This window comes from Gigantopelta aegis, chromosome 14 (genome assembly GCF_016097555.1).
Source record: "Gigantopelta aegis isolate Gae_Host chromosome 14, Gae_host_genome, whole genome shotgun sequence".
Taxonomy (NCBI): domain Eukaryota; kingdom Metazoa; phylum Mollusca; class Gastropoda; order Neomphalida; family Peltospiridae; genus Gigantopelta; species Gigantopelta aegis.
The window spans coordinates 19078574-19199038 of record NC_054712.1 but is presented as its reverse complement, the minus strand read 5'-3'; the positions used below and the strand labels follow the sequence as shown (position 1 = coordinate 19199038).

Sequence of the window (120465 nt, the reverse complement as noted above, 5' to 3'; positions counted from 1 at the left end):
TTTTTGGTAGGTTATACATCATTATTATTTTTTTTCATCAATAAAAAAAGTCATTTTTTGCTAATATTAAATTCATGGGTCCAGAGATAGGAATATGAGCTATAATTCAACTGTTTATTTCCACATTCCTCTGCTTGTCATACAACGTCAGAGGATTATGTGACGTCATTAATTTCCAGCCATAAAATTGATGGATTAGCCAGAAGTTAAAAATGTAATTTGGAATTAATTTAATAACCCCATAACTTAAAATAAATTAGTATAAGATGTGAACACAGCATTGTCTATATTGTTTGCAATCCATTTCTTTAGTTCGTTTGTACAGTATTGCTGTGTTTTCATCATTTCAGCTGTCATTCTCAGGTAACACGAGAAGCTGTCCTGAAGGGTGTCATCAACAGCATGAGTAACTCTAACTGCGATAAGGTATTTATCTCATATACAAAAACAGCATGAGTAACTCTGACAGCCATAAGGTATTTAACGTATACAAAAACAGCATGAGTAACTCTGACAGCCATAAGGTATTTAACGTATACAAAAACAGCATGAGTAACTCTGACTGTGATAAGGTATTTATCTTGTATACAGAAACAGCATGAGTAACTCTGACCGCGATAAGGTATTTATCTTGTATACAGAAACAGCATGAGTAACTCTGACCGCGATAAGGTATTTATCTCATATACAAAAACAGCATGAGTAACTCTGACTGCGATAAGGTATTTATCTCATATACAAAAACGGCATGAGTAACTCTGACTGCAATAAGGTATTTATCTCATATACAGAAACGGCATGAGTAACTCTGACTGCGATAAGGTATTTATCTCCTATACAGAAACGGCATGAGTAACTCTGACTGCGATAAGGTATTTATCTCATATACAAAAACGGCATGAGTAACTGACTGCGATAAGGTATTTATCTCAAATACAAAAACAGCATGAGTAACTGACTTCGATAAGGTATTTATCTCAAATACAAAAACAGCATGAGTAACTGACTGCGATAAGGTATTTATCTCATACAAAAACAGCACAAGTAACTGACTGCGATAAGGTATTTATCTCATATACAAAAACAGCATGAGTAACTGACTGCGATAAGGTATTTATCTCAAATACAAAAACAGCATGAATAACTCTTAATGCGATAAGATATTTAACCAATATACAAAAACAGCATGAGTAACTCTGACTGCGATAAGGTATTTATCTCATATACAAAAACGGCATGAGTACTGTATGGTATATCTTCGCTGGTAAGTCTATCTCGGCTATAAGTAGAGTCCCTAACTTCAAGCCCTGAAAACCTGTTTTATTTTTTATTGACCTGTTTACATGTATAAGTTGACCCATACAAAAATTACCAATAAGTAACAGTGTTTCTTACTTTCAGTGAATTAGAATCATAAATTGATCATACACCTGACATTTGTATATATTTTATTTCAACAAAAGAAAATAATTTTAGAAACTTCGGTTTTGGACATCACAGTACTCCCATTTCCAATGAAATCTCATTACACATTTCATCAAAAGAGAAGATTTCCTTAATAGATAGTGAAGATTATTTGACTGTTAACTTATAGTACTGTACAGCATGGTTTTGTGCATAAACAACGATCAACAGATCAATATGATATCCACTGTGAAAGTTAGCATTCAGCTTAAATGCTCGCTTGATGCATGGTCGATTTAGGATCAGTCCCCGTCGGTGGCCCATTGGTCTATTTCTCATTCCAACCAGTACTCTACAACTGGTGTACTATTCTGTCTGTGGGATGGTGCATATAAAAGATCCCTTGCTGTTAATCGAAAAGAGTAGCACAATATCTGTGCTGTCCCTTATAACCATATATCTGACACCATATAACTGTAAATAAAATGTGTTGAGTGCATCACTAAATAGAACATTTCTTTCCTTCCTTCAACTTAAATGCATTAGCTACATGTGTATTAACAATGTAAAGAAAAATAACTCTGTGTACTGACCTGTTGTTTCAATCTTCTGATTTCTATTTTCAGTGTATTTACCAATGCGCTCTGTTTTGTCAGTTCTTGTCACAAGCAAGTCGCAAGAACAAAACTCTTCTCCTTGAACACAAGGTGGTGGTTGTATTAAACAGGTGAGTAAACATCTGTATCAAACAGGACATGAGTTCATACTCTTTATTCCTGTCTTCTGCCGTGTCTGTGGCATTTAGGAAATTTATATTTAGATGACATTCATTTTTCAGATACCTTGTATCTATTGTTTTGAGGTATACTTTTGTGAATGTAGCTATTAGTTCAGAGTAGTACCAGTCACAAACTACATGTAGCTTGGATATTTTAAAGTGAAAGTAGCCTATCAGTTCACAAACTAGCTGGCCTCAGATTACAGTTATCTTCCCATTTGGTTGTCCAAAATCCGGAAATTTGACCGCGCAAGTAGTCTGCTGTTTGACTGTGATTATTTCATGGCAGACAGCTATGAAGTGGCAACTGTTTGACTGAAGTGACAGGGGATAGCATGTAGTTTGTAAACATGTGTAACTTGCTGACATTGAAGACTTGTTTGTGGTAATTCCGGCCCATGCAAAAGTAGTGCTTTTTGTGTAAAATGGGTGTACTCCGGCCTGGTTTAGAGGGTGTGTCTGTTTAAACCAATATGCTGGGAGAAAGAGCTGGACAACAGGAGTTGTCCTTTTCAGGGTATGTGTCCCCCATGCAGGCAAAGGTACATACAAAACTTCACAGGCCTGCTGATATTAATAAAAATGTTATAGCCACTAAGGCTATATAGAAACATATAGCGAAATCAATTGTGGTCTGAGGCCAGCTGCTGTAAAGTGGGACTTCCAGTGTGTCAGGCATGTCTCTACCATCTTCAATGGAGAATCGCCATTCATCGTTTGAATCTTCTCGAGATACACCACACCATTTTACTGTAGTCCGTTACCAGCTATTCATCATTTGAATCTTCTCCAGATACACCACACACCACACCACACCATTTTACTGTAGTCCGTTACCCGCCATTCATCATTTGAATCTTCTCCAGATACACCACACACCACACCACACCATTTTACTGTAGTCCGTTACCTGCCATTCATCATTTGAATCTTCTCAAGATACACCACACCACACCACATCACACCACACCACACCATTTTACTATAGTCCGTTACCAGTCATTCATCATTTGAATCTTCTCGAGATGCACCACAGCATTTTACTGTAGTCCGTTACCTGCCATTCATCATTTGAATCTTCTCGAGATGCACCACACCATTTTACTGTAGTCCGTTACCTGCCATTCATCATTTGAATCTTCTCGAGATGCACCACACCATTTTACTGTAGTCCGTTACTGGCCATTCATCATTTGAATCTTCTCCAGATACACCACACCACCCCACTCCACACCATTTTACTGTAGTCCGCTACCCACCATTCATCATTTGAATCTTCTCGACATACACCACACACCACACCACACCATTTTACTGTAGTCTGCCTGCCATTACCTGCCATTCATCATTTGAATCTTCTCTAGATGCATCACACCATTTTACTGTAGTCCATTCCTGCCATTCATCATTTGAATCTTCTCGAGATACACCACCCCACCCCACACCACATCACACCACACACACACACCACTTTACTGTTGTCCGTTACCCGCCATTCATCATTTGAATCTTCTCGAGATGCACCACACACCACACCACACCATTTTACTGTAGTCCGTTACCCGCCATTCATCATTTGAATCTTCTCGAGATGCACCACACAACACACCACACCTTTTACTATTGTCTAATACAGAGTTGATATCCAGACACAGCTAATTATATTTACTAATTAATGGATGCTTCTTCTTGAGATGCACCAACATGAGAACCAGGCTTTGGTTCCCACAGTTTATGTATATATCATGGCTGAATAATCACCCCTGACATTACAATTGTTCCATCAAAACAGATGAACTTGAATCAGTGATACACCACACCACACCACTTCACTGTAGTCTGTTACCCGCCATTCATCATTTGAATGTTCTTGAGATACACCGCACCACACCACACTACACCACTTTACTTCAATGGTCTGTTACCCACCATACATCATTTGAATGTTCTCGAGATACACCACACACCACACCACACCACACCACACCACTTCACTGTAGTCTGTTACCCGCCATTCATCGTTTGAATGTTCTTGAGATACACCACACCACACCATACCACACCACACCACTTTATTTTGGTCTGTTACCCGCCATACATCATTTGAATTTTCTCGAGATACACCACACACCACACCACACCACACCACACCACACCACACCACACCACACCACACCACACCACACCACACCACACCTCTTACTGTAGTCTAATACAGAGTTGATATCCAGACACAGCTGATTATATTTACTCATTAATGGATGCTGCTAGGCTTTGGTACCCACAGTTTGTGTATATCATGGCTGAATAATCACCCCTGATATTACATTTGTCCCATCAAAACAGATAAACTTGAATCAGTGCTCACTCCACCCTTTTCAAGGATTCCCTTTATTCTTGTATATATGCTTGCATTAAAATATGATTCTGATGCATTACCACCATGGGCAGACAATTCAAAATCGGCAGCATGTTTTCTTTTTAGAATTGTGTGTGGAACAAGACCTACATGTATTCAATGATAAAGCCAGAAAAATAAAGTTTACTTAATAATTTCATCAATATTGTTGTCACTCTGACTATTCCCTCAAATGTATTTGAAAGGAATCTTGTTTTGTTGTCAAACCACACTCTGTATACTGTTAAAAGTCTTATCAACAGATGGGCCAGTAATGTATTTTAGATAATTATTTGTGTTTGACAGAAACTTGTGTAACTGGCTCATCAAACTGTTGAGCTAGAATGTTTACAACATCTTGAAATTGTCACTTCGCAATTTGATGTTTAATGAAATAATTCAAGGGATAAAATTAGGTCATAAATGTACTTTTGTTTTTTTGTTTTATTGTTAAGATTTAACATTTTAAATAATAACACTTTATCTATTAATGAATAAATTTATGGATTTACATTTACAGGTCACTGGTTCTTTCATTTATTTCATTTATTCTTGTGTTCGTGCTCATATCTAATTAAGCTTCAATCATGCATGTATAACCATCGTTTTAAAGTGAAGAAATGTTTTCCTGGATAGGAGACTGAGATGTAATTAAATACTGGAAAGCTCACGTGGAATCCGGGAGAGTTGACAGTTCTTTTTATATGCCCACCTATGATGGGTCGTATTATGGTATGTCGTTATCCATCCGTCCATACGTCCGTCTGTTAACTTTTTTTGTCTGGATCATATTTTGCATACAGATGCATACAGGACCATGAAACCTTACATGTAGGAACAACTTGGGATGGGTGTGTCGTGTACTATTACTAGGTCACAGTGACCTACTTTTCAGTCTACTGTATATAATAGAAACTCCTTGTCCTGACCATATCTTGCATACAGATCTATGCATACAGGACCATGAAACCTCACATGTAGGAACCACTTGGGATGACAGTGTGTCGCATACTATTACTAGGTCATTGTGACCAACTTTTCACAGTACTGTACATAACAGTAAATCCTTGTCCTGACCATATCTTGCATACAGGACCATCAAACCTCACATGTAGGAACCACTTGGGATGGTAGTGTATTGCGTACTATTACTAGGTCAGTGTGACCTACTTTCCATGGTGTATCTATGGTTTTCCATCAAACTCCTGACGGGCGTATTATGTACCTCACCAGTACTCTTGTTTAAGTCTTAGTTTGTGTTCTGCAATATCTGCATTAATAATTATAATTATAATAATAAAATGTTTATTTACATATAAGGTAGCTCAATTATTTCTAGATTATTCTACCCTGAGGCCTTGCTACTGACTTTAACAATAATAATAATAATATTATTTCAGTCTACTCAACCAGTCTCTGGACTCAAAGACTCGTGGTCTTTGTCAAGCGCTCGAGTCATCTCTAACGATCCGGTTACCAGAGCAGCATGTTATTATGAATCAACGTTGTGTGGATACAGGCAGTACCAGGTACATGTAACTAGTCACAGACGATGCTAACACAGACTGCTGGTGATTACAACAATGGACGGGTGGGATGGGGAATTATTCATTTGTCTTTCAACTGATCGGGGGTGGGACGTAGCCCGGTGGAAAAGCACTCGCTTGATGGGTGGGCGGTCTGGGATCGATCCGTCGGTGAGCCCATTGGGCTATTTCTCATTCCAGCCAGTGCACAATTGACTGGTATATCAAAGGCCATGGTATGTGCTATCTTGTCCATGGGATGGTGCATATAAAAGATTCCATGCTACTAATAGAAAAATGTAGCGGGTTTCCTCTTTGAGACTATATTGTATGTGTCAAAATTACCAAATGTTTGACATCCAATAGCCAATGATTAACAAATAGTGTCCTCTAGTGGTGTTGTTAAACAAAAACTTTCAGATGATTGGCTGAGAAATTCATTCTAGCCATCTCAGCTTGAGAGTGGGGGAGTGGGTGGGGGTGGGCAGGTGTCTCTTTCTCAATTTAACTCCAAAATAATTGAGCATTTGGTGGATGTTACAAGATAGTGTGTGGCTGATTCTAGCTGTTATGTTTAGAATTATAAATTAAGATCATAAATTAAAATGAAATGTTTATCTATTTTGTTCAAGATAATGTTGCTGCAACTTCACATTGTATATACTGTATATTGACCTTCATACAGATAAATCTACAGGATGATCAAGAGTATTGAGGTTCATATCTTAAAATGATTATCATTAGAAACACAAATATTTTTAGATAGTTTTAACAATATTACTGGTATGCTGTAATTAATAAATTAGTATAATTATGCATAAAGTACTGGCACAGATCAAAAGGTACAGTGTGTGTATTTCACTGTCATGATAAAATGTTGTTTATATGACCTGTAATTTTTCCCGTAACACAAAATTCAGTTTTTCAGAGTCATAATAAAATGTTGTTTATGACCTGTAATTTTTCCCGTAACACACAATTCTGTTTTTTTACAGTCATTATAAAATGTTGTTTATGACTTGTAATGTTCCTGTAACACACAGTGCTGTGTTTCACTGTTATTATAAAATGTTGTTTATGACCTGTGATGTTCCGGTAACACACAGTTCTGTTTTTCACGGTCATAATAAAGTGTTGTTTATGACTTGTAATATTCCCCTAAAACACAGTGGTGTTTTGTCACTGTCATGATAGAATGTTGTTTATGACTTGTAATATTCCCCTAACACACAGTGGTGTTTTGTCACGGTCATGATAGAATGTTGTTTATGACTTGTAATATTCCCGTAACACACAGTGGTGTTTTGTCACGGTCATGATAGAATGTTGTTTATGACCTGTAATGTTCCCGTAACACACAGTGCTGTTTTTCACTTCAGATCCACACCCGCTGTGACATGGGTTCAGGATACTTTTAAAATTGTCCTGGCTGTCAAGGTCAGTGGAGCTAAGAAGGAAGACTTCAATGTGAAAGAAAACTCTGTTCACTTCAGGTTAGTTTCGGCCACTGCGTGCGTGCACGTACATTATGAAGGTGCTTTGTATCATGTTCACTTCAGGTTAGTTTCGGCCACTGCGTGTGTGCACGTACATTATGAAGGTGCTTTGTATCATGTTCACTTCAGGTTAGTTTCGGCCACTGCGTGCGTGCACGTACATTATGAAGGTGCTTTGTATCATGTTCACTTCAGGTTAGTTTCGGCCACTGCGTGCGTGCACGTACATTATGAAGGTGCTTTGTACCATGTTCACTTCAGGTTAGTTTCGGCCACTGCGTGCGTGCACGTACATTATGAAGGTGCTTTGTATCATGTTCACTTCAGGTTAGTTTCGGCCACTGCGTGCGTGCACGTACATTATGAAGGTGCTTTGTATCATGTTCACTTCAGGTTAGTTTCGGCCACTGCGTGCGTGCACGTACATTATGAAGGTGCTTTGTATCATGTTCACTTCAGGTTAGTTTCGGCCACTGCGTGCGTGCACGTACATTATGAAGGTGCTTTGTATCATGTTCACTTCAGGTTAGTTTCGGCCACTGCGTGCGTGCACGTACATTATGAAGGTGCTTTGTATCATGTTCACTTCAGGTTAGTTTCGGCCACTGCGTGCGTGCACGTACATTATGAAGGTGCTTTGTATCATGTTCACTTCAGGTTAGTTTCGGCCACTGCGTGCGTGCACGTACATTATGAAGGTGCTTTGTATCATGTTCCTTTTACTTCATGAAGAATGAAGAATATTTACTTTGAATTATGCACATATTGAATAACGGTGACAACAACAGATTCAGCATACCTAGGTTAGTTTCATTTCATTTCAGCTGATTTCCGTGCTTACATCCAATTAAGGTTCAAGCACGCTGTCCTGGGCACACACCTCAGCTATCTGGGCTGTCTGTCCAAGACAGTGGATTAGTTGTTAGTGACAGAGAAGAGGGTGTAGTGGTCTTACACCTATCCATTGAGTCATTAAAACTCGCTCTGGGTGGGAGCCGGTACCGGGCTGTGAACCCTGTATCTGCCAGCCTTAGAGCTTATGTCCGATGGCTTAACCACGACACCACCGAGGCCGGTCTTGTACTTCAACTTAAGTTTTCCCCCATCGGTGGGCCCATTGGGCTATTTTTCGTCACAGCCAGTGCACCACTACTGGTATATTAAAGGTGGTGGTATGTGCTATCCTGTCTGTGGGATGGCGCATATAAAAGATCCCTTGCTACTAATGGAAAAATGTAGCGGGTTTCCTCTATGACTGTCAAAATGACCATATGTTTGACATCCAATAGCCGATGATTAATAAATCAATGTGCTCTAGTGGTGTGGTTAAACGAAACTTTTTTTTTTTCAACTTAGTTTTCAGCTGTGCTATGTATACATATATATAATTTTTGATTATCTGAGGTTTTCATAGTCACCATATTTGTATTCCTGTGTACATGCATGCTTGTGTGTGCAGTTCAACTCAACTTCAGGCTGGTTGTGTGTAAGCAAGACTGGAGGCCTTTGATATTTGCAAGTTAATAAAACGTTCCTTCTTTTTGTGTGGTTGCTGTTTTACTCCATGATCATCTCCAGTCATATTGAAGTCTTTGTTATTATGGTGAAGCTCAGTCTGACTGAATTATTTTCAACAGGAGGAAGACTTGATTATGTTGTAAAAAACATACCCCCAAAAAACTATTACACATATTACATGGTGGTCTCTGAAATGAATTTTCAAACATATCATTTTTTTACTACAGTTATAACAAATGAGCGTCCCTCCCACAAATGAAGTCACAAGCCAGTGTCCCTTAAAATCAAAGTTCTTAGTTTCTCAGTCAGATTTAATTGGTAGTTTGCACCACTTTGTTATTTTTGTTGCATTTTGTATTCTTGACTCTCATCATGTTTGTGGCTACAGTCCATAAATTAAACTACAATATATCCACCTTTATACCAATTGTACGTTGTATAGAGTTGCATATTTTAAATGTATATATACTCTTCAAAAAAGTAGGGAAACCTGAAATATTAATGTTAATATCAACTATTAGACCGAACACACGTTTTGACCACAGACATCCTAGTAAAGTAACGTTCAGGTCTGTTTATCAACACACCGAAACACATTCCATAGTTTGCACATGCAATCACACATGCTTGGGGTGTCATTCTCGATTTTGACAATTTCCAGGAAGGTCCATTAATCACTGTGGAACATTATTTCTGTCAATCTTTTTCATTCTGTTGATCATACAGTTGTTGTTGTGTTTTTTTTAGTCATTTTATTGTTTGAATTTGCAATTTACTGATAAAAAACGTCAACTTTCAAATTTCACTTCTGACCCCAATCGTCCTTCAAGATCTTTGGTGGTCGTAAAACCTACTATAATACTGAACTACTAGTTGTAATGTTTGCCCAATTAATTCACTGTTATCATATACATGTGTAACCATTCCCCACAGCTAATATACCTTACAATTTTAACAATTGTAAATTCTTATTAGAGTTCCCCTACTTTTTTTTGAAGAGTATAGTTTGAAATAATACTGCAGATTACTTTTCTTAATTTTCTTAGTTTCTTTTTAATTTTTGCAGAAGAACTTCGAATGGAATTAATCAACAGTTTGACTACAAACTCTTTGGTGAGATTTTACCACAAAAGACAGGAATTTCAGTTCGCCCCAGTGAAGTTCTTCTTTCTCTGAGAAAGGTTGAAAAGGGAAAATGGAGCAGACTGACCAAAGATAAACAGAAGGTAATATGGTCTGTCTTATAATTTTATGTTGGGGCGCCTGTCTGTAAACAGTCATTCATTTCCAGTCTTATAATGTCACTTGGTAATGCAGTGTTCAAGTCTAAGCCATCAGACATATTGGGTTCGGCTCCTGGTACCAGCTCCCACCCAGAGAGAATTTAACAACTCAATGGGTAGGTGTAAGGCCACAACACTAACTTTCTCTCACTAGCCACTAACCTACTGACCCAGACAGACAGCCCAGATAGCTGAGGTGTGTGCCCAGGACAGCATGCTTGAACCTTAAGTGGATACGACTCGATGGGTAGGTGTAAGGCCACAACACTAACTTTCTCTCACTAGCCACTAATCTACTGACCCAGACAGACAGCCCAGATAGCTGAGGTGTGTGCCCAGGACAGCATGCTTGAACCTTAAGTGAACAGAACCTCATTAAACTAGATAGCCCTTAAAATCAGACTGTTTACTTGGTCCCATGGATGTTGTGTTTAGGGGTTTTCACTGCAGGCACCGGCGTTATGGTAGGCCATCGTTCTACATGCTGGTAGGCCATCGGTCTACAGGCTGGTAGGTACGGGTTCGGATCCCAGTCGAGGCATGGGATTTTTAATCCAGATACCGACTCTAAACCCTGAGTGAGTGCTCCGCAAGGCTCAGTGGGTAGGTGTAAACCACTTGCACCGACCAGTGATCCATAACTGGTTCATCAAAGGCCATGGTTTGTGCTATCCTGCCGGTAGGAAGTGCAAATAAAAGATCCCTTGCTGCTAATCGGAAAGAGTAGCCCATGTAGTGGCGACAGCGGGTTTCCTCTCAAAATCTGTGTGGTCCTTAACCATATGTCTGACGCTATATAACCGTAAATAAAATGTGTTGAGTGCATCGTTAAATAAAACATTTCTTTCTTTCTTTCACCGTTTTTTAAAATCTTGATGGGGCGGGACATAGCCCAGTGGTAAAGCTCTCACTTGATGTGCAGCCGGTCTGAGATCAATCGCCGTCGGTGGGTCCATTGGGCTATTTCTTATTCCAGGCAGTGCACCACAACTGGCATATCAAAGGCTGTGGTATGTAATACCCTGTCTGTGGGATAATGCATATAAAAGACCCCTTGCTGCTAAAGCTACTGTCACACCTTGCTGGATAGCGTTGATGGACGTTCGACGGAGCAAAAGATAATTATCCGGTGATGAAAGTCATCTCCGTTGCTGCTCGAGGCCCTTCGAACGAAAGAACACCCGATATTTAGTGGATAAAATGCACAATGACCGCAAAATGACCGGACAAGTACAGGACAATTACCGGCCACTGTAACGGACATTACCGTACGAGCCGGTCAAAACGAAAGCGGAACGCATGAGAAACTGACAAAACGTTCTTCGAACGTATTTGTACAGGTCACATGATGGACAAAACGGGTATAAATAATCCAGTGAATTGAACACAGGACTTACTGTAAATAATCTTCACGACTTTGTCTTCCGCACCTGTACCATGTATTAGTAAATTCAAGCTCTATTACAGCAAAATAAGGTGACTTATTTAGGGTTCCAGACGAAGATACAGATAAGAAAATTGAAAACCAGATAGAAATTAAGTAAGTTTAACTTATTAGATATTACCAGCCATGTAATCTTTATCTCAGACGAGTGTTAAAACCTTAGTCGATCAGGGGGATATTGGGTGGGAGCGGAGAAACTTCCTATTAGTCACAACATGTTTACAGTTGCTTACATAAACTTTTTCTTAACGTCTGTTATCTGCCTTATTGCCTAATAGACAATGGTTTTTGCTACCAATAAGATACATGTATGTTAAGCACTATAGGCTTTTTAACCAATACCTGCACTATAAGGGAACACCCCTCAAATTAGATAGCTAGGCTACTATAATTCCCCCCTCTCCTTGTATTTCATTAATCCAAGGATAGGGGGGATGGGGGGCTTTGATTAGCTGTTGGTTTACACTAGAGTAGGGACTTAGGACATTAGGAACAACCTTAACACCAAACTAGGGTTTTACAAACAGACTACACGCACAACCGCAACAGTACATAGGGTGCATTGACTAATGATAACAATGCACCCGCCCACAACTATTGGCCCAGCACGTACTCTAACAAGGAGCTGGTCAAAAGAAAACCGGTTCCAAGTACACAATTGCAATGCACCTAGGGGAAGCTGGACAAAAGAATACCGGCCTCCCCTAACCCAATCACAAATACTTGCTGCTGGTGGACTACTTGGGCACTGGGTGACACCGAAGACGCCTTCAAGATGACAATGACCAACCTAGGGAGACCCCCAGACAACATCACAGCGCCTAATACCTACTGGTGTATATACGCAAAACCTATGCACGAGTCTCCCCTGGGTTTTCATGCCATGACCAGAAGCGGTCAGGCCCTATGGGCAACCTAGGGAGACACCCCTCTTTGCATCAAATAGGTCTAATTAACGAGCTACTCTCGACTCACTAAAATCAATACCTATGGTTTTGCTCTTGAACTTGCTTTTTTGACCGACCGCCAGTCAAAATTGCGCCAAATTTCCTTAATCAAAAACCCACCCGCCTGTTACCGACCACGGAGCGGGCTGCTGGTGCTCCCTTGCCCTGCCAGTGCAGGCGTGCGCTACTCTCCTGCTTCCCATCTCCACCTTTCCCTGTCTTGGCCTGACCTGCCCAGGACAGGCGTGCGCTACAACACCTTGCTCTGAATGTGCACGTAAAGCCCTATAACCTGACCTGACCTAACACAGGGTGCACATATCATCAGGCTCCAGTTGGCTCAACACCTCTCTTCAATATGACCAAGGGGAAGTCCGGGAAGGCTGGGAAGGGCAAGGCCAAGGCACGAAGGAAGGCTACCAGGTTCCCCTCTCCTTCCTCTGACAGTGGGGCAGAACGGGCCGCCGCCCTAGAGGCAGTTGCAGTCGCAGACGAGGATGCACCTCAAGAAGTCTCAAAAGCCCATAATGAGCCACAGGAAGAAGCCCTTTCTGAGTCTGAAGGGGTCCCTGCAAGGTCAGTCTATCACACTCCCAGCCATTCATCAGTTTCATTACATAAATCAAAGTCAAAGAAGAAGCCCAAGAAGTCTTGCCGCCTACGAAATGAGCAGGAAGAAGGCCAAGTCCTGGAATGGTTTGTGGAGCATCCCTGCCTTTGGAATTCGAAGCACAAAGACTACAAAAACAAGGCCAGAAAGGAACGCCTCTGGCTAACTTCATGCCTGGATCAAGAGGGGCTCTGTAGAATGTATGTTGCTTGGTGATTCTGGGACCTACTCGTTCGAGGATCTCATCAAACATCTCAGGGGGCATCCTCATGAAATTAACAAATGCCTTCTGGTCTTCTCTCCGCAGCTCCATCATGAGTTGGTCATAAAGACCAAACTGTCGCCGCCTCTCAGGGCCCAGCCATGCCCTAGACCACCATCTCCGTTGCCCCCTTCTCCTCCTTCTGTTCTCTACATGGGCATAGATGTTGAGATTGGCATCTAGCAGGTCAATCTGTGCCTGGATCAGGGCCACTTGATACTGCAGGCGGAGTCTCACATGACACTCCATCATGAAGGTCCTCACGGTCCCAGAAGGTCTTGAGGGGGTGAGACAGGGAAGCCACATTATATACCCCGGAGGATGTACGTCGCTGTCCGTTTCGGACCCGGTGAAGACCCGTTACATGTACAGTAATTATACTGTACTTATCCTGAAGTCGTCAGTTTTGTCCTGTGGACCCCGTTACACATCCGTTATTCATCAGATCCCATGCGTTCCTTATCAGGTAATCGTCCGCTGAACATGCAGTACACCTCCAGTTCATCCGATGCATGTCAGGTAGTAGTCCGGCCGCAAGTCACGTCCACTGGACATCAACGAATGCGAACTGACAAGTACAGGACAAGGAACACACGAGTTCTGAACAAAATGCATGCCCAGCGCACAACAACCGTACAATCGGCGGAGGCCTTTGCCCGGTGGAGTCTGTTCCAAGTTTTATGCATGCACAAAACTTTCCGCCGGCTTGAATGGACCTCGCCAGACCTTGCCTGACAAGGAATGCATTCGCCGAACGACAAATGGACAGGAAACGCATGTAAATGGAAAAGAACGGATTGAACATTTTGCTCTCCGTCGGACGTCCATTAATGCTATCCGGCAAGGTGTGACAGTAGCTTAATTGAAAAGAGTAGCCTATGAAGTGGCAACAGCAGGTTTCCTTTCTCAATATCTGTGTGGTCCTTAACCATGTCTGACTCCATATAACTGTAAATACAATGTGTTGACCGTGTCATTAAATAAAACATTCCTTCCTTCCTTCAATATCTTGATTAGCGATATTTGTATTCAATTGAAAATTGATTAGAAATGACTGTTTAATGTTTTAAAATTGTGTAGCAATCTCTGAAACTTGCGTAGTAAATCACAAGGCGATACTGAACAAAATGTTCCTTGCATTGTGTATATAACTTATCTTTAAAATGTTTTTGCCCCCACCCGTAACATATCGATTTTACAAGCCTGTGGTAGAACTTTTCAGTCATGTTAAGAAATTGAATGTCCGATATCACTTTGACCAACCCAAGCATTTATAGTTACGGAATAATATTTGCACATGAGAATTCTTTACCCATGAGTTGTTGTTTCAGCTTTCCAGTCTTACGGTGGACTTTGAAAAGATGGCCACGAGTTCCGACAGTGAAGTGTCTGAGGAGGAGGATCCCTTCATTCTGGTTAAAGGTGCACGCTTTCTTCTTCTATTTTTTCCAGCCAGTGCACCACGACTGGTACATCAAAGGCTGTGGTATGTGCTATCCTGTCTATGGGATGGTGCATATAAAAGATCCCTTGCTACCAATTGAAAAGAGTAGCCCATGAAGTGGCAATAGCGGGTTTCCTCTCTCAATATCTGTGTGGTCCTTAACCATATATTTGATGCCATACAGCTGTAAATAAAATGTGTTGAGTGCGTTAAATAAAACATTTCCTTCTATTATTTTTTTTTTTTTTTTTTTTTAAATGCCACAAACATTTTAACACAGAGACGATGAAATTTTTTGGGTATTTTTTGACATTAAAAACATGGATGATGATGAGATGAATGGTGAAGCTGCAGTATTTCCATTTTGGTATGGGACTACTTGACAGGTCCGTGCTCCACAAAAAGTGCAGGCTTTAGTATATGTCAACGTAACAATCCACTGTTTAATAACAACTTGACTCGTTTGCCAAGTCATCGCATTTTGTATTTTAATTTACCAGTGTTGATCAGCTGTTATTTAGACACTGAATGTAGTTCAGTATGTTTCAGTCATGTATTAATTAAAGAGACAGACCCTAGTTTTTAAACACTAAGGCATCTTTTTTACCTAGAGCCTAGTTTTCAACCTGTAAAAAATGGACACTAAATTTGGTTAATTTACAGCTGTTGGTTTACACTAGAGTAGGGACTTAGGACATTAGGAACAACCTTAACACCAAACTAGGGTTTTACAAACAGACTACACGCACAACCGCAACAGTACATAGGGTGCATTGACTAATGATAACAATGCACCCGCCCACAACTATTGGCCCAGCACGTACTCTAACAAGGAGCTGGTCAAAAGAAAACCGGTTCCAAGTACACAATTGCAATGCACCTAGGGGAAGCTGGACAAAAGAATACCGGCCTCCCCTAACCCAATCACAAATACTTGCTGCTGGTGGACTACTTGGGCACTGGGTGACACCGAAGACGCCTTCAAGATGACAAGACCAACAAAACCCCGGGACAACATCACAGCGCCTTACCTACTGGTGTATATACGCAAACTGCACGAGTCTCCCCTGGGTTGTCATGCCATGACCAGAAGCGGTCAGGCCCTATGGGCAACCTAGGGAGACACCCCAGCATCAAATAGGTCTAATTAACGAGCTACTCTCGACTCACTAAAATCAATACCTATGTTTGCTCTTGAACTTTCTTTTTTGACCGACCGCTCAAAATTGCGCCAAATTTCCTTAATCAAAAACCCACCCGCCTGTTACCGACCACGGTCGGGCTGCTGGTGCTCCCTTGCACCTGCCAGTGCAGGCGGTCGGTCTCTCCTCCTTCCCATCTCCACCTTTCCTGTCTTGGCTCTTGTGCCCAGGACAGGCGTGCGCTACAACACCTTGCTCTGAATGTGCACGTAAAGCCCTATAACCTGACCTGACCTAACACAGGGTGCACATATCATCAGGCTCCAGTTGGCTCAACACCTCTCTTCAATATGACCAAGGGGAAGTCCGGGAAGGCTGGGAAGGGCAAGGCCAAGGCACGAAGGAAGGCTACCAGGTTCCCCTCTCCTTCCTCTGACAGTGGGGCAGAACGGGCCGCCGCCCTAGAGGCAGTTGCAGTCGCAGACGAGGATGCACCTCAAGAAGTCTCAAAAGCCCATAATGAGCCACAGGAAGAAGCCCTTTCTGAGTCTGAAGGGGTCCCTGCAAGGTCAGTCTATCACACTCCCAGCCATTCATCAGTTTCATTACATAAATCAAAGTCAAAGAAGAAGCCCAAGAAGTCTTGCCGCCTACGAAATGAGCAGGAAGAAGGCCAAGTCCTGGAATGGTTTGTGGAGCATCCCTGCCTTTGGAATTCGAAGCACAAAGACTACAAAAACAAGGCCAGAAAGGAACGCCTCTGGCTAACTTCATGCCTGGATCAAGAGGGGCTCTGTAGAATGTATGTTGCTTGGTGATTCTGGGACCTACTCGTTCGAGGATCTCATCAAACATCTCAGGGGGCATCCTCATGAAATTAACAAATGCCTTCTGGTCTTCTCTCCGCAGCTCCATCATGAGTTGGTCATAAAGACCAAACTGTCGCCGCCTCTCAGGGCCCAGCCATGCCCTAGACCACCATCTCCGTTGCCCCCTTCTCCTCCTTCTGTTCTCTACATGGGCATAGATGTTGAGATTGGCATCTAGCAGGTCAATCTGTGCCTGGATCAGGGCCACTTGATACTGCAGGCGGAGTCTCACATGACACTCCATCATGAAGGTCCTCACGGTCCCAGAAGGTCTTGAGGGGGTGAGACAGGGAAGCCACATTATATACCCCGGAGGATGTACGTCGCTGTCCGTTTCGGACCCGGTGAAGACCCGTTACATGTACAGTAATTATACTGTACTTATCCTGAAGTCGTCAGTTTTGTCCTGTGGACCCCGTTACACATCCGTTATTCATCAGATCCCATGCGTTCCTTATCAGGTAATCGTCCGCTGAACATGCAGTACACCTCCAGTTCATCCGATGCATGTCAGGTAGTAGTCCGGCCGCAAGTCACGTCCACTGGACATCAACGAATGCGAACTGACAAGTACAGGACAAGGAACACACGAGTTCTGAACAAAATGCATGCCCAGCGCACAACAACCGTACAATCGGCGGAGGCCTTTGCCCGGTGGAGTCTGTTCCAAGTTTTATGCATGCACAAAACTTTCCGCCGGCTTGAATGGACCTCGCCAGACCTTGCCTGACAAGGAATGCATTCGCCGAACGACAAATGGACAGGAAACGCATGTAAATGGAAAAGAACGGATTGAACATTTTGCTCTCCGTCGGACGTCCATTAATGCTATCCGGCAAGGTGTGACAGTAGCTTAATTGAAAAGAGTAGCCTATGAAGTGGCAACAGCAGGTTTCCTTTCTCAATATCTGTGTGGTCCTTACCATATGTCTGACTCCATATAACTGTAAATACAATGTGTTGACCGTGTCATTAAATAAAACATTCCTTCCTTCAATATCTTGATTAGCGATATTTGTATTCAATTGAAAATTGATTAGAAATGACTGTTTAATGTTTTAAAATTGTGTAGCAATCTCTGAAACTTGCGTAGTAAATCACAAGGCGATACTGAACAAAATGTTCCTTGCATTGTGTATATAACTTATCTTTAAAATGTTTTTGCCCCCACCCGTAACATATCGATTTTACAAGCCTGTGGTAGAACTTTTCAGTCATGTTAAGAAATTGAATGTCCGATATCACTTTGACCAACCCAAGCATTTATAGTTACGGAATAATATTTGCACATGAGAATTCTTTACCCATGAGTTGTTGTTTCAGCTTTCCAGTCTTACGGTGGACTTTGAAAAGATGGCCACGAGTTCCGACAGTGAAGTGTCTGAGGAGGAGGATCCCTTCATTCTGGTTAAAGGTGCACGCTTTCTTCTTCTATTTTTTCCAGCCAGTGCACCACGACTGGTACATCAAAGGCTGTGGTATGTGCTATCCTGTCTATGGGATGGTGCATATAAAAGATCCCTTGCTACCAATTGAAAAGAGTAGCCCATGAAGTTGCAATAGCGGGTTTCCTCTCTCAATATGTGTGGTCCTTAACCATATATCTGATGCCATACAGCTGTAAATAAAATGTGTTGAGTGCGTTAAATAAAACATTTCCTTCTATTTTTTTTTTTCTTTTTTTTTTTAAATGCCACAAATGTATTTTTTGACATTACAAACATGGATGATGATGAGATGAATGGTGAAGCTGCAGTATTTCCATTTTGGTATGGGACTACTTGACAGGTCCGTGCTCCACAAAAAGTGCAGGCTTTAGTATATGTCAACGTAACAATCCACTGTTTAATAACAACTTGACTCGTTTGTCAAGTAATCGCATTTTGTATTTTAATTTACCAGTGTTGATCAGCTGTTATTTAGACACTGAATGTAGTTCAGTATGTTTCAGTCATGTATTAATTAAAGGGACGGACCCTAGTTTTTAAACACTAAGGCATCTTTTTTACCTAGAGCCTTTTTTCAACCTGTAAAAAATTGACACTAAATTTGGTTAATTTACAAACCTGTAACAAATTTGGATACAACAGAATGAAACAAGAGTCTGGTAACTCCATAACCGCTACTTCTCAAATGCGTGTGCGTTTTTGAAAATATGAAAAATGCATTTTGTGGCGTTATAAACACCAGGATGACCAGAAACACTTTGGTTGTGTGGAAATGGATAATCTAAATAATAAAATATAAGTAATGTTTGATTTCAGTGATCATAAATGGCTCTAATAGTGAAACATGTGCCTTTAAGTTAGTGTTTAAAAACTAGGGTCTGTCCTTTAAATACCCTGATAATTAAATACCCTGATAATTAAATACATTGATAATTAAATACCCTGATAATTAAATACTCTCCTGATAATTAAATACATTGATAATTAAATACCCTGATAATTATACTCTGATAATTAAATACCCTGATAATTAAATACATTGATAATTAAATACTCTGATAATTAAATACCCTGATAATTAAATACTCTGATAATTAAATACATTGATAATTAAATACTCTGATAAATAAATACATTGATAATTAAATACTCTGATAAATAAATATTAATAAAATGACTACAGTGGCTTGGATGAAATTTTTTTCAACTTAATCTTTGTGAAAAGATTCTCGAACAGTATTATTTGAACAGTCTGGTTTGGCAACTGGCTGAGACATTTTTCACATCTTATCAATGACTGAACCAGTATGAAAGCTTGTTGGCGATACTGGTGTTGATTGAAAGTCAAGTATTACTGTTGTCTTATTGGTGTAATGGTTTAGCTATCTCAGAGTTTAAGGCTAGTAGGTACTGGGTTCGCATCTTGATACTGGCTCCCACCCACAGCATGTTTTAATAACTCAAAGGTTACTACAACAACAAAATTTCTCACTAACCACTAACCTGCTGTTCTGGACTGACAGTTCAAATACAGATAGGTGATCGTGTGTTCAGGGCAGCATGCATGAACCTTAATTGGATACAAGCTAAAAAATTAATTAATAAATTTAAAATGAAAAAAAAGACAGGACAAGTTTTAATACATGTATGTTAGTATAAGAAATGTTTATTGCCTACCAGTTACAGGTAGCCATATTGGACTGGAGAAAACAATACCTGTAATAATTTGAAATGTGATAATTACAGATTATTAACTGATTTTTCCTACTTGATGTGTGTAGTTGTTTTTTTTTTTTTTTTTTTTTTTAGCTACAATTGCAATTTAGAAACTACAATATTGAGGTGAATAGTTTGTTACAAAGTAGCTAGAAATGTGTGGTAACTGTATTTACAAATTGATCTTTGTGTAGGTAAACGAAAGCTGCCTCAACATCCACCTGATGAGCCAATCAAAAAGGACCATCTTGAATATCCCAAGGACAGTGACGAGTCGGAGAGCCTGCTGTCGCTAAGTGACGAGGAAAATCTCGGAGAGGACTCCAATATCTTTGACTTGTGATTGTGAGAGTCTCTGATGAGGAAGATCTGGGAAGAGGACTGTGACATCTTTCACTTGTGATTGTGAGAGTCAGTGGCACATTCTACAGACATGGAACACATCTCATCACTGAGTGTCTCATCACCGAGTGTCCATGGCGACATGTTCCACAGACATGAAACACATCTCATCACCGAGTGTCCATGGCGACATGTTCCACAGACATGGAACACATCTCATCACCGAGTGTCCATGGCGACATGTTCTACACACATGAAACACATCTCATCACCGAGTGTCCATGGCGACATGTTCCACAGACATGGAACACATCTCATCACCTAGTGTCCATGCAGACATGTTCCACACACATGGAACACATCTCATCACCGAGTGTCCATGGCGACATGTTCTACACACATGAAACACATCTCATCACCGAGTGTCCATGGCGACATGTTCTTCAGACATGAAACACATCTCATCACCGAGTCCATGGCCACTACACCACTAATGACTTGGCCACAACATCACTGATAACTTGGCCACTACATCACTGATGACTTGGCCACAATACTTCTTATGACTTGGCCACTACATCACTGATAACTTGGCCACTACACCACTGATGACTTGGCCAATAGACAAATAAGGAGACTTGTATTTAATTATGGGTTAGAGATATTTAACTCTTGTTGACTAAACTCTGGTTTTAACCCTTTGTGAAAATTATGTTTGTGTCAATTTTTTATGTTCTGGTGAAAAGATTTCAAGTAGTTTTAAGTAACTTTATGAAATTTTTATACAAAAGACTCCAAAAAGAGTTGTTTTTATTATGTCAGCTTAACTTGTACAAGCATGATGTTCAGTTAACTGGTATTTCAATGATTATCAATGATGTTTAATTTTCTATGTGTTTGAAGATATTCATGAAACCTCTCTGTGTTCCTACTGAGATGAAGTAATTCTTAGTTTTTCTCCTTTTTTTCAGAAATTCTTAGTTTTTCTCTTTTTTGTTTTCAGTCCCTTTCAGGTCGAAACAGGACCTATAAATTTTTTCATCTGTACCACATATGTTTTTTCAGACTATTCTTCACTTTGCCTCAAAATACCGAGCTGAAATTTTGTGTATAGCTTTATCATGTAGTTATGATAAAATTTTGACTTTCTTGGGGATTTACTCATTTATGACAATTATTGTCCTTGAATATAGGGAATAATACCACGTATGGTTTTCAGGACTTTCCTTTGCAGTGCCTTGTGATATTAAGCTAAAGTTTGTGAATCAGTTGCAGATCTCATCTCATTTTCATGAAGATGTATAGAGATTATTATACGAGTGTGTCGTACTGATTTTACGATTGCCAGGATTTTTGTATTGCCCGAGTACGTGAGAGCCATTATTTCTGTTATTCTGTTACTCTAGGTCAAATGAGCAATTTTGTAATGTTGCTATGCGTGTGACGTCAGAAGTCATATCCTGCTGCTACATTGTATACATGTATCTAGTATAGCAAGTTTTCTTCTTCAGATTGTTATATGTAACTAGTATAGCGAGTTTTCTTCGTCAGATATATACATGTAACTAGTATAGCAAGTTTTCTTCTTCAGATTGTTACATGTAACTAGTATAGCGAGTTTTCTTCGTCAGATATATACATGTAACTAGTATAGCGAGTTTTCTTCGTCAGATATATACATGTAACTAGTATAGCGAGTTTTCTTCGTCAGATATATACATGTAACTAGTATAGCAAGTTTTCTTCTTCAGATATATACATGTAACTAGTATAGCAAGTTTTCTTCGTCAGATATATACAGCACGTTTTCTTCTTAAGATATATACATGTAACTAGTATAGCGAGTTTTCTTCGTCAGATATATACATGTAACTAGTATAGCGAGTTTTCTTCGTCAGATATATACATGTAACTAGTACAGCGAGTTTTCTTCGTCAGATATATACATGTAACTAGTACAGCGAGTTTTCTTCATCAGATATATACATGTAACTAGTATAGCGAGTTTTCTTCGTCGGAGATATACAGCACGTTTTCTTCGTCGGATATATACATGTAACTAGTATAGCGAGTTTTCTTCGTCAGATATATACATGTAACTAGTACAGCAAGTTTTCTTCGTCAGATATATACTTGTAACTAGTATAGCGAGTTTTCTTCGTCAGATATATACTTGTAACTAGTATAGCGAGTTTTCTTCGTCAGATATATACATGTAACTAGTACAGCACGTTTTCTTCGTCAGATATATACATGTAACTAGTACAGCGAGTTTTCTTCGTCAGATATATACATGTAACTAGTACAGCGAGTTTTCTTCGTCAGATATATACGTGTAACTAGTACAGCGAGTTTTCTTCGTCAGATATATACATGTAACCAGTATAGCGAGTTTTCTTCGTCAGATACATGTGTATATACATGTAACTAGTATAGCGAGTTTTCTTCGTCAGATATATACATGTAACTAGTATAGCGAGTTTTCTTCGTCAGATATATACATGTAACTAGTATAGCAAGTTTTCTTCGTCAGATATATACATGTAACTAGTATAGCGAGTTTTCTTCGTCAGATATATACATGTAACTAGTATAGCAAGTTTTCTTCTTCAGATATATACATGTAACTAGTATAGCAAGTTTTCTTCGTCAGATATATACATGTAACTAGTATAGCAAGTTTTCTTCTTCAGATATATACATGTAACTAGTACAGCGAGTTTTCTTCGTCAGATATATACATGTAACTAGTATAGCAAGTTTTCTTCGTCAGATATATACATGTAACTAGTATAGCAAGTTTTCTTCGTCAGATATATACATGTAACTAGTACAGCGAGTTTTCTTCTTCAGATATATACATGTAACCAGTATAGCGAGTTTTCTTCGTCAGATACATGTGTATATACATGCAACTAGTATAGCGAGTTTTCTTCGTCAGATATATACATGTAACTAGTATAGCGAGTTTTCTTCTTCAGATATATACATGTAACTAGTATAGCAAGTTTTCTTCGTCAGATATATACATGTAACTAGTATAGCAAGTTTTCTTCGTCAGATATATACATGTAACTAGTATAGCAAGTTTTCTTCTTCAGATTGTTACATGTAACTAGTATAGCAAGTTTTCTTCGTCAGATATATACATGTAACTAGTATAGCAAGTTTTCTTCGTCAGATATATACATGTAACTAGTATAGCAAGTTTTCTTCTTCAGATTGTTACATGTAACTAGTATAGCAAGTTTTCTTCGTCAGATATATACATGTAACTAGTATAGCAAGTTTTCTTCTTCAGATTGTTAACTAGTATAGCAAGTTTTCTTCGTCAGATATATACATGTAACTAGTATAGCAAGTTTTCTTCTTCAGATTGTTACATGTAACTAGTATAGCAAGTTTTCTTCGTCAGATATATACATGTAACTAGTATAGCAAGTTTTCTTCGTCAGATATATACATGTAACTAGTATAGCAAGTTTTCTTCGTCAGATATATACATGTAACTAGTATAGCAAGTTTTCTTCGTCAGATATATACATGTAACTAGTATAGCAAGTTTTCTTCTTCAGATTGTTACATGTAACTAGTATAGCAAGTTTTCTTCGTCAGATATATACATGTAACTAGTATAGCAAGTTTTCTTCGTCAGATATATACATGTAACTAGTATAGCAAGTTTTCTTCGTCAGATATATACATGTAACTAGTATAGCAAGTTTTCTTCTTCAGATTGTTACATGTAACTAGTATAGCAAGTTTTCTTCGTCAGATATATACATGTAACTAGTATAGCGAGTTTTCTTCTTCAGATATATACATGTAACTAGTATAGCAAGTTTTCTTCGTCAGATATATACATGTAACTAGTATAGCAAGTTTTCTTCGTCAGATATATACATGTAACTAGTATAGCAAGTTTTCTTCTTCAGATTGTTACATGTAACTAGTATAGCAAGTTTTCTTCGTCAGATATATACATGTAACTAGTATAGCAAGTTTTCTTCTTCAGATTGTTACATGTAACTAGTATAGCAAGTTTTCTTCGTCAGATATATACATGTAACTAGTACAGCAAGTTTTCTTCTTCAGATTGTTACATGTAACTAGTATAGCAAGTTTTCTTCGTCAGATATATACATGTAACTAGTATAGCAAGTTTTCTTCGTCAGATATATACATGTAACTAGTATAGCAAGTTTTCTTCGTCAGATATATACATGTAACTAGTATAGCAAGTTTTCTTCGTCAGATATATACATGTAACTAGTATAGCAAGTTTTCTTCTTCAGATTGTTACATGTAACTAGTATAGCAAGTTTTCTTCGTCAGATATATACATGTAACTAGTATAGCAAGTTTTCTTCTTCAGATTGTTACATGTAACTAGTATAGCAAGTTTTCTTCGTCAGATATATACATGTAACTAGTACAGCAAGTTTTCTTCTTCAGATTGTTACATGTAACTAGTATAGCAAGTTTTCTTCGTCAGATATATACATGTAACTAGTATAGCAAGTTTTCTTCGTCAGATATATACATGTAACTAGTATAGCAAGTTTTCTTCTTCAGATTGTTACATGTAACTAGTATAGCAAGTTTTCTTCGTCAGATATATACATGTAACTAGTATAGCAAGTTTTCTTCTTCAGATTGTTACATGTAACTAGTATAGCAAGTTTTCTTCTTCAGATCATTAGTACATGTAGGCTTTTTTAAACTTTACGTACAAAGTTTTCTTCTTTTTTATATAACTTGCTAATTGCGAATTTAGTTAGGTTTTTAAAACATTATTATTAAAGAAAGAAATAAAGAGAAATAAGACTGGCTATGTGTATCCCGACTTTGTTTTACCCGTCATCGTAATCTGTCAATAGAAACAGTGGTTGCAGGATAAAAAGCAATATAATGTAAATGTATTCAAATACAGCACCTATAAAATGGAAAAGTTGAAAATAAACTGAGAGACTTGAGTGTTGAACTCTTTATTTATTTTTTAGTTATGGTATTGTTTGCTCTTTATTAGACTTTATGATTCGCCCGCCATGTTGGATATTTTAATTTTGGAAACATTTTATGAACTTTTCAATAATTTCCTTTGGAGTTGGTCGTCAGATATATTGACATGGTTAGTGGCGTTTTGTTTGTTGTTTTGTGAATGGTGTTGACAATGCTCTTGGCAAGTTGTGTGAGGAATGAATGAATAAATGAATGAATGTTTAACAACACCCCAGCTCAAAAATACACACCGGCTATTGAGTGTCACAAATGGTTGTATGAGGAAGCCCATGGTGTAACAGGTGAAAAGTCCCATGGATTGGACAGAAAAATGACCTAGAAGGATCAGCTCTTTGGTTCAGTGGCAGCCAGGGTATGCCAGTTCAGAGAGGATTCGTCTAGAGGGATCAGCCGTTTGGTTCCAGTTCAGAGAAGATTCATCTGGAGGGACATACATGTAGGTCATCCCATATCCCCACCATCGGCTAGGGGATGTTTCGGTCATCACGAAGAGGTGGTACCCCAGCTACAGGGGGGTTTGATCATCACCCAGAGAGTAGGTCCCCAGGCTAGAGGGATGTTTGATCATCACCAGGAGGGTAGGTCCCCAGATGGGGGGTGATCATAACCCGGAGGGTAGTCTCTAGCTAGAGGGTAGGTCCCCAGCTAGAGGGAGGTTTTATCATCACCCAGAGAATATGTCCCCAACTACGGGGTGTGTGTGTGTGTGTGATCATCACCTGGAGGGTAGTCCCAAGCTAGAGAGTAGGTCTCCAACTAGAGGGGGGTTTGATCATCACCAAGAGAGTAGGTCCCCAGATAGGACATTTGATTATCACCAGGAGGGTGGGTTCCTAGCTAGAGGGGATTTAATCATCACCCAGATGGTAGATCCCCGGCTAGAGGGATGTTTGATCATCACCCGGAGAGTAGGTCCCCAGACTAGACGGATGTTTGTTCATCACCCAGAGTAGGTCCCCAGGCTAGAGAGGACTTTGATAATCACCTGGAGAGTAGGTCCCCAGACTAGAGGGATGTTTGTTCATCACCCAGAGAGTAGGTCCCCAGACTAGAGGGATGTTTGTTCATCAGCCAGAGAGTAGGTCCCCAAACTAGAGGGATGTTTGATCATCACCCAGAGAGTAGGTTCCCAGACTAGAAGGATGTTTGATCATCACCCGGAGAATAGGTCCCTAGACTAGAGGGATGTTTGATCATCACCCAGAGAGTAGGTCCCCAGACTAGAGGGATGTTTGATCATCACCCAGAGTAGGTTCCCAGACTAGAAGGATGTTTGATCATCACCCAGAGAGTAGGTCCCCAGGCTAGAGGGATGTTTGATCATCACCTGAAGAGTAGGTCCCCAGACTAGAGGGATGTTTGATCATCACCCGGAGAGTAGGTCCCCAGACTAGACGGATGTTTGTTCATCACCCAGAGTAGGTCCCCAGGCTAGAGAGGACTTTGATAATCACCTGGAGAGTAGGTCCCCAGACTAGAGGGATGTTTGTTCATCACCCAGAGAGTAGGTCCCCAGACTAGAGGGATGTTTGTTCATCAGCCAGAGAGTAGGTCCCCAAACTAGAGGGATGTTTGATCATCACCCAGAGAGTAGGTTCCCAGACTAGAAGGATGTTTGATCATCACCCGGAGAGTAGGTCCCTAGACTAGAGGGATGTTTGATCATCACCCAGAGTAGGTCCCCAGACTAGAGGGATGTTTGATCATCACCCAGAGTAGGTTCCCAGACTAGAAGGATGTTTGATCATCACCCAGAGAGTAGGTCCCCAGGCTAGAGGGATGTTTGATCATCACCTGAAGAGTAGGTCCCCAGACTAGAGGGATGTTTGATCATCACCCAGAGAGTAGGTCCCCAGGCTAGAGGGATGTTTGATCATCACCCGGAAAGTAGGTCCCCAGACTAGAGGGATGTTTGTTCATCACCCAGAGAGTAGGTCCCCAGACTAGAGGGGACTTTGATCATCACCCAGAGAGTAGGTCCCCAGACTAGCGGGATGTTTGATCATTACCCAGAGAGTAGGTCCCCAGACTAGAGGGATGTTTGATCATCACCCAGAGAGTAGGTCCCCAGGCTAGAGGGATGTTTGATCATCACCCAGAGAGTAGGTCCCCAGGCTAGAGGGGACTTTGATCATCACCCAGAGAGTAGGTCCCCAGACTAGAGGGATGTTTGATCATCACCCGGAGAGTAGGCCCCAGGCTAGAGGGATGTTTGATCATCACCTGAAGAGTAGGTCCCCAGACTAGAGGGATGTTTGATCATCACCCAGAGAGTAGATCCCCAGGCTAGAGGGATGTTTGATCATCATCCAGAGAGTAGGTCCCCAGACTAGAGGGATGTTTGATCGTCACCCAGAGTAGTTTCCCAGGATAGAGGGGACTTTGATCATCACCCAGAGAGTAAGTCCCCAGACTAGAGGGATGTTTATCGTCACCCAGAGTAGGTTCCCAGCTAGAGGGAGGTTTCATCATCACCCAGAGAGTAGGTCCCCAGATCAAGGGACGTTCGATTATCACCCAGAGGGTGGGTCTCCAGCTAGAGGGATGTTTGATCATCACCCAGAGGGTAGGTCCTCGGCTAGAGAGGGCTTTGATTAACAGTGACATCACCCAGCTTGGGGGGGGGGGGGGGGAGAGAACGTAGCCCAGTGATAAAGTGCTTGCTTGATACGCGGTCGGTTTGAGTTTAAACCTCATGGGTTGACTCATTGGGCTATTTCTTGTTCCAGCCAGTGCACCACGACTGGTATATCAAAGGCTGTGATATGTGCTATCCTGTCTGTGGGATGGTGCATATAAAAGATTCGTTGCTACTAATGAAAAAATGTAGTGGGTTTTTTCTTTAAAACTATATGTCAAATACCAAATGTTTGACATCCAATAGCCGATGATTAACAAATCAATGTGCTCTAGTGCTGTCGTTAAACAAAACAAACTAGAAACTTTTTTCACACAGCTGGGGGTTGTATGGAAATGAAATTTTGAACACTTTTGTATATGGCCGAATGTGCACATTGGACCCCATAAAGGTGCAAGGAAGAACTTTGATTCTCTCTACAAGGTTAACCCAGACACAATTACATCATCATAATAGCACAACAGAACCTGCGCAATAAAAAATGGAGAAACATTTTGGGTCTTAAAGGGATATACCCTAGATTCAACCCGTGAAAATTAACACTTAAGTTCAGTTAATCTACAAACCTGTAACACATCTGGATAAAGTTACAATTGAAATGGTGAAATACCCTCTAAAAATAAACTAAAACTGGACTCCATAGCTGTTACTTCTCAGACGCACGTGCATTGTTTTAAAATACGAGAAATGCATTTTGTGATATTAAAACACTAGGATGACAAAAAAAACTTTGGATGTATGGAAATTAGACATAATCTAAACAATACAATCTAAGTAAAGTATGATTTCAGTTATCAAAAACGGCTCTAATAGTAAAAAATATGCCTTAGTGTTTAAAAACTAGGGTATTTCCCTTAAAGATACAAACATGTATGTCGGACTTGACCCAAATGGAATTCTCTGCATGTTGGCAAATTCAAGAGGAAACATTTGCAATAGGACAGATTGGGTGGTTGTCCTATCTAACAGGGCTTTCCAAAGCCTACCACATGGTTTCATGACTTCACAGGTCACAATCCAGTCGAGTCAAGGGTTATATGATGTGGCTGTAATGCCAGTCCATGAATGTGTCGCTTCAGTGGGAATTCCGGATAATCCACCAATGTTGCATTAAGTGCTTGATTAATCCCTCAGGTGTCTAAGATTTGATCTATATTTGATCCTCCAGTGTAATTCACTGTTTCATAGAACGTCTGAGGCGGAACATCCTAGATGGGTGGACATAGACTGTCGGTGGTAACTCATCGAATGGAGGATAAAAGACCTGCATGTACGGTCACCAAGTAGAGGTCTTAGTTGGAGAGATCTCCATACATCAGGGAATGGTAGAAGTGGACTGATAACATGGATTATCGGTGGAAGAAGGAAGAAAATGGTTTATTTAACAACACACTCAGTATATTTTATTTACAGTTATAATATGGCATCGGACATATATATATAGAGGGAGGAAACCCACTGTCGCCGCTTCATGGGCTATTTTTTGTTAGCAGCAAGGGATCTTTTATATGCACCATCCTATAGACAGGATAGCACATACCACAGCCTTTGATGTACCAGTCGAGCGCTTTACCACTGGTGGATATAGGTGGAGCCAGAATTGCTCAGAGGGAAGCTGAGAAAGGTATTTGTTTCCACCACAATCAACCCATGAGTGGTTCAGAAGAATGATGGAAATATTAATGGCCGAGGTGTTGGGGAGAGGGGCAAGTTTGACTCTTTTTGCCTATACGTACTTTCCCTGTACACCTACACTTACATGTACAAACAATGTATATAAATGGTCTAATATTGTAAAGAAACTGGTTCAGCCTCAACTCTGGAGAGGGAAATTCATCTGAACCTCTGTGCCCTTGATCAGCTGGGAAATATCAACTGACGTAATATGTACATTTTGTACTCCATGTATACAACAGCAAAAAAATTATTTTAAAAATCGGATCTTAAGTCGAAACAAATTTGGTGCTATTATCCAGTTTGTCCCTTTTCATCCAAATTTGTTGCTAAGCTTCTGGCTCCATATTCATAAACATACTTAAGTCAATGTATGATACTTATCTATGTACTTTAAGTATGTATTTAGGTATCATACATTGACTTAAGTACGTTTATGAATACGGAGCCTGGGGCCTAGTTCACAAAGGTCTCTTAGGCTCTGGTAGACAACAAAGCATCCTCTTTGCAAGTCTTTTAGCATTGCACTGCGAGGTCGCAAAGTTCCGGGAGTTTAGTGAATTAGGCCCCAGGCTCCGTATTCATAAACGTACTTAAGTCAATGTATGCTACCTAAATACATACTTAAAGTACATAGATAAGTATCATACATTGACTTAAGTATGTTTATGAATATGGAGCCAGGGCCCCGTTCCACGAAAGAATTGTAGCTAAGGTTAATTGTAGTGACTTACAGTGAATTTTACAACTGGCACCGTAAACTTTACAGTCGTTCCACAAAGCAACCTTACGGTAGTCGTAAGTACCCCTTTAATGATTAAAATAAAGTAGTACGAATTAGTTAAATGATGAATTGGTTACTGACTTTTAAAAACGTCTTAGATGTAGTCATTGGTATCGGACATCCATGAAGTAACTTTGTCAGTTTATTTGCTAAAGCGATAATTGCCGAATGCATAAGATGAGAGTTATCTCCCGTATTTTCTGTGAAAAGTAGGTCACAGTGACCTAGTAATAGTATGCGACACACCGCCATCCCAGGTTGTTCCTACTTGTGAGGATTGATGCATGGTCCTGTATGCAAGATGTGATTCGGACAAAGATTTACTGTTATGTGCAGTATACCTGCATTTCAGCTGTATACATGTACCATTATATTTACCATTATAGGATTCATGTTATCTTTCACATAAGAAAACCACATTGTTTTTTAAATTTTATTGCCCCCGAGTCATATGGTAATATTACGGTTGCAGACCACATTAATACAGCAAGGTAATACACGTGGGTGTCAGAATGTGTTTGGAGTAATTAAAAAAATCTACAAACCTGCAACACACATTTGGATATGGTTATAACAAAGAGAAGCTAAAATCTGTGATGTTTAAATGCGGAAATACCGTCAAAAATAACTAGAGCTTATGTCTCATTAACCGTTACTTCTTAGACAAACGTGCATTTTTAAAAACTAGGGTATATGTCGCTTTAAGACAGCAGGCAATATACAATTACAACTACCGGTAAAAGTATTCTGATTGGCCAGACTCGCAGCAGTTAATCCACCAAGTGTATAAAATGTCTGAATACTGAATGTGCAAAAGAAGTTCCATAAATTAATTTACGACCTCTAAAGAACAAACCGGCCTCGGTGGCGTCGTGGTAGGTTATCGGTCTACAGGCTGGTAGGTACTGGGTTTGGATCCCAGTTGAGGCATGGGATTTTAAATCCAGATACCGACGTCAAACCCTGAGTGAGTGCTCCGCAAGGCTCAGTGGGTAGGTGTAAACCACTTGCACCGACCAGTGATCCATAACTGGTTCAACAAAGGCCATGGTTTGTGCTATCCTGCCTGTGGGAAGCGCAAATAAAAGATCCCTTGCTACTAATCGGAAAGAGTAGCCCATGTAGTGGCGACAGCAGATTTCCTCTCAAAATCTGTGTGGTCCTTAACCATATGTCTGACACCATATAACCATAAATAAAATGTGTTGAGTGCGTCATTAAATAAAACGTTCCTTTCTTTCTCTAAAGAACAAACACAAATAAAAGTAATTAGCTTTATGACTGACAAACATATCTTGGTCTTGACACTGTATAATTTAAATGAAAATATACTTAAATGTAAATACACATGTATATGTTTGGAATGCCAACATCATCATATACTAGCTGAAATGAACAGTTACTGTGAACATAGTGATACTTCAAACTATACTTTCACACATGGACATGCACTTCATTGGTTGAAGGAACATTCCTGAGTTTGCTGCATTATAAGATGTTTCTGACTAATAAAATATTTCTACGATTAAACTTACATATTAAATATATTTTCTTGTTTAGAATATCAGTGTCTGTATATTCAATTTGTTTCTGGTCGTCTTAATATTTGTAAGAAGCCCAAACTGGATTTGGTTTTCAAATAATTTTGTACACACAAAAAAAACTATTTTAGGAAATAAAATGAAATTTAACCAAGTACAAATATTAGAACAATCAGAAACACGTTTAATATACATCCTCTAATATTTTATGCAGATATGTAATTAGAGTCATTAAAAAAGTCTCTTTTAGTCGATAACATCTTAAAAATTGCAACAAACTCAGGAATGTCCCTTTAAAGTGTGTAATTTTTAAATCATCAATGCAGCTACTTACTACTCGACTAATAACAATTAATAAATTCATCAAATCGGTCATATATCAATAATAGCAACACAAATTACAACCTTGGTGATAATTACAGCAATAAGTTGTAAATCATAAAATAAGTGACATAAAACTTTAGCACGGTAGTTGTATCAAATAATAAAACAAAAAGCACCGGTGAGGTACATGGTACGTCCATCAGGAGTTTGATGGAAAACCATATCTATATTAATGAATATGTTGTGGGTATGATTCAAGTCCAATATTATCTGAAATTTTTACAATGGGATGGATGAACAGTTTGTTTTGGACCACCATCTCAAGTTGTTCCTACATGTGAGGATTGATGCTAATGTATGCATCGGTCTGCAAGATGTGGTCCAGACAAGGATTTATTGTTATATGCAGTAGACTGTGAAAAGTAGGTCACAGTGACCTAGTAATAGAACGCGACACACCGCCATCCCAAGTTGTTCTTACATGTGTGAGATCTGATAGTCCTGTATGCATCTGTATCCAGATATGGCCTGGACATGGATTTACTGCTCGTTAAGTTTTTCTGATTTACAGTACTTAAAAACAAAATAGTTTATCAATATTTTTCTTACACACCCATTGGTGAGATGATCATTTGTTTATTTTTGATAACACATACTTGTTAACACATATATGAACGATAACATGTTAAACACATACGACTGCCTGCTCCTTGGTAATGACTATAGGGACCTACGGGTAATTCACTAAACTCTTGCAACTTTGCGATCTCGCAGTGCAATGCTAAAAGACTTGCAGAGGATGCTTTGTTGTCTAGCAGAGCCTAAGAGAGCTTTGTGAATTAGGCCCCTGGTCACTAATGCCATACCATCCAATGAAAAAAAAACCATGGTCCAATCGATCACTCTATGATGTACAAGCTAACCCGAAATTGGGCTATAAATAGGTTTTAGATGTAAAAGGTGTTTAAATTCATTTAAAAAACCCAAAAAATTAAGGATTTGTAAAAAATAGACTACTACATTTGTGTCCTTTAGATAACATTTATCTTACAACTCATTGTTTAAAAATATAACTAACTTTCGCTTGTTGGAAGATATTTTACAGCCACGTATGTAGCACTCTCTGTGTACACGGTCTGTAAAACCTATATTATATTATTTCTATGCTGGTGACAGTCTCAAGTATTTTCATAACATGTATTCATTTATTTTGAATGCAGTCTTCAAATACAACTCCTAATATTATATCTGTACACATTAACAGTAGATAAATAGATGTAGGAGTACTGAAGCTTCCTGATGTTTTGTGTTGTGACGTCTGCCGATTGTCATTGCATGATGCACACTTAACAGGCAGTAGAATGAATAGGTGAACATGTGCACATCTGGCAGAAAGTATGACATTTGGTATATAAGGGTTTTAAGGTTTGCTTAATCCACATTTAAATGCGGACACAACTACTACATGTAGTTCAAAATTACAACTGTTTGCAGAACGTTGGACAAAATATCCAAATAAAACATCAATTTTAAAATTCCTTTGGTATTATCTCCTAAAATATTATTTTTATTTTAATATAATTTTAATATGGATCTTTGGATGTGTGTTTTAAGAGGAAGGAAGAAAACTGTTTATTTAACGACGCACTCAACACATTTTATTTACGGTTATATGGCATCGGACATATGGTTAAGGACTACACAGATATTGAGGGAGGAAACTCACTGTCGCCACTTCATGGGCTACTCTTTTCGATTAGCAGCAAGGGATCTTTTATATGCACAATCCCATAGACAGGATAGCACATACCACGACCTTTGACATACCAGTCGTGGTGGTGCACTGGCTGGAGCGAGAAATAGCGCAATGGGCCCACTGACGGGGATCGATCCCAAACTGACCACGCATCAAGTGAGCACTTTACCACTAGCTACATGTACATCTTTCCCTTGTGTTTTAAGGGATACTATGTTAAATAGTCCTGCTAGCTGTAATCTCAGGAACCATAGGGGGAAAAGGTTCCAAGCTGCAACACTGTACTTAGTGATAGATCTGTGAGTGGCATGCATTATAAAAGGTTATAATAGTGAACATTTTGGCAGGTCCTTCATTACATGTATGTAGTCTGTATCTCCTAAAATGTGTATTTCCATCATTAACTTGGTGACTGAACGACATAAATGGTAAACTCACTTTAAGCATACATTACTTTAAATACATGTATTTTAATGAATTTTTTCTTAAACACAGCGTCTCGTGAAAACACAAATTATAAATTTCAAAACTGATGCAATATTCGTGTGACTGAACCAACACATGCCAAACATTTGTCATTTTGAACTAGTAGCAATGCTCAAATCACTTGATCTTGTTTACATTTGGATTCAGTATATATACCCTTATAAACCAAATTTCTGCCAAATGTGCACATCTAGACTACATATAAAATTTGTCACCTATATCTACATGTACCTAACTAAGGTCAATCAAGTAACAAAACTGTTTTCATTGACCTTGCAGGTTCAAGGCTAACTTTGGGTGAGAAGAACATTTCTCCAAATGATCTCTTCAACTTAAAACTATTTCAGAAAAGCTGCTATTTTCTATGAAAATATCAATTATTTATTACATGTAATTTAAATTCACCAATTGTTTGAAAAATGTGCAATCTGTGAATTTGGCCCCGAGGTTATATAACATCTCGGTTTTGATATTTTGCAAGTGATACAAACCTCTCTATTATGAAAATATTGGTGTCCAAAGTTTTTATTTACAATAAATGAATAACATCAACATGCAAATTTATTATGATATAATCATAATGAAGGGAATGTTTTAATAAATTAATACTAAAACACTATATACATATTATTTAAAAAACTCCAACTAAATATAAAAAATAATATATTATGTACTGTTACAGCAACAGTTTGGTGTCAGTGAGTGTTAGAGTGAAAAGAGTATTCCATATGACATTACTAAATCGAACTGCATCACTTATGCAGATATACAAGCATGCTTTTGGTAGTTATGCCATATGTTTAACAGTTTAACAACACATATAAATAATAAATGTAAACACATCATATGTTACTCTAATACATTTATTTCACATTTGAGTCTTCTTCTCTTTTTTAAATGATGTATAGCTAATAAAATCTATCACTCCAGATTAGTTTATGAGAGGTTAATTACATGTAGGTATCTATATTATAAGTCATCTTTGAAAATGTACTCTGCCGTTTATACATCAACAATATCCGAAGACATTTTCCTTAATTAGAGGGAATGGTTTTCCATTTCATATTTTGGCAAATTCTGATTTTCTTTTAGCATTTTCTAAAGTTTCCAATCAATATCAAGTAAATCGTTTTAGTTTTTACTTTAAATTGTGTGAAATTCTCCAATACAGATTTACTATAGCAGATATACATGTAGTTTTGTGAATATAAATTGTTATTTGATGACTGCATCACATGATTCAGTTATGTTTACAGTTAATGAGATTTCACTATGTGGTTATAGCTAGTACACGTACACAAACATGTAATATTATAATAAAAATTTGTATTGCATATCTATAGCAAGCAACTAACAAAGAATGTTCTCCGTTGTCTGCAGGTTCTACACCAGCACTGACATGTGAAAACCTGTTTGGTTAATACCGGCCTCGGTGGTGTCGTGGCTAAGCCATCGGACATAAGGCTGGCAGGTACAGGGTTCGCAGCCCGATACCGGCTCCCACCCAGAGCGAGGTTTTAATGACTCAGTGGGTAGGTGTAAGACCGCTACACCCTCTTCTCTCTCACTAACCACTTCACTAACCACTAACGACTAACCCACTGTCCTGGACAGACAACCCAGATACATTGTAGTTGTGATGTGCCCAGGACAGCATGCTTGAACCTTAAGTGGATATAGTCACGAAAATAAATTCAAATGAAATGAAATCGTTTGTTAATACATGCCAAAATACAAAAAATGTTTCTGTGTTTGAGCATGAAATAAACAATTTGTATGTCACAAAGAAATAATACCACAAAATATAAAATTGTAAAAATCAGGAATTCAGTTTCAGCTACTGAATTCCGTGATTCTGTCCATTTTCCTGTGATCACGGAAAATCATCCCCTCTACTGCATCTTGAAACATAGTTTTTTTTAAATATAATTGTTTTGAAAATTAGTATACATTTGTAATTATACAGTGAAACCTCTCAAGACCGGACCCTCTATAAACCGGAATTCCTTCAAAACCGGATGTTTTACAGAGTCCCTTTTTAAAAACCAGGACAGAACTTAACCTCTGTAAACCGGATACCTCTTAAAACCAGACATTTGTCTTGGTCCCAAGGGTGTCCGGTTTAGAGGGGTTTTACTGTAGTACTAATATGATTATTGGGGTGTTTTCAGTTGAGTTGAAACATCAGCTTCTCAGAGTATTGCACATGGTTAAAACTTGCTTATACATGTATATAATATTATATATAAATATCGCACCGGAGTCAACTCCAGATCACATATGATTTACATATTAGTATATTTTAAATATGAGATTTTAATACTGAATAAATTAACACACAAACAAACAAAACCCCCCAAAACAACTGACATATTAGGAATGGAATGCTTAGCAAGTGTATATCATCCTAGGTTTTCTACTTTGTTATGAGTGAAGTTGATAAGTTGGTCTGTGCTAGTACAGAACACACACTACCTTGTTGTGAATGAAGATGAGAACACACACTACTTTGTTATGAGTGAAGTTGAGAAGTTGGTCTGTGCTGGTACAGAACACACACTACATGTACCTTGTTGTGAATGAAGATGAGAACACACACTACTTTGTTTTAAGTGAAGTTGAGAAGTTGGTCTGTGCTGGTACAGAACACACACTACCTTGTTGTGAATGAAGATGAGAACACACTACTTTGTTATGAGTGAAGCTGAGAACACACACTACCTTGTTGTGAATGAAGTTGAGAAAACACACTACTTTATTGATGAATGAAGTTGAGAAAACACACTACTTTATTGATGAATGAAGTTGAGAACACACACTACTTTATTGATGAATGAAGTTGAGAACACACACTACTTTATTGATGAATGAAGTTGAGATGTTGGTCTGTACGGTGCAGAACACCACCCCTGAGATAATGGTCGGACAGCTGTGATGTGTTTACTGCATGGTGAACACTTTACACTCGAGATAATGAATGGAAGGCTGTGATGTTTTTACTGCCATGTTCAACACTTTATACCCAAGATAATGAATGGACGGCTGTGATGTGTTTACTGCAGGGTACAACACTTTATACCCAAGATAATGAATGGACGGCTGTGATGTGTTTACTGCAGGGTTCAACACTTTATATCCAAGATAATGAATGGACGGCTGTGATGTGTTAACTGCAGGCTGCACATTTTATACCCAAGATAATGAATGGATGGCTGTGTTAACTGCAGGGTGCACATTTTACATGTATACCCAAGATAATGGATGGATGGCTGTGATGTGTTTACTGCAGGGTTCAACACTTTATACCCAAGATAATGGATGGATGGCTGTGATGGGTTTACTGCAGGGTTCAACACTTTATACCCAAGATAATGAATGGATGGCTGTGATGTGTTAACTGCAGGCTGCACATTTTATACCCAAGATAATGAATGGATGGCTGTGATGTGTTAACTGCAGGGTGCACACTTTACATGTATACCCAAGATAATGGATGGATGGCTGTGATGTGTTTACTGCAGGTTGCACACTTTATACCCAAGATAATAAATGGATAGCTTGGATGTGTTTACTGCACACTTTACACCAAATAACAGTCGGACGGCTGTGATGTTGACTGCACACTTTATACCCGAGATAATGGTCAGATCGATGTGATGTGTTTAGTGCAAGATGCATACTTTACACCCTTGAAGTAACGGCCGGACGGCTGTGATGTGTTTACTGCAGGCTGCACACTTTACTACTTCGTGTAGACGCGCGAGATTCGGCTCGAGGTGTCGAGCTAGCCAACTGCATCCTCCTCTGTTCAGACTGGATACTGCTCAACTGGGTCTGAAGTGTAAAACAGAACTGCATGCATGTACAATTGGGAAGGAAATGGAGAATGACGTTAACAACACCTCAGTACATTTTAAACCAATGGCGTAGCCAGCATGAGGCAGATGAGGGGCTTGCCTCGTCTGGAATTTCCCCAGATTTATTTTATTTTTCCCATGACAATTGGCAAAATTAAACGATAGTGTCCGAATCTGGATAAAAACATTTATTCATATTAGCACTACTACCAAACAGCTACATAGGGTTGTAAATTAATCACTACGCATTTTTACTTGGATTACAACTAAGTTTGAGGGTAGAATGATGGAAATACATGGTAAAAAGGTCTCAGGTTAGCACATTTTGCCCGAATATCTCTATCATTATTGCCCAAATTTGAGTTTTTGCTCCAACACCAACAAATAGTTCTTACATAACAAGATCTAAATACTAGTATGACTTAAACCACTGCTCATCAATTGAGCTAATTTAAACCATTGCTCATCAATTCATCTACATGTAATTTAAACCACTGCTTATCAATGCAGCTAATTTAAACCACTGCTCAACAATTTACCTAATCTAAAGCATTGCTCATCAGTTGACGTGGTCTAAATCATTGCTTATCAATTCACCTAATCTAAACCATTGTTTATCAATTCATCTAATCTAAACCATTGGTCATCAATTCATCTAATCTAAACCATTGTTTATCAATTCACCTAATCTAATAGAATTTAAGTGAACATATGATGTAAGTATAAACAAATGTTTATCAAGCGAGTGAGTAATGTTACCTGCAGTTCGTGAACCATTTTCTGATTGTTTTGATGTAATGGTACCTGCAGTTCGTGAACCATTTTCTGATTGTTTTGATGTAATGTTACCTGCAGTTCATGAACCATTTTCTGATTGTTTTGAAGTAATGTTACCTGCAGTTCGTGAACCATTTTCTGATTGTTTTGAAGTAATGGTACCTGCAGTTCATGAACCATTTTCTGATTGTTTTGAAGTAATGTTACCTGCAGTTCGTGAACCATTTTCTGATTGTTTTGAAGTAATGTTACCTGCAGTTCGTGAACCATTTTCTGATTGTTTTGAAGTAATGTTACCTGCAGTTGGTGAACCATTTTCTGATTGTTTTGAAGTAATGTTACCTGCAGTTGGTGAACCATTTTCTGATTGTTTTGAAGTAATGTTACCTGCAGTTCATGAACCATTTTCTGATTGTTTTGAAGTAATGTTACCTGCAGTTCATGAACCATTTTCTGATTGTTTTGAAGTAATGTTACCTGCAGTTCGTGAACCATTTTCTGATTGTTTTGAAGTAATGTTACCTGCAGTTAGTGAAGCATTTTCTGTTTTAAAGTTTGTGAACCATTTTCTGATTGTTTTGAAGTAATGTTACCTGCAGTTCGTGAACCATTTTCTGATTGTTTCGAAGTAATGTTACCTGCAGTTGGTGAACCATTTTCTGATTGTTTTGAAGTAATGTTACCTGCAGTTGGTGAACCATTTTCTGATTGTTTTGAAGTAATGTTACCTGCAGTTGGTGAACCATTTTCTGATTGTTTTGAAGTAATGTTACCTGCAGTTGGTGAACCATTTTCTGATTGTTTTGAAGTAATGTTACCTGCAGTTGGTGAACCATTTTCTGATTGTTTTGAAGTAATGTTACCTGCAGTTCGTGAACCATTTTCTGATTGTTTTGAAGTAATGTTACCTGCAGTTGGTGAACCATTTTCTGATTGTTTTGAAGTAATGTTACCTGCAGTTTGTGAACCATTTTCTGATTGTTCTGAAGTAATGTTACCTGCAGTTCGTGAACCATTTTCTGATTGTTTTGAAGTAGACAACTCTGAGACTGCAGCTGTACTTTCAAACACTCGATTTCTTCTTTCAGCTTCTCTTCTCGTCGCTGGAAATGAGCAAAATCTACCTATTAGATCACATCTGCATAATATGTTCATGTTTGTATTTTTGCAATGTAGCATCTGTTTTTGATGGTCTATTACAAAAATAAGCTTTTACGTGACTACCACATTTTACAAGAGAATAATTTTATGTTAAAACTGACTGACTGGTATATCGATGTCTGTTGAAAGAAAATTTCACCTGGACATGCCAGTTAGTGTTGTCAGGATTACTTTTATGTTTTGCCTTGTAGACTTGCAACAATCTGTAGCCAGAAATAAGACACATGTACAAATGTCTACCATTTTATCAGGACTTACAAATGTAACTGTAGTATCTACAAAGATCATTGTAAATCAGGATCCAAGTTACAAGACGTAGTACATTTATGAAGAAGGAAAGAAAGAAAGAAAGAAAGAAATGTTTTATTTAACGACGCACTTACATGTAACACATTTTATTTACGGTTATATGGCGTCAGACATATGGTTAAGGACCACACAGATTTTGAGAGGAAACCCGCTGTCGCCACTACATGTGCTACTCTTTCCGATTAGCAGCAAGGGATCTTTTATTTGCGCTTCCCACAGGCAGGATAGCACAAACCATGGCCTTTGTTGAACCAGTTATGGATCACTGGTCGGTTTAAGTGGTTTACACTTACCCACTGAGCCTTGCGGAGCACTCACTCAGGGTTTGGAGTCGGTATCTGGATTAAAAATCCCATGCCTCGACTGGGATCCGAACCCAGTACCTACCAGCCTGTAGACCGATGGCCTAACCACGACGCCACCGAGGCCGGTTTATGAAGAAGGAAGGAAATGTTTTATTTAATGATGCACTCAACACATTGTATTTACGGTTATATGGCGTCGGACATATGGTTAAGGACCACACAGATATTGAGAGAGGAAAGCCGCTGTCGCCACTTCATGGGCTACTCTTTTCGATTAGCAACAAGGGATATTTTATATGCACCATCCCACAGACAGGATAGCACATACCACGGCCTTTGTTACACCAATCATAGTACATTTATGAGGACCCCACTTTAATGAAACACTAAGAGTAGTGGAAGTTAAGACTGAACTTAACCGGAAACAATTTTCTGTTACATTTATTACAACATAAAACGTCATCTCATTGGTCGAGACGTAGCAATGGCACTTTGTTAATTTCTCGATGAACGTAAAAATGGCGTCGTCAGGGAACGTCATATCTGATGACGTCATTTTATATGGGCAAGTTGTCTTATTGAGTGTTAGTGTTTATGGACCAAAAATAATTCAAAATAAAGTGTGAAGTTTTAGTATTATTATTAGAAAGTATGAGTCAAATTTAATTTTAAGTATTGTCTGTTATTTTCACACAGTTTGAAGATGATTGTTTTTGGTTCATGAACGTAAAAGAAATAACAGACAATCCTAAGTGAACTGCACTGTTATAAAGAGTGAACATACCAAAGCCTGTCTGTCTTCGTGTCGCTCCACCTCCTCCTGTTTCAGCCTCTGTTCCGACTCCATGTTACGAATCTTCGCCTCTGCAATACGCTTCTCGGTCCTGAGCTGGTCCAACTCGTACTAGTGAATAAACAAAACACATCTCAACTAGCATATACTGGTGTTCAGGGCCTCCACAAGTAGCATACTAGTGAATTAACAAAACACATCTAAACTAGCATATACTGGTGTTCAGGGCCTCCACAAGTAGCGTACTAGTGAATTAACAAAACACATCTCAACTAGCATATACTGGTGTTCAGGGCCTCCACAAGTAGCGTACTAGTGAATTAACAAAACACATCTCAACTAGCATATACTGGTGTTCAGGGCCTCCACAAGTAGCGTACTAGTGAATTAACAAAACACATCTCAACTAGCACATACTGGTGTTCAGGGCCTCCACAAGTAGCATACTAGTGAATTAACAAAACACATCTCAACTAGCACATACTGGTGTTCAGGACCTCCACAAGTACCACACTAGTGAATTAACAAAACACATCTCAACTAGCATATACTGGTGTTCAGGGCCTCCACAAGTAGCATACTAGTGAATTAACAAAACACATCTCAACTAGCATATACTGGTGTTCAGGGCCTCCACAAGTAGCATACTAGTGAATTAACAAAACACATCTCAACTAGCATATACTGGTGTTCAGGGCCTCCACAAGTACCGCACTAGTGAATTAACAAAACACATCTCAACTAGCATATACTGGTGTTCAGGGCCTCCACAAGTAGCATACTAGTGAATTAACAAAACACATCTCAACTAGCATATACTGGTGTTCAGGGCCTCCACAAGTAGCATAGTAGTGAATTAACAAAACACATCTCAACTAGCATATACTGGTGTTCAGGGCCTCCACAAGTACCGCACTAGTGAATTAACAAAACACATCTCAACTAGCATATACTGGTGTTCAGGGCCTCCACAAGTAGCATACTAGTGAATTAACAAAACACATCTCAACTAGCATATACTGGTGTTCAGGGCCTCCACAAGTAGCATACTAGTGAATTAACAAAACACATCTCAACTAGCATATACTGGTGTTCAGGGCCTCCACAAGTAGCATACTAGTGAATTAACAAAACACATCTCAACTAGCATATACTGGTGTTCAGTGGCGAGTGCCTTATACCTTTAAGTTAGTGCATGTCATAACATTGTTAGATTATGTCATATCGATCCATCCCTCTTGAAGAGTATTCCATAAACTGTTTGTGTCTAGACAAAATTTTGGGGAAATCTAACGGTAATTAAAGGTAGGAGAGTAATTTATTGTAGTTGTTAATAATTTGATTCGGACTTCTACAGCATTTACTAGTACAATGAATTTATCATTGTGCATCACACATTGAATCACATTGGTTTCTGACACTATTATCAGCATGGAGCAATTTCATTACAAAATCTCTTCTCTTTCATACAATCAAATAAAAATTAATTAATAATAAATAAATACATTTTCAGTGCAGATGATAAAAAATATAATGTATTGTAAACTGATGGTGAGTGTGTTCCGTATTGTGATTGGTTAATTACATTATTTTTCCAGGATCAAATGAAAACAACATCAGGAAAGCTAATTATGTCATTAGACAGTGATGTCATTAGCAATTGGAACAGGCCAAGTTGACGATTCAAGGGTCTACAGTTAGATTGTAGCCGGGTATTTTTTTCAAGCAATACCAAATATACAGTTAGTTCCGTAGAAAAACAATTCAGTTTACAATGGACATAATTAACCATATGGAGTTTTTAGATTTATGGGTGTTATTGTCTATTTGATGCTCGCAAATGTTTCATTTGACATTTGCGGCATAAAATAGACAATAACACAATAAGAAATCTAAAAACTACATATGGTTATCTCCTATTAAGTGACTACAATGTGTGAGTTACCAGCAGTGATTCTTCTCTTCGCTTCACGGTGGCGTCGGACACAAAGCCTCGAGCAGCAATCTGATCTTTGAGTTCTACATCACTGAGGATAGGAAACAAAACTATACAATATTACAGTGAAACCTCTCAAAACCAGACCCTCTGTAAACCAGAATTTCCTCAAAACCAGACATTTTTCAGTCCTTTTTTAAAAATCAGAAAAGAGCTTAACCTCTCTAAACCGGATACCTCTTAAAACCAGACATTTTACTTGGTCACGAGGGAGTCCAGTTTAGAGGGGTTTCACAGTATATAATATATTTAAAAATAGAAAATGCAGTTACAATTACTCTGGGGACGGGCACTGCATGTAGAGATCCAATGGACACTAGCTGCTATTTGGAATGTGCATTTAAGCTTGTCGCAAGCGTGAAGGAAGCTTGTCGCAAGAGTGCGGGAAGCTCGTCACAAGCATGCAGGAAGCTTGCGAGATGCTAGTCGCAAGCATGCAAAAAACTGGTGGGAAGCTTGCTGCAAGCATGCAACAAGCTGGTCGCATGGTTGTAGTGTAAAAAAGGTTCCAAATACTAGCTCGAAATGCGGTAGTTACTACTGTGTAAGTTATGCTTGTACAATATTGTCACAAGGTAGTTACCAGCTATTTAATAAGCTTGCAATTTTTGTTCGAGTGTAACCTACATGTATGTGGAGGCAGCGGGTTTCATCTCAATATGCAGACCTACAATCATGCACTCTTACTGGATTCAAGTTTTTTCTGTGATGACCCCTTTATCCAGGATTAATTGTGACTGCGGTCTCACGTTGGAAAATATACTGACTCGTAGTCAGGGGTAATCCAGTATCAGTGTTCTCTCTTGATTTATCTGGGGTCAGTTCAGCCAGACTGAGCAGAAAAACGTCCGCTAGACCGGTTTATGCGCTTTACGTTAAAGCAAATGGCCACGTCGGGAACCAATCAAATAGTGTGAGATCGTTAGCAAAACATTCGCTGCATAAACTAGGGGAAGATAACCTCTTTTGTTAGAGGCATTTTAACTCTTACTGTGATATGTGTGCTAATTTATACTTTCCAAGTTCACTTACTCAGTTTCTGCATAACCATGATGCAGAGGTAAATACATTGATTTATTATAATTACAGTATCTACTATTTAATAGTTGCCATGGTGAGAATAGGCAGAATTTACAAAGCTTGTTTTAAACATAAGTGTTTAAGCATTGTTACCGTAACACTACAAAAACATTAAACATAATCGTTTAAGCATTAATTGTTGCACACTCAAAAAACAGTCTTTGTAAATTCAGGCCCATATGTTTCATACTAGCTTAAACATACAAAATAAATCAAGGTGTCTTGTTCTATAGCTGTATAATTTTCATTATACTTTGAGTCTACACATACACTGATTTCCCGAATTAACTGCGTTTGGCTAATGACAAAAGCACGAATAAAATATCTCTAATATTGTATAGTTTTCAGTTACGGTACATGAAATAAAATACATTCCAATCAGTTAACGAGAAAAATCTACAACATGGATGTAAAATGAATCCATTCTAGCAAACAAAAGTGTAACACTACAGTAAACAGAAAAAGGTGGTAGTTTTTAACTGCGTTCACCTGCATGCATTTGGAAAAACAACGGTCACCTTTCCGTGCATTCACAGTTCATCATTTAAAAATTTTAAAGCCACTATATGATAAAATATATGTTTCTCAACTACACAGTGGATGAACACTTTGATTAACATTAAAAAAAAAAAAAAATCAGTTTGTTAAGTGCAATCTGTTTATCCATCATGATCGCTAACAACACTTGATGTCAATTCAATATAGACAGGCACATACCAGCATACCAGCACTGGTGTAGAGCTGGGATTGGCGGGGTGGCACATCTAGGGGCCATGGCTTCCCAATCAAACATTTTTTTTTTTAAACTATTAAATTTTGTAAAATCATACATACATACATGTAGTGTGGGTTGCCCCACCCCATATCAAATCCTGGCTACGCCAATGCATACCAGTGAATAGTTTGTAAAATATCAATTTTCTAATGAACTGCTTCTTTATTAATGCAATTTATACACTCAAAATGAATGGACTATGTCTACTATTCACTACAGTAGGGGCACAAAAATGTAGCATACCTTTTGCAGATTGAATAGAATAATTGAAAACAAATTCTAACAACAGGGGCATAAAAAACATAAAAATTAAATGATATGGCCTTGTTGATCTGACACTTATGAGGTCATGTGACACGCATTGAATGTTAATTCATCTTCCTTGATTTTAAATAAATTTCTACGTATCAAGTGGACCCAATTTCAGTAATTTTAAGAAATAAACAAAAACGACTTGGTAAAATTAATGGTTTTAGGGGTTTGAAAACTTTTGTATTTCAATATTTAGTACTTGTCTGAACTTTATTGTCAATGGAAATGTTTCTGAACTGTGAACAACAACAAATCGGATGTTGATTGCGCAAATTGTGCACGAGAAAATAAACCTGAACGGAATTTGAAGCATAATTACGCAGTTAGGGTTGTTGACGATAAAGGTATTGATCGAGTTGAAAGTGACATACAAATGGTGATTTCTACTAAAGGTCAATGAACAGCTTCCCACTGAACCAGACCTCAGCCCGAGCAGTGGAATTCTCACACATGGTTTCATGCTTAAAAGTCTTGATTTTTAAAAAATGCCATGAAAGAAAGAAAGAAATGTTTTGTTTAACGATGCACTCAACACATTTTATTTACGGTTATATGGCGTCAGACATATGGTTAAGAACCACACAGATATTGAGAGAGGAAACCCACTGTCGCCACTCCATGGGCTACTCTTTTTGATTAGCAGCAAGGGATCTTTTATACGCACCATCCCACAGACAGGGTGGTACAGACCATGGCTACAAGTTGTGGTGCAATGGCTAGAGTTAGAAATAGCCCAATGGGCCCACCGATGAGGATCGATCCCAGAGCGACCAAGCATCAAGCGAACGCTTTACCACTGGGCAACGTCCTGCCCCCCTCAAAAAAAGATGCCATGATTACTGACATGTTCACACATTGATACCCCCTAGATTGTATTAATTTTATACAATTTAAATTCATAACACCAACCTTTTACTGGAACCTTTTCCTCGTAATCGCTTTTTTGCCAACACCTTTTTATTTGGAATTACTTTAAGTTTTGTAGCTGACGTCTCACTGCTTCCTGTTGTAGATATTTTCCGATTCCTATCTTCAGCAGCCAGTTCATTTTTCTCCCTGAAAGAAAGCCACTGCTGTATCTCCAACATTTCATTTCAACTTATAGTCGTGCTTATATCCGATTAAGGTTCAAGCATGCTGTTCTGGGCACAAACCTCAGCTATCTGTCCAGGACAGAGGGTTAGTTGTTAGTGGTTATTGAGAGATAAGAGGGTGTATAGTGGTCTTACACCTACCCATTGTGTTGTTAAAACTGGCTCTAGGTGGGAGCAATAACCGGGCTGCGAACCCATACCTACCAGCCTTATGTTCAATGGCTTAAACACGACACCACCGAGGCCGGTGTACCTCCAACAGATGAGAGCCAGCTACACCCAGATGATTTATATCTGTAATTAAGATTTGTTAGTGAGGAGCAGCAAGATCTTTACATGTACCTTTCCACAGCAGAACAGCTGGAGCACATTCCAAGGAGCATCACTTAATTTTTACATTTACCATAGTTAAACACCCAATAGCCAATGTAATTTTTGTGCTGGGTGTTGTTAATCATTCATTCATTCATTCATTTCATTCATTCATTCAATTGGATTGGAAAATGAGAAAATATCACTAGCCATGGGAATGGGGATACCATAATCTAGAAGCCCCGACTGCAACAATAATACTAAAAGGTCAAACCTACTGTTTCCTGTCGACTGGTTCACTGGCACTGCTACACGTATCGGACACAATATCCAGGTTACTGCCGCTACTGGTTGCCGACACTGTCCGGGGCCGGGGCATCAGCTGAAAAATAAGTTATAGTCTGTAATCAACTGCTTTTTCTCTTTTAAAAACATTCAAATAATTGCTTCATCAGGGTTTCTGCCAGAAAGAAATTTTTGGGTATGGCGCTATGGAATTGAATGCAAGCACAGTCAAAAGAGGATATAGGGGCCTCCCCCAGAAAGAAAATGGGTTGGTTAGGGTTATGGTTAAGAAAATCATACAGTAATGATAAGAGTAATTAATTTAGTCAAAAGGTTAACTTAAAAAAAAGAAATTTGCAAAAACATTCGGGTATGGCGCCATACTCGTTTTACCCTTTGGCAGAAACCCTGTTCATAATTAATGGTATATTTGTTTGGAATTTCTTCCATGCATATCATGATGTGTGTTACATTCAAAAGTTGATATATATTTTTTGTTAAATATTCTTCTAGAGTTAAATGTGAAACTGATGACTACATCAGAGAAAATCTGCAGGTTGCAGGTTGGTGCAAAACTTAAAGAAATGGGCAGTTACAATGTATATTATAGTGCCCAGCATCCCCTTTTTCATTAGATGAATAGGGAACGTTCAACAATTTTGTATCACAAAATTTGGCCATTTTTTAATCCCATCCCCATGTATACACATTTGTTTTTAATGCCAAGACCACTTCACCAAAACAATTACATAAAAAATGACTCTTACACATTAACAATACATTACATTTCTATTAAATTTCACCTTTAAACATTAGACAAATACAGATAAATTAGGATAACGATTTATGTCTATAACATCATGTCTAAATCACTAAAAATAAAAGTACACATTTAAACTGTTTTTATTAAGCTTCAAATATCTTAATTTTGAACATTAAAATTCAAACACAGGGGACAATATTTCAAAATCTTAAGTAACCGGAAATCAGTTCATGTGACTTTTACTTACATGTAGGTAACCGATTGTTCGGTTACGTGAATAGAGTTCTCGTAACCGATGAGTTAGGTCTACCTAATCCTAAAGTGCTTGAACTATGGTTCTGTGCTATGTTGATAATTCTAATGTATATAAAAACATAAACTGATTTTCACTTTCATTACTGATATATGGTACTTTTAATTTTAGAATGTAATTGTTCACCACGTAAGTGATTGGCAGTTCTCGTGATTTTAAGTTGCATAACCAACTCGCTAACAGAACAACGGTTCTCGTGAAATATTGTGCCCTAAAACAGATTTATAAAATCAGTTATAGTAAAGTATTACCTGCTTTTGTGTTGTCTGTTGTACAGCGAAGACGGATCTGAACTGTGTTGATACCCGAGGACTAACTGAAAAACATTTAATACAAACTGTGTAAAATTCATACCTACAGGGAACTTCACAATGGGGACTTTCTATGTTCAACTAAAAATAATAGCATTTACATGTAGTACATGCAGTCAATCTTGACGTAACATTTCTTTCAAATTAAAGTACCGTAAACAAGCCAACAGACAAGATTGTAACAGTGTATATGCAATTCAATTCAATTCATTGTAAAATACCAAACAATCTGGTGTCAGCAAACAGAGATAAGAAATTTTGATAAATTGGCATAGAACACATCAAAAGACAAGTAAATTAATTCATGATCCTTTTTTCTAAATCATAAATCACTGATAACAATCACAATTGTGCAATATTAAATTGACACTTTTAACAAATGAAATTACAATTGTATACCAATATAACTGACCACAAGCTAGTGACTGCATGAGATGTAAATCTGTACATTAAAGTGCCTGAGAATACAACTTCAAAGTTTAGTTTATTTCAGACAAGATCCCAACACAGACTACCAACCAAAGCTGTCATCAAGGGTTCTGGTAGGCTTCAAATCTGACCACTAGTCTAAGAGAGGGACAACAGGATTTGTTGCTAATTATAGCATTGGAAACTGGACATGACAAACCTGGAGTGAGAGCTCTGCTGATATGAATACTGGACATTTAAAACTGGACATGACAAACCTGGAGTGAGAGCTCTGCTGATATGAATACTGGACATTTAAAACTAGAGATCACAAACCTGGAGTGAGAGCTCTGCCGATCTGAATACTGGACATTTAAAACTAGAGATTACAAACCTGGAGTGAGAGCTCTGCCGATCTGAATACTGGACATTTAAAACTAGACATGACAAACCTGAAGTGAGAGCTCTGCCTCTGAATACTGGACATTTAAAACTAGAGATTACAAACCTGGAGTGAGAGCTCTGCCGATCTGAATACTGGACATTTAAAACTAGAGATTACAAACCTGGAGTGAGAGCTCTGCCGATCTGAATACTGGACATTTAAAACTAGAGATTACAAACCTGGAGTGAGAGCTCTGCCGATCTGAATACTGGACATTTAAAACTAGAGATTACAAACCTGGAGTGAGAGCTCTGCCGATCTGAATACTGGACATTTAAAACTAGAGATTACAAACCTGAAGTGAGAGCTCTGCCGATCTGAATACTGGACATTTAAAACTAGAGATTACAAACCTGGAGTGAGAGCTCTGCCGATCTGAATACTGGACATTTAAAACTAGACATGACAAACCTGAAGTGAGAGCTCTGCCGATCTGAATACTGGACATTTAAAACTGGACATGACAAACCTGAAGTGAGAGCTCTGCCGATCTGAATACTGGACATTTAAAACTAGAGATTACAAACCTGGAGTGAGAGCTCTGCCGATCTGAATACTGGACATTTAAAACTAGAGATTACAAACCTGGAGTGAGAGCTCTGCCGATCTGAATACTGGACATTTAAAACTAGAGATTACAAACCTGGAGTGAGAGCTCTGCCGATCTGAATACTGGACATTTAAAACTAGACATGACAAACCTGAAGTGAGAGCTCTGCCGATCTGAATACTGGACATTTAAAACTGGACATGACAAACCTGAAGTGAGAGCTCTGCCGATCTGAATACTGGACATTTAAAACTAGAGATTACAAACCTGAAGTGAGAGCTCTGTTGATCTGAATACTGGACATTTAAAACTGGACATGACAAACCTGGAGTGAGAGCTCTGCTGATTGGAATACTGGACATTTAAAACTGGACATGACAAACCTGGAGTGAGAGCTCTGCTGATCTGAATACTGGACATTTAAAACTGGACATCACAAACCTGGAGTGAGAGCTCTGCTGATATGAATACTGGACATTTAAAACTGGACATGACAAACCTGGAGTGAGAGCTCTGCTGATATGAATACTGGACATTTAAAACTAGAGATCACAAACCTGGAGTGAGAGCTCTGCCGATCTGAATACTGGACATTTAAAACTAGAGATTACAAACCTGGAGTGAGAGCTCTGCCGATCTGAATACTGGACATTTAAAACTGGACATGACAAACCTGGAGTGAGAGCTCTGCTATGAATACTGGACATTTAAAACTAGAGATTACAAACCTGGAGTGAGAGCTCTGCCGATATGAATACTGGACATTTAAAACTAGAGATTACAAACCTGGAGTGATAGCTCTGCCGATCTGAATACTGGACATTTAAAACTAGAGATTACAAACCTGGAGTGAGAGCTCTGCCGATCTGAATACTGGACATTTAAAACTAGAGATTACAAACCTGGAGTGAGAGCTCTGCTGATTGGAATACTGGACATTTAAAACTAGAGATTACAAACCTGAAGTGAGAGCTCTGCCGATCTGAATACTGGACATTTAAAACTAGAGATCACAAACCTGAAGTGAGAGCTCTGCCGATCTGAATACTGGACATTTAAAACTAGAGATTACAAACCTGAAGTGAGAGCTCTGCTGATTGGAATACTGGACATTTAAAACTGGACATGACAAACCTGGAGTGAGAGCTCTGCTGATCTGAATACTGGACATTTAAAACTGGACATGACAAACCTGGAGTGAGAGCTCTGCTGATATGAATACTGGACATTTAAAACTGGAGATCACAAACTTGAAGTGAGAGCTCTGTTGATCTGAATACTGGACATTTAAAACTGGAGATCACAAACTTGAAGTGAGAGCTCTGTTGATCTGAATACTGGACATTTAAAACTGGACATGACAAACCTGGAGTTAGAGCTCTACTGATCTGAATACTGGACATTGAGCTGTCAATGCCATGACTTCGCAAATCAGTATCTGATTGGTCAGTTGTGTCATCTGCTTCATTCCCATCATGCATCTCTTCTGCTTCTGTTGTCAGTTCTTCTCGTAACCAGGCAGGAATCTATGATTAAAACATCATCATACATTATGGTATATTCTATAAAAAATATATATTTGGCCTAACACCAAATTATTATTTCACTACACCTCACTGTAAGTATTTGGTTCATAATAATTACTGCACATTTTATCTATCACATTCAAAATAAAAGTGCTGTAAATGTTCTTTATTTTGTACACAAAATAGACTTATTACTCTTAAATGTATAAAAATTTACAAAAATCAGAATACAAAATTTTCAAATATGGTTAATAAAGTTTTACAATGCACACACACACAGGATTTTGTTTTTAACACTCAAAATATACAGGTACAATTTTTGTATTGCCCAAACATACATGTACATTTACAGAAGACACTTATTGCTATGACTATCTATTATGCATAACAGGGTACCAGTCAACAGATCTGTAATAAACTTTAATTATCCGATTGTTTTACAAACATTAAATTTCGACATAATAGCCCATGTGTTTGAATACATGTTATACCTTCCTGAAACACCAGCTGTGCATACTTTGTTCAATTAGTTTGTATTTAATTATGTGCTGTGTGTATAGTGTGTTGTTCTTTTTCTAAGTATTTTGTAATTATGTTTTGTAAACTGTAATTTTGCCAATTAAAAAGCAAAATAAAGAATTACATTTTTGGGGGGACATAATACGATATAACGTGTATATGGCAAATCTGATCATTAGACGAGAGACACAAGATTAAGTTACCACTTTCCTGACATTTTGTCAGCTGCCTGGGGAAAATGGGTAAAATGGTCTACCGATAATGTACACTGTGTGTATGGTTCTGAAATAATGTTAATTTGTTATGACAATCAGTGTGCGATTTTGGTTTAAAAAATGTAAGTGTCATAAGAACTTCCTGTTTGCTAATCTGTAGAGCTCGCCACCAACCCAGAGAGCCCTGCTTTGCGTCTCCAGTAGAACAGAAGATACACTACATGTTTTGCATGAAACCATGGAAAAGATCATTATTTAAGACTGTAGTTTCCCAGGAGTTTGAGATATATGCTGATCGTGTCATTTCGAAGAATCAATGTAACTTGCACAAATAATTTTTACGAACCATAGGGGCTCATATGCTAGTCAAGCTAGAGAGTCCTATATGATTTTTGTGAGCCTCGGGCTCCCGGACTCTCCTCAAAATTGCACACTGAAAGTGATGCTGAGAACTATAGTGCTGTCGGAAATAGAATAAAAATTATTTTCGTCGATTATTTTTTACATATTAAACAGACAAGTAAATATTTTGTAAATATATATTTAATTATAGTCTACCTAATTTAGCATTTACTTGTTTTGGCTCTCATAGATGTACAAGGTGGTGTTTACTCTTGAAATTAAAAGAAATACGTCGGTAAACAGGTGATTTGTGAACTTTATTGGAAAAGACTATAACAAAGTTTGGTCAACATATGTCAATTTCATTGCTGTTACAATATGTGAGGGACATTCCTGATGGTTTACCCATAATCCTCTCCAAAACAAAATATTTGTAGACATTTATAAGTAACTTTTGAGCAAAACTGTCAAGAACCATTTTGAGTTTGTGATCTATTTTCCAGTATTAAAGGTGCTATCTCAAAGTTGCATAATGACAGCTATTGCAAATCATGTTTTTATTAAATTTTGCTTTAACATTTAAAGACTACACCTTTAACTATATGCCCATAATTATGATTATAGGAAATGAATTTATCTACTAGTAGAAAATACAGTTTTATTGGAGAATCTTTATCACAAACAGATGATCACATATACATGTTTGTGTAACTTCTGATATAGCACCTTTAAGTGGTTGCAAGATTGTGTACATTTCTACTGTATTTATATTGAATTTATATTCACTAAATATGCTGGTCAAAATTAATCATTTATGCTGCAATTCAAAATAATCAGTTATCTTGCAGTTTTAAATTAAAAGTTTGTTTATGGGTAAATGAAATTGACACATACATGTATCCATCAAAATGTGTTATAGTTTATTCCAATAAAGGTCACAAATCTCCTGTTTACCAACATCTTTATTTTAATTTCAAGAGTAAACACCACCTTGTACATCAATGAGAGCCCAAACAAGTAAATGCTAAATTAGGTAGAGCATCATTAAATAGGTATTTACTAAATATTTATTTGTCAGTTTAATATGAAAGAAATAATTGACGAAAATAATCTTTATTCTATTTCCGACACTACTTAAGTCTGTAATTCTTACAGCTGCGTGCGAGTCAATCTCAGACGCCTCAGACGAATACTCATCCCCTCCGTCACGACTTGAAGCAGTCTGGTTTTTAACACTGTCTGTTGATGGCGTTACGTGGTGGGACCGCTTTCTGCAGACAGAGAATTAATGCTTTATAACAAAGTACGGTTTACAAAATGGTATAGAGTATTAAATATACAGTGAAGACTCAAAACTGGAAATTGTTCTGTTCTAAATATAAGTATAGAACATAGCTTCTCTACCTTTAATTGATAAATGTAAATTATTTCATATGAAAAACTTGACATTGAATGGCAAAGTGATAAAGTTATATATAAGTACAGAACATACAATGTAGCTTCTCTACACCGGACCTTTAATTGATAAATGTAAATTACTTCATATGAAAAACTTGACATTGAATGGCAAAGTGATAAAGTTATATATAAGTACAGAACATAGCTTCTCTACACCGGACCTTTAATTGATAAATGTAAATTATTTCATGAGAAAAACTGGACATTGAATGGCAAAGTGATAAAGTTATTTCACTATTATATACTCTTCAAAAAAAGAAACGCAAAAGGGTACAAATGGGTTATAACTCCGATTTTATGTTTCCTACCGGTTCATGCTTTGTGAATATAAGGTCATTGCATGTCCCAAACACATTACCACGGTTACATTCGATAAAACGCAGCTACTGTACAATAAAGTTCCAAAATGTGAATATTCGCAAAAACGCAGCCACGTGCAAACCATGTCACCACTGCACGTGCGTTGTCTGCACGTGCAACATGAACACTGACAGTATAAAAGTGCAGGGTGTTCGCTTGCCTGGCCTCTGTATCTGGCCGACAGTTGACAATCCAGGACATGCCATGTCTCAGTGAACCGCAGAGAAACAATGCCATCGGCCGACTAGACGCAGGCGAATCCAGAACGGCCGTTGCCAGGGCATTCCATGTGTCCCCAAGCACCATCTCCAGACTGTGGGACCGTTACCAGCAACATGGATCAACACGTGACCTCCCTAGATCCGGTCGACCACGGGTCACTACCCCCGGGCAGGACCGCTACATCCGGGTACGCCACCTTCGGGAACGATTGACTACTGCCACCTCCACAGCCGCAGCAATACCAGGTTTGCGCAGGATATCCGACCAGACCGTACGGAACCGCCTACGTGAGATAGGAATTCGTGCCAGACGTCCAGTTCGAGGTGTCATCTTAACACCACAACACCGTCGACTCCGACTGCAGTGGTGCCAGATTCATCGACAATGGCCTCAACTGCGATGGAGACAGGTGTGGTTCAGTGACGAGTCCCGATTTCTGCTCCGACGTCATGATGGAAGATGTCGCGTGTATAGGCGTCGTGGTGAACGTTATGCGGCAAACTGCGTGCAGGAAGTGGACAGATTCGGCGGGGGTAGTGTCATGGTGTGGGCAGCCATCTCACACACTGGCATAACTGACCTGGTCCACGTGCAGGGCAACCTGAATGCACAGGGCTACATTGACCAGATCCTCCGGCCACACATCGTTCCAGTTATGGCCAACGCCAACGCAGTGTTCCAACATGACAACGCCAGGCCTCACACAGCACGTCTCACAACGGCTTTCCTACAGAACAACAACATTAATGTCCTTCCTTGGCCATCGATATCACCGGATTTGAACCCAATTGAGCATCTATGGGACGAGTTGGACCGACGCCTCCGACAGCGACAACCACAGCCCCAGACCCTGCCCGAGCTGGCAGCAGCCTTGCAGGCCGAGTGGGCCACCATCCTCCGGGACGTCATTCGTACTCTGGTTGCTTCAATGGGCAGGCGGTGCCAGGCAGTTGTCAACACACGCGGAGGCCACACCCGGTATTGACTCCAGATGACCTTGACCTTGGTGGTGTGTCCTATCACTTACTCACAATGGACTAGAGTGAATTGTGAACAATCCTGCAACATTTGGTAATTATCGGACTCACCATTCAATAATTAAATCAATTCTCCAAATGTTACGACAATGTGGTTTTGCGTTTCTTCTTTTGAAGAGTATATTTTATGTGGCAATATTGTTTGAAGTTTAAATTTTCATATGTTCTATACCAGAGCTAGCTCTGGGTAAACAGAATTTTTTTACGAAATCATCAATTTAAACTTCAATAATTTACAAAAACCTGGTTATTTTGTAATAAATTTTGAAATTTCGCAAGTGGCGAACTTGACGAGTGCCAGAGCTAGCCCTGTTCTATACACTCGAGTAACTTTACCTAATACTTCTCTTTTTGAGAGCCTTTTTCCTGGGGGGAGGTGCTGTTGTTTCCAGCTGAATGAAGAGGTTTTCTCCATGGCAGAAGAAATTACCCAGCAACACCTTCTCGTTCTCCTGTTTTATTCTTAAAAACAAAAACAATGAAAGTATGCTTCTGTTACTGAACAGTTAACATACTTCAAAATGTTAATATGGAATGCTCTATATTTTCTTACAGTTTGCATAATCATGGTAACAGATGCAATGAATTAAATTAACATTCAAATAAATTGCATAACCATGGAAAGAAAATGTTTAACCACCTACAACATACACATGTAGCTTTCAGATAATTTATTTTATATGTTTACATGAAAACATTTTAATATCTTTAACATGATACATATAAACAAAGTAAATAACAGAAATGAAAGAAATTAATGTCAAGTAATTGTTTAGTTGGTTTTATTTAACGATACACTCAACACATTTTATTTACAGTCATATGGCGTCAGTCCTATGGTTAAGGACCATACAGACAGCTCTGATACACAAACAAAGCACAAAAATAAATTGCAATAAAAGTGAAATATACCTAATAATTTCCTTGGGCTCTGTGAATAAAACTGAATCATCCCGAAACAATTCCTTGTCTTTATCTATTTCTTTGATTTTCTCTTTTTCCTTCTCTTTCACGTTTTCACGACTGCTTGCACTTATGGAACGTCGTGTGAGACTGCCTGCAATTTAGTCAACAAAAGTAAAACAATGTTGTCATATTACATGAACTGACTAATGGAACAATTGTAAGTTACAGAAGACAGCACATGTGACAAAAACAGATAGACAGAAAACAATACAAAATCAGCATACCTCAACATAATGTAAAAATTCAAGATGAAAGCATGATTTTTTTTTTACCCCAACCTATCAATAAAAAAAAAAAAAAAAAAAAAAATTACTCACTCAACATATTTTATTTATGGTTATATGGTGTCAGACATATGGTTAAGGACCACACAGATATTGAGATAGGAAACCCACTGTCGCCACTTCATGGGCTACTCTTTTTCGATTAGCAGCAAGGGATCTTTTATATGCACCATCACACAGGGTAGTACATACCATGGCCTTTGATATGCCAGTCGTGGTGCACTGGCTGGAATGAGAAATAGCCCAATGGGTCGATCGATCCCAGACTGACCGCGCATCGAGTGAGTGCTTTACCACTGGGCTACGAGTACATGTTTATGTCAAGAAAAAAAAAAAAATGCAACACAATCACATAATTTAACAGCTGATTAAGATTCCACATCCTAGTTAGTAATCATCAAAATCTCCTACCACCAATTCAACATTTTTACCAATTTTAACACCCAGTGTCAGTTTTGTTAAGTCCCATCCAATGAAATATATTTTTCACATCATTCTCAGTTTCTTTCACTTTCTTATAATAAATAATCAGTTATAAACGTTGAAAATGATTCATGAATGATAATGATCACAAATGACTGAGAATTGTTATATAACAAGCATATTAATAAATGTTAACAAGCAGAAATATTATACTGAATGCATTCTCAATTTATAATTAATATTAAAAACAATTCTATTAAATTGTGTTACATTGTGTCGTAATCTAAATGTCTAATTAGACATGAGACAAATCAACATGATCAGATTACTGACAGAAGCTGTGAATGAAAATTAAATCTGAAAATTACTTAGAGGTCGAAAGCCTGGCCTGAAGTCACTGGTAGACGATGTCTGAATTCCACTGTCTGTGTGCGACATCAGACTATCACAGCTGACTTGTCTGTCCGTCTGCACCTTATCACAGCTGACCTGTCTGTCCGTCTGCACCTTATCACAGCTGACTTGTCTATCCATCTGTACCTTATCACAGCTGACTTGTCTGTCTGTCTGCACCTTATCACAGCTGACTTGTCTGTCCGTCTGCACCTTATCACAGCTGACTTGTCTGTCCATCTTCTGGTTGGAATGTGAGTCATCTCTAGCCTTATTGAAGCTTTTCCTCTCACCTAAATGAAAGACGACACATTTCATTAAAAAACAAAGATACAACTCTTCTTATTCTTAATAATAATAACAACCAAATGTGTCACTGTAAGATATTTCAGACAGAGCTACAATTACAACTAACATAACACAGTGAAAACAGTTTCTTGTTTAGAACATCAGTGTCTGCACACAGAATGTGAATCTGGTCGACCTAAATGTTTGTTGTAGACCAAACTGGAGTTTAAATACATCTTAATAACAAGGTATGACAACATCACTGCAATAACAAGGAATGACAACATCACTTGAATAACGAGGAATAACAAGTTTCCCCAGGGCCGTTAGGCGTAGCGGCCCGACATGCCTTGTCCTTAAAGTAAGCGCTTTGACGGCGTGGAAGCGACTTAAATCAATTGCCGCTACGCCTTGATTTGAAGTGCTTTAGAAAAACAATTTTCACAAGTACGAGCTTGGAAGTCTTGCAAACAATTTGTGTACCAGTATATCAAGCACACCTAATTACTATGACAGGTAAAACACTTCCTAAATACCCAACAATGGACCAGTTGTCTGCTCACAACTGGTGTTTAGTAATTTTACCACATCTACTGGGACCGCTAATCTGTCGGGAAGGTGCTTTCGCGTAACGGGATTCCCGTGCCGAGCAATCAAGCTTCAAGGCCGATCAAAGAAGATGCCCATTGACAGAATCAACTGTACCATTTAACTGAAGCACTTTTTAAAAGTACAGTTAAGTTGGCAATCAGTCATTTCTATTCTAACACCCCCTTCCCAAAACTCCCACACACTGAAAACATCCAAGGGTCGCATTGTCGGTAGCCAAATTAGCCATTGGCTAATTAAAAATTATTTAAAAAAAAATGGCTAATAAAATTTGCAAGTGGCTAAAATTTTGGCTAAACCATTTTCTATCATCTGATGTGAACAAACGGTTACATACACTGTATTTATCCGACAGCTCAAACATAATAATAATACCAAATATTCAATTAGCGTAATAGCGATCTCGCAACTGGTAATGAGAAAATCCAGAATACAGTGTAGGCCTTATGATGTTTATTTTAATAATCACTGTTATTAATTTTAACCGCATGCATTCGACATGTATGACAGCAATGTGACGGTAATTCAATGTCTGGAAGATCTGTAACTTGTTATTTTAACTTTGTAAAGTCTTTGAACCAAAGTAATAAAAACAAACCGACAATGCGTGTCAATTGGAATACACATGCCAGTTTAGGGCCGAAAGACATGTAGGGCTATCCCAAGAGCTGAGTTCAGCCAGATCGAGCAAAAACAAAACATTCGCTACACTGGTTTGTGCACTTCACGTTAAACCAAATGGACACGACGGACACCAATCAAATAGTTCGCGAACATTAGGAAGAATGTTTGTTGGCTGAACCGAGGAAAGCTCTCGACGCGAACATATGTCACGCTTCAGTCAGCAGACACCCATGTGTCAAGAGGCTTCTTTGCAGACATTGAACAATACGATTACACAGAAGTAAATCTTGATGTAAATTTGTAGAAAAACGATAGTTGTTTGCATTAGTGAATACCTAACGGCAGTTTAATCTATTTCCTTTGTCTTTGTTAATTTTGTACCTATGGTCAAGAGATAGCGATCGCGGGAAATGAACATGCAGTATTTATATAAATTGCAGTTAAACGTACACTGAATTAGCTTACAATAATCATATCTGTTAGATAATGTTAGATATATATTTGTACTACTGTAAGGTGATATTTAATAAGTTAGCTGGATTTTAAAAAGACCGTAAATTTTAATTTTATTAACGTTTTTTTTGTTGTTGTTGTTGTTGTTTGTTTTGTTTTTTATATATACTGTGAAGTCGGCATTCTTAGCCTAGGTATTTTACAAGCAGAAATCACAACAAGCATTTAACACAATGCTGAAATCAACAGCAACAACATGGCACAAATTATGAAATTGTTGGGGGTGGGGAATTGATGGGTTACTTTAAAAAGAGAGCATGATTAGCTGGATTGAAGGCAAACACTTAACTGTTTTCAACCCACTACTCCACTTATTTTGGCTTGATTTGTGTTATACTTATTCTAAAAATGTACGCGCCTTAAAAAAATCCTGCGGAAAGGCCTGACACCACCACTTTAATAAAAAGGAATGACATCATTACAGTAAAAAGGAATGACAACATCACTGCAGTAAAAAGAATGACATCACTGCAATAACAAGGAATGAAAACATCACTGCAGTAACAAGGAATTAAAACATCACTGCAGTAACAAGATATGACAACATTACTGCAGTAATAAGGAATGACAAATCACTGCAGTAACAGGAAATGACAACATCACTGCAATAAGATGGAATGACAACATCATTGTAATAACAAGGAATAACAGAATCACTGTAGTAACAAGGAATAAAAGCATCACTGCAGTAACAAGAAATGACAACATCACTACAGTAACAAGGAAAGACAAGTCATTGCAGTAACAAGGAATGAAAACATCACTGCAGTAACAAGGAATGACAACACCACTGCAATGACAAGACATGACAACATCACTGTAATAACAAGACATGACAACATCACTGCAATAACAATGAATGACAACATCACTGCAATGACAAGACATGACATCACTGTAATAACAAGACATGACAACATCACTGTAATAACAAGACGTGACAACATCACTGCAATAACAATGAATGACAACATCACTGCAATAACAAGACATGACAACATCTCTGTAATAACAAGACGTGACAACATCACTGTAATAACAATGAATGACAACATCACTGTAATAACAAGACATGACAACATCACTGTAATAACAAGACATGACAACATCACTGCAATAACAATGAATGACAACATCACTGCAATGACAAGACATGACAACATCACTGTAATAACAAGACATGACAACATCACTGTAATAACAAGACATGACAACATCACTGCAATAACAATGAATGACAACATCACTGCAATAACAAGACATGACAATATCACTGTACAAACAAAATATGACAACATCACTGCAATAACAAGACATGACATCATTGTAATAACAAGACATGACAACATCACTGTAATAACAAGACATGACAACATCACTGCAATGACAAGACGTGACAACATCACTGCAATAACAAGACATGACAACATCACTGCAATAACATGACAACATCACTGCAATAACAAGACATGACAATATCACTGCAATAACAAGACATGACATCACTGTAATAACAAGACATGACAACATCACTGCAATAACAAGACATGATATCACTGCAATAACAAGACATGACAACATCACTGTAATAACAAGACATGACAACATCACTGCAATAACAAGACATGACAACATCACTGCAATAACAAGACATGACATCACTGCAATAACAAGACATGACAACATTACTGCAATAACAAGAAATGACAACATCACTACAGTAATAAGGAATGACAAATCATTGCAATAACAAGGAATGAAAGCATCAATGCAGTAACAAGATATGACAACATTACTGCAGTAATAAGGAATGACAAATCACTGCAGTAACAGGAAATGACAACATCACTGCAATAAGATGGAATGACAACATCACTGTAATAACAAGACATGACAACATCACTGTAATAACAAGACATGACAACATCACTGTAATAACAAGACATGACAACATCACTGTAATAAGAAGACATGACAACATCACTGTAATAACAAGACACGACAACATCACTGTAATAACAAGACATGACAACATCACTGTAATAACAAGACATGACAACATCACTGCAATAACAAGACATGACAACATTACTGCAATAACAAGAAATGACAACATCACTACAGTAATAAGGAATGACAAATCATTGCAATAACAAGGAATGAAAGCATCAATGCAGTAACAAGATATGACAACATTACTGCAGTAACAAGATATGACAACATTACTGCAGTAATAAGGAATGACAAATCACTGCAGTAACAGGAAATGACAACATCACTGCAATAAGATGGAATGACAACATCATTGTAATAACAAGGAATAACAGAATCACTGCAATAGCAAGGAATGAAAGCATAAATGCAGTAACAAGAAATGACAACATCACTACAGTAACAAGGAATGACAAATAAATGCAGTAACAAGGAATAACAAGTCATTGCAGTAACAAGGAATGACAACATCACTGCAATGACAAGAAATAAAAACATCACTGTAGTAACAAGATATGACATGACTGCAGTAACAAGGAATGAAAACATCACTGCAGTAACAAGTAATGACAACACCACTGCAATGACAAGGGATGAAAACATCACTGCAGTAACAATGAATGACAACATCACTGCAATAACAAGGAATGACAAGATCACTGTAATAACAAGGAATGACATCACTGCAATAACAAGCAATGACAACATAGCCGCAGTAAGAAGGAATGACAACATCACTGCAGTAACAAGGAATAACAGCATTCCTGCAGTAAGAAGGAATGACAACATCACTGCAACAACACGAAATGACAACATCACTGTAATAACAAGGAATGACAACATCACTGCAATAACAAGGAATTACACCACTGTAATAACAAGGAATGACAACATCACTGTAATAACAAGGAATGACAACATCACTGCAATAACAAGTTTGTAAAGCTCTCACCCTCTTGACCTGCTACAGCCGATTCTCTCAACGTTGCCGATCCGCTGTTTGTGCTGGTGGCACTCGAGTTTCGTGAGTGACCCGCAGCACGTGGAGTGACGCTCTCCAGGCGGATGTCGTCACGACTCACCGCGGCTGACATGCTCGCCTCACTGCCGGCGATGCTCGACTGGCTTGTAGTGTCGTCGTGGATTGACGGCGACGGAGACGTGAACCGCAGACCCCAGTAATACAACTCGTGGTTCTTCGTACTGACCACCGTGTAGTATTTCCCACACTGAACGCGCTGACAACAAAATAATAAAAAAACATTATTATTCACAGGGTTCAAAATTAGCAGGTGCCAGATCGCTCGAGGCCACCTTTAATTATTAATCAATGGCGACTACATTTTACATACTTAGGGAAACATCCAATTTCCAAAAGTCGTTAAAGAAAACATTTCCTTCCTTCCTTCCAATTTACAAAAAGTTACATCTTTCAAGCAAGAAAACTGTGATATAGTAAAAAGTGTAGCCTGTAATAGTTTTGAGTAATGGCAGATGCATAGTAGATATACAATGTCATCCTGTCTGTGGAAAAGTGAAAAAAAAAAAAAAAATCTTGCTGCATTAGGAAAAATGTAGCGGGTTTCCTCTGATGACTACAAATCAGAATTACAAAATGTTTGACATCCAATAGCTGATGATTAATTAATCAATGTGCTTTAGTGGTGTCGTTAAACAAAACAAACACACAAGCTCTGTATACAATGTCATGTATTAGAGCATGAAAACATCCGAATTGAGGGAGACACAGTTACATTTTTACAAGGGCCAGTAAAAAAACAACAATCACTTACATTGACCGACTTCTCTGCTATAGACTTCACCTCGACGGGCGCGTTGGAAGATTTCTGGTTTCCCGTTCCGAGCTGGCCCTCACTGTTGCGCCCAAACATATAGACATGACCGGACTCTACTATCACAGCAGAATGGTGAGGTCCCATTGATATATCAGTCACACGGTGCCGGGCCAGGGCACGCACAGGGGTCAGAGTTGTCTTTCCTTCAACCTCCGTCTGTTCACAAAATATGATTAATTAAAACCGGCTTCAGTAGCGTGGTGGTTAAGACAGACTATAGGCTGGTATAGGTACAGGGTTTGCAGCCTGGTACTGGCTCCAACCCAGAGCGAGTTCTTAAGGGCTCAATGGGTAGGTGTAAGGCCACTACACCCTCATCTCTCTCACTAACCAACTAACAACTAACCCACTGTCCTGGACAGACAGCCCACATAGGTGAGGTGTGTGTGCCTAGGACAGTGTGCTTGAACCTTAATTGGATATAAGCATGAAAATAAGTTGAAATGAGATGATTAATTAGACCGCATTTCCTCGGTTTCTCTCCAATTCAACCAACTGGATATCAGCATTTCAATCATCTTAATCATGAAGACACACCAAAAAGCGATCTTAATAACAAGTCACGTGACCAAAAAATTATTTCGACACAATTGGCCAGATATCATCGCCAAGAGCTGTACGAATGATGTCAAAACAACTGGCAAAACACGCAATGACGCTTGCCCCGCCCATATCAAGAAATGAACCTATAAAATGCCGTCTAAATCGGTTAGAAGGCTTAAGACATTTCTTCTACATACTTAGATCCAAAACAGGATTTAAAATCCTGATGCTATAATTATATCTTCTGTACTGTTAATTTATAAATTACTTACAATTTTGTGTTTAAATATATCAATTCTGGCAAATCAAACATGTTTTTGTTTTCACCTTGGTGTTTGTAAGCCAAAACTAATCTTAATTAGATAAAGATAAAGCTCCCCATGTGGCCCTCACTTTAATTTACAACACCATGATTACAGTTGTGTCTTTTACAGCAAGTTAACAGAGACCAAGCTACATAAACTGAATACTGTTCACCCCAATGGCCTCAATGAGTACAGCCCTACTGGCTTTATGTCATGTCATGTCATAGGGTTTTACGTGCACATTCAGAATAAGGTGGGGGGTGGGGAGAGGAGGGACCGCTTGCACTGGCAGGTGCAAGGGAGCACCAGCAGCCCGATCAAATCGGTAGCAGGCGGGTGGGGGTGGTGGTGGTGCTATGGAATTTGAATGGAGCAGTTAAATGCCAAAGAGAAAAGGGTGCGCAATTTTGATTGAAGGAATTTGGTGCAATTTTGAACGGTCGGTCGAAAGGTAAATGGCCGAGCTAATATAGGTTTTGATATTAGTGAATCGAGAGTAGCTCGTTATACTGGCTTTAACAACTAAGACTTTTTATACTCCTTTGTTCTTTAATCTTATTGTTATGCTACTGGTCAGCTCCTGCCTAGGTACCTAGCTTTGTGTTTTTAACTTCCAAGCTGACATTCTCTATTTTATACCTCACTGGTTATATGACCAGCACTTTGTTTGTTTATTCTCCTGAGGATGTTGGTTTTTAGACTAACGAAACGTCGAATATTTAAAATATTTTTTATGTAATTTAAAATTTTAAGGTGGTTTCAGTGGAAACATATATTTTTATATGTACTTTTTTAAAACTAATCTTAGGCAGATGAAGAATTGCACAGAATTAAACGTCTCGCCAACATGTACCAGAAACATTTTTGATAACACTATGGACATCCACAGATCCAGGGGGCGGGACGTAGCCCAGTGGTAAAACTAGCATTCACTTGATGCGCGGTCAGTCTGGGATCGATCCCCGTCGGTGGGCCCATTGGGCTATTTCTCGCTCCAGCCAGTGCACCACGACTGGTATATCAAAGGCCATGATAAGTGTTATCCTGTCTGTGGGATGGTGCATATAAAAGATCCCTTGCTACTAATCGAAAAGATTAGCCTATGAAGTGGCGACAGCGAGTTTCCTCTCTCAATATCTGTGTGGTCCTTAACCATATGTCTGACATATAACCGTGCAACTATATACCAAGTTTCATTGATCTAAGACATATACAGTTTGCCACAAACTGATCTAAACATGAAATTTTAATGCAAGTTGACACTGACAAGAGAAAAGTAATACCTATATTTCACCTGTTTACTTCATAAAGGCATACATTCAATGCTTTAGTTTATTTGTATGATCACAACCAACTGAATTGATAACAAATTATATCAAAGTACCGTAAAAATATATAAAAACACACAATTAGATCAATACTATTATTAAAAACATTAGAGCTGCATGGGCAGTGTACCGCATATACCGTCCGGTATCGGTATCATGTCAATACCGATTTACCATACCGAGCAAATTTCAAAAGACCTAAATTTTGGTATTGAAAAGTTATCCGCCACTTAGCAAAGCACTAACAGTATATCTGACGAATGCAAAATAGCTGTAAAGAAGAGAGAGATAAGGGCCTTGTGTATGGAATTTAATTTTATTTAGATGAAATTAGCGGATGTAACTTAACTCGGGCATGCATTTCAAGCAGAGTATACTGAAAATACTGCTCGATATCGATATCGGTATCGTATCAATACCAAATACTGTACTGATACCGAGGTAAATCACCCCAAAAATACTGATACCGAACCTGGAAATTCAATACTGCCCAGCTCTAAAAAGATTCAAATATCTATCCAAATACAAGATAGAAATTTTAAGTCTAAAATTTCATTATAAGATGGTGAGGCTGAGGTAAGTGAAAGCGAGGTGCTCTCTGTATGATGTGCATTACAGCCACCCACCTTTGTGAAGATGTTCTTCATGGCCATGAGAAAGCCCTGTCTGTTGTTCAAGCCAAGTTTGTTGTTTTCATTACTCCCACATGCAAACACGCTGCCAACGTCGCTCAGAAACATCGTCCCATCTTCACCACACCACACACGCTGCAACATCACTGGCTCATCAATCTTTACTTTGGCAGGCACACAGCTACAAAACACAGTTCATTATCACCACTGCAACAAACAGCAACAACATTTGCCATTTTGGGGGTGGGGTGGGGGGGTTGGATCACTGTGGTATGCAACACCTGATGGAATGCTAAATAGAGGTTAATTTCTTAACAGAATAAAATGATATCACTTTTTATTCCATCAAAAGAAAATAATCGGTGATAAACTATAAACATTAGTGATGTTTAGGGCCTGCACGAGTACCCAACACTTGCACTAGATAATAATGATAATAAGGAATAAAGTAAAATAGCATTTATATGCATCTTAATTCCAGCGCTGAATATGGATGCCAAATCATGCCATTGCATTCCACACTTTTGATTTTTGTTTTCTCTTCACGTCTTATAACCCTGTAATGTAACTGGCGACAAGCATATATGGCACAATGACATGCTCTTCCATGAATGGGTACTTGAGTCCTGTGAACGGACTCGAGTCTTGCTAGACTCGGCCCGTGCTCGAGTACTCAAGTGCTCGTGGAGGCCCTTTTGAGGTTCCTACTAAGTTGGATCGAGCATTACTTGCATGAACAATTTTGACCAATTAACAAGAGTACAAGTTTCATGATCGGGCATCAGCAAGTACAACACAGTGTTACTTTTCCTGTAGTTGAGGGGAATACGTGGTCCTTGGTACATTAATAGTTCTTCGTACACATATGGAAAGGAAATACTACAGAAAATATATAAACATTTTCATTATTTTATCTAACAAAGGTTATTTAAAAGATTTTGTGTTAAAAAAAAGCCCAACTGTAGCCTGTTTGGTATAAACAGCACTTTTAGTATACAAAAGCACAAAGTACATTCTAATCTATATTAAGTAACTGATCATCAGTTGGTTTGCACCAACCGAGGATCGATCAAATTTTGAAGAAATCTGTGATGATTGATCATTTATGATCGCTGAAGTACATCAGTGTATATTATTAACAAACAGTAACTATCTATAAGCGAGAGAGAGACAGACAGAGAGAGGAGAGAGAGAGAGAGCGAGAGAGAGAGAGAGAGAGAGAGAGAGAGAGAGAGAGAGAGAGAGAGAGAGAGAGAGAGAGAGAGAGAGAGAGAGAGAGAGAAAAAAGAGAGAGAGAAAGAAAGAATGAAAGAATGAGTGTAAGTGAATGGTTAATACATCTCAAAATGTTTACTATTTATAATGAAGTCCTGGACAGATTTTAATATGCAGGTATTTTTTTTGGTTACTAAGGTTTGGATCACCAAATAATAAAATCTTACAACTGAAATAAAAATAATTAGACATGTGGGCATTATATGAACCACATGGTAAATAGGACAATAGCACAAAAAGTGTTCAGCTTCTTCAATAGGATTATTTTTAAGTTTTAATAAAAGTTCCATAGTACATCGTACAAAACAATGTGTAATTGTTACGTCTGGAGCAAGCTTTCTCTTTACTACACTATAATTATAGTACGTCTGTATGAATAGAGACCCAGCAGAAATCCAGTTTAATTTGCAGTTTGTCCCAACACTTACTGATTCTCGTCACTGCCGAGACCAAGCCGACCATCTGCACCTTGGCCCCAGGAAAAGACCTCGCCCTTACTACCCACAGCAACCACGTGACTGGTACCACACGCAATGGCGGTGACGTCCAAGCTGAAACCACACAAATCTGATCACATTAATATAAATTTATAATAACGTACGTGAATTAATTTAATTATTTACAGTATCAACATACTGCTTGACATTTAATTTTTATATTTCATGCAAAATAACACAAAAGAAGTGATTGTTAAATGACATTTCAATGCATCACCTGTGGCCCCACCCCCTCCTCGTGGATGTAAATGTGTTTTTTGTTCTACTCTATATAAATAAAGATAAAAATCCACCCCCGAGACTGTGCCCCTCCACTACAGATTGTTCCCTCCACCTCCAGATGTTGTTACTGCAATGCACTGATTAGCTAGTTTGTTTTGTTTAACATACATGTATATGACATATATTATAGTCTTAGAGAGGAAACTCGCTACATTTTTCCAAAGTAGCAAAGGATCTTTTATATACACCACCCTACAGACAGGACAGCACATACCACGGCCTTTGATATACCAGCCGTGGTGCACTCACTAGAACAAGAAATAGCTGAATGGGCCCACTGACAGGCATCAATCCCAGCCCGACTGTGCATCAAGCAAGTGCTTTACCACTGGGCTATATATCGCCCTCTGCACTGATTAATCACAACCCACTGCGTCATCCAAAAGGGGACTCCACCCACTCTGCCAGAAAACAAAACAGATCATAAGTCACACTACTAGGTGGTTATGGGTTTGAAATCTTTTGAAGGTTGACACTGCATTTCACGTACTTTGACAAATTTTAAACAGCAGTCCTCTTACAATAATCTTTCTAAAAATCACAAAATACATGTATATCCATACTTTTTCAAGATTTTAGGGTACATAATTTTACCCTCTGGCAGCTAGCTAGAAAACCTGCTCCACCTCAAACTACTAAATATTATGAGACACAGGCTGACAATCAAATGACAGTGAAGTAAAATTAAATGAAATGACAGTGAAGTAAAATTAAATGAAATGACAGTGAAGTAAAATTAAATGAAATGACAGTGAAGTAAATATTGAAAATTGTGACCGACCACTACAAGACATACACATGTACATGTAGGCTGACAATTAAATGACAGTGAAGTAAGTAAAATTAATTGACAGTGAAGTAAGTAAAATTAAATGACAGTGAAGTAAGTAAAATTAAATTAAATGACAGTGAAGTAAATATTGAAAATTGTGACTGACCACTACAAGACGTAGGCTGACAATTAAATGACAGTGAAGTAAAATTAAATGACAGTGAAGTAAGTAAAATTAAATGACAGTGAAGTAAATATTGAAACCTGTGACTGATTATTGAATAATACGAGAAACAGGCTGACAATCAAATAACAGTGAAGTAATTATTGAAACCCGTGATTGACAGCTGCATGCGTACCTGAGTAAAGTTTCAATGAGTCTGGGTTTGGCTTGATCGGACCAATCACCATGTCCCAGGCAACCTTTCGATCCATCACCACATGTGAGAACAAGACCATTGTTACTGGCAAAGATACTGAAACCATCACCACAACATGCACTGCAAGAGAAAACAAGTTTATTCGCTTTTTAAATGAAGATATATCCATTTTTTTTTTATATATACATTAATATATATAGGGATTTAAGAATAAAATATCTGTCTCCAAAATACAGGTGTCATCCCAGTAGATTAAACATGATAATTCTATTCAATACAGAATGACATACACAGAAGTGGAATTTAAGTAAATTCATTTGTGCAGCACTTAGAATTTGGGAAGTAATTTCTGTAATAGTTCATTCCAGTCATTTGGGTAGTATGCATAGATATTATGATTGGTCTCCATATTTCATATGTATGTACAGATGTCCGCACTACTCTTCTTGTAACAGGGTGGTCAACCCTAACAATGAAATAAATAAATAAATAAATGAAGATATATTTATCAAGAAACACTAGTAGATGCTATATTTTTATTATGACAAAATACTGCTATATAATACCCAAAATCAAAGTTTGTTATATTATAAGACACCGTGAAATCAGTTCGGTTTTGGTTATAGAAGAAAAACAGGAAACCGTAACCATGGAGATAGAAAAACATTGTACTTTCGGCTTTCCAAATATGCCTTTTTTAGCCCAGCTCAACCAAAACAGGCAAAAAAAACCCTCTTAGGCAAGACAATACTAAAATTCACTGCTTACACTAACCTGCCGAATGACTCATATTTTTGCGTTCTGTGATACTGACCTGCTAATTCGGTACACGTTTCAAATGTTGTGTAGTGTCGTTTGCAATGCAAACTCGTTGCCATTTTAACTTGGGAAAACCAAGTTCGTCTATTTTACCGCACCACATCCATGATATGTTTGCTTTTGTGCGTATGTCTTCTGCAAACGTCATCCATGTGTATTATTTCTTTGAACCCTTGATTTGTACCTGTACATCAGCCGAGGTATTTTCAGTGGGTTTTCCAATCTCGGAAATTTCCGAGAATTTTTTTGTTATTCATTGTTAACACTGCGATCGGAAAATGTTTTCTTTGTATCAAAATGAGAAATACGATACATTGTTTGTTAAAGTTAATCCAAGTTACAAATGAATACAATTACCATGATGTCTGCTGTTCTTACTGTATTGTGTGACACTACCCAAAGCACATTATCTGAGGACTTCCGATACTGACCCATTTGAAACAACTCAAGCATTTGATTCATTATCACACTTCAGTCGAGGTACATGTATTCCGAGAGAGTTTTTTTCAAATTACTTAAAATTTCCCCTTCACACTAGTTACTTTTTTGTTTTAGTTGAAAATAAAACCATGACAACACATAGTTTATTTTATATATCGAAAACATTTGAGATATTTGTAGGTTAATGTATTTTTATATTTACTAATCCGGCTGACTAGTATTATTTTTTATTATTGTTTTTTAAAACAGACCCACATGCCTTGAACATGATTGTTCTATAAACTTCTTTTTGAGGTTTGCAAAGTTTTCATATTGCCAAACCAAATTTCATTAAAATGTCTATAAAAACTGAAATCGAAACTCTACTCTTTTGTCAAAACCGAAACTGGAAATTAAGGCCAAATTTCACGTCACTAAATGACACCACTAGAGCAAACTGATTCATTAATCATTGGCTACTGTATGACAAACATGTCGTAAATTTTGACATATATTCTACGAAAGGAAACCTGCTACATACATTGTATTTCCATTAGTATCAAGGGATCTTTTATATGCACCATCCCACAGACAGGATAGCACATACCATGGCCTTTGATATACCAGATGTGGTGCACTGGCTAAAGTGAAAAATAGCCCAACTGGCCTGCCAACGTTGATCAATCCTAAACCGACCGCACATCAAGCGAGCGCTTTACCACTGGGTTACGCCCCGAGCTGCCAAATATGCAAAAGATCACTTTTAAAATGATTGTAATCCAACTACACTACCTAAATAAAAAAAACTTATTAAATAATTTTACAATTACACCACCACACGAACTTACAATAATAATATTAAAATATACGGGGACAAACTAACTGAAAAGGAACGAAAAGGACGGAAATGTTTTATTTAACGATGCACTCAACACATTTTATTTACGGTTATATGGCATCGGACATACGGTTAAGGACCACACAGATATTGAGAGAGGAAACCCAGTCACCACTTCATGGGCTACTCTTTAGGATTAGCAGCAAGGGATCTTTTATATGCACCATCCCATAGACAGGGTAGCACATACCACAGCCATATACCAGTCATGGAGCACTGGCTGGAGTGAGAAATAGCCCAATAGGCTCACCGACAGGGATCAATCCCAGACCGACCGCACATCAAGCGAACACGTTACCACTGGGCTACGTCCCACACTCAACTACAGGTAACTGATGAAGACTAATAAATATAAGTACTAACAATATTACTTACAATGACACAGATTTCCCTTTCAGGGCCTCAATGATCACGGGCTGTGATAGTCTCTCCTGGTTACCATGTCCCAGTTGCCCATGGTTACCTTCTCCCCAGCTGTACACCTGGTGTTCCATTGTTATGACAACTACATGGTTTGGGCCAATGGCAACCTGAAAGTGAAATACACTAGAATGATAAAACAAGCATATAATTATAACAGGGTTCATAGCCTTAAAGACCAAACAAATTCAAAGACTTTCAAAGACTTTTACCTGGCATTTTCAAAGACTTCAAAGACTTTTACACAGCAGTTAAAGACAATAGAATGCGATAAAAATACCAAATTACATGTAGTTTGTTTATGTTTCTGTCTGTACTATGTAGCAAGAAATTTGGCTTTTTTTATGTGCATCATGACAGGTTAAACCTTGTAACTGGAAAATATCAAGTGCATGCAGCTGTAAAAGTATTGGGTTATGATGTAGCATTGTACCTATGTAGCTACGCCAGCAGAAAGAAGGACATAGTATTGATGTTGATTGAGAAAAATGAACAGTAAAATAAAAGAATGAACACAATACGAGAATTTAAAGACTTTTAATACAATTCAAAGACTTTCAAAGACTTAAAAATAATTTTTTCAAATTCAAAAACTTTCAAGGAATTTAAAGGCTGCTACAAACCCGTATAATATCTTATCATAATCTATTTAAAGGGGAAACTTTTCATTTGTTATACAAAAGTATATTCCAGTTGATGTTCATGTAGATACATTGGTTAATTATGTCAAAATATCATTATTTCTAGTTACACACATCTGTAAACCACGACCCATAATAAAAACAAATGATTATCTGAATTAAAAGTGAAATTCAGAACACTGAAATATAAGTTATGTTATATCAGTCAAAAATTCTTCTCACAAGTGCATAGAAAAATTACATTATTTGTCAAATGTCTCAGTAATACCTGTCGAATTTTCATTCTAGGTGGCAAAGCAGAGAAACACATCAGAAAGCAAGTGGAAACGTCCATGTAGTACAGCACAGATCTGGCAAACAAATTGAAAACATTAGGCATAGCAATCATTACTAATTACAAACACTGCTGCAGCATTCACTACTAATTACAAACACTTCTGCAGTATTCATTACTAACTTACAGACACTTCTGCAGCATTCATTACTGATTACCAATACTGCATTCATTACTAATTACAAACACTGCATACATTACTAATTACCAACACTGCTGCACAGCATTCACTACTAATTACAAACACTGCTGCAGTATTTATTACTAACTTACAGACACTTCTACAGCATTCATTACTAATTACAAACAATGCCACAGCATTCATTACTAATTACAAACACTGCCACAGCATTCATTACTAATTACAAACACTGTCACAGCATTCATTACTAATTACAAACACTGCTGCAGCATTCATTACTGATTAACAACACTGCCACAGCATTCATTACTAACTTACAAACACTGCTGCAGCATTCATTACTGATTAACAACACTACCACAGCATTCATTACTGATTACCAACACTGCCACAGCATTCATTACTAACTTACAAACACTGCTGCAGCATTCATTACTAACTTACAAACACTGCTGCAGCATTCATTACTAACTTACAAACACTGCTGCAGCATTCATTACTAACTTACAAACACTGCTGCAGCATTCATTACTAACTTACAAACACTTCTGCAGCATTCATTACTGATTATCAACACTGCCACATCATTCATTACTAATTACAAACACTTCTGCAGCATTCATTACTAATTACAAACACTTCTGCAGCATTCAATACTAAATTACATTAAGTCATTTCAACTTATTTTTGTGCTTATATCCAATTAAGGTTCAAGCTTGCTGTCTTGGGCAGCTATCTGGGCTGTCTCTCTAGGACAGTGGGTTAGTTGTTAGTGGTTAGTGAGGAAGAAGAGACTATAGTGGTCTTACACCTACCCACTGTCGTTAAAACTCACCCTGGGTGGGAGCCGGTACCGGGCTGTGAACCCAGTACCTACCAGCATTGTATCTGATGGCTTAACCATGACACCACTGAGGCCAGTACTTAATTATAAATACTGTGAAGGCACTCATTACTAATTACAAACACTGCATTCATTACTAATTACCAACACTGCTGCAGCATTCATTACTAATTACAAACACTGTATTAATTACTAATTACAAACACCACATTCATTACTAATTACAAACACCGCTGCAGCATTCATTACTAATTACAAACACCACTGCAGTATTCATTACTAATTACAAACACTGTATTCATTACTAATTACAAACACTGTATTCATTACTAATTACAAACACCACTACAGCATTCATTACTAATTACAAACACTGCATTCATTACTAATTACAAACACTGCTACAGCATTCATTATAAACACTGTATTATTTACTAATTACAAACACTGCATTCATTACTAATTACAAACACCGCTGCAGCATTCATTACTAATTACAAACACTGCATTCATTACTAATTACAAACACTGCTTCCACATTCATTACTGATTAAAAACACTGCCACTGCATTCATTACTGATTACAAACACTGCATTCATTACCGATTACAAACACTGCATTCATTACTAATTACAAACACTGCTGCAGCATTCATTACTAATTACAAACACTGCATTCATTACTAATTACAAACACTGCTGCAGCATTCATTACAAACACTGTATTATTTACTAATTACAAACACCACTGCAGCATTCATTACTAATTACAAACACTGCATTCATTACTAATTACAAACACTGCTGCAGCATTCATTACTAATTACAAACACTGCATTCATTACTAATTACAAACACCGCTGCAGCATTCATTACAAACACTGTATTATTTACTAATTACAAACACCACTGCAGCATTCATTACTAATTACAAACACTGCATTCATTACTAATTACAAACACTGCTGCAGCATTCATTACTAATTACAAACACTGCATTCATTACTAATTACAAACACCGCTGCAGCATTCATTACTAATTACAAACACTGCATTCATTACTGATTACAAACACTGCATTCATTACTAATTACAAACACCGCTGCAGCATTCATTACTAATTACAAACACTGCATTCATTACTGATTACAAACACTGCATTCATTACTGATTACAAACACTGCATTCATTACTGATTACTAACACTGTATTCACTACTGATTACAAACACTGCATTCATTACTGATTACAAACACTGCATTCATTACTGATTACAAACACTGCATTCATTACTGATTACAAACACTGCATTCATTACTAATTACAAACACCGCTGCAGCATTCATTACTAATTACAAACACTGCATTCATTACTGATTACAAACACTGCATTCATTACTAATTACAAACACCGCTGCAGCATTCATTACTAATTACAAACACTGCATTCATTACTGATTACTAACACTGTATTCACTACTGATTACAAACACTGCATTCATTACTGATTACAAACACTGCATTCATTACTGATTACAAACACTGCATTCATTACTGATTACAAACACTGCATTCATTACTAATTACAAACACCGCTGCAGCATTCATTACTAATTACAAACACTGCATTCATTACTGATTACAAACACTGCATTCATTACTAATTACAAACACCGCTGCAGCATTCATTACTAATTACAAACACTGCATTCATTACTGATTACAAACACTGCATTCATTACTGATTACAAACACTGCATTCATTACTGATTACTAACACTGTATTCACTACTGATTACAAACACTGCATTCATTACTGATTACAAACACTGCATTCATTACTGATTACAAACACTGCATTCATTACTGATTACAAACACTGCATTCATTACTAATTACAAACACCGCTGCAGCATTCATTACTGATTACAAACACTGCATTCATTACTGATTACTAACACTGTATTCACTACTGATTACTAACACTGTATTCACTACTGATTACAAACACTGCATTCATTACTAATTACAAACACTGCTGCAGCATTCATTACTAATAAAAAATAATGCTTCCACGTTCATTACTGATTACAAACACTGTATTCATTACTAATTACAAACACTGCCATGGCATTCATTAATGAATTACAAACACTGCTGCAGTATTCATTACTAAATTACAAACATCACTGCAGCATTCATTACTAATTACAAACACTGCATTCATTACTAATTACAAACACTGCTTCCACATTCATTACTGATTAAAAACACTGCCACAGCATTCATTAATGAATTACAAACACCGCCACAGCATTCATTACTGATTACAAACACTTCTGCAGCATTCATTACTAACTACAAACACTGCTGCAGCATTTATTACTAAATTACATTCATTCATTTCAACTTATTTTCATGTTTATATCCAATTAAGGTCCAAGCACTGTCCTGGGCACACACACCTCAGCTATCTGGGCTGTCTGTCCAGGACAGTGGTCTTAAGCCTACCCACTCACTTTGGGTGGGAGCCGGTACCGGGCTGCAAACACAGTACATACCAGCCATATGTTTATATCATACCAGCCGTACTAAATTACAAACACTTCTGCAGCATTCATTACTAATTACAAACAATTCATGACTAAATTCATTACTAAATTGCATATTAAATTGCTGCAGCATTCATTACTAAATAACAAACATTACAGTATTTCATTGCAAATTACAAACATTACAGCATTTGTCAATAAAGTACAAACATTACATGATTCATTACTAAATCAAAAACATTACAGAATGTGTTATTAATTACAGACCGGCGTCGGTGGCACCATGGTTAGGCCATCGGTCTTTTAATCCAGATCCCGACTCCAAACCCTGAGTGAGTGCTCCGCAAGGCTCAGTGGGTAGGTGTAAACCACTTGCACCGACCAGTGATCCATAACTGGTTCAACAAAGGCCATGGTTTGTGCTATCCTGCCTGTGGGAAGTGCAAATAAAAGATCCCTTGCTGCCTGTTGTAAAAGAGTAGTCTATGTGGCGACAGCAGGTTTCCTCTAAAAAACAGTGTCAGAATGACCATATGTTTGACGTCCAATAGCCGATGATAAGATAAAAAATCAATGTGCTCTAGTGGCATCGTTAAATAAAACAAACTTTACTTTTTACTAAATTACAAACACTGCAACAGCATTCATTCATGTATAATTAATATCACTCTGTTATCTTGAAATATTAGTAATACATGTAGTTTCATTTAATAAATAATACATGTACAACAATTACTTGTTTAGAGGCACTGATTTTCCCGTTTCAGATTTTTCCCTTTTCCGTTTCATAATGTTACAAATTCCGTTTTTTTCCGTTTCAGTATTAAACAAATTCTGTTTTTGTTTCACTCACTCACACACACACACACACACACACACACACACACACACACACACACACCACAATTAATTGCTGGTGTAAAATAAATAAATATGCAATGAGGCAAAACATGTCAGTAGTTTGTATTTATTTTTGGTTTATATTTAAACACGAATACGCCACGACACAGACTTCGGACATTTTCGGTTTTCTTTACGATATGATCAGGGAAAATAATTACAAACGATCACACTATAAACCACTTCCCTTGTATAATTTATTTTGAACAAAGCCTGGCATACAATATGCAATTACTGCATTCCTTTGTGAGATCGGAAATATGGCAATGCCGCAAATGTTAAAAATTAATAAGCAAACATAACATATCTTTCACTTGAGTAAATATCGGACAATTTTAGCTCACAATGTTCGGTTTTTCCCGTTAAATCGCCGGGAATAAGCGAAGAAAACACGACTGGTAAAACGTCTAGATACTCTACATTAAACATTTGGTGTAACATACAAAGGTACTAGTGTCGTAGCGTAGCACAGGCAGATGTCGGTGTCCATAGTTTCTAGTTCGAATTTTTTTTTTAATTAATCAAATGCGCTATTTAAAGTTAAATAATGTTTGGGAAAAAAAAAGGGAATTCCGTTTCAGATAGGTATTTCCGCGATTCCGTCCGCGAGTCCGCAATTGCGGAAAATCAGTGCCTCTACTTGTTTTACGTATACGGAAACAATGTAATCTATAAAATTGTATGCATTTTTAACACCACTGGATAGTCACATGTAATCGGTTTTTTAATATTGTCTTTCAAAATACTTTTAAAATTATTAAATTTTTAAGTATACACTATACATGTAGATGATTTTCTTTAGTCTGTGTTTATCTTAAACATAGATTTTTGAAAGTAAACAGATTTTCTAGTGTAAACAAATCAATAAGATACTTGTACAGTAGTTACCATACTGTTCAAAGAATGGACGGAATATATTATTTTAAATGTTAAAACTATCGATTCATTTTACATTGGCATGTACACATAAAATTATATGTATGTAGTATGGTGGTAGGGTATATACATACAACTATATGTATACAGTATGGTGGTATGGCATACACATAACACTATATTTATGCAGTATACATGTAGTAGTATGGTATACACATAAAACTACATGTATGTAGTATGGTGGTATGGTAAACACATAAAACTATATGTATGCAGTATGGTGGTATGGTAAACACATAAAACTATATGTATGCAGTATAATGGTATGGTATACACATGCAGTATAGTGGTATGGTATACACATAAAACTATTATGTATCCAGTATGGTGTTATGGTATTCAGTATAGTGGTATGGTATACACATAAAACTATATGTATCCAGTATGATGATATGGTATACACATAAAACTATAAGTATGCAGTATGGTGGTATGGTATACACACAAAACTATATGTATGCAGTATGGTGGTATGCATGCCAAACAAATTCAATTTTACAATGCACTGGTGTCAATAAACATGGCGATAATGGTTGATAGGTTAGTTATGTCAGAAAAGTCTGAAATCACTCAATAACTCACAACTGTGAATGTACTAATGCTCCACAATACTACAACTGATGCTGGTATTCACCCTGTGCAAGTGACAACACCACACTACCATGCTATGCTAAACAATAAAAACACAGCACTGACAACAGCAAATACCTTTTCTCCATCTTCTTTGAACTTAAAACAAAGACAAACAAAATACTCAAAAGCTTTGCAGGAACAGGAATGGGCAAAGAATCACATGGAAATCTACCTTGATAATATTATAGTTAAGCAAAAGTATTAGGAAAATCAAATAAAGAATTACAATTTTCCAGCCCTATACAGATTAATGTCATTATTCACTATTTGATCATTCTGGTTCAGATGATTGTACATTGACTTCAGTTTCTTAGCAACTCTTTTGTATCACAGAGTATGAGGAACAAAGGTATCAGGATTCTTCCGAATAAAAAATAATTACACATATCGTTAAAAGTATCTACGAATCTAGAATGTCAAGTGGGATGTAACATTTCGATGTCATACAATGATGTCATTGACTGGCACTCTAGACCATACTGAACATAAACCAAATGAGATCAGTGATATAAATTAAGATCGATTATGGGCAATAAATAGGATATTAAACTTGCTACCCTTTCGTATCACATTTATGTCCTTCGTAAAATAATTTTCATCTTAACTTACTAAAGGCAACACACCACCATTTATTATGTTTTTACTTGTTGTAGCAGCTTAATATAGTCCGGTTTAGAAAATAGTTTCTCATAAAAAAAAAACACCTCTTGATAATGTCGTATTTTTCACACAATATATTCTGATATAGAAACTGCATTTAACTGCATGGAGTAATTAATGGTGGTGTGTAACCTGAAGCTCGTGACAACTGAAAGTCATTTCATTTGGGACATAAACATGATACAAAATGGAAGCTCGTTTAATAGCCTATAATTATTTCCTGAATGCAATTATTGATTTTGTCCAAGGATTCATTGCCACATGCCCAAACACTTGTTATACCTGACTAGTATAGAAAAAACAAGACTATGCACAGACAGATATTTTTATCATTCCACATTGCACCTACTGGCAATGTAGAAAACATAAATAACAATTACTGCACATATGTAGAACTACCAAAACTATTCACAAAATATTCAGGTTATAGCAACCAAGCATGAATTAAACAATAATGTGAATTAATTAAGGATTGTCTGTTCTTTTGTTTATGTTCATCAGGGTATGAACACAAAACAATCATCTGCAAATATTGTGAATCGGCGAAGCCATTCACACACGTTTGTGGATGATTTTGTTTTGTTCATACCCCGATGAATGTAAAAAACCACCCAAATAAACCGTATAATTAAATTTAAAATATACTAATAATAAAGCTAAGTTATTTTATTTTGATTTGTTGTTTTTGCTCCTAAACAATAACCCTTAATAACACAAAGTACCAATACAAAGTGACATCATCAGATATGGATGCTATTTTTACGTTCATCAAGAAATGAACAAACTCGCATTGGACCACTGGGATGGCTTTAAATTGTAATGAACATAATGGAAATTTAATTAAAATCCTAATAATTTTTTTCCGTGTTTGTTTTTGTATGCAAATATTAAGTGGAAATATCAGACAACTTTAAACAACATTATTCTTCTACATGTATATCAACAAAGTATAATGGCATAACTAAATTAGTTAGCATTTGCTACAATAATGTCTACATTTAATTGTAGTTATTTTAATGTGTGGCAGTAGACAGGAGATAAAGCGGCTCAAAGCAAGCAGTTGAACAATGTCTAAATAAAAACTATTTACAATGATCATCAAATTGATATTTACCCAATCTTTGACAATTACCTGATTTTTGATTTCTTGCTTATATTCTCTGCAGACAAGTCCTCTTCAGGATCCGATTCTGGTTCCTCAAACCTGCTCATCAACTAAAAAAGCCATAAAACCGGAGTGTCATTAAACATTCATTCATTCATATCAAAAGCAATCTTGTAAAACAATCTTCCAATGAAATTATTATCAATACCTCTATTCAACCATGGGCAGGACGTAGCTCAGTGGTAAACTGCTCGCTTGATGCGTGGTCGGTTCAGGATCGATCCCTGTTAGTGAGCTATTTCTCGTTCCAGCCAGTGCACCACAACTGATATATCAAAGGCTGTGGTATGTATTATCCTGTATGTAGGATGGTGCATATAAAAGATCCATTGCTACTATTGAAAAAATGTAGCCGGTTTCCTCTCTAAGACAATATATAAAAAATATCAAATGTATGACATCCAATAGCCGATGGTTAATAAATCAATGTGCTTTAGTGGTGTCATTTAACAAAACAAACTTCTATTTGACCCTCAACTAAATAAGTAAGCTAAGGCTTTGCAGGTGTTAAGTTTGTTGACCAAAGAGCATGTTTACCAGTGGAAGTCTTTGATACATGATTTCAAACCGGAACAAGTCGATGAAGTAAGTTCATGCAGCCAAGGGAAAACTAGACATATTTTTCCATGTTATTTGATATACAGTTCAAGGGTTTGTTCTGTACTTTGCCTATGGCCTGCATGATGATATGACTGTCATAAATTAGTTAGCTACAGCTGGACCAATTCTATACGACCTTTAACTAAATGAGTGAGTTAAGGCTTTGCAGGTGAACATCGATCATGTTTACCAGTGGAAGTCTTTGATTCATGATTTCATTGGCAATACTGTACACAATCTTCCAATAAAATTATTATCATTGGCTCTATTCAACCCTCAACTAAATAACTAAATGAGTAAGCTAAGGCTTTGCAGGTATTACGTTTGTTGAACAAAGAGCATGTTTACCACTGGAAGTCTTTGATACATGATTTCATTGGCTGCCGGTCGGTCCTCGGCCTCTTTCTGAAGCATGTCCATGATCAGGTCTCTGAACTCAGCACTGTAGCTGCCTTTCACCGGGGCAAACTGGCCCTGAAATTACAAACAAACACACCTTCATGCCTTGACTTTCACCGGGGCAAACTGGCCCTGAAATAACAAACACACCTTCAGTCCTCGACTTTTACTGGGGCAAACTGGCCCTGAAATAACAAACATGCCTTCAGTCCTTGACTTTCACCAGGACAAACTGGCCCTGAAATAACAAACACGCCTTCAGTCCTTGACTTTTACTAGGGCAAACTGGCCCTGAAATAACAAACACACCTTCAGTCCTTGACTTTCACCGGGGCAAACTGGCCCTGAAATAACAAACACACACACCTTCAGTCCTTGACTTTCACCGGGGCAAACTGGCCCTGAAATAACAAACACACACACTTTCAGTCCTTGACTTTCACAGGGGCAAACTGGCCCTGAAATAACAAACACACACACTTTCAGTCCTTGACTTTCACCGGGGCAAACTGGCCCTGAAATAACAAACACACACACTTTCAGTCCTTGACTTTCACAGGGGCAAACTGGCCCTGAAATAACAAACACACACACTTTCAGTCCTTGACTTTCACCGGGGCAAACTGGCCCTGAAATAACAAACACACACACCTTCAGTCCTTGACTTTCACCGGGGCAAACTGGCCCTGAAATAACAAACACACACACTTTCAGTCCTTGACTTTCACAGGGGCAAACTGGCCCTGAAATAACAAACAAACACACCTTCAGTCCTCGACTTTCACCAGGGCAAACTAGCCCTAAAATAACAAACAAACACACCTTGACTTTTCTTCCACTGAAACTGTTATTGAAGACCCCCCTCTCCCTTTCAAGAGTGGATAAAAACAATACCAAAAGATATTCACTATGACTACCAATCAAACACAAAACCAGGCTTACCTTCATGATCTTGTTCACCAAGGCTGGAAGATTGGAACCTTCAAATGTTTTCTGTAGACATGCCATTTCATAGAGAATGCAGCCAAGAGCCCAGATGTCAGACTTGAAGCTGTACTGTTTTCCTTCACACTATTTACAAACAAAAAAATATAACATTCTATTGTCTGTAAGACAGGGCTTCTAGAATTTTGTTTAAATGCACTAGCCATGGGATTAGTGATTTCAAACATTTACTACCCATGATTAAAAATTCACTAGCCCTACTTTACGTTAATACAATTTTACTAAATAATAGTAATAATCAGATATATCACCTACAGATGGAAATAGCGCTTAAAAACACTAACATTTGGAGGTTGGGGTGGAGTCAGGATATTCATATTTACAAAATAGACTTAATTGCAACATTTGACAATTCCCCTTGTCGAAGAATTCTTCTGAGGTTTTCAAAAATAAATCGAGAATAATACATACATGTAAGTGTCCGTTAGATACCATTTGTCTCACAACAAGTTCTTTTAAAATGTATTTAACGAGCGAAAGCGAGTTTGATACATTTTTAAACGAGTTGCGAGATAAATGGTATTTAACGGACACGAATGTATTATTCTATTTCTTACATATCCTCAAAAAACCAGATTTAAGCAAATTTTAACATCTTTTTCAACTAAAAGTTACTAACACCCATTGCACTTGTAGCTGACTTATGCATTACATGCAGACACATGAATGTCAGGTTAACTATACGTCACAATCTAATCTATTTCCATCATGTAGTTTTTCATTGGATGTATGGCATTGGTGACCTTGTCATCACCTAGGAGCAGCCAGTCATATGTCTTGAAATTGTTAATACATATACATGTGTAAACAACCATGTGTATCCAAAAATAACACATGGTGTTCTCACCAACAGGTGTGTAAGAAAGTCTGGATATGACAAATGATAGCAACTGTATGTACAAATCAACCTGTGGAGTATGTTGTGTTCATGTATATGCCGAATTGCAGCAACTATTTGTTGAAACATTGTCAGAATGTCTTTCTCTTCTAGTGACTTCTCTTGCTGAGAGAGAAACTGAGCCAGTGTTCTGTAGATGAAAAAAAATAGTCATCATTTATATACTTCTGGAAAACAACATTAAAATAAGAAAAAAACCTTTTCAGTAGACTGTGTAATGTCTTAATTGTGGAGCTACTACAATGTATTTCCAAACAGACTTAGGTTATACAGGAGTAACTGGTTTGATGTAAAACAGATTCAGGTTATACATGAGTAACTGGTTTCATGTAAGACAGATTCAGGTTATACAGGAGTAACTGGTTTGATGTAAAACAGATTCAGGTTATACATGAGTAACTGGTTTGATGTAAAACAGATTCAGGTTATACATGAGTAACTGGTTTGATGTAAGACAGATTCAGGTTATACATGAGTAACTGGTTTGATGTAAGACAGATTCAGGTTATACATGAGTAACTGGTTTGATGTAAGACAGATTCAGGTTATACACGAGTAACTTTGACCACACCACCTTTAGTCAGGAAGATATTGTCAGTCTTGAGATCTCTACAAAGTAAAAGAGAAATAAATCCACAAACTAAACATGTTTGATGTAAGACAGATTCAGGTTATACACGAGTATCTGGTTTGATGTAAGACAGATTCAGGTTATACACGAGTAACTGGTTTGATGTAAAACAGATTCAGGTTATACACGAGCAACTGGTTTGATGTAAAACAGATTCAGGTTATACACGAGCAACTGGTTTGATGTAAAACAGATTCAGGTTATACACGAGCAACTGGTTTGATGTAAAACAGATTCAGGTTATACACGAGCAACTGGTTTGATGTAAAACAGATTCAGGTTATACATGAGTAACTGGTTTGATGTAAGACAGATTCAGGTTATACTGGAGTAACTGGTTTGATGTAAGACAGATTCAGGTTATACTGGAGTAACTAGTTTGATGTAAGACAGATTCAGGTTATACTGGAGTAACTGGGTTGATGTAAGACAGATTCAGGTTATACATGAGTAACTGGTTTGATGTAAGACAGATTCAGGTTATACATGAGCAACTGGTTTGATGTAAAACAGATTCAGGTTATACACGAGTAACTGGTTTGATGTAAAACAGATTCAGGTTATACTGGAGTAACTGGTTTGATGTAAAACAGATTCAGGTTATACTGGAGTAACTGGTTTGATGTAAAACAGATTCAGGTTATACACGAGTAACTGGTTTGATGTAAAACAGATTCAGGTTATACACGAGTAACTGGTTTGATGTAAAACAGATTCAGGTTATACACGAGTAACTGGTTTGATGTAAAACAGATTCAGGTTATACACGAGTAACTGGTTTGATGTAAAACAGATTCAGGTTATACATGAGTAACTGGTTTGATGTAAAACAGATTCAGGTTATACACGAGTAACTGGTTTGATGTAAAACAGATTCAGGTTATACACGAGTAACTGGTTTGATGTAAAACAGATTCAGGTTATACACGAGTAACTGGTTTGATGTAAAACAGATTCAGGTTATACACGAGTAACTGGTTTGATGTAAAACAGATTCAGGTTATACACGAGTAACTGGTTTGATGTAAAACAGATTCAGGTTATACACGAGTAACTGGTTTGATGTAAAACAGATTCAGGTTATACACGAGTAACTGGTTTGATGTAAAACAGATTCAGGTTATACACGAGTAACTGGTTTGATGTAAAACAGATTCAGGTTATACTGGAGTAACTGGTTTGATGTAAAACAGATTCAGGTTATACACGAGTAACTGGTTTGATGTAAAACAGATTCAGGTTATACACGAGTAACTGGTTTGATGTAAAACAGATTCAGGTTATACACGAGTAACTGGTTTGATGTAAAACAGATTCAGGTTATACTGGAGTAACTGGTTTGATGTAAAACAGATTCAGGTTATACACGAGTAACTGGTTTGATGTAAAACAGATTCAGGTTATACACGAGTAACTGGTTTGATGTAAAACAGATTCAGGTTATACACGAGTAACTGGTTTGATGTAAAACAGATTCAGGTTATACACGAGTAACTGGTTTGATGTAAAACAGATTCAGGTTATACACGAGTAACTGGTTTGATGTAAAACAGATTCAGGTTATACACGAGTAACTGGTTTGATGTAAAACAGATTCAGGTTATACTGGAGTAACTGGTTTGATGTAAAACAGATTCAGGTTATACACGAGTAACTGGTTTGATGTAAAACAGATTCAGGTTATACACGAGTAACTGGTTTGATGTAAAACAGATTCAGGTTATACACGAGTAACTGGTTTGATGTAAAACAGATTCAGGTTATACTGGAGTAACTGGTTTGATGTAAAACAGATTCAGGTTATACTGGAGTAACTGGTTTGATGTAAAACAGATTCAGGTTATACACGAGTAACTGGTTTGATGTAAAACAGATTCAGGTTATACAGATTCAGGTTATACTGAGTAACTGGTTTGATGTAAAACAGATTCAGGTTATACACGAGTAACTGGTTTGATGTAAAACAGATTCAGGTTATACACGAGTAACTGGTTTGATGTAAAACAGATTCAGGTTATACAGGAGTAACTGGTTTGATGTAAAACAGATTCAGGTTATACATGAGTAACTGGTTTGATGTAAAACAGATTCAGGTTATACATGAGTAACTGGTTTGATGTAAAACAGATTCAGGTTATACACGACTGGTTTGATGTAGTAACTGGTTTGATGTAAAACAGATTCAGGTTATACACGAGTAACTGGTTTGATGTAAAACAGATTCAGGTTATACACGAGTAACTGGTTTGATGTAAAACAGATTCAGGTTATACTGGAGTAACTGGTTTGATGTAAAACAGATTCAGGTTATACATAACTGAGTAACTGGTTTGATGTAAAACAGATTCAGGTTATACTGGAGTAACTGGTTTGATGTAAAACAGATTCAGGTTATACACGAGTAACTGGTTTGATGTAAAACAGATTCAGGTTATACACGGTTTGATGTAAAACAGATTCAGGTTATACACGAGTAACTGGTTTGATGTAAAACAGATTCAGGTTATACACGAGTAACTGGTTTGATGTAAAACAGATTCAGGTTATACATGAGTAACTGGTTTGATGTAAAACAGATTCAGGTTATACACGAGTAACTGGTTTGATGTAAAACAGATTCAGGTTATACACGAGTAACTGGTTTGATGTAAAACAGATTCAGGTTATACATGAGTAACTGGTTTGATGTAAAACAGATTCAGGTTATACTTGAGTAACTGGTTTGATGTAAAACAGATTCAGGTTATACACGAGTAACTGGTTTGATGTAAAACAGATTCAGGTTATACTGGAGTAACTGGTTTGATGTAAAACAGATTCAGGTTATACAGAGTAACTGGTTTGATGTAAAACAGATTCAGGTTATACACGAGTAACTGGTTTGATGTAAAACAGATTCAGGTTATACACGAGTAACTGGTTTGATGTAAAACAGATTCAGGTTATACACGAGTAACTGGTTTGATGTAAAACAGATTCAGGTTATACACGAGTAACTGGTTTGATGTAAAACAGATTCAGGTTATACACGAGTAACTGGTTTGATGTAAAACAGATTCAGGTTATACACGAGTAACTGGTTTGATGTAAAACAGTTTGATGTAAAACAGATTCAGGTTATACACGAGTAACTGGTTTGATGTAAAACAGATTCAGGTTATACACGAGTAACTGGTTTGATGTAAAACAGATTCAGGTTATACACGAGTAACTGGTTTGATGTAAAACAGATTCAGGTTATACACGAGTAACTGGTTTGATGTAAAACAGATTCAGGTTATACACGAGTAACTGGTTTGATGTAAAACAGATTCAGGTTATACACGAGTAACTGGTTTGATGTAAAACAGATTCAGGTTATACACGAGTAACTGGTTTGATGTAAAACAGATTCAGGTTATACACTGAGTAACTGGTTTGATGTAAAACAGATTCAGGTTATACACGAGTAACTGGTTTGATGTAAAACAGATTCAGGTTATACTGGAGTAACTGGTTTGATGTAAAACAGATTCAGGTTATACACGAGATTCAGGTTATACACGAGTAACTGGTTTGATGTAAAACAGATTCAGGTTATACACGAGTAACTGGTTTGATGTAAAACAGATTCAGGTTATACACGAGTAACTGGTTTGATGTAAAACAGATTCAGGTTATACACGAGTAACTGGTTTGATGTAAAACAGATTCAGGTTATACACGAGTAACTGGTTTGATGTAAAACAGATTCAGGTTATACAGTAACTGATGTAAAACTGGTTTGATGTAAAACAGATTCAGGTTATACACGAGTAACTGGTTTGATGTAAAACAGATTCAGGTTATACTGGAGTAACTGGTTTGATGTAAAACAGATTCAGGTTATACTGGAGTAACTGGTTTGATGTAAAACAGATTCAGGTTATACACGAGTAACTGGTTTGATGTAAAACAGATTCAGGTTATACACGAGTAACTGGTTTGATGTAAAACAGATTCAGGTTATACACGAGTAACTGGTTTGATGTAAAACAGATTCAGGTTATACACGAGTAACTGGTTTGATGTAAAACAGATTCAGGTTATACACGAGTAACTGAGTAACTGGTTTGATGTAAAACAGATTCAGGTTATACACGAGTAACTGGTTTGATGTAAAACAGATTCAGGTTATACACGAGTAACTGGTTTGATGTAAAACAGATTCAGGTTATACACGAGTAACTGGTTTGATGTAAAACAGATTCAGGTTATACACGAGTAACTGGTTTGATGTAAAACAGATTCAGGTTATACACGAGTAACTGGTTTGATGTAAAACAGATTCAGGTTATACACGAGTAACTGGTTTGATGTAAAACAGATTCAGGTTATACACGAGTAACTGGTTTGATGTAAAACAGATTCAGGTTACTACTGGTTTGATGTAAAACAGAGTAACTGGTTTGATGTAAAACAGATTCAGGTTATACACGAGTAACTGGTTTGATGTAAAACAGATTCAGGTTATACACGAGTAACTGGTTTGATGTAAAACAGATTCAGGTTATACACGAGTAACTGGTTTGATGTAAAACAGATTCAGGTTATACACGAGTAACTGGTTTGATGTAAAACAGATTCAGGTTATACACGAGTAACTGGTTTGATGTAAAACAGATTCAGGTTATACACGAGTAACTGATGTAACAGATGGTTATACACGATGTAAAACAGATTCAGGTTATACTGGAGTAACTGGTTTGATGTAAAACAGATTCAGGTTATACACGAGTAACTGGTTTGATGTAAAACAGATTCAGGTTATACACGAGTAACTGGTTTGATGTAAAACAGATTCAGGTTATACACGAGTAACTGGTTTGATGTAAAACAGATTCAGGTTATACATGAGTAACTGGTTTGATGTAAAACAGATTCAGGTTATACATGAGTAACTGGTTTGATGTAAAACAGATTCAGGTTATACACGAGTAACTGGTTTGATGTAAAACAGATTCAGGTTATACACGAGTAACTGGTTTGATGTAAAACAGATTCAGGTTATACACGAGTAACTGGTTTGATGTAAAACAGATTCAGGTTATACACGAGTAACTGGTTTGATGTAAAACAGATTCAGGTTATACATGAGTAACTGGTTTGATGTAAAACAGATTCAGGTTATACACGAGTAACTGGTTTGATGTAAAACAGATTCAGGTTATACTGGTTTGATGTAAAACGAGTAACTGGTTTGATGTAAAACAGATTCAGGTTATACACGAGTAACTGGTTTGATGTAAAACAGATTCAGGTTATACACGAGTAACTGGTTTGATGTAAAACAGATTCAGGTTATACACGAGTAACTGGTTTGATGTAAAACAGATTCAGGTTATACACGAGTAACTGGTTTGATGTAAAACAGATTCAGGTTATACACGAGTAACTGGTTTGATGTAAAACAGATTCAGGTTATACTGTAACTGGTTTGATGTAAAACAGATTCAGGTTATACATGAGTAACTGGTTTGATGTAAAACAGATTCAGGTTATACACGAGTAACTGGTTTGATGTAAAACAGATTCAGGTTATACACGAGTAACTGGTTTGATGTAAAACAGATTCAGGTTATACTGGAGTAACTGGTTTGATGTAATGTACAGATTCAGGTTATACACGAGTAACTGGTTTGATGTAAAACAGATTCAGGTTATACACGAGTAACTGGTTTGATGTAAGACAGATTCAGGTTATACACGAGTAACTGGTTTGATGTAAAACAGATTCAGGTTATACACGAGTAACTGGTTTGATGTAAGACAGATTCAGGTTATACACGAGTAACTGGTTTGATGTAAACAGATTCAGGTTATACACGGTTTTTGATGTAAGACAGATTCAGGTTATACACGAGTAACTGGTTTGATGTAAAACAGATTCAGGTTATACACGAGTAACTGGTTTGATGTAAGACAGATTCAGGTTATACACGAGTAACTGGGTTATACACGAGTAACTGGTTTGATGTAAGACAGATTCAGGTTATACATGAGTAACTGGTTTGATGTAAAACAGATTCAGGTTATACACGAGTAACTGGTTTGATGTAAAACAGATTCAGGTTATACACGAGTAACTGGTTTGATGTAAAACAGATTCAGGTTATACACGAGTAACTGGTTTGATGTAAAACAGATTCAGGTTATACACGAGTAACTGGTTTGATGTAAAACAGATTCAGGTTATACACGAGTAACTGGTTTGATGTAAGACAGATTCAGGTTATACACGAGTAACTGGTTTGATGTAAAACAGATTCAGGTTATACACGAGTAACTGGTTTGATGTAAAACAGATTCAGGTTATACACGAGTAACTGGTTTGATGTAAAACAGATTCAGGTTATACACGAGTAACTGGTTTGATGTAAAACAGATTCAGGTTATACACGAGTAACTGGTTTGATGTAAGACAGATTCAGGTTATACACGAGTAACTGGTTTGATGTAAAACAGATTCAGGTTATACTTGAGTAACTGGTTTGATGTAAAACAGATTCAGGTTATACACGAGTAACTGGTTTGATGTAAAACAGATTCAGGTTATACAGGAGTAACTGGTTTGATGTAAAACAGATTCAGGTTATACTTGAGTAACTGGTTTGATGTAAAACAGATTCAGGTTATACATGAGTAACTGGTTTGATGTAAAACAGATTCAGGTTATACATGAGTAACTGGTTTGATGTAAAACAGATTCAGGTTATACAGGAGTAACTGGTTTGATGTAAAACAGATTCAGGTTATACTGGAGTAACTGGTTTGATGTAAAACAGATTCAGGTTATACTGGAGTAACTGGTTTGATGTAAAACAGATTCAGGTTATACAGGAGTAACTGGTTTGATGTAAAACAGATTCAGGTTATACATGAGTAACTGGTTTGATGTAAAACAGATTCAGGTTATACACGAGTAACTGGTTTGATGTAAAACAGATTCAGGTTATACACGAGTAACTGGTTTGATGTAAAACAGATTCAGGTTATACACGAGTAACTGGTTTGATGTAAGACAGATTCAGGTTATACACGAGTAACTGGTTTGATGTAAAACAGATTCAGGTTATACTGGAGTAACTGGTTTGATGTAAAACAGATTCAGGTTATACACGAGTAACTGGTTTGATGGAAAACAGATTCAGGTTATACTTGAGTAACTGGTTTGATGTAAGACAGATTCAGGTTATACACGAGTAACTGGTTTGATGTAAAACAGATTCAGGTTATACACGAGTAACTGGTTTGATGTAAAACAGATTCAGGTTATACACGAGTAACTGGTTTGATGGAAAACAGATTCAGGTTATACACGAGTAACTGGTTTGATGTAAAACAGATTCAGGTTATACACGAGTAACTGGTTTGATGTAAAACAGATTCAGGTTATACACGAGTAACTGGTTTGATGTAAAACAGATTCAGGTTATACACGAGTAACTGGTTTGATGTAAGACAGATTCAGGTTATACTTGAGTAACTGGTTTGATGTAAGACAGATTCAGGTTATACACGAGTAACTGGTTTGATGTAAAACAGATTCAGGTTATACAGGAGTAACTGGTTTGATGTAAAACAGATTCAGGTTATACACGAGTAACTGGTTTGATGTAAAACAGATTCAGGTTATACACGAGTAACTGGTTTGATGTAAAACAGATTCAGGTTATACACGAGTAACTGGTTTGATGTAAAACAGATTCAGGTTATACACGAGTAACTGGTTTGATGTAAAACAGATTCAGGTTATACACGAGTAACTGGTTTGATGTAAAACAGATTCAGGTTATACTTGAGTAACTGGTTTGATGTAAAACAGATTCAGGTTATACACGAGTAACTGGTTTGATGTAAGACAGATTCAGGTTATACTTGAGTAACTGGTTTGATGTAAGACAGATTCAGGTTATACACGAGTAACTGGTTTGATGTAAAACAGATTCAGGTTATACAGGAGTAACTGGTTTGATGTAAAACAGATTCAGGTTTTTCAGGGTGTAAAACAGTTTTGTTTTCTTTTGCTTTTTTAAAATAAATTATTATTTACTTTTTTTTAAATTTGTGATGTAAAATTCATGATTAATCTAAGTATACAGCCAGGTAGTTACTAAAACAATTTAATGTTTAAAACTATTTCATTAAAAATAAATAAATTTAATTTTTAACATTAATTAAAATTGACATCGACTTGATCAATAATGACCCATGTCATCTTGCCTTCTGCTTTGTCATAGCAGGAATAAATGAAAAATGTAATACTAAAATTAAAATATTAGCAAGTTTATAATTGGCTATGTGGCAAAGTCCCAGGGTTAAACAAATCCTCTAGCCCTCGATCCTGGCTAGCACATTTTTGGTCTGGATTAGTAGAAATTATCAACTATTAAAATAATACACAGATCACTAACCAAACCTTCTCTGAGGGATAGTGATTGTCTCAAACATTTGTCGAACACTGATAGTCCTGTCTGACGCCATATAACCAGAAATAAAAAGTGTTGAATGCATCGACATTAAATAAAACATTTCCTTCCTGATCGTCCTTACCCGTACATATTTCTTATTTTTTTATATTTAAAGTTTTTCTCAATTCTTACCCTCCATCTGCATATTCTATCTCTATCATCAGTACACCATCTTCTTCAAAGCTGTCGTAGTAGCTGATGATATTCGGGTGATCGAGGAGAGCCAGAACGCTGACCTGCAAGTTACAGCATCACGTGACAAACGTTACACAGCAACAGACAATGGTTCAAAATCTTAGGTAACTGCAAGTCTGTTCATGAGATTGTTACCTAGGTAACCCATTGTTCGGTTATATCCAGTACATCTGACGATGTGTAATCTAGTCAATTGAAATTTGTATTGAACATACATTTTAATGACAGTATTTCAAGTTGATACTGTAAAGTTTAAGCAAAATGATATATAAAATAAAAATATTTTATTGCACTTTATTAAAGAAGAGTTTCTTTGAGTTTACAAGTGTTAAAGTGTGTACACGTCAGTGTTAAAGTGTTGAGTTTACAAGTGTTAAGGTATTGAGTTTACAAGTGTTAGAGTGCTGAGTTTACAAGTGTTAGTGTTGAGTTTACAAGTGTTAAAGTGTTGAGTTTACAAGTATTATTGTGTTGAGTTTACAAGTATTAAAGTGTTGAGTTTACAAGTATTAAAGTGTTGAGTTTACAAGTGTTAAAGTCTTGAGTTTGCAAGTGTTAAGGTGTTGAGTTTACAAGTGTTAAGGTGTTGCGTTTACAAGTGTTAGAGTGTTGAGTTTACAAGTGTTAAGGTGTTGAGTTTACAAATGTTAGTGTTGAGTTTACAAGTATTAAAGTGTTGAGTTTACAAGTATTAAAGTGTTGAGTTTACAAGTATTAAAGTGTTGAGTTTACAAGTGTTAAGGTGTTGAGTTTACAAATGTTAGTGTTGAGTTTACAAGTATTAAAGTGTTGAGTTTACAAGTATTAAAGTGTTGAGTTTACAAGTGTTAAGGTGTTGAGTTTACAAGTATTACAGCCTTGTCCCAGTCTCACCTCATTCAGTGCGAGCTGTCTCTCAGAGGCGTTTAGATCATGCATATTTATCTCTTTGAGGATCACTAGAGAATCATCATCCTTCTTCTTGTATAACACTGCGGCCCCGTATGCACCTGAAACCATATTCAACATTGGCATTTCCACGATTATCATCTGCATAATATCCTTAAAAATTAATACACAAAAAATTACCGCACATAAAAATAAAGTGATATTAAAAATAATTTCCTCAAGTATGTACCTACTGTTAAACATTGCGTGAAAATATGTACTATCAATTTACTATAATATTACAATTCAAAAGTATGTTTAATCTGGTGGGTTTTTTTTTATACCTGTGCATGTTCACTGGTTTTAATTGGTCAGATTACTATAATTATACCTTTGCCGACTGTTCTGATTTTCTCAAACCCTGCTAAGGATTGCTGGTGTCGCCCACTCCATCCTCGCAGCTTTTCCACTTTGAAATACAACTCCCCGACAGAGCTACAATAAACAAACATACTTACTACAGGCAACATATGCATTTATGTCTCACATTGTAGATATTAGTTTAGTCCTAGGGAAACACAACATACCTCGATTTACAGACTTCTCATATACAATATATATTACATTAAACTATTACTTTATAAATACAATAATCACTGGACGATTCAAAGAGAATCAGGACTGAACAGATTCTGAATTTGAATTCAACAAAACTAAACATATGATATAACCCTAACTATATATAAAATTATTTGTATGAGATTACTGTATCCCATTTGTTATCTGTGCAAAAAGTAGTGTTTGATTTAGAAGCCAATGACATTAAATATAAGATCTGTTTGCTTGGGTTGTTTAATGACACCACTGGAGCACATTGATTAATTAATCATCGGCTACTGGATGTCAAACACTTGGTAATTCTGACACGTAGTCATCAGAGGAAATCTGTTAGGAGTTGTCTCCCTTTGCGAAACACAGTATTCGAAATGGTTTCAGGGTGAAACCACCCGGAATCCTTGTTGACACTCTAACAAAAAAGCTGTAAATACCTTGCATAGTTAGTTGTTAACAAAAAAATCCAATATATTTTGAGGAATTTGATGACATGTTATGTTATGTTATTAAACTCAAACTCTAAATGTGTGTCTACTTTATTTAAAAGTTTGACTGTTAGTGTAATTTTAGTTTAATTATAAAACAAAGATCCAAAAGGTAATAAATTTGTTACATGGTTTTTCGACAGGCATACAGGATTGTACACCCCTCCAAAATCTGTATTTCCTGAGGTGCATAAAAATGCGTAACTATAATAATATTACTAGAAACATTTAGGACTAATCATATTTCCACTCTTAGACTTATTGCTTTGAGGAGCATGATGTTTTCACAAAAACTTCAATCAGCTTTAATTAAAATAATATTTCACTGTCAAGATACCTGACTTTCCCACCATCTTCCAACTTTGGCTGTGAAGTATGGTCAGCTCCATAGAAGTCCTTAAATATCCCAACAGGAACCTAAAAACACAGTTCACATAATACATATATTACAGAGTAGAGTAGACCAGTAAGTTAACATATTCCAATCAGAACAAAATATGATAAGTTAGGGCAAGATTCACATACAGACATTAATTATCTTTTAAAATAAATATATTAATCTGTCATCAAACAAAATAAAAAGTGAATTAGATTTAAATTATTTGTAAACAAAAAATGGTGTGTAACTTAACAAATAATACATAATAAATAATATATGATGAATGTATGTGTTTTTGTGTGATGAGACCGGCCTCAGTGGCGAAGCGGTTAATTAAGCTAAGGCAGCCCGGTACAGACTCCCACCCAGAGTGAGTTTAACAACTCAGTGGGTAGGTGTAAGGCCACTACACCCTCTTCTCTCTCACTAACCACAAACAACTAACCCACTGTCCTGGACAGACAGCCAAGATAGCCGAGGTGTGTGACCAAGACCTTAATTGGATACACAAACAAACATGTGTGATGAGTAGATGAAAATGTCCCAAATTAATCATTTAATAGTACTTTAACAAATTTTGTTGATTTCCATCCACAGAGCTCTGTAGTCATAAACTTACATATATAACCTAATTGAATGACACCTCTATGACAAGAGAATAAACTCCTCCTATTACACGTGTGTTATAAAGTAAAGCGGAGTGTGAACAACATGACAGTACCCCGAGCTGCAGCTCGAGTTCCTCGGCCATCTGCTTCACTTCATTCTGCTGGTACGACGTGCAGGCAAGGAAATCCACACGGCAGTTAGCTCCCTCCAGGCACTCTTTACACAGTGTGGTAAAAAAATGCTTGATTCCGGCATCTTCTAAAACAGTGGCTTTGGTTAACACCTAAAATTGAAAAAGAAAAGTGACTAATAATGAGATAAAAAGAGTAATCACTGATCGGTGGTCTCTTGTCACCTTTTTATAAAATAATTTACTGAAGCAAAATATAACATCAACTAAACTTGGACGTGTCTTTGTATGTATCGGCAAATGCCTATGTACGTGTTAGTGATGGATGGTGACAATTCAGTTTTTTAATTTTCAGTTTGATTTTAGATATTTGGGCCATAGTTCCATTTATTCATGACACTTTCCACAAGTAGTACAAGTATGCCAGCTATTATACATACATTTTAATAAACTATTTTAAGAGCAAGACGCTTTATTTTTAATGTTCACTTGTAAAACAATGGTAAATATAAAACTTTATCTTGACTAGAAAACAAAAATTTAATTTTTACCATACAGTAAATTTGCGGGTTCGGTGCAGGATCCGATAGTGAGCTAGGGTCACCGTCACCCATGCAAGCATGTCAGGTGTAAGGGATTCGAGCACTGTGATTGGCCGAAATACTTTACCGGTTATTGGGTTACCAGCAAGGTGTGAAAATGTTAAATACATGTACCATTAAAAAAACAAAATTTTAAATCTAAATAAACCATGGTACACAAATGGGAAAACGGTGCATCGATCGAACCATTGGCTTAAAACCGTGATTTCTGTGAACTGAGATTAACCATCCCTATCCCTAGTACACGTCTCCCCATTGTTAATGTCAAAGTCATTTATCAATTTCACATGTACATGTAGGTGTGTCTTGATTGGGAACTGTTTCAAAAACAAAATGAAGCTATGTGAATATCATACAATGTCATGTAATTTCAGGATCAGGTGCTTCATTGAAATCTTGTCACACAGGTGTGGATTCATACTTATAGGCACTCCACATCCAACAGGGGCGAGACGTAGCCCAGTGGTAAAGCACTCGATTGATGCGCGGTCGGTTTGGGATCGATCCCCGTCGGTGGGCCCATTGGGCTATTTCTCACTCCAGCTAGTACACCACGACTGCTACATCAAAGGCCATGGTATGTGCTATCCTGTCTGTGGGATGGTGCATATAAAAGATCTCTTGCTGCCAATCGAAAAGAGCAGCCTATGAAGTGGCAACAGCAGGTTTCCTCCTTAACCATATGTCTGAGGCCATATAACCGTAAATAAAATGTGTTGAGTGTGTCATTAAATAAAACATTTCCTCCCTTCCCACATCCAATATGCCAAAGTACCCTACAAATTCAACTTAACCACTATGTAACCAAGTTATATAAATTCATTTTCACAGCTAAGTCATACAATATTATCTTATCTGGCTTGGTGTTTATGAGAAATTTTTTTACCCACCCACAGAATAAAAGCCAATGTACTTCAGAAAACTGGAGGTGCTCTTTTCAAAGTTGCACTGTTTTTCTTAAACGCAGGTGTTTAAGCATAGCAAATGTATGTAGTTACACACAGATTGTGTAAATTTGGCTCAATATATTTTGTATGTAATACAATATTCATAAAGTCTGTGTGCCATCAAGGTTAAGTTTCTACATGTATAACAGATTAATAAAAGGGTATAAAATGAGTCCTCAGGCATTTGGTATTCCATCACCGATTAGGGAATTTAACATCTTACAGGGGAAAAGACTGAATGTTTTAGTACATAGTTAATAATTGTATAAACTAAGTAAAAGTGTGAGTTAATATAACATGCATGACTGATTTCTACAAATGTTGTTGTTTTATGGCATGTCATGCTTAAATGTCAACAGCAAGTCTGATATATGATCCGTTCCTAAATGTTTAAACATCGAACATATTATAGAGAGTTTTAAAAGACAAAAGATGATGCACACAAGTTCTGATGGTGAACATGTACCTTATCTTCCCTGGAACAGAGCTGAAGATTGGATCCAGTACAGCTGAGGATGAATGCAAAGCTTGACACACGACGTTTACCCAATGTGTGCTGAATCAGACCTGCAGTTAACATAAACATTTAAAAAAAAAATTATTGTACACTTCTTTAATAAATCATATCGAACAATGTTTGTGAGAATATGCTTTAGTATATTTATTTATAATTAATTAATTTATATATATATATATATATATATATCAACTAGATCTTAAGTTAGTAGATTTAAAACCTTTTTGTTAAATGATATGCTCATGGAAAAAAAAAGGGAACACATAAATAATAACAGCAAATATTGCTTGTCACCAGAATCCTCATCCGTTTTAACATGCAGTTAACTGTTATTATGTTCAACCCTACAGTACTGACATTCAATCACACAGTACTGACATTCAATCCCACACTACTGACATTCAATCCCGCAGTACTGACATTCAATCCCACATTACTGACATTCAATCCCACAGTACTGACATTCAATCCCACAGTACCGACATTCAATCCCACATTACTGACATTCAATCCCACATTACTAATATTCAATCCCATATTACATTTCTGTATTGTATACAGGCATATCTTCTCTAATAGTGAATTAAATATGGTCTTAAATACCATGCGTTCCCATATTTATTTCCATCAGTATATTTAAAGCTTTTTAAAAATTATTTCCACTAAAACCACCTTAAAATTATCTAAACATATTTTAAAAAGATTTATATATCCAAACTGATATGTAAATCCTGAATTTCACATATCTACATGATTGAAAAAGAAGTGTGTTTTGATTGTTTATTTAAGATTAAATGATATATACGTGTATGTAACTTACATGTACATATGTATAAAAATGGACCAATGGAAAATAATTATGAACCTACCTAACAGGTCGTCTAAAGTATGACTGTCATAGTTGTAGCAGACACAAATGACGTTTGCATGAAGAGCATGCCGTAATGCTGAAGTGTTTCTTATTTTACTGGAGATGACCAACAACCTGAGCTGCACATCGGTCTTGACGGCCGCGTCTCTACCCCCGTATATCTCATCAACACTGACGGCCTCGTCGCGTACAACAACACATGACCCGTCGCTGTGCTCACCACCGAGCGGCACACCCGGTGAGGCGAGAAACTTGCAGTTGTTAGAATACGACCGACATCTTCGATGACCGGCAGGATTTCTCTTTGGGTCAGACTTGTTTGCACCATTCAGTTGATGACACTCGGTGCGAATGTTCTCCAGTGACTTACTGATGTGTTTTTCACACTCTACTTCTCTGCTTTTCGAGTGTTTCCAGCTGGTCGTTGTTCTTGCATTGTCACTGTTGTTGCTACACATGGCCTCAAGCCTGGTTCCACTATGGTAACAAATTATGGAACATGTTTGGTTTATAAGAGATCATGGTACAAAAATGTGTTTTACTTTTGAGCAGTCATAATCACAGGTAACATGCAAATATTTTTTTCCCCTTCAATAATGCTGGAGTCTTGTCAAATAAACATCACAAACCTTAAGAATTAACATTTATTTATCAATTTAATTTTGTAGTGTTTGCTACTATAAAAAAAAGGATGTTTTTGGCTTATTTTTTCTTATGGTTGACATGTAATAAAATAATATATAACATTCCACAATGTATCATTTGACTACAGTGAAATGATTATAGGCCCTAGTCCTTCCCACAACGGGCCACAGGGAACATCTTTTTTCATGTGATGGAATTTATAAGTTATTTATTTATGAGCAGATCGTTTTCTAAACTAGTTGTTGGGGGTTTTTTGTTGTTGTTATTTCCAAAACACATTTACTTTTCTTCCTACGTCAAAACAAATTAAAATTATTTACAAAAAAACTTTTTTGTAGGAGGGTAGGACGACTATTGTATCCTAATAATACCCAACTTCGTCTGAAAATGTCAATCATTCAATGTCATGAAAGTCCGCGTTTTAAGACATGATGTTATTGTTTATTAAAATGAGGAAGCTTGTTAAACAGACTTAATGCGAAGCTCTTTAATATCTTATTGCAGGCATACTCGAACTGTAACAGCGCCACCAACCATTAACATAATACGTGTTAAAAATAACCTAATTTGATGTACTCATTTTAAAAATAAATTGTTTACACCAGGTTACACACTACTTATTGTTGTAGTATTTTCCTCCTTCCTTTTGCCGATCCTCATGAAGTATTTTCCTCCTTCCTTTGTGACTCAGATTCCACTTCGGCACAAAGAGCACCACAAGTTTGTTGGGTACATTAAGACCGCCTTCAGAATGAGCTAACTACCACCCGGAAAAGACATTATGGGGACATGCATTTTGGTATTCTTTATCACTTATGTTAACAAAAAAAGCTTTGTTAAACGGGATTTTTGTGGTGGGTGTGGCAAATATGAGGGTCAAAGTAGCCCCCCCCCCCCCATCCGTAAAACATGGTAAACTACTAATATCAGATAACTGGGAGAACCTTTTAAATGATGATAAAAGTATGAAATTTGGTACAGATGAATTTACTTTGGCGTCCTTCAAATCCAATTAATGAACCACTTGATAGATAGATAGATAACAATTTAACGTGTCCATATACCACTAGGGTTTCGAACACGCCCATCCAGAGTCCGACCTCCGATAAGATCGGTGGCCTGACTCGGGATGAGGGGAGGATAGAGTTGAAAATGGGCAGAATTTTGAAGATAGCTATTAGTAAAAAAGTTAATAGAATTAAAAAAAAAATTAAATAAAAAGTTACAAGCCAAAAATAAAAAGAATTGACTGCTCAGCCGAATATTTATATAATTTGGAGCATTTTAGATGGACAGTCCAAAAATAAATAAGAGAAAGAATAATTAAGAGAGGATCGGACTATTTAATAATATTAAAAAAAGAGAATAATTTCGACATATAATTTTGAACGGAGGTCTAAAAGTTTAAAGTCCAATCTAAATGGTCCGGGCCGGGGGGGGGGGGGGGGGGCGTGTGAGTTTAAGGTGGGCGGAATTTGGAATACGAATTTAGTAGTTAGGTCAAAGACCTAAAGCCAAAATGAGCTCATTCATACAACTCATGTCTGGACAAAAATTTAAGTCCAAAGAACAAAATTAGACTGCTCGACCGAAAGGGTTTTAAGGTGATTTGAGCAATTTAGACGGGCTGCCAAAATAAAGTGCATCGGACTATTTACAAAAATAAATAAATAATTAAAGTCCAACTAAGCCCTTGGAACGGTTGGCGACTACGGGGACGAGATGAAGTGCTTGGCGTTGAACTGTGGCACCAGTTTCCTCCAACGGTGGGCTAGCAAGGTCTTAGCTAACTCGACGTAATGGGCGCCGGCGATGATCTTCAGTACTCTGTGGATGGTGTAGTTGTCCATGTCTTCGAAGAGTATTCCCTGTCTGCAGAGATCATCTTGGCGCGACGTCACCACAAGTCCAAACTTCCCGTCTCGTAGTTCCATGACGTGGATGGCACACTCAACTCCGTCGGGAAACTTCTTAAAGTTGCCCTCAAGAATGCCTCCCGGCAGTGAGCTGGTGTCCGAGGTGTTCCCGACCAAGTATCGAGCGTAATGGCCCTTGATCTTGGAGATGGCTAGGCTCCAGGCGGCGTCCCTGCCCCGGGCGGTCGCGGAAGGCCGGGCCTTGGCTGGCTGGTCACTACTCGGTGGGGTGACGGCCTTTCGCTTCGCAGCAGCGCCATCCATAGGGGTCTTGGCGGAGCCCCCCGGGGGTGGGGGACTCGACGCCGACCGCCTTGAACCACTTGAGTTGAGTTGAGTAAAAGGTTTAACGTGCATATATACCACGAGGGTTTCACGCACGCCTGTCCTGGGCTTAATCTCTGGCCTTTGCCAGTGACTAAGTCCAGGACAAGGGGGGGGGGGGGGATGAGATTTTAATATGGCGGCCATTTTCAAGATGGCCGTCATACAATTCGACAAATGTCAATTAATAAGATGTATTTTAATATAGGTTTTCGATATTCATCATCATATTTGCTTTTTATAAGTTTAAACACGTGCTGAACCTAACGTCTGACATGTATAAAAGGTATTTGATGGTGAGAGTGGCAACTACTCGGGTAAAGGTATATTGGCAACCTCTCCTAAACGCCGTCATCTACAATTAGCGCTATTGGCAAAGAAGTTAGTTTTGTCTTGTTTAACGACACCACTAGAACACATTGATTTATTAATCATCGGCTATTAGATGTCAAACATTTGGTAATTTTATCATATATTCTTAGAGAGGAAACCCGCTACATTTTCCCATTAGTATACTAAGGGATCTTTTTATCTGCACCATACCACAGAGGGGATAGCACACCATGACTTTTGATCTACCAGTCGTGGTGCACTGACTGGAATGATAAACAGCCCAATCGACCCACCAAAGGGGATCTATTCTACACCGACCGCGCGTCAGCTAACAATCATGAAACTTGGCACAGATCGATGGTCTCTTCGGGGAGTTCTTTCAAATTTAATCATTTTAATTTTACTTGAAATGTTAATATGAAGGTAATTGTTTTCAAGATGGCCACCATATAATACTCACCATGTCTACTATTGACATGTATAATAATAACGTCCTATTTTAGTCATCTCGGTAACTTTTTTTAATTTATTTAAAAGCATGTTGAAAGTAATTCTGATATTTAATTACTATTGGAATTAATGGGCTTGTGGTGGTGAGTGTGGCAAAAATGGAGGTAAAAGTAAGGCCCCCTCCCAAAAACATGGCCAACCTTTAACAGCATTATTGATAGATCAGATAACTGGGATAACCTTTATATGATGACACCAGCATAAAACGTGACACAGGTGATTTCACTGGAGCGGTCTTCAAATCCAATCAATGAACCATTTGAATTTTCAATAAAGTGGCCATATTTCAAGATGGCCGCCATACTGCCCTACCAATATTCCTTACTGAGATGTATTTTAATATAGTTTTTCGATAATACTTATATTATTGTGAGAGTGGCAAATATTGGGGTCAAAGTATGGCAACCTCTTCAAAACATGGTCATTTGTTTTAAGATAGCCGCCATATTATCTGTTATTCACATGTATAATAATAACGTTCTATTTTAGTCATCTCGCTGTCTGTTTATGTATTGAAAGAATGTTGAAAGTAATTCTGATATTTAAAATTCTATTAGAATTAACTTTTCTTTTCAAAATGGCTGCCATATTTCCAGCAAACATCCTTTTTAATTGGTCTGCTAATTAGCTCAAAACATAATTAATATACATTTTTAAGTCTGAGTTCTTATCTACATGTATAGTTACCTATATGCAATAATTTGTTTTACTTCTAATATAAAGATGCTATTATGTACTATTTTTACAACCAAATTAAATTTTATAAATACAAACAAGATTATAGGCACTGCTCATTAATACTTATTACCACAGCTATCTCTGTAATATTGTTTTCGTCATCCATGGCTTCCTGTATTCTTCATGTGTGTCCTAGGGTGCCACAAAACATGTAGGTGTACCCGATTCTGCATGCTTTGTTTGACCATATGGTTCTTTTTTATTGGACCATAGTAACTGCCGTGGCAATATTTTTCTCACAGCCTGAAACATAAATATTAGATGACCACCATATGACACCAGAAAAATCATCATTTTGGTCATATAACAGTATACAAGACCCACCCAACCATGGGATAAAGTTCAATGAGATAACGTTTTGACTATAAATTAATTCTAGCCCATACTCTACTGTCAAAACACTGATTTTCGCATACAAAACCTGTGGATCCAAGAAGGCAGCAATATCTTTTTCTTGAATATCATCATTTCCATCATAAAGCTGTCCAAAAGACAAAAATAAATAAAGTTCTAACTATAGACGTATTATATATCTTATTCTACCAGCTTGAAAACACTATAAGTGTTAACAAGCAGGCAAGTACTCAAACATACTGACATTCTGAATCTGAGTTTGCCTATTTCTAGGTAGGCCTATAGGGTATATTTTTCCCGAGTGTTCTGGTACATCAGAAACCAATATGGCATTAAATTACTCTTCAAGAAAGTGACTTTGACATCTATTCAAGTCATTCATTGACTAACGATTAAATTAGATCTGGTGATTTCATTATTTATAAGCTAGTGCAATCAAAAGTCTTATATTATGGTCAAATGTGCTAGCAAGAGCACAATGCTTTCCATGTTACCAATACCGAGCATCTGTAGGTAGAAGCAGACTTAGTTATAAAGAGGATTTCTCGCTAATGATTTTGTCTTCCTATAGGGTTTCACACTCATCCAAGTCGTCGGCTTTCTTACTGTACACACAGATATGTAGCAAAATTTCCTAAGAGACTATCTCCCGAGTTAGTTCTTTGTCATGCTTGCCAAATATTTTATGACTGATGTCTCATAAACTATGTTGCTTGAAAGCAGAATTTCTTTTCCCAAAGATAATTGGTTAGGTCTCTTCTACTCAGATTGTGGAGTCCATGAACAGTGAAAGTCCAGCAATTATCTGAATTCACGCGAACCTGCTAGTCAGTGCTTGTTTGCTTAATACAATGATGGCCATGACATTGGCATTCATACATCTTGAAATCTTTTTTTTTTAAAGTACGTGGATGGTATGAAAAGGCTATTGTAACTTCTTGTGTGGAATGATTGGTAGACAGTTGCATTTTTGTCTCTTCTTGGAATCCTGCCCTAGATAGAGTTATACTTTGTGTTTTCTGAACTTTTCCTACCCTATCAACCGCCTCGATTTGATTCAGGGGCAGGAAGTCATTTGCCTTTGGAACAGAATAATGTTTAAATTTGTTTTGTTTAACGACACCACTAAAACACATTGATTTATTAATCGTCAGCTATTGGATGTCAAACATTTGGTAATTTTGACATATAGTCTTAGAGAGGAAACTCGCTACATTTGTCCATTAGTAGCAAGGAATCTTTTATATGCACCATCCCACAGACAGGATAGCACATACCACTTCCATTGATATACCAGCCGTGGTGCACTGGCTGGAACTAGAAATAGCCCAATGGGCCCACCGAGTGGGATCGATCCCAAACCGACGGCGCATCAAGCGAGCGCTTTACCATTGGGCCACGTCCCACCCCTCCAGAATAATGTGTTGAATTAGAGTTTAAGAACATCTACCATTAAGGCAACACTGCAAATGAGAATTTAATGACATAAGATTGCAGGCAAACAACTTATAACCGTGAACGCTTTTTGTTCCTGAAATGCTGATGCTTTTGATAAATGAAATGGTGGCTGTATTAAATGGATTCATGTTTCAAGCAACAGGAAAAAAATGTCAGGGGTATACCACGCTATTGTTTATACATTTCAATAACAGACATTGTTGTCATAATAATGCGGCCATCTTTAAAACATTACCGCCGTATTAACATTTAAAGTTGCTTTTTGGTTGAATTTAACGAACTCCCCAAAGATGTTACCTGTGCCACATTTCATGCTTGTATCACAATTTGAAAGATTATTTCTGTTATCTCATCTACCAGTAGTGCTAATAGTACGTGACCATGTTTTGTCGAGGTTTTAATAAAATTAGCCCAATATTTGCCACTGTCACCATCAGAGGCCTTTTTTACAGTATGTTTTAAGCATATAAAAAGAAAATGAGATGACTTATATCGAAAAATATCTTATTAATGAACATTCGTAGGACAGTATGGCGGCCATCTTGAACATGTTCGCCATATTGAAAACTCAAGTAGTTCATTGATTGGTTTAAACAATATTTATTTCTGTTTATATTAACATATGGGATTGGACAACAGGCATAGCATATAAACACCTTTCCCAACATTATACAATTGAAATATGAACTAGTCAACATGGACATTTTAGAAAGTACAAGATGTGCTTATAGTGTTGAAAAATGTAAAACTACTGTATATTTAACCTGTCAAAATATAAATATTTGTATATACATTAGAACAGAGAAACAAGAAGAATAAAGAAGAAGGTGAACGGTTTTATCAGTCAAAACGTTTGCTTTCAGCAATGAATTGCCTTGCATATGAGACTGTTAAGTGTTAAATTGGGATATATTAATGTGTTGCTATTTAAATTTAAATGATTTAACCTGGATAAGTAGGACTGGCGATCTCTATTATATAGAGGACAAAATAACAGGAAATGTTCCGAATCTTCAACGTGATGACCACAGGTACAATGTGGAATTTCTCCAACGAAGCATATAAATTTGTGGCCATATAGATCACTTATATCGAAGTCTGCAGTGCAGTATTTGTAGCTTTCTTTCGCCCTCATAAAAATGTACAGGGACTGGCAAATCTTTTGCGCTTAATTTGTTCTTTAAAGAACTGATAGATGTGGAATTTTTAATATTCATTGATAAATTGTTCCATACATTAATGCTAGATGGGAAGAAAGATTCAGAATATAATTTTGAACCTAGGAGAGAGACCGTTACATAGTACATCATACATACTTTGTGTCTACTCCTCCTGTCAGCTAGTGGTATAAGTCCTGTTTCTTTGTACATCGATTGGTGAGATGTACCAAGAACAGCCCCACAGAAAAGCATCAAGCTGGATATTTTCTAATTGCTCTGATAGATAAAATGTACAATTATTCCAAATTATATCAGCATAATCAAAGACTGGAAGAATAAATGAACAATATATTTTTTTTCTAGCGACTTTCTAGAGAGCCGGTATGTTAGGGAGCGTAGGAAATGTGTCATTTTGCTTGGGTTTTTTTTAAATATAATGTTCTGTATATGAATACACCATTCGCCACTCTTTTGAAATATTAATCTTAAATATGTGTGATGGTTAGTTTCTTTCACAGTAATGTTATCTATGTACAATTTAGGTTTTATAAATGGGATTTTTTTTCTAGTAAATATCATAGTTTCAGTTTTTAGGGGACTGAATTTGACGAGCCAACGTTTTGCACAGTCTTTTATATGTTTTAAATCGGAGTTCATAATCTTACTACATTCTTCAGGAATTTCTACAGTAATGCACAATGAAGTATCATCGACAAATAATCGTATATTAGAATTTATCCCTTTGACAATATCATTAATATATACAAAAAATAAAAGAGGTCCTAAGACAGAGCCTTGGGGTACGCCAGCGGGGACAAGTTTATCCAACGAGAAGTAACCTTGTAAAACTACACGTTGCTTGCGGTCTGTTAAGTAGTGTTTAAACCAGTCTAATAAATTATTTGTGATATCTACGGACTTTAATTTGTAAACCTACGGACCTTAATTTGAAAACCTACGGACCTTAATTTGAAAACTAGACCTTTATTCCATACCCTTTCGAATGCTTTACTTATATGACTTATATTTGAAAAGTTCTCCCAGTTATCTGATCTACCAAAAGTGCTATTAGTAGCTGGCCATGTTTTTTTTTTTTATGACGATGGCCCTAATTTGACGTCCATTTTTGCCATACGCATCACCAGAAGCCTGTTTACCAAAACGTTTTTGTTAACACATATGACTATAAGGAATAGAAAAATATAGGTCTACATAATTTCCTTTCTGGGTGGCACTTAACTCATTCTGAAGCCGATCTAATTGCGTTAGTTATAAATCTTCAGTATTTGTCCCCCCCCCCCAAACCCCCCCCCCCCCCCGACAAACTCGATAGAAATCATATATACCTCACTGAACCGGGTCAGGGTTACCACAAAATGAGTGTTTGATTCAGGCGCTACATCTCAAACTCCCTCTCTCTCTCTCTCTCTCTCTCTCTCTCTCTCTCTCTCTCTCTCTCTCTCTCTCTCTCTCTCTCTCTCTCTCGTTGTAGCTCTGTCTCTCTGTCTCTCATTCTCCTTTTCACTCACCCTCACCTCCCTGTCTTTATTACGCTTCCCTCTTCTGTTAACCCCCTTCTCTTTCCTTTCCTTCCTCTCCTCTTCTCTAGCTCTGCTTATTATAGGCATACGTGCTATTGATTCATAAATCACAGCTGGACACTTAATTGATAAGAAGTATAGGGTAAGACTAGTTTGAGAGCCTTTTGAATTGGAGACTGTAACGGCGCCAAACCTAAAAAGCTACGTCTCAGTCTAGGTGTATGAATGGGTGTGTAGATGGCAACGCCACGGGAAGGTTTAATTCATTAAAGAAAATGCTGACTGCTTAGGTAATGATAAGACTATCAACAATCTCAAATATCCACTAAAAGAACTACACCAACACTAATTACATCTTAATTATTTATTTATCATATATTTATAAAACAATATTACACACTCATTATACTATGTTATTTAGATACACGTTATTTAGATGCACATCTATCAAATTAAAAAAGAAAAAAAAACCCATCCCTGAAGAGATCAGTCATTAACCGGGGGGGGGGGGGGGGGGGGATATCTATCAGACACTAGATTCTTAAAGATCTAGTAACTAGAATAAATGGCAAGTAACTTACACTGTGGGTAGTTAATGCTTATATGGCTAAAAGTTTTTAGCTCGGGTTAAAATCACTTAGATACCCTAACTATACCTATATAACCCAAACGATCACTATGATAACATAAACCTACTACAACTTATGATAAAAAACATTTTGGATGTTAACTATTAATTTATAATACGATGGTTTCCATTTCGATTGCACATCGGATTCAAAGTAAGACACAATTATGACGTTGCATTGTCAACAAAGACAACACCTGGCAAAAACTAAAAGCATCTTACCATACCCCGATGTCCGTATTAGAAAGCTGGTAAAAAAAACCCGCATCTACGGGTATATTTTAATTTTGCCAACATATAAATATATAATTAATTAATGTCATTTAAGATGTCTACAAGGCAGACAATGTACATTTCAAAAACACGTAAAGAACTAATCCTTTTACACAAAGGTGTGTAAGAGGAAGGGTTAAAAATACATAAAACGCTCTATTGTGACTTCGAAACAAACATGGTTATAGCACCTACCGTGTCACAAACACAAAATTATGATATATAAAAATAGTCACAAAAGCCATGACAGAATTCAGAAACTAGATTTTACGTGCTTATATACCACGAAGGTTTGAAGCACTCCTATCTCGGACTTAGACTCTGACATTGCCAGTGACTAAGTCCTGGACAGGAGGTGGGGGGGGGGGGGGGGGGGGGTAAGTTGGTGGGGGGCCAAAAATGGAGAATAATCTGCATGTCTGGTAAGAGTAGCCCATGTAGTGGCGACAGCGGGTTTCCTCTCAAAATCTGTGTGGTCCTTAACCATATGTCTGACGCCATATAACCGTAAATAAAATGTGTTGAGTGCGTCGTTAAATAAAACATTTCTTTCTTTCTTTCTTTCATAACAGTTAAAATACACCTGCACTGTTAAACCATTGAAAGTCGGTCCTTTACCTTTCACTAGTTTATTGCCCCTCCAGAACCACTAACTTTAATATCTATACTTACATATTTGATACATAATATTTTTATTGGTGTATTTTAAGTAGGGAAATATCCTCGTAACTCTCCATTTCTGAAAAATAATGCGACTCGGCCCTAGCGGGATTCGTCTCCATTATTTGCCAGGAATGGAGAGTTACTCGGACATTCCCCTACACTTAATTCTCATAGGTGCGTGCGTTTTTAAAACTATGAAAAATGCATTTAGTGGTATTAGAAACACTAGGATGACCAGATACACACCTGATGTACGGCCGTCGATAATGTAAACAGTGAAATATAAGTAATGTTTGATTTCAGTTGTCAAAAAGGGCTCCAAGGAATGAGAGCTTTGTAATAATTCATCTTATATTTTAAACTTTCATAGTTTTATGGCAATTATTATTAGTATTTAGTCAGATATTTTATGTGTGTCTGGTTTAATCCTGCAATAGGCCCTATCAGTTGCTAAGACAAACAAACTACTGTATTTATAAACACATATTACCGTTGCAATGATACAGATGTCGTCCCCTACTTAATCTCACGAATCTCGTCGCTATTGGTTTGTTGGTTTGCTTCAGTACTAAACAGGCTACCACTTGTGACCGTTAAGATAAATATCCGATTCCTCATGTCTGCATGCCTGTACAAGTAATTTGTTACCGGGCAATTTTACAAACTCCAAGTTGATCCGCATCTTGAGAAGCGGGTGACTGCGAGTTAGTTTCATTACTTTTGAGTTTGAATGTGGCCTAGAATGCAGATGCCATTTAAAGAATTTCTTAGAAAATCAAAAATTGGGCATGCGTAGGCTGGAGGGTGTGTGTGTGGGGGGGGGGGGGGGGGGGGTGTTCGGCTAAAACAATGTTTACAGTGAAGTATTAGGCTATTTGTTCAGGTATCCAGCGAACATGTAGACAAAGGGTCCGCTAAGTTGATATTCGACCCCACCCCCAGGTCCAGACCATACTTCGCCCATGGGATTCTGCGTTCTGTGAAGAAAACAAAACGTTGATAGCCTATTTTAAATGCTTCAATATTAGACTTGTACCCGAGAAAGCAGCTTTAATATTGGTAAACTGATAACATTTTATTGGGTCCTTGAGGCTCATAAAAATGTCCAGTACAGCTTGGTCAACAGTCGACTGATGCTCAGTTGGTGGACTGACGCTTCATTATCACTATGGACAACTCTGCTTATGTCGGTATGGTATTTTCAAATTTAACTTTTACAATTAGACGACAATATTTCATTTCATTTTTCATTTATTGTCATTTATTGTCGTAAATACACATAGGTTTTAAGTATTAATAGTTAATTGTTTAGTGGTTAGTCGGAGTAAAATCGATGAAGTGTTATTTACTCATCGAATCGTTAAAACTAACTCTGGCGTGGAGCACGTATTGTGATGTGAACGCAATACTAACCAGCATTAACACCACTATGCCACCGACTGCATTGCTTCTGATGGTTTGAACCGCTTTTGGGTCGAAACCGTTAAAACCGTCTTCTACAATATAAAAGGGTGTGGGGTTTAGCTCAGTCGGTTGAGTGCTTGTTTAAGGTGCTTGCGTCGTAGGATCGAACCACCTCGGTGGATCCCTTCAACTCATTTGGTTTTTCTCGTTCCAACCAATGCACCACAACTGGTCAAAGGCCGTAGTATGTGCTTTCCTGTCTCTGGGAAAGTGCATATAAAAGATCCCTTGCTGCATTAGGAAAAATGTAGCAGATTTCCTCTGATGACTACGAGTCAGAATTACCAAATGTTTGACATCCAACAGCCGATGATTAATAAATCAATGTGCTCTAGTGGTGCTGTTAAACAAATCTTTAGCCCGATTAGTAGTAGTTTCATAATACTCGACTACTGAAGGTGAAATAATTACTTGCTAACATACAGATCCAGTGTTAAATTTTACAAAAATATGTTAAAAGGACATTCCTGAGTTCGACTAACAGAGACTTTTGACGACTGTAATTACATATCAAATATATTTTTCTGCATAACATATTAGTGGCTGTATATTAAACGTGTTTCTGATCATTCTAATATTTGTACTAGGTTAAATTTAATTATTTCCTAAAAAAGATTTTTTCGTACGTAATGGTGCGTATGATGTTTTCGTACGTAAAATCGAGTTTGGGCTTCTTACAAATATTAAGACGACCAGAAACACATGAATATACAGACATTGATATTCTAAACAAGAAAATATATTTAATATGTAGGTTTAATCGTAGAAGTATTTAGTATATTCCGAAATTTAACCTAGTACATATATTAGAACGATCAGAAAACACGTTTAATATTCAGCCACTAATATTTTATGCAGAAAAATATATTTGATATGTAATTACAATCGTTAAAAAGTCTCTATTAGTCGATAACATCTTAAAACGTGCAGCAAACTCAGGAATGTCCCTTTAAAATATACATTCTACCGCAGAATGTTTATAATTTAAACGAGCTTCTATTTCGATTTAAATTTATGTAACGAGCGTAATCATTTCCATTTGTCAAAATCTGTAACCAGTGTAAATGAGCCTCATTTCACGAAGGGGCGGAATTTAGCTCAGTCGATTGAGCGCTTGCGTGAGGCGCTTGTGTCGCAGGATAGAACCACCTCAGTGGATCCGTTCAACTGATTGGGTTTTTCTCGTTCCAACCAGTGCACCAAAACTGGTCAAAGGCCGAGGTATATGCATATAAAAGATCCATTGCTGCATTGAGAAAATGTCGCGGGTTTCCTCTATTGACTACGATTCAGAATTATCAATTCTTTTACATCCAAATAGCTGATGATTAATATATCAATGTGCTCTAGTGGTGTCGTTAAACAAAAGAAACTTTTATTTCACGAGACAAACTTGATACGAAGTGGTAGCTGATTTAGTTTCCTATTTATTTGACACCCAATAGCCGATGTATTGTTTTGTGCTGGGGTGTCGTTAAACATCTTTTCTATTCTATTTTATTCCTATTTATTATAAATAATAAAAGTAATGTCTCTGTTTAAAATTAAAGTTTAAAATCTCAACGTTTCTTCAACTAAATGTTGCAATGTTGACAATTTATTAAACAATAGTCCTATTTTAAACGTTTGTTGAATGAGCATTTCAAATTAGATGTCATATCGTTTTGTAATGGTGCGTATCATACTCACCAAGACTATTTTAAATTTGAACCGTATGGCTAATATATACTATTATATTCTGGGATTTGCTTTATATAAATGATAGTGAAAATACATATTGTGACTATGTCATCTTAACGAGAGAAAATAAAGACGGGAATCAATAGTATGACCTAAAGCAACTAGTTCAGTGCGTTTTACTGTGTTTTGACCTGTAGTGTGTTTGTAATGAATATATGTTTAAGATAACATCAGTGATGAGTAATTGCATGTTACTCTATATTAAGGCCAGTGGTGTCGTTAAACAAAACAAAAAAAAAGAAGAAAAAAGAAACTTTATATATTAAGGCCAGAGAAATATATTGTACAGTCATTGAGATCCTAAATAAGAAAAAAGTATTTAATATGTAATTTGTGTCGCTTAACATGTTTGATTACTGAGAAACATCCTTACAATGACAACAAATTTAGGATACTCTTTTTTAAGGCTATGCCATTTTTGTGATACATAATTATTTGTTACTTCTATTACATGTATAGGATTGCACTTGTTGTTTTTTCTTTTAATAATCGTTTTCGAAAATTGAATATCAGAAAGTCCTGAGGCAACTACTGTCTGCAAAAGAGCAACAGGTGCAGATGGGTCCTGTAAGGACACCGAGTCGAAGGACAAGACGGACGTGGAGATCGAGATGACGATGGGGAAACACGTTGGGCTGACCACAGCGGTGTCGCTCATCGTGGGCTCCGTCATCGGTGAGTACGGAGTTACCGTTACTGTCGTGTCGTAACGGTCACCATTGGATACATTATAAAATGTATTGGTTAAATATACTCTTCAAAAAAAAGTAGGGGAACCTGAAATATTAATGTTAATATCAACTATTAGACCGAACATACGTTTTGACCACAGACATCCTAGTAAAGAACGTTTGGGTCTGTTCATCAACACACCGAAACACATTCCATAGTTCGCACGTGCATCACGCAGTACACGTGCGTGGGGTGTCATTCTCGATTTTGACAATTTCCAGGAAGGTCGATTAATCACTGTGGAACATTATTTCTGTCAATCTTTTTCATTCTGTTGATCATACAGTTGTTATTGTTTTGTTTTTAGTCATTTTTATTGTTTGAATTTGCGATTTACTTATAAAAAACCGTCAACTTTCACATTTCACTTCTGACCTCAATCGTCCTTCAAGATCTTTGGTGGTCATAAAACCTTTTGTAATACTGAACTACCGGTTGTAATATTTGCCCAATTAATTCACTATTATCATATAACCATTCCCCACAGCTAATATACCTTACAATTTTGGCAATTGTAAATTCTTATTAGTTCCCCTACTTTTTTGGAAGAGTATATTTAAGATTTTCTAAATAATTGATCTTTTACACCCAATAGCCGATGTGTATGTTTGTGCTGGGGTATCGTTAAACATTCATTCATTCGTTCATTCATACATTCTAAATAACTGATGGAAATAAGTGATATTGTTATTTTTTAAATTATAGCATTGGTTGTTTTCATTATCCATACAACCCACATATCTTTTCTTTGTTGTTAATCAAAATTATATATGTCAGCAAAAGCTCAGCATCAGTTACTTTTCCCTAGATTTGTTCTATTTGTATAATTAAATAGAATCAAATTACTGTTTAGTGTTCAAATATTGAATCAGATACGTGTGTAAGCCACAAAAAGATATATATCACACATTTAAAAGGTTAATATATTTTATTCAAAGGTTTTCAATGGGTACTAATTTACTGGCATATCAAAGACCGTGGTATGTACTACCCAGTCTGTGGGATGGTGCATATAAAAGATCCCTTGCTGCTAATCGAAAAAGAGTAGCCCATGAAGTGGCGACAGTGGGTTTCCTCTCTAAGTATCTGTGTGGTCCTTAACCATATGTCTGACGCCATATAACCGTGAATAAAATATGTTGAATGCATCGTTAAATAAAACATTTCCTTCCTTCCTTTCTATTGCTGCCAGTATCAGGGTATACACACTATTGACATCATGGTGTCATCAGTACTTGAAGTATCCGCCTCAAATAACGGCGCTGATACCCCGTACTCAGGATGAATCACCCATTTGTAACGAGGGGATTCTAGATGCAATTCTTCTCTACGTCTTTATAGATATTTTTCAAAATAATGGATTGTTATATCTTTGTTTCGTATCCATAGACTGAAAATGTTCCACAGATGTTCTGTTGGGTTTAAATCTATAAACCACAGAAAACCTGAAGGGTGTTTAACTTTTGCTGCATATATAGTTAGTATGGGGCGGGACGTAGCTCAGTGGTAAAGCGCTCGCTTGGTGCGCGGTCGGTTTGGGATCGATTCTCGTCGGTGGGCCCGTTGGGCTATTTCTTGTTCCAACTAGTGCACCACGACTGGTATATCAAAAGCCGTGGTATATGCTATGCTGTCTGTGGGATGGTGCATATAAAAGATCTCTTGCTACTAATGGAAAAATGGTTTTCTCTCTAAGACTATTTGTAAATATTACCAAATGTTTGACATCCAATTATGATGATTAATACATCACATATGCTCCAGTGGTGTCATTAAACAAAACAAACTTTAAACGTGTCTTTAAAAAATCGCACACCCGTTAATGATTTGTTTTGTTCGCAGGTTCTGGGATATTTATATCACCGAAAGGTGTTTTAGAAGACACGGGATCCGTAGCTCTCTGCCTCATTGTGTGGGCAGGGTCCGGGATAATTGCACTTCTAGGTAAGACTTACGATGCAAACGTATATCTGTTTAAAGCTAATAATGTTTGGGACTATGATGCTCATGGGAGTTGATATATTTAGGACATACCCCTTTACAGCATATAGTGGTGTACGTCAAGGGTGTATGTTACGTCTTAGTCCTGTTTTATTTATATATAATGTTTATCAATGAATTTATAAATGAAATGATTTAATAATAATAATCTTAGAGGAATGGTGAATGAAAATATTAATAACATATTAATACTCCTCTTTACTGATGATGATGTACTTATTGATGACACAGTAATAGGTTTGCAAAAAAGCTTGATGTGCTAAATAGGTTTTGTGTAAAATTGGGATTAGAAGTTCATATTGATCAGTCTAATATAATGGTATTTAGCTATGATGGATACTTAAGACGTAACGAGAAATGTTTTTTATAAGGACATTCAATTAACCACTGTGTCATATTATAAGTATCTTGGTATAACATTCTCTTATCGTTTGCAATGGTCTAAGGCTTGCGAGTCTTTATCTCTTCAAGAGAGAAAAGCCTGTCTTACGAGTTTTACTTTATTTTAGCGATACCCTACATTATCATATAGTATTGTCCAAAATATAGTTGATCCTAAAATAGCCCCTATTTTACTATATAATTCTGAAATATGGGGATTTACTTGTCGAGAATCGATTGAAAAAGTACAAAGTAATTAAAAACAAAGGTATTTAATAGTTTCAAAGAGAGTATCATCAAATGCTGTGCTTGGGAAATAGGCGGAGATCATTTGTTCTAAAAGTAGTTATCTTGGTCATGTGGCCTCAATAACTGAATACATATCTTATCTTCTCTTTGTCTTGTCGAGAAGTAGTATGTACTACAATATACCACGAATAAACCTTCGAATGTTAACCTATTCAACTTAACGGGATTACGTTGAAATATAATAAGAACATTTATTACTTTATGACACAAAACAACTATATCCACCAATAAAACTTATGATGTCTCCTCGTACCGATTGTGCTCAGCATAAAATGCACTTTCAGTCACTACAATTATCGAGAGGACCAGGAATGCCTTGGATGTGCCAAAATTATTGATAAACAAGTAAATAAATAAATAATCATAATAGCCGAAACTATTTTACACTACATAACAACAAGGCTCAACATGTTTAATTACATCTTCTAGCGGAATATCTCTTATTACTGAATCAAGGCGAAATGCACGTAATTTAAGAATTACCTAATTCTATCATCTCAAGTGTTACAAAATAATGTTTCTTACACACCCGTTGGTGAGAACATCATGTGTTATTTTTGATAACACATACTAGTTTACACATGTATGTGTGTTAACAATTTCAAGACATACGACTGGCTACTCCTAGGTGATGACCAGGTTACCAATGCCATACATCCAATGAAGCCCCCTCCCCCACCACCACCACGATCGAAATCGATTACACTGTGACGTATAGTTAACTTTACAATCATTTGTCTGTGACGCTTAAGTGCAAGGGCTGTAAATATCTTTTAGTCGAAAAAGATGTTAAAATTTGCGTAAAACCTGGTTTTTGAGGATATGTAAGAAATAGAATAATACATTTATGTCCGTTAGATACCATTTATGTTTCAACTCGTTGTTTAAAAATGCTTTCGCTCGTTAGATACATTTTAAAATTACTCGTAAGATAAATGGTATCTAACGGCCACTCATGTAGGTAGTACTAAACCAAATAACTTCCGGCTGGGTCAAAGTTCGAGGTGCACCCAACGTTTGATAGAGAAGTGAACACCACAAGTCCTGTGTTGGTTGTAAAAAATAATAGTTTCATCTGGGTAAAAAAAAGAAGCAATTTTATTTCATCTAGTACCAATGTGTCAGGTAGCCTTGTGCTTGAAACATGTATGGGGTACCTGTAAAAAAAAAAGAGTACTAGAACTTTGTGCGGAACTAGGGTAGGGTATCTGAGAAACGAGCAGCTTGACCCCCATATTTTCTGATTCACTTTAAGTGTGAGGGGTGGTAGTATTTATATCCGTGGCGTTTATGTCGATTGATACGCTGCAGGTAGGAGTTTTAGCCACACATGTTACTGTTGTCGTCTATGGGATTTGATTTGGTAGTATACACCCTGTATTATTCTCTATATATTTCTCAGTTATAAGTGCCATATTTCGCTATTTTTGCATGTATTTGTGATAAATAACGACAGCTTATTTCTAGGTGGACTGGTGTATGCAGAGCTGGGCATGATTGTGAAGAAGTCTGGAGGAGAGTATGCTTACCTCCGGCAAGCGTTCGGCAACGTCTTCGCATACCTGTATGCCTGGACGTCGATCATGGTCATCAAAACGTCATCAATCGCCGTTATCAGTCTGACCTTTGCGGAATATGTGGACACTTTGTTTGAGATGTGTGGTCATCCAGAAATACCAAAAAAACTCGTTGCTGCCGTGGCACTAGGTATTAAGGTCTATAAGGCATGCATACATACATTATTATTATTATTATTACATTTTTTAAAAATGTAACTATTTTGGATCATATGTAAATATACATTAATACAATATATTGTTTACATAAAAATATCCAACATTATTAATTAAATACATTCCCAGTCTGGAGCTCGCCGCTATAAGAAATGTCTGTTTCGCCTGTAGATGCACATTGCACGCGCTTTCATGTGCTCGATTTGGAAGTCATCCTGTTTTATTTATTTTTGTCAACGAAATGGAGTTTTCTATTGGGATGTATGCGGCCATTGGAACTGATTTAACGCTAGAACACTCCTCGTTTTGACAGCTTGCTCATCCAGGGTGGATTCCTTTTAGTAAGATTCCTTGCCTCGACGTAATTTTGTCGGCTTTTTTTTAAGTCAACATGTTTTTGGTGAAATCGTGTAACAGACATTTCTGCAAAATATGTATTTATGTATGTAGTCATTTCTGCAGAATATGTATGTATGTATGTATGTATGTATGTATCTATGTATACAGGTATATATGTATATGTGTGCATGTCTATGTATGTATGTATGTATGTATGTATATGAATGCATCTTTGTATGTATATGTGTGCATGTCTATGTATGTATGTAAAGTGATTGTAAGATACTAGTAATTAGTAAATTGGTATTTAACTGCCACTCATGTAGTATTCTCTATTTAGAGTATGTTTTCTATATGTACAACTAAAAATGTTAAAATGTTACTTTGTTTCAGTAAAGAAATGCTATTCAACAATACTGCTATAAATGAATAGCATTATTTTACTGAAACCAGTACGAACAGTATTTTTACAACATCATATGTTCACTACTTGAGAAATGGTAGTTTTTAAAACAGATTTGAACGAAGGAATTTCTTTTATTATATACAGATTACGTCGAGTTGTACTTTGAGTGCTACAGCAGCTTTCCTCTTTGCTTGCAGTGACTGTAGCGTTGGTGAATGGTTACAGCACAAATTTGGCAGCAAGAGTTCAGATCGTATTCACAGTGGCTAAAGTCGGCGCCCTTATTGTCATTATTGTTGGTGGAATGGTTAAACTGGCTGAGGGTAAATATATATATATATATATTTAATATTTAACTATACAGTACTATATTTTCATCTCAAACGTATTGCACAACATTATTTTTGTATACTAGTAATAATCAGTGTATTAGATATGCTACCTTTAAATGTTGTGTTACATAAATTGTGAATTACTGGATATGACTGTATTTTATTGTTAATTATATAAACGATACAATACCAGCTGATACATTATTAATAATACACATACGTGTGTGTTTAACGACACCACTAGAGCACATTGATTTATTAATCATCGGCTATTGGATGTCAAACATATGGTCATTTTGACACAGACATAGAGAGGAAACTCGCTGCATGTTTCCATTAGTTGCAAGGGATCATTCATATGCACCATCCCATACAGGATAGCAAACACCACGACGTTTGATATACCAATGGGCCCACCGACGGGGATCGATCCTAGACCAACAGCGCATCAAGCGAGCGCTTTACCACCGGGCTACCACCTTAATACACGTATGTATATACACCACATCAACACACACACAACACAGGCACAACACACGCACA

The 120465-nt window shown here is 37.2% G+C and overlaps 3 protein-coding genes across 3 annotated transcripts in view; 2 read left to right on the top strand and 1 right to left on the bottom strand.

Annotated features, from left to right (window-relative positions):
• Window positions 1-15568, top strand: part of LOC121389124 — a 43822-nt gene extending 28254 nt beyond the window's left edge. Inside the window, exons 13-19 of the mRNA XM_041520736.1 lie at window positions 351-426; window positions 2031-2131; window positions 5981-6109; window positions 7486-7599; window positions 10187-10346; window positions 14998-15090; window positions 15497-15568. Coding sequence (XP_041376670.1) covers window positions 351-426; window positions 2031-2131; window positions 5981-6109; window positions 7486-7599; window positions 10187-10346; window positions 14998-15090; window positions 15497-15568 — 745 coding nt within the window. The remainder of the gene's footprint in view (window positions 1-350; window positions 427-2030; window positions 2132-5980; window positions 6110-7485; window positions 7600-10186; window positions 10347-14997; window positions 15091-15496) is intronic.
• Window positions 15569-37148: 21580 nt separating this feature from the next.
• LOC121389122 lies at window positions 37149-100433 on the bottom strand. The gene is made up of 30 exons (XM_041520735.1): window positions 99941-100433; window positions 99021-99121; window positions 96988-97158; window positions 96225-96304; window positions 95179-95282; window positions 94794-94909; window positions 93858-93961; window positions 84555-84735; window positions 83645-83773; window positions 82652-82777; window positions 81671-81753; window positions 73806-73887; window positions 72852-73006; window positions 70319-70459; window positions 68837-68959; window positions 67128-67314; window positions 64263-64481; window positions 63422-63707; window positions 58419-58736; window positions 57290-57434; window positions 56714-56839; window positions 54454-54571; window positions 52065-52224; window positions 49236-49300; window positions 47902-48005; window positions 47127-47273; window positions 44000-44081; window positions 42046-42165; window positions 40485-40589; window positions 37149-38686 (listed from the first exon to the last, which is right to left on the bottom strand). Exons 1-30 carry the CDS (start codon window positions 100398-100400, stop codon window positions 38573-38575), a joined length of 4452 nt encoding a protein of 1483 aa, XP_041376669.1. The 5' UTR covers window positions 100401-100433; the 3' UTR covers window positions 37149-38572.
• A 10138-nt stretch (window positions 100434-110571) lies between these two features.
• The window catches only part of LOC121389121 (b(0,+)-type amino acid transporter 1-like), a 10995-nt gene continuing 1101 nt past the window's right edge, over window positions 110572-120465 (top strand). Inside the window, exons 1-5 of the mRNA XM_041520734.1 lie at window positions 110572-110659; window positions 114203-114364; window positions 116264-116365; window positions 118580-118819; window positions 119788-119913. Coding sequence (XP_041376668.1) covers window positions 110572-110659; window positions 114203-114364; window positions 116264-116365; window positions 118580-118819; window positions 119788-119913 — 718 coding nt within the window. The remainder of the gene's footprint in view (window positions 110660-114202; window positions 114365-116263; window positions 116366-118579; window positions 118820-119787; window positions 119914-120465) is intronic.

What these genes read in the sequence shown, in the direction of transcription:
- LOC121389122 (XM_041520735.1), bottom strand. Translation starts at nt 100,400, where the DNA reads ATGTGTAGCAACAACAGTGACAATGCAAGAACAACGACCAGCTGGAAA. An exon ending in GAAGATGGTGGGAAAGTCAG is followed by an intron (nt 95,283 to 96,224) that starts GTATCTTGACAG and finishes TGTTTATTGTAG; the next exon opens with CTCTGTCGGGGAGTTGTATT. An exon ending in GACAGCTCGCACTGAATGAG is followed by an intron (nt 93,962 to 94,793) that starts GTGAGACTGGGA and finishes TGTAACTTGCAG; the next exon opens with GTCAGCGTTCTGGCTCTCCT.